This window comes from Atractosteus spatula, chromosome 7 (assembly GCF_055471065.1).
Source record: "Atractosteus spatula isolate fAtrSpa1 chromosome 7, fAtrSpa1.hap1, whole genome shotgun sequence".
NCBI classification, from domain to species: Eukaryota; Metazoa; Chordata; class Actinopteri; order Semionotiformes; family Lepisosteidae; genus Atractosteus; species Atractosteus spatula.
This window is the reverse complement of record NC_142712.1, coordinates 33,247,085-33,376,889: the sequence shown is the minus strand read 5'-3', so window position 1 is coordinate 33,376,889 and position 129,805 is coordinate 33,247,085. Positions and strand designations below refer to the sequence as shown.

General features: G+C 43.9%; 6 protein-coding genes and 1 non-coding gene across 8 annotated transcripts in view; 4 read left to right on the top strand and 3 right to left on the bottom strand.

Annotated features, from left to right (window-relative positions):
- The first annotated feature begins 16,358 nt into the window (after positions 1 to 16,358).
- On the top strand, positions 16,359 to 41,808 carry inavaa (innate immunity activator a). Of its 2 annotated transcripts, XM_088922208.1 has the most exons (10): positions 16,359 to 16,453; positions 20,736 to 20,854; positions 23,285 to 23,418; positions 26,264 to 26,386; positions 27,299 to 27,530; positions 28,096 to 28,149; positions 28,724 to 28,991; positions 32,052 to 32,222; positions 33,379 to 34,162; positions 41,341 to 41,808. In XM_088922208.1, the coding sequence occupies exons 2-10, from the start codon at positions 20,800 to 20,802 to the stop codon at positions 41,431 to 41,433; spliced, it is 1,914 nt and encodes a 637-aa protein (XP_088778334.1). In that variant the 5' UTR covers positions 16,359 to 16,453; positions 20,736 to 20,799; the 3' UTR covers positions 41,434 to 41,808. The 2 variants fall into 2 exon arrangements, with proteins under 2 accessions (XP_088778334.1, XP_088778333.1); XM_088922207.1 differs by lacking the exon at positions 41,341 to 41,808 and having other exon boundaries at positions 33,379 to 34,613.
- A 4,939-nt stretch (positions 41,809 to 46,747) lies between these two features.
- LOC148830820 (galanin receptor 2a-like) lies at positions 46,748 to 47,779 on the bottom strand. Its single transcript, XM_088919983.1, has one exon. The coding sequence runs from the start codon at positions 47,777 to 47,779 to the stop codon at positions 46,748 to 46,750; it is 1,032 nt and encodes a 343-aa protein (XP_088776109.1).
- A 3,679-nt stretch (positions 47,780 to 51,458) lies between these two features.
- tmem167b (transmembrane protein 167B) lies at positions 51,459 to 55,449 on the top strand. Its single transcript, XM_088920982.1, has 3 exons — positions 51,459 to 51,605; positions 52,652 to 52,783; positions 53,160 to 55,449. The coding sequence occupies exons 1-3, from the start codon at positions 51,596 to 51,598 to the stop codon at positions 53,240 to 53,242; spliced, it is 225 nt and encodes a 74-aa protein (XP_088777108.1). The 5' UTR covers positions 51,459 to 51,595; the 3' UTR covers positions 53,243 to 55,449.
- Positions 55,450 to 58,314: 2,865 nt separating this feature from the next.
- Positions 58,315 to 58,698, top strand: LOC148830818 (small Cajal body-specific RNA 2). Its single transcript, XR_016091377.1, has one exon.
- Positions 58,699 to 60,002: 1,304 nt separating this feature from the next.
- Positions 60,003 to 64,407, bottom strand: cfap276 (cilia and flagella associated protein 276). Its single transcript, XM_088921515.1, has 5 exons — positions 64,327 to 64,407; positions 63,911 to 64,027; positions 63,190 to 63,305; positions 61,081 to 61,199; positions 60,003 to 60,091 (listed from the first exon to the last, which is right to left on the bottom strand). Exons 1-5 carry the CDS (start codon positions 64,405 to 64,407, stop codon positions 60,021 to 60,023), a joined length of 504 nt encoding a protein of 167 aa, XP_088777641.1. The 3' UTR covers positions 60,003 to 60,020.
- Positions 64,408 to 67,086: 2,679 nt separating this feature from the next.
- Positions 67,087 to 109,223, top strand: elapor1 (endosome-lysosome associated apoptosis and autophagy regulator 1). Its single transcript, XM_088920981.1, has 22 exons — positions 67,087 to 67,221; positions 85,498 to 85,618; positions 88,056 to 88,242; positions 89,067 to 89,214; positions 90,658 to 90,738; positions 91,666 to 91,771; positions 92,027 to 92,176; positions 93,409 to 93,497; positions 94,259 to 94,436; positions 95,497 to 95,625; positions 96,677 to 96,767; positions 99,311 to 99,416; positions 99,980 to 100,117; positions 101,256 to 101,519; positions 102,979 to 103,152; positions 103,395 to 103,548; positions 104,596 to 104,689; positions 104,803 to 104,904; positions 105,792 to 105,918; positions 107,065 to 107,243; positions 107,864 to 108,029; positions 109,133 to 109,223. The coding sequence occupies exons 1-22, from the start codon at positions 67,087 to 67,089 to the stop codon at positions 109,202 to 109,204; spliced, it is 2,991 nt and encodes a 996-aa protein (XP_088777107.1). The 3' UTR covers positions 109,205 to 109,223.
- Positions 109,224 to 128,176: 18,953 nt separating this feature from the next.
- The window catches only part of LOC148830815 (CMRF35-like molecule 5), a 4,602-nt gene continuing 2,973 nt past the window's right edge, over positions 128,177 to 129,805 (bottom strand). The window contains exons 2-4 of the mRNA XM_088919981.1: positions 129,329 to 129,667; positions 128,354 to 128,452; positions 128,177 to 128,184 (exon numbers count right to left, since the gene is read on the bottom strand). Coding sequence (XP_088776107.1) covers positions 128,177 to 128,184; positions 128,354 to 128,452; positions 129,329 to 129,667 — 446 coding nt within the window. The remainder of the gene's footprint in view (positions 128,185 to 128,353; positions 128,453 to 129,328; positions 129,668 to 129,805) is intronic.

The window sequence follows — 129,805 nt, the reverse complement described above, 5'->3', positions numbered from 1 at the left end:
CCAGGATAGGCGACAGCTCCCCCACGACCCTGTATAGGATTAACCAGTTAGAGAATGGGTGGATGTAAAGCACATATTTGCCTCTTGTAAACTCTTGTGTTTTAATGAGTTCTTGAAGCTTGTGGAGGGTCAATCTTGAAGTTGGTTGAGGGTCACCAGTTCTATTTCCTTTCGGCCCTCCCCAGACACTTGTGTTTGTAGGCCTCTTTGGTTATCTGCTGTCTTCGTGCTGCTTCATTCTGATCAGTACTCATTCTTTTACTTGTAAACGATGTGCTCAGTTTACAACCAGGTTTAGAAATGTCCATCTTCTGTTGTGCAAAACCTTGCATAAACAATTAACAAGTCTAAAGCTTTTTGGTCCGAGTCATGGCTTGTAACTTGCTTTTGCAGCTTCATTTGACACATTTACCTGTAGTGGTGTGTGGTATTTTCTAGGGCCACACTTTAATGTGTCTGCTTGTCACATTGTTCTGTGAAGCACCTGGAATGGCTGATCATGGTAAGAACCCTTGTTCGGTATGCACTGTCTTAGAAAGGGGTTGGGAAGAATAAGGAACTGTGGTACGTGGTAACGTGCAGGTAAACCATCAGTTCAGTTCAGCTTATTGACATATTGTCATATGTCAAGTGCAATGAAATGCTTATTTACATGTATGCTCCAATACAAAGACATTAAGGAAACACCAAAAAACATAAACACAGAACAGCAGCAGCAACAACAAGTTAAATACCATACAATTTAAAAAACAACATCAGTGTGAGTCAGTGGCAGGGGTAGAGTTCAGTAATCTGCTTGTGGGGAGAAACTGTCTCTGAATCTGGAAGTTCGTGCCTTTATGCTCCTGTAATGCTTACCAGAGGGAAGGGGGGAGAAAAGTGAGAAACCAGGATGACTGGTATCCTTAGCGATATTTCCAGCCTTCCTGAGGCAGCGAGTTGTAAAAATGTCTGAAATAGAGGGGAGCTGTACTGCAGTGATGGACTGGGCTGACCTGATCACCCCCTGTAACACCTTCCGGTCAGACAACAAAGCCTTCCGGTCAAAATACTTAGTTCATTGTGCTATGTGTTCATAGAGGAAGGTGTAAATGATTAATTTAATGACCCCAATCCTTTACCTAGTACCGAAGTGTAAGGCAAAAATAGATAGAAGGCTTCCCACCAAAGTTGTGCAGAATCAATGTCTGTCAAAATCGTAGCAAATCCCATTCCCACACCCCTTCAATGGTAAGTATACTGAAAGTTTTGTTTGGGTTTACTATGGTTAAATCTTCTGTTTGTCATGGTTTGCTTTGGTTTTAAGATGCTTTCAGTGGGCCTCCAGAAATATCTCTAGGGCTTTTTTTTTTTACCAGACCATGGGAATCTCATGATGTACCCCCAAAAGATGTCTCCGAGGAATTATTGTAGTACAGGGGTTTCCGAATTCTGCTCCTGGAGGACACTGCCTTCCAGCCCTGTTCTCAATCGAGCCCTGAATTCATTTGATAATCGAATTAGTTTAAACTTGTTGCCATCTCTTACCATCTCGTTAGCTGTAGAATAAGTCAAATCAAATTCCAAACTTTTAAACGGAAGAATAAATCTTCCAAATCTTCCAGTCAATCAACATGTTAATTCAGTTGGTGCTTCAAATAGGTAACTAAACTCAGCTGGAATGAAACCCTGCAGGTGTGTAGGCCTTTATGACCAGGACTGAGAACTCCTGCTGTAGTACACTCTGCTTTGCGTGGGACTCTGTGCTGTAAAGCCAGTGCTTTTGCCTTCATAAGGGTACCAGTGACAGGCCGCCTATTCCTGGGCTGCAGAATAACGGCCAAACCTCCTGCAGACAGAGGCTCTCAAGTTGCCGTTTCGATCGGCGATCTTATCAGCAGGCCTGGCGCGCTCCTGGGCCCTCAGCAGCTGTTCCAGATCGCATCAAAGGGAGGCCCTCGGCGTTCATGCGCTGCTCCTTCCCTGACCTCCCAGCATGCCGAGGGGCAGAGGGGTCTGTTGCCGAGCTGAACGTGCGTGCAAGACCCAGAGCCAAGGAGAGCTCAGCGAACACCAGCGCTGAGGCCTCGCTCTGATGCCTTTAGTTTTAGTCTCCATTGCTGGGGCTCCAGATTTAAACAGTCCCATTCATTTCTCTGTACCATACCGCATCAATGTCTGCTGGATGACGAGAAGAACATAAAAACTCTCCGAAACAAGAGGAAGGCCATTTCAATCCATGCTTTATTGTCCCATTGGGAAAATTTGTTTTACAGCACACTCTAAATATAACAACGCAATGACAGACAAAATTTTACCAACAGAGAAGCCAGCAAAATAGTCTTACAATAAGAAAAGGGAGAAGATAGTTAAAATTTAATTGTTTGAAAGAGATACTGTATTTAGACCGGCAAGCCTGTTTAGCATTTAGTGGCTGATTAATCTGAGAATCTCATCCAGCCATTTCTTCAAAGAACCCAGCAAAAGACTCTTAAATATAAAAAAAAAAGCTTTTAAAGTATCTCACCCCAGTTATCTGCCCCTACTCAGTGGATAAGTTAGTCCTCAGAGGTTTCACAGTGAGGCTGGCGGTTCCAGATCAGTGTTTGTCTTCCATCATTGTCAACAGGTTTAAAGTGTTTCATGGCTGGTGGAGAGTAATGTTTGGTCCTTGCCTTAGGTGGCTCACAAAACACAGCACTGTTTTCTTAAAGAACGAAAAGGGCTCCTCGGCTGATAAACAGTATTCGCGGACAGTTGCAAGCATGTGTCATTGCATTTCATTTCTGCAGTTTCAAAAACAAACTCAACATGTCAGAAAAGAAGTCAATGCTTTGAATTTCTTGTGAGGTACAAACTAGATACAGGCAGGCCACAGCATACGACTTTTTCGTTATGGCGATAGTGTGACTGTCTTTAGAAATGCTGGCCTTGGTAAATTCACCACTGGATTTTCACAGATTAACAATGTCTTTTGATGCATAAATTTGCTGTAGTGTCATGTGCTGCATATACCATGTTAATGGCATGGTTTACAACACTAAATACTACTTAGAAAGATTAATCATGCTATATCATGGTATTCCCATGTTCTGGTGCAGTAAAATAAAGTGAAACCAGAGTAAAATTACAGTAATGTCTACCAGTCTTGTGGTAGGCCAATCAAGCTGAAAGTTCATAAGGGTGGTGTTTTGTTCAGATAGGACACTAAGATGTTTTCTACCAGATGAGCACAAAGGATATGGGTTCTGGTCAGGCTGTAGCTGGCTGACAGCGGTGTCGGTAGCAGACAGACCTGAGACTTTCCCTTAAACCCCATTCCCAGAGGAGGGATTTGTAAGAATCCATGAGGAGGGGGGTCTGTAGGGCATTTGAGCCCTCCATTAAACAACACATCTTGTTTACTCTTCACGCCACTCTTCAAATAAAGGTGTCTGGAAAAAGCCATGGCTCATCCAGGTCCAATCCCACGCCTCTGCCCCATTCAACAGAAGCTCCTTCTGCAGTGTGCTGGATTAGCTCCTGAAATGAGCATCCATTTCACTCTGAACATTCGATACATATTTGCAAATTGAATATTTCCGTATCGACACTCCTGATTATTGTCACCTTAGATGGTTAATAAGGCTTTTCACTCATTAAGTGAATTATGAAATATTTTTATTAGCTACATGTATTAGTCGTTACACCTAGTTAAACCAATAAAACTTTGGAAGAGGAGAAATGTGAAGTATTTCTCCACTTCCAATACTGTATTACTAAAACTGCTTCATAAGCCCAACTAAATGCCTAATACTTGCTTTGTTAGTGATACATAAAGTGTATATTACTAATTCATTACTGACTAAAGATAATACACTCATAGCCAGCCTTTATACAGAACATGTCAATCGTGTGTTAACTGCCAGTATAGTACTCACGCCTGACTAACACATGATTTCCCAGGTTTGTCCTATCCCATACTGTTACACATTAATCTTTTCACACTTAAGTTTTTGTAGCTTAGAGCTTAGAGGAGCAGTTCTTTTCACTTTTGCATGGTTGACGTTATCATTCTGTTTCCTCCCTTGAAAATGTGACCGCCTGACAGCCGTGATCCGTGCAATGTTTCTTTCTGCTGCTTCTCTGTGTATTCAGACTTCAGTCCACGCTGGGCAGATCTTCAAGGTAGGAAGGAGGGGGTCCACACCTCTCATAAAGTATGAGATAGTGGGAAAGGATAGCGACGGAGCTGGGACTGGACTCGGGATCTTTGCGATTGGAGCGTTGTCATGGAGCTCGAGCCACCGAGAAACGAAAACACGGGTCTTTTGTGTGCTGCCGACAGCCCGGCAGAAACTTAGACCCGTGACACGGTAATTGTCCAGGGGCATGTTCCTGCGAGCAGTTCCTTAACAACAAGCTTCTATTGCTTAACCCTGTGAACACATCGCGCAGCGCGTACCATGGCACGGAACAGGCTGAAAGAGAGGGGAATACGGAGAAATCGGCCTCTCGGGCTAGTGGAAGTGTTTCCGTCCTTTCTTTCTCACCAACATTACTGTACACATCCTGGGTGCGTAACTTATAGTTATAGAGGTTGTCTGGGGCTTTTAGTGGGCTTCTAGATTTGTCACTGACGTGTAAATCCTGAAAAGTGAGAGCTGGCCTGAGTCTGATTATGGACAAGAAGTTCACATTTTCTTGTAATTGAAATAGAAAGCCTAGTTAAGACCTTGCTGGCCCAGGGAATACAGTATTGATTGTGCAGCTGTTTGCCGAAGGGAGTATCTTATCACATTTTACCGAGTACTTTATCAGAACACGTACACAAAAGGAATTTCAGGAATGAAGGTTTAGGTTTGGGGTGAAACACATCCTGAAAAAGATTTTTGATTGTCTGCGTCCAGTTTGTTTTTTTTTTCCCCCTCCTGGTCAAAGTCTAGGAGGAAAAAGGGAATGGGCTCTTTTTATCGCATTACTTTGCTTTTATATGGGAAGACAATATTAGGATCGTAGATAACCATGCACTTTTTTACTTCAGGGGATACTGGCGTTTTGTCAACTTTGTGTGAGGGTTGACGAAATCTCCTGGGTTTTGTTGTCACTGTGAATGTTTTTTTTTTTGTGTGTGTGCGTCTGTTTTCCGTGCCCTTTTCACACATCAGACTGCGTATCTTTGCCAAATGTATAAGGTTGTGTAAAAGACAAGGTCCCTGCCCTGTCTAGTGGGGGTGCTGTAATCTGTGAGACAGTGAGTAATAAAACCCATGTAGTCTGAAGTCACAGAGGATGACTTATCAAGAAGAAAACAAGCAGAAGGAAATAAGACAGGACTTTAATTAAAGTGCTCATGTCTGAGAAGCTGATCCCGTTGAATCCCGTTGAATAGCAATGCCATGGATTTTCCCCCTGGGATACCCCTCTCTCCCTGTACTTCTGCAGTTTACCCTGGTCTCCCTCTTTGTTGGTGCTTTTCACCTCCTATACTTGCCCTTTGACAGATGTCAAATCAGATTAGAGGCGCAATTCAATTAACCGGGTTGCTGGGAGGGGGAAGTGTTCTTGAAAATTGTAAACGAGATGAAAATAAGAGTTTTCTGTATCGTCTCGTTCCAATGAACAAGTCTTGGATTCTTTAAAAAAAAAAGAAAGTTCGGTAAAACAACACAACCGTTTTTGTACAATATATGCCAGGGACCTGTGCAATACATTTAGATTTATATTCATATTGTGCAATACGACTTTTTTTGTGTACCGTTCTGTTCCGGTTTGTTCTTTGTGTGTTCTGGACTGTGAGTAACTCTTCTTAGTGCACTTCTCACTGTTCTGACTGTATTGTATTATTCTTATTATTATTGTATCATTCGTTACACTGTGGCTGTGTTGTCTGTGTTAAGCTGCAATTTCCCTCACGAGATCAATAAAGTATCTATCTATCTAAAAAGCACTGTAATTCTGAATTAATGGAGATTTGTTTTATTTTCAGGGAAGTGGATGGGTAATTTTGTCAGTTTATTTTACTTATTTACTTACATGAAGTAAATGCATGAAGTTTATTTTGCTGCCTTGAAGCTAGCTTTATCAGACTTTAAGGCCAATTGAGTATATATTGTGACAAAAAAGCCTGAAAAAAGGTTGGACAGGCAGCTGTCCTGCTTGCCAAATGTTGTATTAAATCAGGCCACCCACATTCTTTTAGTAACAGTTTAAATTCTATTAAGACATTAGGAGACGCCTTAGGAAAGATCTATGAGGTTGTTTTATGAGTTCGTTTTTTTTCAAAGACAGATCTAGGATTGGTTTTCTCAGCCATGACTATGAGTTACTTTCCCAGATTATGGAAAATGAGGAATTGAATTGTCAATTGCATTGCGTCAGTATGCATCCAAACATTTCAAATTCCCGTTAGCAATTACGACGTAGGACAGTGTCTGAAGATATTAAAATCAGTGTCGAAATGTACCAAGTTTGTCAAAGTGAGAGATCTTGTTTGTTTAACACACCAGAACCACACGTCTTGTCTGATTTTGTTAGTGAAATTTGCAGAATTCAGAGCAAAGGAGGTGGAGTTTAGGCTCCTCGGAGTGACCGCATTATGAAAAGAATTTTGCAGAGGCAAAGTCTTCCCACATTAACCCCACGCTGATACATACCGACCTCTACAGATCCATAAAGGACCTGAGAATCTGGAATACAGATGACGGGGTGAGGTTTGATTTGAACTGGAAGCAAATGGCAGTGTCAAGACTTTAGTGATTATTTCAAGCTCAGAGTGGAGCACACAAGACTAATGGACACAAACCTAAATTACTGAAGAATCAGAATTAGGAGAGGTTCTTACATATACAATCGACTAAATATTTCAGAACGAATTAAAAAATGCTGTATAGAAAGAAAAATTAAAGTTCCTTTGGTATCAACTGGATTTCATCTCAATACCTGTGTTTTCCAGCTGCTAACTAACAACAGCTGCCCTGTGTTCTGACTTCACTCTGTGTCCCCCCACCTGGCTTCTGTCACTGATTAATTGTGATAGGAAGACTTATTTAAAAAATACAGTACTCAGCATTAAGTCACTCTGGGTGCATTTTCTCCTGACCTCCTGTTATGAGCCAGACTTCATTGCTGTGCCCTGCCTCCGTGTTTGATACTTCCATTCCGATCCCTGACCAGAGAGGTCAGCTCTTGTTGTGACCGACTCTCTGACTCTCTGATCCGACGCTCAGTCTGTTCCTACAGACAGAAGCGAAAACCCGATTTCCTGCTCCTGCAACACTTCTGCAACGAGACCCCTGGGCCCCTCCCATCACTTTCACATGTCAGAGACAGGCGCCGGCATGCACTTCTACCACATTCATGGCATCGGACCAAAGAGAATGGGGACTGCGTTTCCGTGTGATTAAAGCACACATTGCATTACTGTTCAGTCCCCACTTTTTTTTTTTAGTACAGTCGTGTATGCTTTGAAAAACAGTTTGATGCAGTTTAATTTTTCATTCATTCACCAGATGTAATCCAGAACAAGTTCAAGGGTGAAGTTCAAGCGCGGAGTTACTTTGGCTATCGTAAGGGGTGTTTTAAAATGATTTTGGTTTTATAGACAGCCCTCGGGGTGGCACAGTGTTGCCGTGGGTATATCCTGCCTTGTGCCTGTTGCTTTTCGGGATTAGTTTCGGCTTTAATTGGTTAGAAAATGGACAGATGTCCTTCCTTGTTGGCAACTGCTGCCTAGTATTTTTCACAGAAAATATAGGAGAAAGGCGGTATCCTTTTGCCTGCAATAGGGTTGTGCTTTTCAGGATGTAGCTGTTGCTTTATGGGAATCATGATAGCAGCTATCAGCCCTTTGTGTGTGAGATTTTCAGATATTGCTGTCGTACACTGTCAGAGATCACCGACCACAGGGAGGAGCCAGTTAAAAACCTGCAGGATGAGATTCTGTGCCTTCACCGATCAATCTGCATCTTGCATCTTGCATCTGAACTTATTTTGAATTTCCCTCACATCATATAGAGAGTTAGCCAGTGGCCTGGCAGGACCAGGCCGCCTTTACAAAGCTTCTCCATCCCTTCGCAGTCCGTTTCTGTTTCGTTCTGACAGTTCATTATCTGTCCCCTCGTTCGCTTTCAAGTGAAATTCTGTCAGTAGTTTGACTGTCGCTCCCGGAGGTTGGCGACGTTGAAAGGGTGTAATGTAGATAAGAACATACAAAAGGTTTCCCGAACTGACTGTTGCTCGTTCCGTTCCCTGGGAGCGCATCCTCTTTTCCTCTTTCCTTTTTCCTGCTCCCGTGTGAGGGACAGTTCCTGCGTGTGGAATGGCTGCCGGCTGCCCATCAGTCTGTTACGTGTGCACAGTCAGTCCTGCTGAGAATTAGTTTGGTTTGGCCTAAATATCAGTCCACCCACCACCCCTCTAGTGAGTATGGGAAGCAAATGCTCAGAAGATACCGTTGTCTTTAATTTGGCCCTTGAGGTTTACTTAATCTCTTCCCTGTGCTGCTCAGTGTGCTGCTTAGGGGTGACTCGGGGAGGGTCCTAGTTCTTGCACTTCGGGCTTTGGCATTTGCTTCCGTTCCTTTGACAGCACACTTTTACTTTCTGTGCTGAGGGGTGAAACTGGGGAGGGAGTAGGGGGCCGGGGGGGGGGAATTGGGTTGAGCTGGAGGAGACTGTTAATCCAGCCTGGAGTCTGTCCGTCTGCCTGCAGCAGGTTTTGCCTTTTAACTCCTTGCTCAGGGTTGAGAACTTGAGCAAAGCACATGCTTCACTTCCAAAGAGTAGTGGGGGGCTGGAACAAGCTGCTGAAACCAATACCCTGACTTCATTCGAGAACAGACTGGCAGAGATCCTGGGATCAATTAGCTACCAACTAGCAAACTGCCTAGATCGGCCAGGCTCCTCTCTTTTGTTCACAAGTGCTTGGTCCCCCAATGCCAGGGATGTGACCCCGACACATTGAGGGTGTGGTTTGGCAGTGAGGCGCGTCAGCGCTGGCTGGAATTGAACTGCCTGGATTTGATCGGTTTTCTGTGTGGAGTTTGCGTGTTTCCCCCCATTTTCTCATGGGCTTTCACTGGACACGCCAGTTCCAACCCACAAGCACTTCCAAATTCGGTTCAGATGGCCACTTTGAATTGCTTCCTTTCTGTGTGGAGGGAGGGAGGTGTCCTCAGTCTGACCAGTACCAGTTACCACGACCTGAACAGAACTGAATGCAAGTGAGCAATGATGGGCCGGATGGCCCTCTCCCACCTGTAGCTGCCGCGGCTGACTTTATTTCGCCTTCCCCGGGGGAGAGCAGGCACCCTGCTGAGCGGAGTCTGGCTGTCTGCTGTGGGCTGTTGGCTCATTGTCCTGCAGCAGATCCCCCGGACAGGGAGGCCAGGCCAGGCCAGGGGAGTGACTCCATCACCCCCCCCAGGGGCTGTTGTTTCTGGGGCTGGGAATGCACCGCTGTCCACTCTGGAGGGCACAGGGGCTGATTCGTGCTCCCTCAGGCCCACAGACGCAGCCACACGCACGGGCTGCTCGTTTAAATATAAAGCAAAGGGGTGACCCCCCCCCCCCCCCAGGCAACACCCCAGACTGGCTGTTAAATAACTCCCTATAGAAATTTCTCCCGGATGTTTGCATTTTCCAGCAGATACATCTGCTGTTTCTCCGGAACAGATTTACACTGACAAAACTCTAGCTGATGGGATAAAAAAATATCCGCGTCAGCAGCATATAGACAGAATATTCTGTTCATTAATCCTGTGGACCTCTGTAAAGCAAACATGATCTACACTCTCTCCAGACCTCGGTATTGACACAGAAGTGCATAGTCACTGAGAGGGCCGACTAAAATATCTCAGTGACTGTGTTGGCTTGTTTAATCAAACAGTTTGGTAATTAGCCCTAACTAGTATGCCCTGATATGCCCTAACTAGTATCGTTTTACCTGTGGCTTTCTTTCTTATCTGAGGTTTGACTTTTACCGTGTTCAGACTTGTGCAGAAATTTGGAATATTGTGATGTGTGCAAACCATGATCCCTAAGAATCACACAACTGTGTAGCACTGCCTTTTATTACATTTTTTTTACATAACTGTTGTTCATTTAACGGTTTAAATTGGTGTTTATGGTCCCTTTAAATCACAGTATTGCATTTTTGTCTTTATTAAAGAGTATGTATACTCTAACGTTCCGTTTATTTGACGTCTTCTTGTCGATACTTTCTTTTAATACTCTTTGCCACTATACAAAAGCCTTAATCCAAATCCTATTCTGAAAGTAATGAATGCACAGTGGACAGGATTCCAGTTCATCACAGGCCACTCACAGACACCAGCACACAGAACAAATTTAGAAACGCCTATTAATCCAGCCAGAATGTTATTGGAAGGCTGAAGGAAACTAACGCCTCCAGAAAAAAAAGCCACACAGACTAAGAGAACATGCAAACTCCACACAGAAAACAGTCTCGTTTTCTTTCTAGTTCCAGAACTGAACCCAGAACCTAAGAGCTGTGAGACAGCACCACCAACTGCCACACCACTGTGCTGTATGTCTGATAATCTTATGATTTTCCAGTAATTTTCTAAGCTGAAAGCTTATCTCCAGCTACAGCAAAAAAGTGTCCTGTGGTAACCTAGATAAGAACAAGAAAAATGTGTCAGTACATTGTTTAAAACAGGCCTGCCTGTACTGTGGAGTCCAAAAATGGACTTCAATAGGAAGCACAGAAAGATATTTTTTATCTTTAAAATCTTAGATAAAATTCACTGCTGAGCAGACATAAGGCAGATAGCACTTAATGTAAACAACTGCAGGGTTTTGCATGCAAGTAGTACATACATAAACTGTAAATACAGAATGGAAAATGCTGAACTAGAAGAGGCTACTTATAAAAAAAGAAAAAAAGCTTGTCAGCTGAAAGTATTGTGTCTTACAGAAAGAAAACTGTCTATCCAGATCCTCACCTATCTCTATTAAGAGCAGCCCCGAGCTCCCTCAGGGTGTTTATTCTTTGGTCTAATTGCTTTAATTAGCAGGAAAACAATACGCAGCACTTAAATTCAAACCTGAAATTGTTTTATAGCTGCTGTAACTGTAATTAAGGACATATTTTAATTCACCAGCTTTCACAGAGGTTATAAACCCATTATTCCAACTCTTGCAGTAGTAAAGCAAATCACTGGGCCATATCAATCCTTCATTTTTAACTTATTATAAAAGCCTCCTCTTAATTGTGAGAAATGGCATTCATTCACTTTCCTCTGAATTCGATGAGACAGAATGATTTGTCTGTTAAACCCTCGCAGCAGTGGTATCAACAAGGCACACGACAGAAATCTGAAATGAAACAGGTATACCAAGGTCCTCTGGGATGGTCGGTAGAGATTCTTCAGAATTCTGCGAGATCCTGTCCTCCAAACCAGGTCCGTGGGCCTGTTGCCAAGCTTGAGGCAAATTAAGTTGAATTTCCCCTTTGCGTTTCTTTGAGTGTAAAGGTGTCACACAGACAACTTGTGAGACTGCAGTGTCTGTAGGTTTTCATTTCAGCACAGCTCTTCACTGACGGATGGATTTTAAACGACCTGAACTAGACCAGTTTAATACCTCTCTCTATTTCTTCATGTGCTACAGAGACTTATAAGCCTGCTGGTCTTACAGCACTCTAGCACTGGAGTTATGCAGTATACTGGCATAACACCTGCAAGTCAGTAACACAGTGCAGGACAGCAGTTTGCATGTTCAAAACTGATGTACTCAAGGTGTTTCATGCAGCCAGGGCCTGGCACTCACAGACCACAATCCAACAGGCTTTTGAGAAACCATGAGTATCTGGTAGTGTAAAATAGTCCTTGGGTGATTTAAAGAAACTTACTAAGCACCGGATTGTAGCCTGCAGGGACTGAAGCTGGAGACCCCCTGTTCTAAGATGTTTGTGCTTTATAGCAGCTTGGCCGAGCTCTTTGCTCGCACCTCCTCGTTTCTGACACGTTCCTGCAGGGCCTGAGCGACATGGCCTGCCCGGCCTGCGCTCCTGCTCTGGCTCCGCACCGAAGGCACTTTTTACTTTCCAGCCCGACCGGAGTTTTTGTTTGGGCGCTGCCCACGCGTGGCACGGGGAGGAGGCAAACAGGTGCTGCGGAGACCGGGAGGGGAGGGGAGGGGGCTGGCATTCCTGCCGGAGACACCATCTGTCTCCGGGGTCCTGCTCCGCAAACGCGCGCCGTCACGCCCCCAAAGACAAACGGGGCCGGAGTGGGTTTCCACGGGCGACGGGCCATCAGCTGACCGCTCTGCAGGATCAGCCTATCCCATTGGTCAGACGTGGGCTTCCCTGGTCTTTCAGGGGTCTGAGGCAGTGGTGTGGCTGGTGGGAGGAGGGCTGTGTGCCTCTGGGACAGCTCCCGAAGGTCAAGCTGCTACACTCTGGAGAAACGTTTCAATGCCTGTAGTTACCTCTCAGTTCCTGTGTATGTCATTACGGTACCTCCCTGTCTCTTCCTCAAAATATTGTGCTCCAAGTTGCATTTTTTTTTAACAGTTTCTAAAAATGAAACATGCCCGTGTAAGGAATTACAACTGGGTGTGACCCTACTGAGGAAAGAAAGAGTAAAGTTCCTAGTAGTATTTTTATCAGAGTGCGAGTGTCCATCGAGAACTGGGTGTTAATATTTGTACTTCTTGCGTAGGGGTGGCGCTTGACTTTTAAACCTCTTCATCCACCACACGGTCCAAAGTTTGCTTTCTAGTGCCTGACCGCAGACCAGGCTCTGGGTGTCGCTGACTGTAGAGAGAGTGTGGAGCATGCCGCCGCTACAGCACATGAACATTCTTTGTTTCTTTCCTGAATGGCCCAGCAGGCTGTTGGAACGTGCATAGAATGCAGCCCGGGGGTGGGAGACCGCCTGTTGCGTTTGTGGCTCATCCGTGCTTGTCTTGCTTGCCCGTACAACACCATCTCCAGCAGGTGCAGAAGGGCCGTGCTGTTTAGGAGGATGTTCTGTAGTTACTAGCACAAGTCCCCAAACAAACAAACAGTACAGTATCTCTACTATATCCAGTAGATTCTGGATTTCTACCTGGGTTCAAATCCTAGGTGGGACATTGATGTGTGATCGATGATTGATGCAGTAACATTGCTGTAGAAATGGTTGCTAATATAGAGCGCTTTGGATACAAATATCAGCCAAATGTTTGTGTGAATTATCCGTTTCTCTTCGGCAAAGTATACTGCATACTTGAATACAGTTTTTTCGAGAGCAAACAAATCAGAAACCTCCGACTGTGTGACAGTAATTTCCTAATTTTTCTAATGAGCTTGAATGATCAGCATGATCATCCCACTCATGGGCTTCCCCTGAGGTGATATTCTAAGCAGACAGAACGACAGATGACAGAGCAGAGCAAATGTAATAAAGTATGCAACTAGAGAATTTAATTCAAGTAAATTGTGCTGCTCGTTAAAGCAAAGGGCACAGATGGAAATTTGGTATGACTTTCATTTTGAAAATAGGGGGTCTGTGAATGATATTTTGGATTATCACACATAAAGATCCATTCATTTGCTAATCACTGTGCCAAATCCCCTGTTTCCCAAGCTAATGTTCAATTGGCTAACTGTGGAAATGTATCCTGCAAGTTAATTGTCAAAGGACAAACTTACTTCAGTTCCTGTTTATCCGGTGGGGTATTTACCTTTACAGGTAAATGACCGGTTTTGGCAGATTGTCTCTTTTCCTGGTGAAAGACTCATACAGTATGCTTAGATGCAAAAATGTATTTGGGGTACTTTTCAGAGTATGACTGGGCCAAACGATAAAATCTGAGTTATGTGTTGCTATTACAGTGGGACTGAATATTGCACAGTTATTCAGAGCCTATTGGGGTAAAACAAGCCAGCTAAGAGGAAGTAGCCATAATGACTGCCTTGTTCAATATGGGAGAAGTCTGTCATAAATCATTATGGTGCAAATTAGACTTTGGTCTTTAAACTGTCAGCAGCCATAACACCTGCAGTTAGAGCATTAGTTTAGTCATGTTGTTGTCGTGTAGTATTTCCCTTTCAGTTTTCAAAGAGGCAAGAATTTGTTTGCCAAAATTTTATTCTCACTATACTTCTTGTGATTAAACATGGATTTGCAGACATTGTAGTGATAAAAACGTGGTATTCACAAACCAGGGCCCAGTTTTATCATCTTTCTTTTTATATCTTTCAACAGTTGACTCTGTACCATCTCAAAGATTTTTTATAGTGTATTGCTGTCTGCATGGACCATACTGTTCTCCCTGTGTTCATGTGGGTTTCCTCCAGGTGCTCTGGTTTTCTCCAAAGATGTACTGGTAGATTATTTGGCCTCTGGTAAAATTTGGGCCTGGTGTGTGTGTGTGTGTGTGTGTGTGTGTGTGTGTGTGTGTGTGTGTGTGTGCCCTGTGATCCCATCCAAAGGCGTACCCTACCTTGTGCCCATAGCTTACTGGGATTGGCACCCGCACCCCTGCAGCCCTGAACTGGAAGTACTGGTCTTCTATTGTTTGGTTAGAAGGTGGGTGGACAGATTGCTCCCTAGGAATTGAAGCAGCAATGCTAACCACTGCACCACAACACTCCCCCACTGGTTTTAATTCCTCTTGCCTTAGCAGTGGCAGTACTGTGGTTCCTGAATTATTAAGATCATTGTTATGTCTAGTACTATATTTATGAGAAAACAATCAGAAGGAATTCATTATTTGATTTTGCAAAATGAAATACAACATTTTTTTAATCTTAAAACCCCTATGGATTATTCTACCAAATATCTTGTAGTATTGTGCAAGAGACTTGTATCCCATGCCAAAAAAACTGTAAAAATTCATTAAAAGTGTCAAAAGTCATCTGTTATGGTGCTCAAAAGACTAAAGAGGAGAAATATGTTGTAACGCATACGGCCACCATTGTGGGTTGTGAGAGCCGGCTTACCAGAGCGGTGACGTCACCGCCCTTCCCTGTGAATAGCAGGGACCACAGCCGCCAGGCTGATGGGAGATTTCCCTTTGGCACAAGAGGCTGGGTCCCTGTTGAGTGACGCCGGAGGCCCCGGTTTGAGTCCTTGACGGTGGGGGGCCGACCTGAGGCGGCAGAGGCGAGGGCGCATACCCACATGAACCCCGGAGCGCTACATTGGTGTTAGGAGTGGGATGGGATAGCCCTTTGCTGAGGACGGTGAATTAAGTGGGGGAGAGTGTAATGCATACGGCCACCATTGTGGGTTGTTAGAGCCTTCCCTGTGAATAGCAGGGACCTCAGCCAGCAGGCTGACGGGAGATTTCCCTTGAGCTCAAGAGGCTGGGTCCCTGTTGAGTGATGCCGGAGGCTCGGGTTCAAGTCCCCAGCAGTAGGGGGCCGACGTTCACCCATGTGAACCCGAGAGTGCTACAATATTTAATCTTGGGAAGGACTTTTCTCTACGGGTTTGCCTTAAACACTGTAGTCATTGTAAGAAGTCCAGTCTCTTTTGTCTCAAGGGCTTGACTCGACAGTTCCTGACGTCAACAAGCACTCCTTACTGGCTAAACGTTTTATTTACAATTAATATTGCTTAAGTCGTCGCATTAGGATTGTTGCTTTGATCCTCCTACCAAAATCCTTTCAAGTATCAATATTCAAAAAAGCGGGTGATATCCGAAAACACAAATACCACATCCGAATTTGCAGGAAATACTTCACAAGAATACTAGTGGGTGTCTGCAGGTCTTAAATAATCGATAAAATAAATAAGTTGTGTCGGCTTCCAGCAACATCACATTTCCTATAGCTACCCTTCTTCTCTGATTGTACTCTAGTTGCAAACAGCAGGTTAACTTACTACTAATTATGATAAGCATATGAATTAATAAAGTATTATTTGATGTAGTGTGGGACATGTATAATACAACGGACTGATACATATTATCCTGAGAACAATAATGTATTCTAGTTTGCCTTTCACACGAAACCATGTTTATTGACATTTCGGCCTTGTTAGCTAAGTGTACCTTTCTACAAACGATTTCCGGCTTTCGAGCACACCCAAAACGCGAAAAGGGAAAGCAGGCAAAAGCAAGTCGTCTTTTACCTCCTCCTCCCCCGGCAGCAGTGTCGGCTCTATTTACATAGCAAAGAAACAAGTAAAGGTTTATTCCAAACTGAAAAAGAGAAGAAAGGAAACTTTGTGTTTCCTTTCTTCTCTTTTCAACATGGAATAAACTTTTACTTGTTCCTTTACAGCCTATGCTGACGCGGCTACCTACTTGAGGTATTTACACAGCTCCGACCGGGTTGCGGCTCAGCTACAGACCTGTTGTTTCCTCCTCCCCTCCCCTCCCCGAACAGGGGCTGGACAGGTATGCGGGCTGCCTCGCCACTCCCTGGACAGGAGGCTCCACGCCCCGCTTGCCACCAGCGAGCGCTACCCGCAGACAGCGGGTCAGAGTGCGCCTGAGCTTCAAAGCGCTAACACCGGTGGCGCGTACATTACACTGTAAGTACTTCTGACCGAGCTGTTGCACTGAAAGTCCATGCGTTTGGCTGCCTAAGCGCACGGTCTTTCTTGTTCGGCTTTACTTCTGAAACTTATTCTGCTGTTCCTTTAATTTCGGGTACAACTTTTGCATTGGAGAATGAAGGAGAGACGTTCGTGTGCTTGCAATACTGATATTTCGAGTTGCAGATTTCACTCCTGTAATTTTTTAAAGAAGTATATGTCTTATTCATTCTCTATTTCCGTTTTATTGACAAAGTCTCATTCATGTGAATGGGGATATACGCCTTTTGTTTATAAGGTTATGGGTCGGGCTGTTTCGTACAATGTCGAATAGTAATTTAGATCTAGTCATTAAAGAATGCGAATACCTTGAATATGAATGTTGACCACATTCATTTGGAAAAGTTCTATTTTTTTTGTTAAAAGTAGCTCAAAGATTAGTATTTGTGAAAATCTGCAGTTGAAAATGTGATTTATGAATCACTTGGAAATATAATTTGCAAATGATTTGTATGTCTTCTGCACTTGGGAAGTGGTATGGGTCTTACTTCCTCAAATGCGATTACCTATATCTTTCGCCGTGTATTTGAGGACTCCGTAGGTTACGTGAATGGGTTTACCGTTAATTCTCGGGATTTTACAGATATGTGTTGTTTGGTCAGTTTGAATGTAAGGAACGGGATTTATTGGTGATGTTTCTTAAAGCGGCATTACTTGCTGAGCGTCCGGCCGCAGGGTGTTGACTCTTCTGGGGAAGTTGTTGTCCGGTGTTAGTCTGGTTCCTGAGGGGCGAAGGAATCTCAATCGGTCTCCCCAGGCAGGCGAGTCGCCTGACTGAGGCCGTCTCGCTAATTACAATACCAATACAGGCTGATTGCTTCTCCTAATCGCCGAAGCACGGCAGTGGGTTTGTAAATGTGTTGCCAGCGGGTGGGGTGACGATTTGTTTTAATTTTGATCTGGCTGTAAAATTGATGGAGAGGAAGTAATGCAAATACGACATTGTACCTGCTTAAAGTTTTAACGCTGGGATTATTGTAATACAGTGACATTTAAGGATCTGTTTATTGTATGGATTCTAAGTTATCCCTTTGACATAAAACAGCAAGAAAAGTTTTTTGTGCGTTTTTTTTTTACTTTTGAGTTATATATAGGATAATAAAATCCACCTCCTGTTGATTGTCTAGATGTTTGATCAAAAAGGGGGAAAGTTAATCTACTGTATTCCACAGCTAATGTTTGTGATCTAAATGTTCTAAAACATTTTCAGTGTGTTTATGTTCACACAGATCTCTTAACCTTGCTTTAATATACACTGACATACAAGCAAAATTACAAATTGTTTCTTCTTTTTTTTATTTGCTGCTCTTAATCTGCAGTTGTGGTTCACCATGAATCTTAATTTCTCAAGGGTGTGACTGTTTTAATTTTCAATTGCATTCCTGCTTTGCATTTCAAGTAACGTTGCTGCAGCTGAATCACAGCTGTGGCTGCTGTGTATCTACCCACCCCTGGCCTATCAGTGTGCCAGCCCACTTTATGAGCTTGTGCTCATAGATAAGCTCTCTGTGTTGGCTTTAACTGCAAGCAGTTCTCCCTGCGCTGACATCACGCTATCGCAGGCTCTCCGTGTACCAGTCTGTGTGTGAGTCACAGGAAACTGCAGAAACTCACAGTACATGGGAACAGTACAGTACATGGTGTGTCACAGACCTGTGGACCCAGTCATCACTGCGCTCTGCATGGCCGGAGAGTCGGGCATCGGTGACATCACTCAGCATTACCCTCTGAGCAAACCTGGGGCTTCAGCCAGACGTCATGATGTCTGGTCTGAGGCATTGACATGGTTAGATCATCTTCAGGGATGACCGGGGCTTCTTCAGGTTAGCTTGACAGTTCACAGCTACGTAATAAAGCACATTGTGCTTCGCATCTTGTACCTAACATGGAGTCTTGTCTTGGAAGTGCCATAGTAATACTGTGCCCCACGTGCAAAAGGTTTATTCTCTAACTTTTCTTTCAAGAAAGAGCTGGGTGAGATCATTGGATTACTTAACAACTAGCCACCACACAGGTCAGAGGGCTCAACTAACCTCCTCTCGCGTCTATCTTTTCTTCTGTTCTTCTGACTGAAGAGGCAACTATAAATCAGTTCAGTGGCAACCCCTACCTTTCTTGAAAGGCTTTCCTTCCGAGTAGATGACCACATTATCAAAATAAAAATAAATACCTAATGGATTTCTATAGCAGTGAGCATGTTGGAGCAGTGGTTCGCATTGCTGCCTTGCAGTGCTGTGGCCCTGGGTTCAATTCTGGACCGGAGGTGCTGTCTGTGTGGTTTTGAATGTTCTACCCACATTTGTGTGGGTTTCATCCCACAGTCCAAAAACACAGGGGTAAGTTAATGGCTTCTGGGAAAACTGAGTGGGAAATGGTCCTTGTTAGAGTTTGTTTCATCTATGTCCGTATCTGTGCTATGCGATGGACACTATCCAGGGTGTATCCTGCCTTGTGCCTGTTGCTCGCTGAGATACACTCCTGCTCCTCTGTGACCCTAAATTGGGTGAAGCAGTTAGATAATGAATGGATGGCTTTCTGTAGCTGTTTTCATCTTAAAAGATCCCAAACTACTTCACCAATAGGAGGAGACCCATTTCATCCACCGCAGAAGTGTCACTCCACCTGAGTGACACACAGCAGCCCTGCTACACTGCAAATCAGGTGGAAAAGTGAGAATATACTTCAGTTAAATAGGCAGTGTACATCTGTTTGACATGGATGGGTTAGTTAAAACATTCTTGCATCTGTTGCATTCACTGTCAATTTGGAATTTTATATTCATTCCCAGGACTTTAGTGAAAAAAACAAAACAGTAAAGGTCCAGTTGTAAAGATTTATTCATTCTACTCTGGCACCCATGATGTTGTGTAATTTGTACACTCAGAGTGAGGCACTTGAGTCTAGTTTGTGCCTGTGTGGGACTTTCACGTGTTGGGCAACCTGGCTGAGGAACAGTGTTTTTCCCCCGATCTTCAGCAGCGGTGTTCCGGTATGTAGTGCAGGGAGTTGGGAGTGCCGGATTGGCCCCAGCACGATTTCTTTCAGCGACTTGTATAAACTAATACCCAGTCAGGTTGCAGATCTGTGCAATGGACATCAGTCTTTAAGAAAGCCACAGCTGACTCCCTGAGCCTCATACCTTTGATCACGTCGCAAACCCCCGTGTGTGTGTTTTGTTAGCACATGCATGGTATCAGCATTCAAGAGTGTTTTCTCAGCAGTATTCTCAGCCGTAGGATTGAAATGCTGGGAACCTTTCTGTCTTTTTTTTTCTTGCCTTGGAAAAATTGACTTTCTTTAGAGTGAGGCTCCAGGGTCACTTAGTCTCTCTTCTACATTCCAACACGTGAAGAATGTTTTATGCCTGAAGTACAACCTTTTAACCAATTCTCCAACCCCACCTTCATTTTCGTTTCTCTGTCAAGAAATGGAAGCATTTGTTAGCCAGATTTCCAGTTTTCCTCCGATTACAGTTCTACTGCCTTGTTCAGGACTCTCTAAACCACGTCCGAGAGATCAAAGCAGTCGTTAAGCCTGTGCTGTGGATAACTTCATAGGAGGGAATGATCCCTTCAACTGACTTTTTTTCGAGCTCTGAAAGTGACTTCTGAATGAAAGTGACAAGAAGTCTTTACCCTTCTAAATTCATGAGTAATTTCAAAGCTCTTCTAAAGCAGAGCCGTTAGGCCAGTCGCAGGTTTAATGATGTCACTGCAACTTCGGCTTGAAGGAAGGCCGGAGGACAGTGGCATCACGAGAACCAGATCGTTCACGTGCTGTCTTCAACGCAGGATCTCGCAGCACAGGAAGTTTTCTCTTTCTGCTGCTGCCTGTGTTACCACAGCTCCTACTCTGGCTTCACCTAAGCCCTGGCTGAGGGTCACATTGAAGCCAAGTGGCACTCTACGGATTTGGGATCACAGCTGGGGACATTCTGGCTGAAGGGAACAGGGGTGGCACAGCCTGGATTGGAACCCTGATGCTCCATTTGTTCGGCACACATTGGGAACTCCCAGTTGAGATCTTGCATTATGTGATGCCACCACGTGAATCCCAAATTTTCCTCAATATTGCTGCTGTTCAGTCCACTTGGTTAGGAAGCCCATAGGCTGGTGCTACTGTGACATTTGCGGCCTCTGTGCGTCCAGGATCAGGTTCTACTTGGAAAAAAAGATCTGCTTTTTAAAGCATGCTCTGTGCTTACTTTCCCTTTCTGCAGGCACTGCCGATGACCCGGAAATTCCCTCTTTCCTGTTAAGAGACCAGAAGACACCGAACCCAAAATGGAGAGTAAAGATGAGACGAGTGACACCGACAGTGGGATCATTCTGCAGTCTGGTAAGCAGCACTGTGTCTTCATCTGTCATAGCCGACATCTGTGCCCGTGTCTGGAGGGGTTATCAAATATTCATCTATGCTGCACTTAGGAAACACAGAGTAGTGTAATGAAACATCACTCTATCACAGTAGTAAAATATATGTGATCTTTTTTTTAATTAATAATTCCATATACTTCTGGACACTCCACTCAAAGCACTTTACGGGTAATGGGGACTCCTCTCCACCACCAGTGTGCAGCCCCTCCTGGATGATGCGACGGCAGCCATAGTGCACCAGTACGCTCACTACACACCAGCTATCAGTGGGGAGGAGAACAGAGTGATGAAGCCAGTTCAGAGATGGGGATTATTAGGAGGCCAATGGCAGATTTGACCAGGACGCCCTTACTCTTTTTGAGAAACGCAAGCTTCTAATAATTTTCATGCAAAAAGACATCGCGACTGCATGCAGTCCTGAAACGGAGACAGAGCCAAGGCTGAGAACCATTGCTTTTGAGATACAGTTCCATTTGCACGCTGTGATCAGTTTTGCTCAGTGGCCGTTTTTTTCCGTTTTGACAGAAGTGTCACTCTGTTGTATTCCTTGCTTGCCACCTAATCTGGTTGTGCTCGGAGCTGTTTTGCATGTGCTCAGCGTTGTTGACACGCCACTAAAGTACTGATGGCTCTTTTTTTTTTCTCCCAAGTCGCACCTTTTTCGGCTCAGGGGAAGAGGTCAATGATGCGCGGTCTTTCATTACCTGCTGTGATTCATCATGGAAGCGCCCAGTGGTTTTGCAAAACAAAAGAAGTGGTTTCTGCTCCCTGGCTCTTAGCATGAACCCAGTGCGAATATGGAATGTTAAAAAACGCCGCCCTCGTGGTTCCAGTCTACACTTGCTTTGTTTCTGCCCTGATTTGTTTTTGTTATGCTTAATTGGTATTTGACAGTCATCCGGGCTATGCTCTTTTTAACAGTTTTTGTGTTTTTCAACTGCTTCTTTTGCCAAGTATTTTTAGTGTTCTCTAAAGCAACAAAAATATGCGATTCATAAGTTTCATGTGAAGGCCGTGTTACAGGACACACGGATTGTTGGTACAGTGTGGTATCTGAGAATAATTAATGAAAAGGAAAAATACGGAATTTCCAGACTCTGTCCCAAGTCCCTTCCACATATTCCCTTGCAAAAAGGAGACTAAAACTAAATGAGAGAGACAGAAGACACAAAAAAGAGCATAGCAAAATGCGAATCACTCTAAGCAGGTTCTAGGAGAAAAAGGTGGAAGGCCGATCCTGTCAGGTATCATCTGAGGAGTCGGTTAGTGACAGATTAAGGTCATGTTTTCAGCTTCTAACTACTCTGTCTGGAATGGCCTGGTGTGTCTGTACCGCTTGACTCACAGAGGAGACTCCTGTACCCACATGAGTGAGGAAGGGCAGAAAGTTGAACCATCCATCATTTCACACTCTGCACACACAGCTTCTTGAGAGAGTCCACACTGATTGGAGGAATGGTGCGTCTCTCGATGATGTCGCCACAAGTCTGGAGGCTCTTGGGAAATTTCCAGCAGTTGCCAGTGCTGACTAATCCCAACCATCCCGTGGCGGTGCCCAGCCCAATGTGCGCCACCGCTTAAGCAATCCTGGTGCCCGTCAGCCGGTGGCAAGACCCAGGTTCAGACTCGCTCTCGTATGGGTCATTGACCTCGAAGCAAGCACCTTTGCTGCTTGACCCACTAGATTGTGTTCCTAATTTAACATAGGGTTTTAAGGAAATGCCACATTAAACATATGTGAAATACCTTTTTTTTAGCAGGTTGCAATTGGTTCAGTCCTTTCTCACAACACCATTTAAACTTCTTAGACTTAATAACATGTGCCAGACTCCTGGAATTATAAATTACCCTTCCAAATGTAGGCCCCATTTTGCGCTGACCATGACACAGTTTTACAGAGGTCTTTAGACCAGGAGAAAATTCAAGCTCTTCCTTTTTGATAGAAACACCCTTGTTGGTAAACAACAAGTAAGAAATCCTCAATATACAGTTCCATTCCTAATATCTTTCTCGAAAAAATATTACACACAATACGGCCATTACCAGACCCTAAGCATGCAGTCTAGGCAGCTCTAGTAAAAAGAGCGATACTGAGGCAGAGCAAGGATTGTTCAAATGATGTGAAATTGATCGCAGTTGTTTCTGTGTTTGATGGGCACATTGATTTTCCTCCAACTGCAGATGGGTCCCGTTACACAGGCTGGGGCCCTTGTAAAACTCCTTATGAGTTAGCATGGTAAAAAAAGCATCAATATTGCACAGCACAGTGAAATCCCATTGAAAAAGAGAGAAAGTATAGAGTTTAGGCATTTAGTGCACCAGGAATCCAGCGCAAGGCAATGTTGCCGCATGTTAAAACAGGAAGCTGCAGTGCTGTGGTTGTGTTTTGCAGGTCCAGACAGCCCCTCTACACCCATGAAGGACCTGAGCACCCACACCAGAGCTGTCAAGCTCAGACACAAGTCCCTGGAGGACCGGCTGGAGCTGTGCCTGCTGGAGCTGAAGAAACTGTGTATCCGAGAGGCTGTGAGTGCAGCACGCCTGTCTGATCCCCGTCTGATTCCCTGAGGAGTCCTGCCTTGACTCCTGGGCTGCCCTGCCTCTCTGTATGTCTATGTAGAGTGCTTGATGCAGCCAAGGAAAGCTCTCTGGGGCTTATTGTAATTCTAGAGTTTGCTCAGTCCACAAAATCCATGGTCGTCTCTTTTGGCTGGCTAAGCAAAACTAGCTTGAGATTTGGAAGAGAAGCCATACTTGTAAAATAAAATCTACCAGAGTTCAGAGAAGAGCTGTTCATCAGTGGTGTAACCCAAGAAACCCCAAGTAAAGAACTAAACACGTGTGCCTCTTTTGAATTGGGAATATTCGTGTCTGCTGTAATCTCCAGAGAGCAGGTTAGATCAGTGTAAACTGGCATAAACTCCAGGCCTTGGCTGTCAGCAGCAATCTCTGCAGCATGCAAAGCGACTCATAAATACAGCCAATACAAAAAGCTATTACCGTGTTGTCTTGAGACTTCTTAAAAAATGCACAATCCCTCAGGAATCAAAAAATGACATTTACCTGCCGAAGCATGGCTGCTCAGGTATCTTTATGTCGTTCACATGCATCGCCACCACACCAATGACTAAAATGTTATTTAATGAGAAGTTCCATTATTGGGTGGAAGACTTTAGCTCTCTTCAGAGGCAGTTTCTCATCAGAAATACTAACCCTTTGGGTAGGGTTAAGGTGTTTTCTGTGTTTTTCCATCCTGAATAATGATTCTGCTTGTGGTGTTTGGCTTGTGTTTGCCGTTGCAAACGATACTTGTTAGAAACCTTACATTAAAAATGTAAATTTAGGATCTCAGTTTACTTGTTCTCCTTTTCAGTCTGTTTCTTTTGGGAATTAATGTTTTTCACGTTTAATCTTTTGACTGATCAATATTGCCCATCATGGATTTAGTTTTTGCTTTTGTAAAGAGAATATTAAATCTTAATTGTACGAATCTGTGCTGCCTGTCAGATTAACTGGAGCCTGATATACTCCAAATAGCACTCGGAAAGCCTCATGGAAAAATGTCTAATTCAAGCTTCAGGGATTCTGCAGAGGTAATGTGATTGAGAATGAAGGAAATGGAAAATCCCATTCATAAATGGTTACTTGCTGTTATCTTGAACTGACATACATGGCAGCAAACCTGGATAAGTGGTGTCCCTCTCATGGCATCGAAACTTAGTGTGTGAGCAGTTAATACTGTATATCCGTTGTGAACGGATACTATACAGTGTACCCAGTTAACACTGTATATCGTTGTGAACTCTGTTAACTACTACAGAAGCTGAAGAGCAGTGTGACAGAGAGCAGTGTTGCAAGCTATCTGTGCTCTAAATCTCATCGCCCGCTGCTTGTGACTATCGCTTGACCAGCCTGCTGGGGCATGTTGGTGCCATGATTTCAGTAATTTTAGGAACTCTGCCTTTAGTTCCATGCTGAATGCAAGAGGGATTTGGAATGGGGATTGGAGGCTCAGTTGATCACTGTCTCTTGACACCCATGTTTACTTAGATCTGGTGCCAAGACAGCTGCCTGCAAATGTTGAAACCCCAGACGTGGTAGACCATGGGCTTCTCATAAATAACGCCTTTACTTTTGTTTTATCTCAAAGACCAGGTTTCACTTATTGCTGGAAATGATGTTTTGCATGAAATCAGATTCCATTTATTTTTCTGTTACAACAGATGTGACTTTGTAGACTTAGTCCTCACACTCGGGGGTGGCGATAGTGTGTTGGGCCAAACGTAATCCAAACAAAAGGTTTTTTTTTAGAGCCACATTCCACTTAGTGTCTCATTTTTAAATTTCTTTGTAAAAAAAAAGCTAAAACTCATCTAGAGACTAACAGTTTTTGAAAAGCAGAATTATGCAGCTGTAATCTTGGAGTACTATGAAAGGTGTGCTGAGGTCACAACAGAAATTAACTAGTTATTTTTTCAAAAAACAGCAGGCAGTTCTTTACATAATGAGTGGCAGGGGTCTGGAACAAACTTTTTAGCCCAGATGTAGAATCCTTCACAAAACGCCTGGATGAGATTCTGGAATTGGTTTAGCTATCAGTAAAAAGGCCTCCTCTTATTTCCAACCCCTCATATGTTAATTCGTTTAGATACAGATGTGATCTAGTGTCTGTCTCAGACATGACAGCTCATAATCTCTTTTCGCAACACAGTACAGGCTCTGGCAAAGAGGAGCAAAAGTGGGATTGCATAATACAAGCTTAGCTGTTGGTTCTCATCCTGTCCCAACATGTAACGTATGCGCCCAGCACAGCTCAGGTTTTGCTCAGGAGCTGTAGATCCAGGCCAGAGGAAGCAGCTCTGTTGGGCAGGAGGTGCTCTTCCCAGAAAGGTACAACTCTGGAGATTCACACACCCTCTGCTCTCGTGCATGAGCGCTGCTTGTGTGAACTTGTCGACTTGTGTTAATGAGCGTTTTCGTCCCGTGTCTTGAGACCAAGATGAGTATGATGTCTGCACCTGTTTTGTTTTCCTCATACTGTGGAGTCCTTGTTGTTCCTGATTACGAAGATTGTGGAATGATTGTGTTCATTCTTTTTTGTTGTGGTATGATTACGTTGAGAATGACATTTTGTCGTTTCTCTGGCAACCATATTTCTTTAGAGTGGTGCTGAAACGCTCTTCATTTTAGTATTTTAGCACATCATTCAAGACTCAGACTTTTTGTTGTCTACAAAATCCCCGCCGACTGTGCCCACTGTTCTTTTTGCTTTTCAATTGATTCTTGAGCCTAACAAACTCATTACAGCAGGTCTGCTCTCTACCTGTTGGGAGACACGGCTGAGCTCATACTCTCGCTACTGTTTCCACAGGAGCTGACAGGCCAGCTGTCCAAAGACTACCCCCTGCTGCCCGGAGAGAAGCCCCCGCAAATACGCCGCCGCATCGGGGCGGCCTTCCGACTGAACGCGGAGAGCATCCTGCCGCGGGGAGAGGTACATCCGGTTCCGGGGCCTTGCCGAGAGTCTGTCAGCAGAAGGCCAATCTGCTGGTTTAGTATGCGCAACAAGAACTATTTAAAGCGCTGTTAACATGGGAGTCTGCTGGAGCCCCTGCAGTGGGCCACATCTCCACACAATCCCGTCTGTGGCCTGAACACCATCTGGGCATGACCAGAGCAGAGCACTGACTTAGAGTTAATGCCATGATGGAAGCAAGACTGATTTCATCATATGAACTAGCCAGCTGCCCAGATTGCCTTGTACCCAGCAAAACCCCAAATGACCAATAGCTGCAGCTCCCATTCCCAGGATTCCCAGGAATCCAGGATACCCATAATTCCTGGCATACTTCTAGTACAAAAGTCTGTAGTTGTGGGAGGATGGTTTGGATACAGCTTTTTTTAAAAAAAGACCTAACCTTATAATTAGCCTGCTGGTCCCATGTGGCTTGCCCATGACATCTGGACAAGGATGCCTTGAAAGAACCAATGTCTCTCCCTTGGGCAGGCTGGCATTGAGACACTCCAGTAACGGGGACCCAAGGCCAGTTTGTCCACATGACCCCGAGTCCTGGTTTCGTTGTTCATGGTGGCTTTGATGATTTTGCCAGCTGGATGTCAGGGGCTGGCTTGATAATTAAGCAATTTAAGTTCACCCTCGCGTGTAATTGACATTCCAGTTCCAGGTGCTTCGCCTTCACTGTTTTGATGGTATTCAACTTGAAAGGCACTCGCTGGCCAGCACAAATTCAGAGATCACATTCCGTGTTGTGCCCAAAATACAGTTCTCTGAATATTGTTTCAAAGTACCTCACAGAGCACAAGGAGAAGATGGAGAACTCTGTGATCTGGTCTCCGTATTTGCATCGGGCCTTGACCCGCCCGTGTCTCTGCTCCCCTACAACAGGACCCGGTGCTCAGCTCCTTGGAGGCTGAGCTGGCCCTGCAGCTCCAGATCTACGAGGCGGCCAGGAGGCTGTCCCTGGAGGAGCACCTCAGCAAGCCGGTGAAGAGGAGCCGGCAGCAGCAGTACAAGAGAGAGGAGAGGAAGGTGAAGGAGTTGCAGGAGGCCGTGTACCAGCGCCGGCTGAGACTGGTTCACGGCTCGCCACGCCCGGGCCTGGCCGCCGCACACAAAGGTAGGCTTTCCCGCAGACGCCATGGCTTGGTCAGGGTACGAGGCAAGACTCAGGGTGAAGGCATTGCAGCATGTCCACGGGCAACAGAAGTGTTGTATTGCTCGCCCTCCATAAGCCAAACATTTTAACATTTCACTCTTGCGCATATAGCAGACTGTACACTTCAAATGAAGGAGCTGTGCTTCAAACCCTCTTTTGGGGTATTTAAAGTGCGTTTCCTATAAGACTGTTTCATCAGCACACCTGTGGGCTGAAAGATTCTTCGCACTGTAGATCCTTCCCAGTCTGGTTTTTCTCCAATGGGACCAGATTTCCGACCAGCGGCAAATTAAAATGGAAATGGCGTGCACGCTTGGAGGGTAACACCTTTATCCAAGACGAGTTGAGGGTCGATTCGTAAAACATGCGATTTCAACTTGGGCAGTATATATTCAAATAAAAATTCATCCAGCTACTATGCTACGGGTTGCTGTGCTATGAGGGTGGATGTGATTGTTGAGCACAAGTGACGAGACTGGGCTCCCCCGTCAGGAATCGCTGACTCCCTGCTTGTTTGTGTCTCCAGACGTTGCTGCCTCTGACGACAGCTCCCTGTCGGACTCCGCAGTCCTGGATGATGGTAGGAGTTCAGATACCCCTGCAGAAAAGGGACTGATGTTTTGGTAGAGGTGCAGTTTCTGTAGGAATCTGTCTTGTGGAGGTTGAGGAGCTTGAACAACAGCAACCGAGCGACAGGCTTTGCAAAAGAAAGAAGCCAAATTCCAGGCCCAACAAGAGCAAAGAGGAGAAAGTACAAGCAATCTTTAATTTTTTTGTAGAAAGTCTTTGAAAATTAAACTATGATGAATCAAGGCCAGCTGTTATTGCAAACTGTGGAAACATTCTTGTTCCTAGTTCATACATGGCATAGGAATACAATTTTACTTTTAATTCAAAGAAGCCAACAAGAAATAAAGAATTTGATTAGAAGAAATATGATATCTGGTTCATCTTGACCTTACTTCAAAGCCTAAAAACATAGCTTCAGAACATAGCAGGGCAAGTCAGGACCGGCCTTCAGTCTTTAAGAAGATGTCTTTCTCTGTATAGGTACGAGTCTGTATTCATTGGTGGGACGTTATACTGGCCTGTGTTTGCTGATGATGCACAGTCTCTGGTCACTCAGCTTACTTGCTGTTTCTCTCCTCTACCAGAAGAGGCACCCAGCCAGTCCGCACCGCCGACCTCAGACCCTGTCCACACGCCAGCTTCCCTCCCCCCGCCTCAGGCCTCCCCGTTACCGGCTCACCGAAGCCCCCGGAGGACCCCCCCACAGACCCTGGACGGCCTGCGGCCGGGCTACAGCCCCAGCCTAGAGTACGAACGCTCCCCCATCCAGAACACTCCCTGGAAGGAGTCCAGCCTGGACCAGCCCTACGAGAAGCCCAGGAAGACGCTCTCCGCCTGCAGCAGCCAGTCCAGGTAAGGCAGTTATGCAGAGATGCTGGCATTGGCTCGGTGGAAAAACTGCGAGAGGCGGGCCTTCTGAATTGTGAATTCAAGTTGTGCCGTGTGCTGCCTTTTCTTCCATCCATCCATTTTCTAACCACTTTATACAACACAGTGTCACAGGGGAGTCGGATCCTCTCCCAGCAAGCAACAGGCACAAGACCAGGTACACTCTGGGCAGGACACCAGTCCTTTGCAGGGCCCCCCACAGACAAACACACACACTCACAACCAGGGCCAATTTTTTCAGAAGCAAATTAACCTACCAGCGTGTCTCTGGACCGTGGAAAGAAACTGAAACACCTGGAGGAAACTCCCACGAACACATGAAGAACATACAAGCTCCACACAGATAGCACTCCAGGTCTGGAATTGAACCCAGGGCCCTGGCGCCGTGGTGCAGCAAAGCTAACCACTGCACCACAGTGCTGCCAGCGGCTTTTTTTTGTACTTCAAATTAAAACGTTTGTGATGATTTCTAATTGGCCCTGCAAGGCCCCCACCCTTCCATCCAGTGTGCGGGGAAAAAAAATAAGCTTCTTTACATACAGTCGCTTACACACCTTAAGATGTAGGCCAATATATTTACGACATCTACTCATTATTACAAAGAAATGTATAGAGAAAAACAGAAACCAAATTATGAGACAGCATTTCATCAGCACCACCCTGTACAGCACGCAGACAGGCATGACATCATTTAAAATAAAAACTGCAGGGATTTATCGTCCTTTGTTCACTTTCACCTGCCTCTGCGAGATCTGTTCCAGTTCTTACTGTTCTAGGTGTGTCACAAAACAATCCGAACAACAAAGACGCATCACCTGCTCATGTCTCTGTAAATGCCTTTCAGAATGACTTCAGGTGATTTCTCCTGTCTGAAGTGAACCAGGAGATTTGGAAAGGGCATGACCGATTTCATCAATGAGATCTAACTTTCTAAACCACACCGTGTTGGTACCAGGCTGTATGAAAGCTGTTAGCTTTAAGTGCGTCTGTGCTTTATGATAGACTCACTCTTTTTTGTAGGAGTAAACTACACCACTTTTTTTTCCAGAAAACGTGCAAGAAATCCCGTATTCGTGCACATATGACATCTTCGGTTACTTTCAAGTCTATTTCTGAATTCAGACTTTGGATTCTAAACGGGTGTGCTCAACTTTTCCCCCAAACCATATCGCGTTTGGAATTTCTTGGTGGTTCAAAAGCCAAACTCCTCTTTTAGGATTTGATTACCTCTAAATGAGTATCAGATCCTGAAGATCTGAACCCGGTTTGTGTGACATCAGAGGATTGGTAGCAGTTTTCCAAGGATAACAGTCAAGACGTCTAGGGCAACCACAGGATCAGATTTGCACTGCGGGCTTCATTTTTCCATCTGCAAATAAGGATGTTCAAGTGCTTTCAGCACTAGCACAACTGCTGACTATAATAAAAAATAATTTATAATAATAATAGTTTATTTATCATTTATAATTATAATAATAGTTTTTCAATAACATTTTTGAAGAGTTAGACGTAATTTGAAATATCCAACCATTTTCAAGCTGAAAGAACTTTCATTAGGAAAGTATTTGGTTAATGTTGCCTTGCAGTAACAGAGCTGGAGAGAAGATAGGCGTGTTTTGGATCAAGGTTGGGATGGTTTTCTATGCATTGTCATCCATAAAGTTGTAGCTCAAAGCACAACCAAAGGAAAAGCTGAATGTGTGAAAGGGATGTTTCTTAAAAAACAGCTTCCTGTCAGCGAAAGCTGGCTTTGTTCGGACTGTAAAGAAACTGCGCGGTTTTTCTGCCACGATACCGCGGGAGTTTGCGTCAAGTTGGGTTTCGGTTTCCTGACACTAGAGCTAGGTTACCGGCAGTGGGAGAGTAACCAGAAACCACACGGCTCATCCCGTCTGTATCTGGCTCGTTGGGATTGATTCCTCGGGTGGCTGTGGCTGTGTGTGGCCTGGGGAGACACTGGAATTGGTAGCCCTGCCCTGTTGCCAGCTCAGGGTGAAGCAGGAGCATTTGGACCGCAAAGAGACCGAGTCGGGAATTTCCATCCTTGCGTATGTGCAAACTTGAATTGAGCCAGTATTTGTCCCGAGCAACCCTTTTTAAAATGAGTAGCTCCCTTACAGTATGGAGAAAATCTGTCCACAATACACATTTCTTTCTTTCTCCAAATGTGACAACGTGAGGTGGGTTTCTTTGTCAGTTCAGCTCCTGTTTTTTTTATTTTTTATGGTGTTATTTTGTCTCTGCATTCTTCAGAGATTTATAAGAACAAATGCACCTGTCTGTAGAATTAGAGCACAGTGTTACAAAGTTAAAGTAGGGAACTGCACAAAACAACGTTGAAGTTAAAGTATGTAAAATCACTCATACTCTTTTTACTTTTGATCTGGGAACTTCTGCTTGATCTTTTGAATGTTGCTGCTAAGCTTTACCAGTAGAACTCTTAGTGTTGCATCTGCCTGTTTCATGCTTAGATGACACACCTCATTTTTCACTGGGGAACCTCCAACAAGTGTTAGCCTGTCAGCTTGAGAAGTTTACCACAAGTTCACCAGGTGTGAGAATATCTGTTGGTTCCCCGCCGTGCTGTTTTGGGCTAGCGGCTTGTGGTTTGCAGTAAAGACAGTCCGGACGCGTGCCGTTCTGTCCGTGCGTGAATGCTTTCAAACCACTTTAGAAGGTTAAGGTGCCGGATGTTTTTGAAGTGGTTCAGTTCAAGGAAACCCGAGCCGTGCCGTGCTCTTTGAAAGATATTTTAAGACTGAGGGAGCAAGTGTTTTGCTCCAACTTGCATTAGTGGTAGAAGGATGTAATAATAACCGAATTGAAAATTAGGCTGTTAACATGCACAAATATTTATCCTCCATTGTTTATAGAAGTTTAATACTAAGAGTTCTGTACCGCGCTCCTTTTTATGACTCAGAGCATTCTTCCTGCAGTAAAAATAAAATGTTTGATGTACAAAATTGTGAAGAACAATTGCTTGACTGTTTCACTTCTTTCCCCTCGCTCTCCCTCTGCGTGCAGTAGCCCCGCTGTCACCCCAGTATCGACGCCAGTGGACCCCCGGCTGGGCGAAGCGGCTCTTCCCTTCCACTTCGTGCCCGTCAAGACCCTGGCACTGCGCCACGCCCACTCCAACAGCGCCCCCCCCACTCCTGAGCTGCCGGGGCGGCGCCAGCACTCCCAGTCCTTCAGGTCAGAGCTCTCGGGAGGCCGTGCCTGGACACGTGCTGTATTGTTGGTGATGAGGCCCCAAGCTGGCATTTTCCAAATCAGCAGTTCATATAGCACCTTTAAAGGTGGCCTCTCAAAGCCCTTTACAGAATGACAGCAACAACAATAAAAATAAAATAAATACACAAGATAAACACGATGAGATTACACAAAGGAGACAGTAGATGGTGGTACTAAATACAGTAGGAACAGAGAGGTAAAGAAGGGAACCAGTTAAGTAAAGGCTCTTCTAAAGAAGAAGGTTTTGAGTCTGGATTTGAAGGAGGTTAGAGAAGGTGACTCTCTGATATCCTTGGGGAGAGAGTACCAGAGCTTGGGTGCATAACAGGAGAAGGCCCTGTCACCCATACAATGTAGACAGGCTTGGGGGACAGTTAGGAGGGCAGAATTAGAAGAGCGAAGGTTGCGAGGTGGGGAGTAGGGTGAGGTGCTGAGGTGCCAAGCCATGCAGAGCCTTATAGTTGAGCATGAGGATTTTAAAGTCCACATGGAATATGAAAGGAAGCCCGTGCAAGGACTCCAGGATAGGAGTAATGTGAACACTTGCACTAGACCTGGTCAGGATTCTGGCTGCTGAATTGTGGACATACTAGAGTTTGTTCAATGTGGATTTAGTAACCCCAGTGAGTAGACCGTTACAGTAGTAACGTACAGCAGTACATAGTACACCAGTTCTGAATTTGTACAACCTGTGTCAGCTGTTTCTGGGATCACCGAGAAGGGAACAACAGTTAGATGAGCAGCTGCAAGGTTCAGTGGCTTTACGTCACCCGAGGTTATCTTTTAGTGCTTCCTGGGACTTGCTGAGCAGTCCTAATGCAGGCTAGCTCTCCTTATTTATACTGCGGTGTCAGCAGCGTGTCAAATAGCAAGAGTCTCTGACAAGTGGGATGTTGGAGCACCTTGTATGCAAAAGCCCTCCATGCTTGGTGATGTTATAGTGGGAACCATGTGCATCAACTGCTGTCACTACTGATGAGGAAGAGTGTAAAAGTATGATCATCAGTGGGTATATTTGGAGCCTGGCCATCAGAATTGTCCATCCTGTGGATGACGTATTGTCCCAGTATCCACATGTCTCAAGGAGAAGTTGATGCCAATGTTTTGGGTTTTACAGGGTTCCTACCAATGATGTGCCCCAAGATCCCAACCAAATGAGAGGACGTGCCAGGTTACCTGCCAGGAGGCTTACCAGTTTCACTGTGCCCTCACCAGAGTGTTCGCCTCTGCCGATGACTGCGGGCAAGCCACTGTACCAGTCCAGCTCCGAGGACAGCAGTTCGGAGCAGTCCGTGCCCTCTTATGCCAGTTCTCCTCACCGCGAGGTTGTTTCTGAGCAGGCCAGGCCCTGCCCCCCTCCTTATCCTGGAACCAGCAACTACTATGTCAGCCAACACAATGGGCATCCCAGTGGGCATTACAGTGGGCAGCCCAACGGGAACTATGGCATACACCCTGCTTTTAATGGCCAAAGCTTTTACAGAAACCCACAGCATGTGTCCTCGCCCAATTTCTACCGGGGGTATGTTGAGGATGGGCCATACTTACCTGCTGAGATAGACATGGGCAGACTTTATCTGGGTCCTCCAGTGCCCCACTACTGGGACCCCCGAGAGTACTGGTACGAGGAGGTCACGCCCCAGGCCCAGCGGGTGCTCAGGCCCCTGCCTGCCCACGTCCGGCTGAGCCGCGCCCCCTCTCTTAAGGAGCACCCGCGCCGCGCCAGCCCCAGCTGCGCGCTGCCCCGCGAGGTGGTGTCCGAGGAACTCAAGTCCTGGCACGAGCGCAGCCAGTTCAGGGGCGCGCGGCCCCGCTCCCTGGACCGGCAGGGGGCGGTCCGCATGAGGAGCGTACCGGGGAGGGAGTCCCCGCTGTCCCGGCAAAACACCTTCCGCCAGCAGGTACGGCACCCACCTGGGGTTCTTCTGTGGGGAGGGGACGGCCCGGTTTGGGGGTCTGATCTCGCGTGGACGTCCACTTACTCAAACAGATGGGGCCCGCGGATGTGAAAATAAGGGGGCGCCCTGACTTTTGACTAAAGAAGTTGTTTAGTGTCACGTTGGCCTGGATCGAAAGCTAATCTTCCCCCTACACACCAATCCCACAATCCCTTAGCTAGTTCTTGACACTGGATTGACCCCTGCAGGCCCTGGACAACCGTCCACTCCTGACGGGCTCTTCAGATGAGCTTTGAAGTTTTGATTTAACCCAGGCTACTGTATCCGCACTCTGCAATACATTTTTCAGCGATTCTCCTTTTATTCATAATCAAGCCCCAAATATCACTATGTCATGTGAATAAATATTTCGTGTGTGTGTGTGGAATATTAAATGTTCTCATTTGTTGCAAAAGACGAGCAAACCTGTTGTCTGTTTATCTCTCTTCCAACCTCCAGTACAAAAAAAAATGTCCTTAAAGAAGTTGAGGTAACTGACAGGTGCATAATGAGATCTCTGTTAATTCTTTAGAATTATTTTTCCTTATCAGCAGCCTGGCCACCTAGTCCTCTCACCCAGTGGTGTATAAGAATGTCTTTGCTGAACAAATCCCCTCAGAAGGATGAGAGTGTTCAGGAATGTGGTGGGTTGACTGGAATTTGTCACCCAGTATTCCTTCAGGTTGTTTCCCAGATAGGGGCAGTCTACAGCGGTATCCAGGGTACTTCGTCTAGTGAAGGAGAGGTTTTCCAGTGTGTTTTTTTTTTAAAAAGCAGGAAGAAGAGAACTAATATACAGAGAGGCATTAAAAATATAGGAGATGGAACATATAGCATGTGTTGCACTTTTGATGCCTCTTGGTGTATTTGAAAATAAATAAACTGGCATTTCGTCAACTTGAGTGCATGGAAACGCCACAGAAGCAGAGATTTTTTTTTTTCGTGGAATTTTTTGCAAAACATTTTTCTTCGCTTCACATTTGCTTTGCTTCCTTTGGTGAGCTTGTCAGGTGAAAGGAATTTCTACTTGCAGAACTGGCCCAGTTTTGGCAGGGATTTCGTACCGGGCCTGTCGCATCACGAAGGTGCTTCAGATCCTGCAGGGCTGGGCTGAACCCTTTCTCTGACTTGTGGGTGGACAAGAAAAGAAGAATTTTCTGCTGTTTTTTTCAGTTTCATTTTGGTTTTCCCCATTTATTTACAACAAGTGAAATTAGCTAAGAAAGCTTATTTGTGACAAAGACCAGATTGCCTAACTAGAATGAAAACCCCATCTCCTGTGCAGGCTGGATGCCTTTTAGCAATGCTGCCTATGTATGTGGATCAGGGTAACTTGCCTGTTTTCTCTTCTATATGACTACCTGTTGATTTAACAGTATCATCGCCCTATATACAAAGTAGATTTTAAAGAAAACTGTTTTCCAATTTTTTTCCTAGCACAAGAATAAAAAAGGTATAAAGAAATAAAAGCGGATTTAAAAGAAAATAGAATATTCCAAGAAACCTATTTTTGGAAACCTTTGCTATTACCAATAGCTAAACAAATGTTTGCTGTACAATGCACAGGTTATTCAGTGGTACAGTGGTGTACATTGAAGGTGAATAAGAGACTAGCGCTTTGTGAGCTGTTCATTGTCAGTCCTAACACATTTCTCACCTTATTAAAGTATTGACGCTGTCAGTCATGGCCTGTGTGGTATGTAGCTTTTGTTACCGAGAAAGCAAAAGGGATTTTTTTTTAAATTAAGCTCTCTAGCTTTGAAGGCTGTCCAGCAGTGTTCCACAGGTGTGACAGCTATGGGTGGTCACAGTTTAGACCTGTTAGCTGAAGAGATGTGCTATTCCACTCTGACAGAAATCAACACAGGCGCAGGGATCAAAGTAGTTTGTTGCAGGTGGAGATTAAGGCAATACTGTGAACAAGTCTTATGTAAGGGGTGCTGGCAGGCACAGTGACAGCTTTTAAACTCATCGGTTCATCCACTGAAAGCTGAAAATACTGCACGATAGCCAAGAGCAGAGCAACGAACTTCTCGGATGCGTATGGACCCCTTTCAGATGTCCTGAAGAGAATTAGAAACTGGGCTGCATGGTGGTGCAGTGTTTAGCATTGCAGCTTTGCAGTGCTTGGACCCTGGGATCAATTCCACAGCTGTCTGTGCTGTCTGTGTTGAGTTCGTATGTTCTCCCTGTCTTTGTAAGTCTTTCCTTCAGGTGCTCCAGTTTCCTGCTGCCATCCAAAGACATACTGTTGGGTTAATTGGCTTCTGGAAAACTGGCCCTGGTGTGAGTCTGTGTCTGTGTCCTGCCTTCACACAATTGCTTGCTGAGACAGGCTTTTTCTCCCCCACGGCCCTGAATTGGAAGAAGTGGTTAGAAAATGAATGGATGTCTGGATGGTATTAGAAATCTCCCCCCTCCACCCAGCCCCATTTTTCAGGACATATGAAGGATACCGGGAGGAATTTGGGAAGAATTACTCTCTAGGATTTTGTGTAGAAAGTTTCCAGTGTTTGTATGATGTGCGTTTTGTCAGCTGTTAATGTTGTTCTGGCACTTGCGTGTCGGCTATCTTTGTCTACTTATTCTGAGGGCGGACTTCATCTGATTTAATAAAACCAATAAAAGATGGTTCTTGCAGCACTTGCACAGTGAAGGCACGCAGGGTCATGATTCGAAATGCAAAGATCTCAACCTCCCAAGTAGAGGAAATTCCATCTGATTCCTGTATTCGTCACACGGGGGGATCTGCTCGGCATGCGTCTGCTCAGTGTGCTAGTTCTAACCGGATTTCTGCGGAAAAGGATCCCGTACCAAGACACCTCATTGTGTATTAATGAGTGCCTGAGCTGCTGTGAACAAAGCAACAGGAGCTCTCCAGTTAAAAACCCAGTTCCTGTTAGTTAGAATTCTACAGCGTTGCGGAAAGTGATAGCTTCACTGTAAAGAATACACAGTACCGAATACTTAATCTCTGGTCGTGTCAGGGGCTGCTGAACTATGTCGTATTGTCACTGGGGCCCCACAGCTCTCCTCTGGGAACAATGGAAGTTTTGATTGCAGAGACAGAACTGAGGCAGTGTTTTGGCAGAAGAGGCTTATCTGTTTGTCTGTGCAGGCGAACAGTTCCAGCGCTTGGAAAGGATGTTCATCTGATGGTTATCAGGAGACATAAGTTGACAAAAGCAATCCGAGCATCTGGCAGGCATTTTACCCACGCTTCAGAGATGCAGACGCTGGAACTCTTTCCTGACACACAGTATCTACAGTGGCTGTAATAAGCATTTGTTCTCTGTCACCAAGTGTGCTGGTGATGTCTGGATCCAGCATGTCTCCTATACAAAGCTCATCTGGAAGGCATCAAGTCACTTGAAGTGGTGTATGAGAATGTGATTTACTGTATAAAACCTTCCGTTTCTTTCATTAGCAATTGATGCATTTAAAACCAGGCTCTTTCAGGGGTGGGGGTTAAAATAAAGATGATAAACAAGATGCCATTCAACCCATCTTGATTGTTCGATATTATTGACAGCATATACTTGCTATTCAAAGTCTAGTTGCAAGGAAGCAGAGCCTGATTCAGAATTAATTTGCAAAGAGCCAGGTTTTGGGCGCACTGGTCAAGGTGCTGATTACAGCGAGATCAGCTGTGTTTCTGGCCGGGTACCCAGGAGGGGAGCCACAGGCTGTGCTGATCGCCCAGGCCGGGCCGAGTCGTCCCCAAGCAGAGCGGCGGAGTTTCTGCCAGAGGAAGCACGGGGAGCTGGGCTTGGACAGGTGCCACCCTCCGCCCGCCCACCGCGGGCCATGGCACGACTGTCGCCGCTCTCTCTCTCTCTCTTGGTCTCTCTCTGTCTTTCTGTCTCACTTTTCCCGCCTCGCCTCGCCTCCCACAGCAGCACAGCCTCAAAAAGCTGTTCAAAGTCAAGGGGTGCTTTTAAATCTCACAGTTTGTGCTGTACAATTTTGCATGAAACATTAAACTGAGGTTCTGGCTTCGTGGTCCCTTTGCTACGTGCTGTAAACTTTGACCTTTCTGAAGTCGCCCTGCATTCATTGGGTTGAAGTGCTTCTTGACCTCTCACCTTAAATAGCAGGCCTCATTCCTGAAGGGACACGGTGACTTCCTGGTGAAATACAGGTGATGTGTGACACACATTGGGTTGTAAAGGGCTTTATGAGTGCAGGTACTTCGTTGTTCTAATTAGACACACAATCCTTCCTTGTCCTCTGCTCTTGTTCTTCCTCCTTTGCTGTCCTGGGAGTGCTGGGTGTGAGGGGTTCTTTGTGACCGGTTCTTTCACTCCACCTCTGTTTCTCCCTCTCTGGGCCATCTTGTCTCTGCCTGACGTGACTCAGCAGGCAGAGTTCATCCCCGGAGCCCTGATAGCTGTGTCCTCACCACACCTGTCGAGCGGGGAGAGTACACACCGCAACTGCGAAGCTCGGGACCCGGTGGCGCCCTTCCCTTTCCTGACTGAAGTGCATGCTGTGCCAGATCTGTCGCAGATGAAAATCAGGGCGGGCGTGGGCAGGGAGGCTTGTGTTCGAACTCCCGGGGCCCTCAGCTGCTGCCCGGTTACTTGCATGGCATGTATCTCCCCATCCCAGAAAAACTCCCCCCTTCCACAGTGGCCTTCCTAGCACGATCCTAAAAGTTAAACACGATATGAAAATAGACTGGCACCTGATATCAGCAGTCAGGGCACCGTGCCAGCTCCTGCAGACAGACTGGGATTTACAATAATACACCAGCCCAGTTGTGTTAGGGTGTTCGTGATGGGCGGTTCTAGGAAAAGCCTTTACCCAAAGCGCAGGATTAGTCCTACAGGGCACAACAGCAGTGTTTACCACCTTGTAACCTGATCTTGCCAGATCTCCAGTTATGCAAGGCTGGGCCTGGTCAGCATGGGGATGTGAGATCTTGCATGTTGTAGCTGTAAGCAGTGTTGGTGGATCAGAAGCTGGTGCTTTCCAGCCCAGTTCTCCAGTACGGAGACCAGGGATAATGTAGGAGAAGTTAATCTGTTTTGGGGCCTGCTTATTTAATAAAGTAAATGGCACTGTTCATCAGATTAGGGCTGTTAAGCCCAGTTTCCTGACTGAAGTCCACTCTGTGAAGCAATTTCTCACTCTCTCCCCTAATCTACTGAGGGGCTACGGGCACAGAATAGGCACCTCACCCACAGGGGTGCTGCTGTTTTGTGATGCCAGCCATCCTCTCCTGTATGTGAAGAATCTCGGAATCTTTTGGAAGTGGAGAGCTTCACCGAAATGTAAGGAGCTTTATTTTTAGATCTCCATTTCCAAGTATATTTATGGTAAATTTACCATAGTGGTGTTTTTCACCATTTCTTGTGGTTTTCTTAAGGTCTTGACCTAGTTTCAGCAAAGCATTGACCACCCTGCCCCATCAGAATTAGATGATACAATAAGTTTTTTTTTCTTCCAGTTGATAAAAGTTGAAGTTTGAAAATGCCCTTGTTTTGCGCCACCTGTGCTTCTCCATGTTCCGTCTCTGGACAGACACTCTGCCCCCATGCCCTGTGGCTCACTGAAAGTGCCCTTCCGATGCCCCCACACCCCCAGCTCCTTGTGTTCCTGGTCGAGAATCTCCCAGTCTTGTGACTCCAGCTGCAGCTGGGAGCAAAGCCACGATTTGCCCAAGCGCTGCCAAAAGTTGGGCGGATTAGACTGCTAGGAGCTCTTCCGCACACGTAGGGGAGAGCAATAAACTGAGGCCATAAGGATAGTGGTCTCTCCATTTGGCCTTTTGGTTTTAAAATGAACTCTCGGCGGCTTCTGCTAAAGAAGGTGAGAGATGAAGTGTTTCTGACCTGCTCAGGATTCTTCACTTCCTGTCAGATTTGCTTTCTTCTGTGCGGCTGAGAGTCTGAAGTGTTGGGTGAGCTCTGTCTGATGAGCTGTCTGACTCACACGGTTGACGGGAGGTGAGCTTAGTAACTCATGAAAGCAAAGTTTTTGTTTGTTTTGAAAGGCTGCGGTCTCGGGCAGGCCGGTTTCATCACTGTGTTCGCCTCTTGTTTTGTAACCATGATTCTATTATACTGTTGCTTCAAACGCTCAGTCATCACTTCCTGTGGATTTAACCTGTCTGGTGGCCCATTCTGCGATCTGTGCCCTTTGAACCTCAGAACCAGTGAGTTTTGAAGTTTTCATGTATATGTTAAATGAAACCCAGTGTTGATTCTTCTTGGTTATTAGACACTGGAACACAAGCCTTTGCATTGAAATATGAGGATTTGAAGGGATGGATGAATGCTATGTTGGTGTAGTGGTCAGCATTGCTGACTCGCATCACCAGGGTCCAAGGATCAATTCTGGACCTGGGGTGCTATCTCTGTGGAGTTTGTAGGTCGTCTCCCACAGTCGAAAGACATACTGGTAGTTCAATTGGCTTCTGGGAAAATTGGCCCTTTGGTATGGCACGCTGTGTGTCCTTGGGACCATTGCTTGCTGGCGTAGGCTCTGGCTTCCCAGTGACTTTGTATTGGGAATGGGGCAAAAGTGCTGATTGGGTTTAAAGGAGTCTTTTGAATAACATGTCTTCAGTCAAGCAGAGTGTGTCAGTCTGTGTCTGTGTGGGAAAGATGTTATCTTTGTTTTCTGATAGGATGATAGGATGAGTACCTTTCTTTGTGATGTTGGTGCTGAAATATTGCTTTTTTTAGTTACTGCCCACACAGACAAATGTATTTCCCTTTTTTCCTTCTGTGTAACTCTATGACCCCTAGCTCTGGAGATCAACTGTTTCTCAAATGAGGGATATTTTTCCGTCTTTTACCTCTGCCCGAGATTGTCTTGAGTCTCTGCGTGCCTTACAAAATCGTCTTCCTCTTTTCCCTGTTCTCCGTTTGTTCTTTGAGCGGATTCCAAGTACAGCTGTGTTCACTGCTCACACGACGGCCATATTGGAGAAGAAGCCCTTGTTGGCCATTTGTAGCTGGTGCTAGGTTAAAAAAGGTCCTTTGAGCGGTACAGTATTTTTTTACGCAGGCTGGATGCGCAAAAAGAACACAGGCCTCTGTACCCAAAAAACTGCCACTTTCCATCTCTCTCTTCACATCAGGGTAGTGTTCCATCTGCCCCGTGCTTATTTCCTGTTTTCTTTTTCCACCCAGAATCCTCAGCGACACATCCTGCAGAGAGCTCCGGATGGGACACCAGTGCAGTGGTTCGAGGAAGAGGACTCGGAGATTGTCAGTCAGGTGTAGCTACGGCCTCCACCCCACTCAGCATGGTCTCAGTCTCCACTGGAAAGACCAGAGAATCCCTGTCTTATTTATGTATGGAGCTGGACAATTCCTCTAGGAGCCGGACTCAGAGTTGGAGGAGAACCAGCCCGCAGGACACAGCCTGGCTTGGTGCTACAGAGCACTGCGCCAGTTTTACCCAGCCAAGGGAACTTCGATGGAACTTTGCTTTCAGTGAAAAGCGAGCTACACCACTAAGTAAGGCAGCCTGTCTGTCTGTTTACTTTGAAAATGTAAAACCAGATTTAAAAAAGTACTAAAAGGCTAGGTCTTGGATAGGAACACCTTGATGTTTTTCATCTTGAACAGTTTTCTATAAAAATATTGCAAAAAAAATAGATCTATTTATAGCTATTCCTTTATAAGTATATATTAGTACCTGCTGTGAACTTACTGTAACAAGCGCCTAAAGATTTTTGATAGTGTTGTTTAGTTTATGTGAATCTTCTCCTTTGCTTAAAGGTGGGTTTTTAAAAGCAATATTTTAAATTGTATATGAATTTTGCCCCATTCTGATTCTGAGCTCACTGGAATCTGTACACTGGAGGGGGAGTACTAACTGACCCTGACTGACAACGAGTGCAGGACCAGTGTAGTTGTGTGATAAGTACATGCTGTTATTGTAAAGGACATTCCTTGGCCTGTCGAATGGGTTTACCTCCAACAGTCAGTGACGTAAATCGGGAGTCTGCCATCCCTGTCATCAACGCACTGTTCTTGAGTTGTGGGTTTCTAATGCAACGAACGGTAGAATTAGAGAAAGGTTACAAAGGAGAGGAGGCCATTGTACCCGACTACATCTCTTGGTAGTCCATAGCTACTTGATCCAAAGACCTCATTCAGCTGTGTCTTGAAAGAAGGCAGGGAATCACCTTCAACGCGGCTGGGTAGCGTGTCGCATCGTCCCACCACCCTTTGTGTAAAGAAGGCTCTTGTTCTTAGTTTTAAATGCACTTTCACATCTTTGTGCTCCTGGTCTTGTTTCATTGTTTATTCTGAAGAAGTCCTCTGGGTTGACTTTGGCAGCACCTTTGAGGATTTAGAATACTTGTATCAGACCCCCTGGACACTAGAAGAGGTTGTACTACCCATATTGTGGTAAATAAAGAGGCACAGCTTCATGCTCAGTCTCCAGTAGGAGACAGCCTGGTGGATCTCTGTATGGATTTTAGATGCCCTCAGTGGCTTCTTGGGTGTGATCTGGGCATTGATTTCACCAGATCTAGGGAATCTATCCCCAATGGGTCCCTAATCTAAGGAGTTGGGGTGAAGCGTTTGCAGATGACAGGAAATGGAAGATTTGGGGAGGTCTTGAATCCATTACCCTGAAAAGTATTGACAAACTAAACACTACGCACAGCTTCAAGCTTCAACCAAATTAAGGGTCTCCTAGGATACAAGTAGAAGTGAAATATAGGTCCCGACAAACCAGGGGGAACCCAGATTCAAAGAATAATTAAAAAATAGATAGGTGACATTCCTGGATCAGAAGGCTACAAGCAATGGAATGAGTTTGGCAGGTAACCTTTCTCAAATTCTTGTGTTTATATTTGGGCACCATTGAAATGATTTGACGTTGAAGGATTCCCAGGAGGTGAGTCGATCCAGGCTTCATATGGGTCTTACTGCACCTCAGGCAACGTCTTTGTGAAATTCCTTTGTACACTAATACATTACTCAAAGAAAACAGTCAAACAGCTGTATGTCTATTACATCTGTCTGGATTTGAACATGCAGTCCCAGGCTATAGATTCATTTCTGCAGTCCAGGTGGAGAGATTGCCACTGACTGGCTGAGTGGCTAATCCCACTCTTTATTCAAAACCCTAACTCATGCTGTCTGTTTGATCATCCTTCTGTAATGAGAAAAGGTTCTCTTTCTATTCCGCTCTAAGGATTATTTTCCTGCCCAAGACAAACAGAAGTACTCAGTTGTGATGTTGATGTCATTGGAAACAATATACTGTAGATCAGTGATCGTTATCTCAAGAGCTCGGTGCCTATCGTGTTTTCTAGGTTTCTTTCTATTGTAAACTGCCTTAGATCAGCGAAGAAAGGTTTAGTTCAATTGTTTAAAATGAATAAAATGGTTCTGTAACCTAATTAAATAGCAGAAACAGTGTGCTTCTGGTGGAGGTACTGCTGGTAATCAATAGCATGGGCAGCTGCACTGCCTTGGTTTGTCAAAATACAAACACTGTCCAGCACACACATGTTTTTGATGTGAGCCCACTGCCTTTTCAGACTGCTGGAGACTTTTTCTTCATCCTAGAAGCCTGCCTTCCATTTTATTATCAAACGCCATTATAATCCTGCAGATTGTAGGATTGGCCTTGTAGTTAGACACAGTCCTAATGAATTAGGTTGGGATGTGAAAAATTATTGAAGTATTTCATACCAAAAGGGTACTATTATGTGCCCGAGGCCTGGTGGTTAGATAATGATGCAGTTTGTCTAGTAGAAATATGGGTAATTGGCAAAACGTCTTTATAAATGCAGGCTGATCCAAAGGTGAAAAGTGTTAGAAACAGGCACAAATGCTTTGATGTGTTTCAATCTGAGCTTCATTGTTTCTGAAAAGGTTTTTTTAAGCTGTAGCACTGGAACAGTTGACTCTGGAAACAATGGCTGTTGGACATTTTAGTGCATTCTGAAAGGGGACTATTATTTAATTTTTACAGTGAGACACATTGTCTCATCAACCGTGACATGAAATCTGTTACTTTTCAATAGTAAATTGTTCTGGAGACCTCACTCGACACACATTGACTGTTACAGGGGAACATTTGACAAGCTATATTATTTATGTTATTTCGGTCTGCTTTAGAAACCAAGGGTTTGTTGACTTTGAGAGAATGATTTTGAGACTCCCGAAAGTATTAGTGTGCTTCTGAGATTAATTCTCCACAGTATTGCAGTAATTGTAACAGACAAGCATTTTTGTACTGAAAAGCATTACATGGCATTTCTTCTGTAATTTCATGTGACTTTTGTAATAAAATATTTTTAATATTATAATCCAGGTGTCATGAGTTTTTTGACTGTTGGTTTTTGTGGCGGCCTGGGTGTTTAAGTCCTGGGCATGACAGAGCTGGAAATGGAGACTTGAGAGAATGTCTCAAGTGAAGATGTGGTTCTGTTTCCTGGGAAATGTGAGATGTGTCTACACAGTGATCAGTGGACACCAAAGCCATTCTGTCCTTCGCATACATTTAAGAAATTGTGTGTCAAATGAAAAGCCAGCTTTTAAAAGGAGTTGCAGTATATATTGTGAGTATAAGGAGATTCAAAATTCGCAAAGGGATTGACAAAATAAAGTCAGTGAACCTCTTTGGAATAAAAAGTGAAACACAGAACCAGAGGATACAAATGGAAACTTTGTGGAAATGCACTTGAAACCTCGGACGGGAAGAACATCTTTACCCAAAGGACGGTGGGAGTGTGGAACAAGCTGCCCAGTCATGTTGTTGAAGCTGATACCCAGGCTTCTTTCAAGGAACAACTGAGTGACATTCTTGGATCAATTGACTATCAGCTACCAAATGGTCTCCTCTCATTCATAATCTTAAATTATCTATAAATGTTCTAAACTCACACAAACAAAGCCCATTGGTTAAGGAAATTACCAGATTTCTTCAATATTTTGTTTCCTGGTGGAGATGACAGCAGGTGTCAATGTGAAGCTGCTGAGTGGCCTCTTTCTTTTCTAGGAGACATATTTATTTGAAAAGTAATCCAAATAAACTATTTACAGATGTTTCATAAATAAAGTCATCAGAAATCATTTAATGAACAACAGTTTAGACCAGGAGGCTTTGGGTCTCATCTTAATATACCAGTGTGACTTCTAGTTTTACAGTTCACACTCATGCATCACATCCTTTGGGACCGACAGTAAGCTTGATTCTGAACTGGGAAGTCATCTGTGTGGAGTTTGCATGTTCTCCTCATGTTTGTGTGAGTTTTGCTGGTTGCTCCAGTTTTCGTTCTCCTTCCAAAGGTATGCTGTTCTCTGAATTGTAGCTCTTGTGCTTGTCTATGTGTATGTGCACATGGCATGGATGGACTGGTGTCCTGTGCAGGGGGTTGTCATGTGCCTCATGTTTCTGGGACTGGCACTGGGTTGCCATGACACTTACCAGAGATAAGCAATTCTCCGACAACAGATAATCTTTAATAGGCATCCAGTTCATTAACTCTGGTCTTACCTGTAATTAAAACTAGTTTGCACTATGCTACTCTGGCACTTGAGAGACCCATCCTAACCCATCCAGCCTACAAATGACCAGTTAATACCCTAGCTAAAGTAGTAAAGTGTTTAATACTTAGGAATTATATGCCACCACCCTTAGGACAAAAAAAACTAAAAAATAAGAAATTACACCACTACCTTTTCATTCAGTTTCTTTTTTCACCTTTTTTTTCCATTTAAACATAATATTGATTAAACATGTGCCCTTTTAAACTAATTTGAAAAACAGGGGCAGATACAGTTCTTTAATCTGCCCTTACCAGCTTAGTGTCACCTTACCGTTTAACACCCCAAGAAGATCTCACAATCTCACCAGGAAAAGCCCTGCGTGTGTCTGCTTGATGCTCAGAATATCTGGTCGGCCCTTGATTTGTACAAAACTAGAAGCACAGTAAGGTGAATTGTTTCAAAGACGGGTAACGTGCTGTCACAAAACTAGGCTCCACACAGCTGTTAGATTCCTTTCATTCTTTCTATGATTTGCTTTTTGTGTCTTTGACTGAGTAAGTCCATATCTGAGGCCCGTATCATCCATCCATCCATTTTGTAACCACTTCATCCAACACAGGGTCACGGGGGAGCCAGAGTCTGTCGGCAAGCAACTGGCACAAGGCGGGGTACACTCTGGACGGGATGCCAGTCCATCACAGGGCACACACAGACACAATCACACAAAAAAGCACACACTCACACCAGGGTCAGTTTTCCCAAATGCTAACTAGCCAACCAGTATGCCTTTGGTCTGCGGGAGGAAAACCACCCAAACACAAGGAGAACATAAACGCCACACGGATGTCACCCCAGGACTACAAAGCAGCAACACTGACCACTGTGCCACCGTGCCACCCAGGCCTGTTTCAATAACGGCTAAAAACAGCTGCCGAACTTGAGAATTAAGCTCAAACTGAGAGGTTTTGTGAAAGTGTGTTACGTATTTACTGTAAGTAATTCAGCAGTGAGACAAAGGTGCAAGACACAGAAGTGAGAGCGAGGGGCGCGACACTGGGAGGCACGTGGGGAGCTGTCAGGTGGTAGCCCCGGTGTTGGGGTTTGTCTCCAGCTGCGTGGTGGCGCCCAGCCTGTCTGCGAGCCGCCTGCAGCCGAACATGTGCGCCAGCCTCCTCCTGTAGTGCGGAGACAGGATGAGGTAGATGAGGGGGTTAACGAAGCAGTTGGAGGAAGCCAGCAGCGCGAGCACCCCCAGGGCGAAGATCAGGATGGGGGAGCTCTGCAGCTCTTGGGCCGCCGCCACCACGAAAATGAGCACCCAGAAGGGGATCCACATGACGATGAAGGCCAGCAGCGCGGTGAGGATCATCACCGTGGCCCTCTTGTTCTGCCGCACGTTGCCACCCCCGCCCTTCCGGCTCCAGAGGATGTGGATCATCTTGCTGTACAGGGCCACCATGAGCAGGACAGCGGGGCAGAAAGCCACAGCTCCCAGGAGAATGGTGTAGAGAATGGCCTGAGCTTTGGACATGACCTGCACGCAGCTTATCGTCCCGTTCACATCCGCCACGCGGATATAGAAGCACACAGGCAGGGAGGTCAGGATGCTGGCCAGCCAGACGACCCCTAAACTGAGGCCCATGTGCCACCTGCGGAGCCCCCGGGAGCTCGTGGGGTGCGCCACACCCAAGAAGCGGAACACGCAGTTGGCCACCATGCTGTAGAAGCTGACAAAGATCACCAGGCTGGTGACGGGCTGGCTGGAGATGCAGGCGGCCGTGCTGAACCTCGGGTCCCGCCAGATGTTCTGGGCAAAGCTGAGAGGCACGTTGTAGAGCACAAAGATGGTGTCGGCCAGGACGCTGTTGAGGATGAGCAAGCTGGTCATGCTGTGCAGGGGGCTGGCGCCTCCCTCGCGCAGGCTGTGCAGCAGAGCCAGCAGGAGCAGCAGGTTGCTGGCCACCCCCAGCACGAAAATGACAACATACCAAGTGGCCCTCACCACCTGACTCACGACCACATAGGAGCTGGTCAAGCTGGGGCCCGGCGTGCTGTTCGATACCTGCAGAGTCTGGAGCAGCCCGGGGGTGAATGTGACATTCTCCATCTGGGAAAAAAGGCACACTAGTAAATTGGGGTACCTTAAAGTTATTAAAGGCTATTTAAGCCTGCCTGCCTTTTAGGTTGGAGCTCACCAATAATTTCAGTCCTCGCTAACGGTGGTGTGCTTCCCTCTTGTGGTCTCACTGTTCAACCCTGCAAGACAGAGAACAAGTGAAGGGACAATTCATTCTGTTCTACCTAACACCTGTAAAACACCGCAGTGTCAGCTTTATTGCAGACATTACCTCCTGCACGTTTAAACATATACACAATAGGGAGATAGCGTTGCCACAAATCTAAACAAATTAAACAAAAGTATTTTAAAATGCAGCAAAGCCAATGGACAAGCTCTGTTCTGACAGCAAAGAAAAAGAAGTTACTTATCCTCTTTAATTCTAGAACTATGTCGAAATGTGCGATACCCCATAGGCACTCAAATAAGCTTAAACTGTGTCACTTCTTCCAAAAGCTACTGCTACCAAATGCTACAAATAATGTGCCGTATGCTGTACGTCTTCAAGGCAGCTGAACAATGCTGCATTCCCCACTGTCAATGCAAAAAAAAAAATGCTTTCATCCAACAACAAAAGGAAAGGTGAGACATTCCTGTTTGTCAAAAAACATTTTCATATGCACTAGCTCAAGCTGATTTCACAACCAAGATAAATACCCTGCTCTGCCGTACAACGTTCAAAGTTAAGGCAAAGAAGACTCATTATAATGATGATGGAAGACGTTTTCTAGAACAGTAAAAAACAGGTATTTGAATTAATTGATCTATTTACAGTAGCTATTTGCCTTTTTCCAACTAGTCATTTACCCCTGCAGGTGACACTACAGGAATATATCACGCACCCCTCTCCCATTGCCCAGCACAGACTTACCGCTCACACACTGCTCTGCGCCAGCTGCTCCTCTGTCGGTGTCTGCACTGCCTTATATACGACACCTGGCGGGGATGGACACCCTGTTGCCCCCACCTGAGTCACACCAGGGTCTGTCCAGTACCAAGACTCCGCCACATTGGAACATTTATCCCTTTTTTAGCTTTTCCATTTCGTATATTGCCCAAATAATTTGGCCTCTCCGCCTCTTTCAGCGCAAGCACATATCCAATGGTTTTAGTAAATATCTCGGTTCTGTGGAACAGCTGAAGGTTCATTCCATGCTGAAGGGAAAAGAAAAGAGGCACAATGTTTCGGCTGTGGAGCCTCCTGCAGGTGTGGACAATTCTATGTGTGCTAAAGGCAACGCTGAGAGGTCAGAGAGATGTGCAAAAATACCATTAATTAACTCTTCAACTGAACACTCAATTAATTAATAAACATGACTAATTTCTTAATTTGGCAGTTGCTTGTTTAAACTCAACTTTAATTAATTACTTATAGGTGCTTATAAAATACTTTGGTGCCTGGCTAGAAGTCTTACAAATATGCAGCTAATTAAATAGTCAGACCAACTAAATGATGAGAGCTCTGCGAAATAAGTACCCGAAGGTTCCAGAAATGAAGTTTGAGAGCCCTGGGTTAAAGTCAGTTGCTGGCTAATGGCTTAGATGTGAAGGGTTGATAACCACCTCCTCTGTACAGTATAAGTTAGTCAAAGCCTGACTATTCTTTGGAAATAAAACAGTAACCTCTGAGACTTTTTTTTTACCAAAAGCCAAACAATTAAAGCCAATCTGCAAAGGCACCCTGTGGTCTCTCTGTTGCCTTTTTTGATCATCTTCTATCATTTTTACCCATTACAAACTAACACGTGTCAGGACGTCTGCACAGCTCTGTTTTGGTCATTCTGCTTTGCCTCATATGGGACCTTTTGAAGATGAAATGTAACCTGACACCACTGCTGTTGTTGCTGGTGTTATTGTTGCTCTTACTCCATCTCACTTATCGATTCAGACAAGCCACTGTGGCCTTCAACTGGTTGGTCACTTTAAACAGGCAACTTCTGAATTCCCCTTTCGGCTCATTAGTGACCAAAGGTGTTATAACTATGGCTAATTACTAATTGTCTCAGGCTGCTGACTGGTGAGAAACATGTACAGTCTTGCTGAGCTGAGCACAAAACAACCCTATCAAACTTCCTAATTAGCACCAAAGGACAACAAAATGGCTTACTGTTTATACACTTCCCTAGGCAGGCTTGCATGAAATTCAGCCTCGCCTGGGATATCAGCTTTATTTTGTTAGGAAGCCTATCGAAATTAAGGTTTCTTTCACGAGGAAGGCTTTGGAGAGGAGAGCAGTGGAGTGCAGAATTTAAATAAATGAAAGGCTTGATTTTATTAACTGTTTTTTTTTTGCCCAGTAAAGGGTTTTAACATAGCCCCAACTTGAGACAGTGACCTCTGCGGTTCTGCTCTGCTTGGCTCTGATTTGTTGCACTTCTTTGGCACTGTGGTTAACAACCCTGCGCTTGAAAAAGAGCTATAGTGATCTCTTAGGCCTGCCGCAAGAGGAAGGAGGATGGTTCAGGAGTACATGTGAAAAACGATACTGCCTCCAACAGGGGTTCTCAGTCTGCTGTCCCTCCAGTCCACGCCTTTTCAAAATTTTACGATAACCAATTCTTATTTATTGAACACATAATAGTATAATATTAACACCTGAGGTCTGATTACATTAAAATACTGAAGGGGAGCAGATTGGAAAGGGCCTCATATTGGTTAGCCCCACAATTCAGGTCTAGCGAAAAGATCGCCACCTACAGGTCATCAACCACTTCTACCAGCAGCAACCTTGTTTTCTTCAAGCTGCCTTCCAGCCTTGTACTGTCTAGCATTGTTCTTACAGAGATCCAGGTTTCCAAGAGATGGATTTTATAACTAGGACTCCTGGACAATCCACACATCTCATCCCAGGACTGCTTATTCCCCTGACTTAAAGAGCACAGCCCACAATTCCTAGATCATTCTTTTCTTGTCTGGTGTTAGATCACACTTCAAAACAATGCAAGATTCATGCTTTGCTGATTATTAATTTGGGACTTGAATTGGTTGATATCTGATCTGAGGAAGTGCCTGGGGTATTCAGGTGTTTGATTTTGTGATGTTCATTGTGATCCATTTGTTTCAGCAGTCAAAACAAAGAGTCTAGACTCTTCTCTGTGCAACTTTCTTCTTACCTAAAGTCAAGCTCCTCCCAGCTACCTTTATTTGGGATAGAGAACATGGCATGTTGGTAGGCAGTCCTGACAGGGTTGCGGAACTTCGAGGTTCTGTGTCTGAATGCTGAATTTTAAAACTTGCACAGATCATGCACATGACATCACACTGGCAGTTGCAGATGAAGGTTGTTTCCATCATGTTTTGTCTCACAAATGCATTCAGGGTGCATCTGCTACTTGTCTGGGGAGTTAACTGTGACAGAGTGCTCTGAGGTTGCATACAGTATGAGTGATACTCTTTAAATTAAAATTAAAAGTGTGACTGTGCTTCTGTTCTTATTCTTGCTCTTACAGGGATTCAACAATCAATAAAATACGGCTTTGAATTACAACAAGAATAAACACAATGTATTGATGCAGAACAACGCAAACAATATGTAATAGTAAATATTAACAGCACACACACAGAGGCAAATTAACACCAGTCCTTTACTGCCGTCTTGACGATTACGTCATTCGAACTCAATCAATTTCTCTGTCCTACATTACTCCTCCCTGGCGTGGTGATTTAGTTCGGCTTTCGGCTGCTCGTTCCTGACTCTGTGTGTTTACTGGTCGAGACTGCGGGCGGAAAATGAAGAGATAGGAAAGAGCTGGGAATTGAACAGCTTCGGGAATATTGTATCTGAAGTCTCGGTAATACACGACCACCATGACGAACGGTAGGTTCGGCCCTTTCGCGTTAAAGGCTAGGCAAAGTCACATCATTTTTGTTTATGTGCTGCTTTGCAGTTTTTGTGAAGCAGGAAGTAATTTTGGACATTTTGAGGACGTGGCTCCTGTGACAGCAGCGCCAGGCCTTGTCGATGTGTTCGGAGTTCAGAAATACTTTTTCTTGTCTTTCAGATGCTTCTCAGAACAATATCCATCCAGTCTCCGGGTTTTAAAACGACGCAGAGTCTCGTTTGTTGCTAGCTTGTGTTCATGTTCTGGGTTAGCAATATCCTTTAATTTCCCCGAGCAAGATTCCTTAGTTCTTACGCGATACACGTTGTGTTTAGGTGAGGATCATAAAACATGTATTAATGGTAGCTGCACAAAAAGTATATTGGTGTATATACAAAGTATATCGCTGTGTATACAAAGTACATGTGTATAAAATGTGAATTTAGTTATTGATACTAAATGATGTGGGGTTTAAGTTATGTAGTGTAAATTCTGTGTACACAACCTATTGCCTTTAATAGGTTAAATTGTCCTATTTGTCCTGTCTAGGCCGCTTTCTATATCTTATAAGAATTAGAGCTCACGTCTAAATTGAATGTTCTCATACGAGAAAAGCAGGATCCTCGCCCGGAACTTAAAAACAATCCCAACTCTTAAAACCTTTATAATGTCGACCCGCTGCGGCTGTCTCATCGCCTGAAATTGTAATATTTTCACTAGGAAACTGCTATGAAAAACTCTGGATCGAATGAGTGCCTACGTTTTTCATCACATTTCAACATAAAAAAAACTCTACGTGGAATCTGACCTGTCTGAGTTTTACGCTGTAGGTTTTGTTATGTCAAATATAGAGCTCATTCAGTGAATGAAGTACAACACTGTTGGATCAATGAAAAGACTGTTACAAGCTTGCAAAGGCTGTGTCTCCATGAATTTAAACAGTCAGTGAGATGGTTGTGGTGTATCGTGGTGACAAGCAGACCAGTCTTTCCTGGAATGCGACCCCAGTCTGAGTGTGTTTGTATTGTCTCTGTCTGGGCAGTGTACTCATTCGATGGCATCCTGGTTTTTGGCCTGCTGTTTGTCTGCACGTGTGCGTACTTCAAGAAAGTGCCCAGGCTAAAGAACTGGCTGCTGTCGGAGAAGAGAGGCATCTGGGGCGTCTTCTACAAAGGTGGGTCTCAGCAGAGTTTCAACCGCACTCCAGTGTTGTACTGGGGTGTGCACAGAAAGAAAGGTCACACACCTCCCCCCTGGACACATTTCACAGACAACGCGCTGGACTGATGCATTTTGAGTAGCCGAATCCCTCTAGGTAAATTGTTTTAATGTTGCTTAGAGGCTGGAGGACAGAAATCTGCTTAAAAACTGTGCACAGTTACATGTCCATTTTTTGCATCATGCTGGTGACTTTGCAGTGATCACAAAAGTGAAGTAACCCCAGAAATGCTTATCTTCGTAATTTCGTAGAAATTTCGTAAAATCTTCGTAGTTTGCACCCCCCGCCCGACTGCCAGCTCACAGTGCCTTCTTCTCTTCTCCTCCTCCAGCGGCAGTGATCGGGACGCGTCTGCACATCGCGGTGGCGCTCTCCTGTGTGGCCATGGCCTTCTACGTCTTGTTTATAAAATGACACGGCTTGGCCTGCGCTCCTGGACACGGGACAATCAGGGTGCTCAGACCTCCTGGACCCCCCCCACCCACCCTCCTCCTGCAGGGCGGGTGCGGCATTCGGTTCATCGGGAGTCCCAGATGGGGCTCCGTCATCTGGTGCCGATCCTTTCAGCATCCGCCAGCCACCCCTGGCATTTCCTGAACAGAAGGGCAATTTGGGTGTGCGTTTATTTCTCCTGTTCCTTTCTTCATTGTCTTTTTTTGATTCTTCATCCGGGGGGGGGGCAAAATAGGAGAGCCTGTTTAGCATACATTGGGGCTGCAAGAGAAGAAAACGTTGTTAGAAGAAAGAACTGTCTTTTTTTTTCCGCCCACGGGCCAAATGAAAGCTACGAATCCTCCAGGATTTTTTTTGTAAATTTGCATCTGTGGGTCTGTATTAGACAGGGGGAAGCTCATTTTGCCTGCAGACTAAAGAAGCAAAATTTCATGGTACAGTAGTCGCGTAGAAGCCACTTTCCTCTGTGTCGGCTGGGCTTTCTTGTGCGGAATCTGTGTGTGACACTGATCTCAATGCAGTGGAAATGGAATGTACATTTTTAAAGTGCTGGGGCAGAGAGAGATAAAGAAGTGCAAGATGTATTTGTTTATGAAATCCCCCTCTGATCTTTGCAAGTAGTAATATGATGAATAGAAAACCGTTTTCACTAAAAGATTTTAATATTCAAAACCCAGAGGGAGGGTGATGGTTTGCACAGTGTTTCTTCAGATGTTAAAAGGTTTGTTACTTATTGCCTTTCTTGCTCATTTTAGATTTTATGATTTGTTTGTTACATGGGGCATTCAGATTCCAGGGAGATTTCATGCGTTGATGAAGTACTGTATGTAGCTCTGATCAGGTTGAGTGTCCGGCCCCAGTAACTCTTATTCCAGATCTTTCAAGCTGTAAAAATGTAAACGTCCGGTCGTTTTGCTGGAGCTGCATTTATGGTTTATCTTATCAAATACAGCTGTCTGTTTGATTTGTGGAGAAGAGATTTGTGGAAATGCAGGACCTGATGAACACAAGAATTAACACTTGTGTGGATTTTGAAAATGTGGTTTTTGCTAGTCAACGCTCAAGACACTAGACAGAAGTGATGGTTCACCTGCACCCTTCCCTGTTTCTGTGTATATATATTTAACTGGTATTGTTAAGATTCTTTTCTCGGGGGTGGGAAATGGTGATCCTTTTGCGAGATAATTGCATTCACTTTATAAGTGCACTACACAACCTTACTAAACAAATCAAGGCACAAAAAAAGTGAGTGATGTCATGTAGTCAAAGCTACTACTGCAAAAACCTTCTGTTCCTGTTGGCTTCATGTAGTGATGAGTCTCGAGGACAGACCCAGCAATGATTTAATCATGTTACGTGAGCAAATAGGCCAAAGTTTCATTTGATGTTTGGTTTAGTAAATGACAAATTAGGGCAAGATTTGGGAAGTTAGTCCCTTTAAACTGAATCGTTTGCATTTACAAGTAGTGTGCCAGGTGTTCATGAGTTAGGTCCTGGAAAAACTATCTATAAAAGGCTTTGCATTTTTCTGTGTCCTGTATTCCAGGTTCTTCATTTGTCCTCTCTTCTGACATTTAATTACAGTTTTTTTTAATTAAATCACCTGTGTTTCTTTGTCAAGGCAATTGAAATGAGAGGCAGTATTGTCTTTATTACATTTGCTTTTGAAGCCGCTACGCTCTGCTCTTCGGTCTTGCAGCAGGATGTGTGCAGTCAAATTCCATCACTCATTTTCCTGTGTTAAAGTGGAAGGGGGGTCCAGTGAAAATCACAAGCCTTCGTTGTGCAGGCCAGACTACCTTCTCCCTGTCCAAGTTGGTAAGCAGCAAGAGATTACAATGGAGATCTGCCAGGTTAATTGAAGGTTGTGGTAGCACACAGCTTTACATTTTTGCTTTGCACTGCAAATATTTTCCAAGGAACATCAAACAGAAACCGAAGACCCTGAAGACAATAGCCAGGGTAGGCTGGAGCCAATACTGTGTGTGTAAAAGTACAACAGTAATTCAAATCAAAAGTCTGTATGCTACACCTTCACACTTATTCCCACGGGGCTTAGACATTATCGCTGGACAGCGTAGGACTTCTAGCTTGTAAATGTCTGTGTACTAAAAGGGAGGGGGTAGGTATTTTCCATTTTATTAAACTTGAGAGAAACCATCATTAAAGCTGTGTTCTGGGTTCATTTTTTCCCTCACTTGCAGTATTCCTGAACGGGAGTTGTCTTGATCTTTTTGTTTTCCTCTGGGACAAAATGCAAAAATCTCTAGTGGTTTCATCCTTCAGTTGCGTTGGAGGACTTCAATTGCAAAACTGGAGACCCTTACTGACCTCAGGAGTCTGACACACCCAGCTAGGATGCCAGAGTTGCCACTGTGTTCTTATGCACTTTATAGAAGAACAAGGTCTTTTTCTCTATTTATTTTGCACTCTGGGCAAAGTTGTGTCTTGGTAGGGCTCACTTATTGCATTTGAGTGCATATTTCCTTTATTTTCACTTGCCTGTATTCAACAGTTGACATATTAATACCACACTTCATCAAAAGCCATGTTGGTAGTTTTTACAGTTTAACTGCTAGCGTTAAAATTGTGCCTTTAGTATGAATTATGTGAACATTTATAACTGATTGGTGTCTGAGACCCACCTCTTGTGAGATGTCAGCAGGCCAGTTACACTACAATAAGAGAAGAGTTTGTGAAATGGATCTGCAGATATTAGCATTGACTAGTATTTGAACTTCAAAATGCCGGGCTTTGGGACTGGATTTCAAACCCATCCAAGCAAATAAAACGCTCGCCTTGTGCCTACCATGAGTACCACGAGTAAATCCATGTAAAACAAACTTCATTTGAATGCAAAAAAGAGTATCCAAATTCCTTGAAATTGCCTTCATTTGCTGGGCACACCCGTGTCTCGGTTTTGTAAGCCTGGATTTGTCATTTCTAAGTTTCTAAATAAGTGAATTTCTAATCCTTTAGGAAGTCATAACATCCCCCAATTAACATGACTTGCTTGCAAATATCAACGTGTTTTCTGAGCTGCTGTGTCAATATAACTGTCGCTACAGACAGGATTTGATCATCCAATATCTTCTACAGTAATGCTATAGCCATTGGCATCAAAGAAAAAGAGAAAACTGCTCATTGTGTGCTGTTAACTAATTGATTGTAGCGAGGTTTTCTGAGATGCAAATAATAGACCTGTCTGCTCACCCCCAGGATCCTGATGTTATCACAGTTGCTCAATTATTTTGTGATTAGTTTTCAATCTGCATGAGGGTCTTTCAACAGGAAATCCATTCTGGTCAGATTGACCAGTTTAAATTGGCTGTATTCCATTGTTTGGGTGTAACTGCTACTCTGGAAGCCTCTCTGCTCCCTCTTTGTATCCGATGCAGTGTGGCTACAGTACAGCTGGCACAATGCAGCAGGATCTCTTTCACGCATCACTTGAACAATGAAACCGAGACAAAACATCAAGGAGATGGGTTTGAAAAATCCCTTTAAAAAGCCCCCCAACCCCCCATTGTTCACAGAATAGCAAATCTAATGGAATGTGTGAAATTTGCCAATGATCTAGAACTCAAGATCAATGTTAACAGTTGAGAGCTTTGACATACTATCAAAATTAGCCTGCTTTTTTTCTCTTGTGGCTTATTTATATAATAAATATATTCCAGTTCTATGTCCGCTAGTATGTGTGTAGCCATTTCTCTATGAATTATCCAGCTCGGGTTTAAGAATCCTTTTTAACTCCAGCACAGGATATAATCATTTGTTCCAGTCACCCGCTTCTGTGTGGAAAAAATGACGGTTCCCTGCCATCCATCTTCTTTGTTTCATCCACTTGAAGGGCGTGTGGAGCTGGAGCCTGTGCTGGCAAGTAATGGGTGATACACTGTGGACGGCATGCCAGCCCGTTACAAGGCACACACAGACACATCAGATCACTTTATTGGCCATATACAATTTCTTGTATTAGGAATTTGTCTTCGTATACCCGAACTTGCTCTCCATGAGACACACAGACAGGGAGAGAGAAGCTTGGGGTCAGAGCGCAGGGTCAGCCATTTATATGGCGCCCCTGGAGCAGTTGGGGATAAGAGCCTTGCTCAGGGGCCCAACGGAGTAGGATTCCTCTGCTGGCTGCGGGATATGAACCGGCAGCCTTCCAGCCACAGGCTCAGATCCTTAGCCACAGAGCCACCGCACTGCCTTGAAATGCAAAATCTGTCTGCAAAAATCTATTTTGTACACTCTTAAAACTAGAGCCTGTTTTCTCAGAACCAATTAACCTAATAGTTTGTCTTTGGATTGTGAGAGGCAACGAGTAGTCAGAGGAAACCCTTGTGAAAGCAGGGAGAGCATACAAACTCCACACAGACTGGAACTGAACACAGAGCCCCAGTGCTGCGAGGCAGCAATGCTAACCCGTTTGTTTACTTTTTCACAGGTAATTACATGCTATAAAGAGAGTTGTTGTATCGCATATTTCTTCGTCATTATTTATAATTTATAATGCAACTCACACAGGCAGGTAGCAAAATCGTTGTAAGAAAAACAACAGCTGTTGCTGTGGTTTAAAAGCGAGGAATATCTGGAGACGTAAGAGAAAAAGGAGGATTTCATTCATGTATTCAAAACTGGTATCGCACAAAGTCAGGCCCGTTAAATACTTGAGAGCCATCAATGAAATAAAGACACTACCGGGAGGAATTATTACGGAGTGCGTTAGGAAGTGGGTATCTGGATGCAGCCATAACGCACACTCGCAACAGGGAAGCTCAGGAACTAATTCTGAGGCTTAAATCGATTTTATTGTATTGAAAATCGTTTTGCTTAAAAATAGATGAAGCGCGAAAAAGCTTTGAAGTTAAAGGGTCTTGTTTTTTAAAAAGAAGCATCCGCAAATAATACGCCTTTTCCAGTCACTAGAGGGCGCTCCTCGGTATTGTCTTCAGTAGTTTGAAGCGGATGCAGTACCGTGATGCACCGCAGTACAGTTTAAAACTCGGCGTGTGGGGGGGGGGTGGATTTATCATTGGGCTGGAAGAGAGGGGTGAGTGTGTTGTGGATGCGTGGATGCGCGGGTGAGCGTTTCGTAGTGTGTATGAATGTTTGATGGTTGTGAGTGCGACTGTTTGAATTGAAAAAAAATATATAAAAACTACACCGTGATCTTATTTGATCGAGTCGGGGTTCCGGTCCTGCTCCGACTTGAGATGATAATACCCGACATGCGAGCCGGTTCCTCCGGCGATGTGCATGAGGCATGATCGTTGCTTGCAGGGCCTTTACCACTACTTGTGGTTCAGAGATGATGAATTGATCAGATATACTAGAGCTGGGAATGTCTCGGGGGGTTTACCCCTCGGGCTTTTCCTCGGCCTGTGAGTATAGAGGCGATTCTGATCTGACCATAACCGTTTTGTCCTGCACAACTTGCTCGGAAGCACGTCCTCTTCGTGCGGAGATCATAGGCCTTGTCTAACTGCTCGAGAGGCGGCAATATTAACAATGCGAAACCCGTCTTCGTCTACGTGCATGTTTGTACGGGAAAATGTTCAGCGTGTTATGAAAATGGGTGTTCAAGGTGCAGAACATAAATCCAATTCGTTATATCTGTCGCCGAAAACGTGTTAGCAGGATCTTTTCGTTCTTCTCGACCTAATCACCCGATTCGTGCAGTTTCGGAAAGTATTTTATGCCACTACATTGGTTCTTAAAGACATTTAGAAGTGAGTGTACGCCTCTGACTCTTTAAAACGCTTTACTTTTTGAGGGCACACGTGTTGAGCGGCGTTTGTGTGATTTATTCTTATTCGGGTTGTTATTTTTGCTTTAAAATATCGGAAAGTTTCATCCTTAAAAGATGAAACGACAGTTCAGGTACACCTTTTCTAAAATGTAAAAAGACTTTACAGTGGGCTTCTAAATATTGTGTACAATATCAGTTTGTAAAAGATCTAATGCTTTAAATGTATCCAGAACTTTTTAATAAACAGAGCCGCTTGAGCACCTCTGGGTTGTGGTCTTTTTTTTTTTGGTGGGGGTGATTTTCTTTTTTTTCTAAAGTTGTTTTCGGGATGAGGCTCTGATTGATGGAACACGAAGGGAGAGCAACAGCTGATAAACCTGTTCTGCCGGCCTCAGTGCTTTGTTGATATTAAGTCCAGATAAAATCCAGAAACTTATTAAATTGTAAACCAAGTATATTGGTAACATTAAGGATTTCCTTTGCATGGGTCTGGATTTGTGTAGTGATAAGTCTTACCTCTCTAATGTGACTGGCTCAGAATCTTTCCTGTTAAAAGAGCAGTACATCTGCCCCGATCTGCTTTTAACATATTGATGGAGGTTGCTATGCTGGGGTTTGGGAAATAAACTTAATACTGGAGTATTTGGGATCTTCCTAAAAGTGTTTCCTGCAGTAGGTGTGTTTTCTTACTCTGGCTTAAAAAAATAAGCAGACAGATGAGACGCTAATGATTTTAAACCAGTTTATACACCACTGACCAGCTGCTGCAGCCTATAAGCTTTTCCAAACAAACTGGCTCGAAAGGTTCCTCTGCTGTAACCCCCACCAGGACTATGCGGTCTGCTGGTAGAGAATGCAGCTTGTGAAAGCCCTGTGTCTGCATGGTCTGCCATGTTCAGAGAGCGTTAACAGTGAGAAGTTGCTCATCCACAGAAGCACATGAAGAGGGTTTATTGCAAGGTAAAGAAGTGTTCAGAAGCATTAGGTAGAGTAGAATCCTCCATCCTGTTTCCTGGAGTAGCCTCTGTTTGTGGATGCATTGTGATGGCTCTCTGGGAAGACAAAGGGAGAGTTGGATGAACATCTCAACCCTGGGGTGACACTTATTCGCAGCACCCGCTCATTGTTGTCCTTTGAATACATGTCAAAGAACTTTGAAGGGTGTTAAAGGTGCAACCACACAAGCAGCATGGGTCAAAGTGTAATGTAAATTTAAACCAATGTCCCTGCCTTCAAGGTGTTCTCAAAGTACTGAGAAAGGCCTCTGCTCTCTTAAGAGGTTGGTGTTTCCTGCTGTTGGTATAAATGGAAACATTCCTTGAAAATGCAATAATAGCACAATAGAGGCAGAATAATCTCCTTTCATCCTTGTGGACCACTTCCAAGTTAAGTGGCATGGTAAACATTGTAAATTGTGGGAAATATTTGTGGTTGAGCAGATACAGTATATGTGCATACCTCAGAACAATGCTGGTCTGTTGCATTTGAATTACCTGAATATAGTTTTTCAGCTACTTAATCTATGGGGTACCTTACTTTAAAAAGGCTTTATTTAACTGAGAGTACCTGCATGAAAACAATGGGAAAATCGATAGTTAATAAATGTGACCAGCCCAGCAGTAATCGATCCTAGAGAGATGCACCTGTGTAAACCAATGTCCATCTATGTGAATCAGATATCTCACACTGAGCCCTGAGCAATAATGAGATGGACATCCTTCTGGGCTTAGTAAATTGAAAGCTACAGTGTAGTTGGGGAACCTTATCTGTTTGAATAATAATGACAGTGCAGTCTTGTCTCTTTAAAAAGACTTTATGGCTTCAGCCTCTGAGCCTTGTCCTTTTACAACAAAGCAAGTGAGCTGAACGAGCCTTCTCACTTAATGTGCTGAGCCAATTTTATGACTAGCAAAATGTTGTTAGAGTTGTTTCTCTGGTTCCTGGATGTAATTTGTATCTGTGGATGAATCTGTGTGTAAAATGGAATGTTGTTGGTCTATGACATTATCGCCAGACTGTGGCCTGGGGCCTCACTGCTCACCTATGGTTCCCTCTATGCTGTAGATGGAGGCTTTCTGGGGGCTGACCCAGAATTTAATGGGCAGTTTCTGGAGCTCAGGCTGTGGAGGCTTTTCTTTCACACGGTTCTTGAGAATCCTCCTGAAAAGGTCCAAAAGTTTCCATCAGAACCTCTGATATCAACCTTGATATAATTATGAATTGCTGTGTCACTAAGAAAAAAGAGACTTGATCTATCCTTCCGTTTTCTAACCATTTTGTCCAATTGAGGGGGAGCTGAAGCCTGTCCTGGCAAGTAAGCGGAGCAAGGCAGGATACATCCTGGACAGGACGCCAGTCCATCACAGGGTACACACACAAGAGGCAAACACACTCACACCAGGGCCAGTTTTTCCAGAAGCCCCTTAACTTACCTGTATGTTTTGGGGGGCTGTGGGAGGCAACTACAGCACTTGGAGGAAACCCACATGAACACAGAGAGAACATACAAACTCGACACAGACAACACACCAGGTCAGGAAATGAGCTAGGAATTGAATTGCTAGGCAGCAATGCTAATCACTCTACAATCTTTCTGTCCTGCTTCTGAACTAATTTCTTTTAAATTAGTTAAATTTGTCTTTTTTACCCAGGAGGACAAGGAAACTTGTGCACTATTCTTAAAAAAAATGAGGGGCTTCATACTGAAACAAGGGCGGTCTTCCAAATCCTTAAATAGAGGCTCACACCAGGCGCAGGTTCAGCCTCAGCTAAGAGAGGGAGTGGGGTAGGAGGCACTCCTTCACTGTGAAAGAGCAAAGTGTTCATACAGAATAAGACTGTCTGCCACATCAATCATCAACTCACTTGCATCTCTGAAGAGTAGTTGTACTAAGACTTAAATTTGCAGGTTTAGTGCTCTGAATGTTGCTTTCCTCCCTCAGTTTTGTTCTTCACAGAATGGGTACAGCAGGAATGCTGCCACACCTAAGAAGAAGGATGAGCACCTCCAGTCCTCAAGGGACACGTAGTGCTTTGAGAGGTTTTTGTTCCACCTCTCATCGTATTGAATTGAATTAATTATTTTGATTAAAGTCATGCCTTTCCAAGGCCCTAAATAATAAGTTTCCAATTAATAAGGACCCATAAAACCTGCAGGGATCCTGCCTTTGGGGAACGGAATTGCACATCCCTGGCTCAGTTTAACACCCCTGTTGGGCTTAACATCGCGATGGGCTCTCGGTTTAATCATTTGCTCCGTCAGCCTTCCTTAATCAGTTTCAGCTCTTATAAAACTTGAAAGCAATGATCTCATATTTCTAGTAAGATGGTGAGAGATTGCTTGAAGCCTTCCAACACCTGAAGAGCTGAAAATAAAAAGGTCAGGTTATAGAATGCACTACATTTGATTAAGCGGACAAGAACAAAAACAGATCATTAGAAGCCCTATTGATCTGCCCTGACCTATGAGCCCTGCCTCTCAGAAAGCTATCTTATAGCATTTTTCAGGGCTGCCACTATGGCTTTTGGCACTAGTCTTAGACTATTATACCAACATTATAATAATAATAATAGCTTACATTACTTAGCACTTTTCTGAACACTCCACTCAAAGAGCTTTACAGGTAATGGGGTCTCCCCTACACGACCACCAGTATGCAGCCCCACCTGAATGATATGAGAGCATTTATAGTGTGCCAGTACACTCACCACACACCAGCTATTAGTGGGGAGGAGAACGGAGTGATGAAGCCAATTCATAGATGGGGATTATTAGGAGGCCAATGGAAAATTTGGCCAGGACACCGGGATAACACCCCTACACTTTGTGAGAAATGCCCTGGGATTTTTAATGACCACATAGAGTCAGGACCTCGGTTTTACATCTCATCCAAAGGACAACACCCTTTTTACAGTATCAGGTCTCCATCACTATACTGGGGATATTAGGACTCACACAGACTGGAGGGTGAGCGCCCTCTGCTGGCCCCACTAACACCTCTTCCTGGCTCCTAGCCTTAATTTATGATTAGTCTCTAGAGGAGATGCACACAAGCATGAGAAAAATATATATTTTAGTTATGTGCCACTTTTCTCACTTTAAACCTCGCAGTTGGTGGCTGATTGGATCTCCTGGCCACTGTGATCTCACCCGTGGTCTTCAGTGAATGTCTCTCTCTGGTACAGGGTCTCGTTCTTGTCCTTCAGAAACTCCTCGTGGTGGTCGTACAAGGATTTCAGCTGGAAGTCCAGCCTGTCCTGCGGGACCTAGGGGGCAAAGACAAAAAATGCATTTTCAAAGAAGCTGATCGCTGTGCTTGTGCAGCCCCATGGTTTAGCATTTTAGTAACCATGATAACCATCCATGATCAGAAAGTCTCTTTTTTCACCCTAGACAGGACATCAGTGCATTGCACTGTACACACACAATTTATAGACCAGTTAACTGAAGGGTCCAGCAGATTTTATAGCCTTTAGATCATAAATGGATGAAGACCGGGAGCAATTTATGATCAATTAAAAAAGCAGTGTGTTCAATTAAGTCAGTCAGAGATCATCAGGAACAGAACAATATCTCCCAGCCCTTGAGGACCAGTGTTCACCTCAAGTAAGGTCTCACTTGTTTAGTTCATCAGTAGCTCAAACGAGTGTTCCTGCTCTGTGCGGTGCAGGGTAACCAACTGGGTTTGGAGACCCACGAGTTTGTCTAGCCCATGTGTCTTTAAAAACTGTAGCACCTGGAGGAAACCGCCATAGGCATGAACATGCAGACTCCACCCAGAAGGGTACACTAATCCAAGATGAAATCCTCTGATGCAAAATGCATTCATGTGACTATATTTTCATTCAGACTGCACGTGTGGCATTCTTACCTCTGGATCGAAATACAGGACCTCTCTTCTGGCGCTGGACAGTGTAGCTCTGGCGTTCAGACGATTCCAGGGGTCTTCGTTCTGTGCCAGGTGAGTGGGCTTCGAGAAGGGCACCTTCTGAAAGAACAAGGTAGAGAGACCCTGTCAATACTTTATCTCCCACTGAATAGATTAGTCCTTTGGTAAAACAAGTTCAAATTTCAGATCCTTCTATAATATTTTTTTGGAAATAAGCTTTTCTATTAAATATACTTGTTTTTGTAGACATTTGTTATGAAAATTAAATTTAAAAAGGATCACGTTTAGTTATTTTGTCAACATGTACCGTATCCTAATACAACGCATTTCATTGCTGTGCAGAGAACATATGGTTTTTATCACTAAAAAGCGAAAAACGTTTGCACGTTGTGTTTTACCTGACAGTTCTTCGGTTTACCGGTAAAGGTGTCGTCGTTTTCATATTTTGGGTACGGAAAGGGGTCTCGAGATCGTGGCATTTCTAGATGCGGCAGAACCTTCTGTACTTTTCCTACAGGACACTCAGACTGTTTACACTGCCCACTGGGGTTGCTAGGAGACCCACTGTGACGTGTCCTTTGTCACTTTCCCACGTCACTCGACCAGTCGAACGTCATCTCTTGTCGATGCGGAGGGGAATAATAAGAACTTTTATTTATTAAGCGACTTTCCAAACCCAAGGACGCTGTACATAATGATAGAGATAAAAAGAGAAAACAATACAATAAGAAGTAAATAAAATGAAGCAAGAACATACATTTTTTGGATAAACTGTTTAACCAATCAGATTTAGGTCCTAGTAAAAAGGTGAGTTTTAAGTTTAGATTTGAGAAAGAGTCAATGAATTTGCCTCTCGAAGAGTCGGAGGAAGGGCATTCCATAACAATGGAGCAGCGACAGAAACATGAAGGAATTCAGAGAAGTGTGATGGAGCCAGATTGTTCAGAGCCTTACAAACAGTAACAAGAGCTTACATGGTATACCTGACTATATAGGCCCGGGAAGATAAAAATACACAAACGAGCAATTAAGAAATAAATGCGTTGATAACTAAGTATTGAGATACGCTTATGTCAGTTTAGACATGGATTTTGTAATATACCTTTCGATATGTAATTCTATACACAGCAATGCATTTATTTACACATGAACTAATTTCTACCTCTAAACCAATTTAAACTAACCAACCAGTAACATTTAAACCAGTAGCAGGATTAATGATGCAGTTTCTTGCTTATTAACAGGAGACCATCATTAATAAACGAGTAGGTAGCTGCGTCAGCATATGTAAGACGCAAAGGAACAGGTAAAAGTTTATTCCATGCTTAAAATGCGGAAAAGAGACACAAAGTTTCGGCTGTGAAGCCTTCTCAGCAGAGAAATAAATTCAAACCACTGTTGTTTTTTTCAATATCGGCACCGTTTATAAAGGACGACTTTATATGATCCTGGACCTGGGGGTTGTTTTAAAATCTAGCGAGTGTAACATTCCTATAAAATAGACACACACACACAGGGTCCCATCTGGGAGCTCTTGTGCTAACGAACCCGCTGGTAGAGGACGTTACAAACGCTAATCTTAATCTGTAATCCTGCCGTATTTTTTTAGACCGTGCACTTAAGAAACTAAAACTAACTATAAAATAGGCTGTCTTGGGTGGAGAACCTGCTGTAAACCCCGGGTATTGTAAAACGTATTTGAGATCTACACCTGTCCTTGTTAACACAAACACGAGTTTTGAATTGCAGTGAACACAGAGTCTTCGGTTTATTTTGAATGGAGCTATTGATTCCGACGGGTGTGTGCTGTTAGCTCAGACAGGTCCTCAGTGGAGAATTTGAAGAGTGGGCGCCTGGAAGTCTGAAGCGGTTGTTAGTAGGACTTTGAGAGCGACTGCTTAATTTCTGTGTTTCTGCCCTGGGAGACCCCGAGAGCCCTGGGTCTATACTGTCAGGTGGTCGATGTGGTTTGTGTCCCCAGTACACTGTCAGGATGGGCAGAGTTTCAGGCCAATGTCCAATAGCGCAACACTGACCCATTAATGGCACATCAGAATCTGCTTAGGCGTCGAGGAAATGACCCTTGGGATTCTGACAAGCGAATTCATCCGGTTTTAGCAGCGGAACGGTAGCGCAGTGGTTAGTGTTCCGGCTGCAGCGCTGGGGCCCGGGGTTCAGTTCAGAACATGGGGTGAATTTCTGTGTGTGCCCCGTGATGGGCTGGCGTCCTGTCCAGGATGTGTGAGTGTGAGTTTCTGTGTGTGCCCCGTGATGGGCTGGCGTCCTGTCCAGGGTGTGTGAGTGTGAGTGTCTGTGTGTGCCCCGTGATGGACTGGCGTCCTGTCCAGGGTGTGTGAGTGTGAGTTTCTGTGTGTGCCCCGTGATGGGCTGGCGTCCTGTCCAGGGTGTGTGAGTGTGAGTGTCTGTGTGTGCCCCGTGATGGGCTGGCGTCCTGTCCAGGGTGTGTGAGTGTGAGTGTCTGTGTGTGCCCCGTGATGGACTGGCGTCCTGTCCAGGGTGTGTGAGTGTGAGTGTCTGTGTGTGCCCCGTGATGGACTGGCGTCCTGTCCAGGGTGTGTGAGTGTCTGTGTGTGCCCCATGATGGGCTGGCGTCCTGTCCAGGTTCTACCTGGCTCTGGCTCCCCCGCGACCTTTAATCGGTTAGAAAATGGAGGGATGGAAATGTATTCATGGATCATTTTAGTTACTTCTTGATTCGTGAAAATAAGATTGGCATTTTTAGAAACATAGCAAGCAAATGTATTGAAATGTACAGTGGCAGACTGTAGCAACAGTCGTTTGTTAAAATTAAGTCTTACCAATTAAAATATGAGAGATTGACTACAAGGCGGGTTGCCTATTGTTATGTGGTAAGTCCGGGCACAGTAGGTGGCGCGCCACAAAAGGTGGAAACGCCTCATTCCCACCTGTGCTGCCTGCGGCTTCGGCACTTCCCGTGTCCGCCGAGTGGCGGCGGAGAGCCGCAGTGCCGAGGTGTGTATATAATGAGCCATGATGGCTAGTAAACAGGCGCTCAGTCAGTAGGAAGAGCATCCGGGAGCGCTGGGACATCAGTATCTTCCCATCGCTTTTCATCGGCTGTCACTCTCACTAGAATCCCAGGCACAGCTCCTAGTGCCTCAGTGAAGACAGACAGGATGGGCTTAAACGGGCTATTTTCAAAGACGTGGAGTCTTCCGACCTGCCTCCTGGTCTCCAGCTACCTCTCTGTGTGGCTTGTGTCTGTCCCAGGGGGGACAGCGCAGGAGAGACAGCTGCCCATGTGTAAGGAGGTAAGGACCCATCCGAGACGAACGCTCTGAAGTGGGTTAGATATATAAAAACCGGCTCTGAAAGACGGGGTCTTTGGGGCTCAAACACTACCCCAGCTTTTACAGGGCTGTCGTTTTGTACGTGGAAAAAAAACACCTGTTGAAATAGACATTTCCCATATTCGTTTACTCAAGTGCGTGAGGAAGTTGATGAGATACCTGGACAGGTGTATGCAGAGCCATATACCGTCGCTGTGGTTGCGCGTTTATTTTAATCAAGTATAATCTACAGGTATAATCTTTAGGCAGCATGTATGTGCATCCTAGGTCTGAAAACACTGGCGGTACAGTAGTCTGTTTAAAGAGCCCATGCAGTGTCTCGAAAGTCAGGCAAAGTTTACAGCCTTACCGCTTTCAAACCTCCTGAGAAAAATAGTTCTTGTTTCACAATAGATTTCTCTTTGTGAGAAATGCTTTAAATAATCTCTATTTCTTACTCGAGAAAAGGGGTACCACGATCTCTATTAAACCTTTATTAACTATGTATTAATCATGATTAATTTTAGTAACCCACACAAAATCGAGGATTGCTGTGAAATTGCCTTTAATGAATGTGTTCTCCAAGGAAACAGATGGTGCGAGGCAGGTGTACCGCGCGTTGTCAGATGGCCCTTAAATTGGAGTGCAGTTTGACATTAACCAGAGTTAAAGACGTTAAAGACGTTAAATTTCCCTTCCTTATTCACGCATATATCCTCCCACAGGCTACTGGCACAGACGACCATTCTTTCAAAAAAAATGGAACAAAACACGTTTTCCGCAAATGAAAATTCTAAATTCTAAATTCTAAAACTCGAACAGTCTTTTGTGCAAAGCGGCTTTTCGTTGAGGGCTCCCTCTAAGGGAAACACAATACAGCAAACGATCAGTTTCTATTTCTTTATAAAGTACCTGTGTAGTAGGTTCCATCTCGAATGAGTCTGTAATAAGTAATGTAACAGTGGGGCAATTTAAAATTACAGTGGGACAGACAGATCTATAAATATATACAGTACTGTTAATCGGTTTGCACGCGGGGTATGTGAAAAACCGATTAATTTGCAAGAGGATCTTAACTACCCTTAAGACAATCTGAGTCATTGGATACATGAATTGGAATAGGTATTGTTTAAGTCTTTATAATTTACATATGTTTGATTTAGGAATTACCTTATAACCTTGGTGTGGATGCAGGGTGCCACATCTGTAACTGAAATTCTGAAGAGGTTACAGTGGGGTTCTGAGTTACCCTACAGGCGGCAAAATAACAAGCAGAGGTTAATTCCATACTGAAAAGTAAAAATAAAGAACCCAGATTTTTTTCTTCACTAGAAGGCTGAGGAGCCATAGTTTTTCTTTCTACGTTTAAATCAGTTTGATCTCATCTTGTGTTAATGCTTATGTGATAATGGTACTGCTGGGCTCGTTGGTTAGCATTGCTGCCTTGCACCGTGGGGGCCCTGGGTTCAGTTCCCGAGGTGCTGTCTGTGTGGAGTTTGCATGTTCACCCTGTGTTTTCGTGAGTTTCCTCTCATCTTCCAGAAGAAATGGGATCAAGTCTAATTAGGATCTCTAAATCCTGCCTATGTGGATGCATGAACTGTATTGGACTGGTCCCATCCAAAGTGTATTCCTGCCTTTTATCCTACATTTGCTGGATAAGATCCAGGTGGCTGTGGCCCTTATTAGTAACTTCCATCAGTGCATTTCCTAACCTCTTCTCCCAGTTCATGGTCGAGGTGGAACCGGAGCGTATCCCGGCAGGCTATTAGTAATAGTAGGAGGCACAGTGATGTGCCATGATGTGCTAGGTTCAGTTCTGGACTTGAGGTTCTATCTGTGTGGAGTTTGTATGTTCTCCCCGTGTTTGCATGAGTGTCCTCCGGGTGCTCCGGTCCAAAGGCATACTTGGTAGGTTAATTGGCTTCTTGGAAAACTGGCCCAGGCGTGAGTGTCTGCTTGTCTGTGTGTCTCTCTGCCCTGTGACGGACTAGCGTCCCATTCAGGGTGTATCCTGCCTTGCTCCGGCGACCCCACGGCCCTAAATTGGAAGAAGCACTTTGAAAATGAACGGATGTTTGGATGGTAACCTCCTCTTGAACAGCAGGTGGTTTGTAGTTCTTGATTTTCGTGACACATACTGATAAAGTTGGTCATCCTGTTCCAAACGTGTTGCGGAAACGCCAGATCAGCACAGTCGTCATCGTGCCACTGCCTGCTGCTGCACAGTGTCCATCCGTGAATGGCGTTGTAACTGTGAGCCCAGCCTGCGCAATCGGTTGATCAAATTTGATTTTAGACAGTGCCCACATGTGTGTTCCGGTCCTTGTTTCTTTGTCAAGCCTGTTGGGTTGACTTTGTCAGTACCCTTCAGAGTTTTGAGCACCTGTACAGTGTCTGCCCATTATCCATCTCTGCTCAAGATCAAAGAGATTAATCTCTTTATGACTTGATGGCTGTTAGATTAGGATTGTTTCTAGCTGGTCATTGTTCAGGCATTCCCTGGGCACCAATGTCTTGTCTGTTTTAAAGTGACAAAGACTGTATTCTCTTGTAGTATGTCCCTCAGTTTGAATTCTGCTCTCTTCACTATTCCTCTGTGTTTTGTTGTCTTGTTTTTAATAGACTTGTATAACAGACTCATGCTCTTAAGGGGGGAATTAGTCTTGGTTGGAAAGGGATGGTATAAGCAGGGCTGTGAGATACGGCAAGTGCTTTCTTCTTAGAGAGAGATCACTTTATTAACCATGTAGGAGTTAGGATATTAGCCATTTGTCTTTTCGCATACCCCAGCCTGCTCTCCATGAGACACACAGAGAGGAAGAGAAGCTTGGGGTCAGAGCAGAGGGTCAGCCATTTATACGGTGCCCCTGGAGCAGCTGGTTAAGGGCCTTGCTCAAACAGAGCAGGATATGATCCGGCAACCTTCCAGCCACAGGTGCAGATCCTTAGCCACAGTGCCACCGCTCCACCCCATGTTGGGCTGCTACTGGTCACTCCAGGTCTTCTTATCCATGACGAGATACAGGACTTAAAATTGAGGACTGTCAGAGACTCTTCTCAGGTTTTTATGTAAATATGCAACAGCTATGAAAAGTGCTTTCTCAATGCAAAAGATATGTGTCTTTAATATGCTAACGTTTTAGCCTGGAGCTGCCTTAAATGTCACAACCTGGCCTGCAATGGAAGAACACAAAACTGCAGTGTTCCTAGTGTGCTTCACAACTGATATAACTGGAAACAGCTCTCATTTGCATTTAGACAGGGGTGATTCATACTGCTTAGTACGTTGTCCTGAAGTTTTCTTTGTGTAGGATTTTCATGCTGTTTGTGTGATAAATTGGCGGTGCATGGTGTACTTAGACACATCTAAGTCTCCGCATCTATTAAACAAAACTAGTGTTAAAAATGACACCCAGCTACACTAACCCTTCATCTGTCACTGCTGAAAAGATGAATTTAGACAGAAAAATAACTGCTGACTCCATCAGCTAATACTTCTTGGAGCAAAACGTGTGAAGGTACAGAAATCATATTTTGATATACAAAACGATGCATGTCTCAACTGCTTGACAGAACAGACTGCCAAAAGGGTAGTCAAGGTGGAAGCTTTTGATACGGCAATACTTCTGTAGAAATCTCAAGAATGTTACGCTGATGGGCTCAATTTATTTTGAATAAAGTAGCATTGTTTGTTGAGGATGGTCTCACTTTGCACTAGAGCTTTTTCATCTGTTCGGTTCATTCCAACCCTCTTAAAATGCCCTCTTAAAAAGTAAAAAGGGTGCCGATGTTAATCGCACCTGGTTTTTGAACACTTGTGAGTGTTCAGGTTAGAGTCTAAGTGAGAGGCTCAAAGGGGCTCAGTTCAGGTTTGTGTAGAAGTGTCAGTGTGGTGCTGGAGTTATAGTCTCCTACTGATCTTTGTAAACAGATGAATTAAAACACTTGGGTGAAATCTCAGACTACATGGTCCACAATTATCATGGAACATCAAAACTATAGAGTGGTACATTGGCTCGGTGGTTAGAATTGCTTCCTTGCACTGCTGGGCCCCTGGGTTCAATTCCTAGGGTGCTGTCTGTGTGGACATTACGTGTTTTCCTACTTGAATTTATATGTTCTCCCCATGTTTGAGTGGGATTCCTCTGGGTTCTCTGGTTTCCACCCAATGTCAAAAGACATGCAAGGAAAAGTGTCCCCAGTGTGAGTGTGTACATGTCCATATCTCTGTGTGTCCTGAGATGGACAGGCGTCATGTCTAGGGTGTATCCAGCCCTCCACTCATTGCTTGCTGGGATAGGGTTCGGCTCTCCTTGGACCCTGATTTGGATAAAGTGGTTGTAAAATGGATCGATGGATAAAAAAAATATTATTTAAAATTGAAAAATAATCGATTGAGGCGTCTTTTATTTGTAATATCCTGTTTTTCTGAAGATGTTTCCTTATTTATTCTGAATTGTCCAAATCACATTGTTTCCCCCACTGTTTATAAACTGTTGCAGACTGTTAGGGAATTGTCATTAACCTGTTTGTGTAAGACTCTTAATCTCGTCAGTTTAGAGCAAAGACAACTGAAGAAACAATCCTGATGTGTTAAAGTCTACCCAGGTTCTGACTTTTCAACCATTAGCATGGAGACATCTGAAAGCTAAAAGGGAATACATTCTTAGACAGAGAATAGGAAAAACTTGTTTACCCAAACAGTGGTGGATGTCTGGAACAGGCTCTGTCAAGATGTGGCACGATGAAATTTTAGATCCGTTTAGCTGCTAAGTGAGCAGGATGAAATTGCACCTTTCTTAAATTGCAACTTTTTTTAATGTTGTCAAACACAAAAACTACAAACAGTTTGGGGTGAAGTGGTACCATGTGGCACAAATAGAGTAATGGAGTGTTTATAGGTTTTGGTGACCAAGACATAATGTTACAGAACTTCTCTCTTTCAAAAGCTAAATCAGCCATCTTTCCTGCTAACACAAGAGATCAAGCCTTCAGTAGGAGAATGTGTCTACTGAGCTGCACATGTCTATTAAGAACTTAAATCATAAGAACGGATGTATATGGTTGTAACACTGGAATGTTATTCTAAATATTTTTGTTTACCGTATAAGCTGTTGTTTTAAGTGGTTCAATACCAAAAAGATAGTTTGGGGGTTAAATAACACAAAGAATCAAACTTGAACACAGAATAATTGTAAATAATCCAAGTATTTGGTTCATTTTTGAAAAGCCTTCTTATCATTTGTTCTTTTGTCCTATAGTGAGTTATGGGGTATATTAAGCATAAGACTAGAAGCTGTGAATATTCTGAGTGCCCAGGAAACCGACACAAATAAAACATCTAGCTTATTTATAGATGAACAAATACATCTTCTGCCAGAGAAGGCCCAGAGAAAGCATCAGTGCTATAAAGTGAAAAGCTTTTATGTTCCATAAATACATGAAATAAACATTGATTTGTTGCAGCTGATGCATACCTCATCGTCATTTGTATTGGCAGAATAAGTGCGTCTGTGAGGCACGACTAGACCTGCTTTGCGCCTCTGGGGGCTACTGTATTGATCACTATCAGTTTAGATATCAATACTTCACAGAGGGTGAGAGAGTGTAACATTGTTGCTTCTCATGCTTGACTGGTCCGGCTTATTTCAGAGGCGCTAGCTGTGAGGTCATGGTGAGAGAGAGGTGATGTTGCCCTCCGCGCCCTGCATTAATGTTTCCTCACGCTGCCTGGAAAAGACTAATCAGGCCGCAATCTTCAGCAAGTCTAACTGGCATGGAAATCAGATGCAAAGCAGCCTTGGAAGGAAATCATCTGAAACCGTGGAATGCAAATGCCATTTCGGTGGTGGCAGTGGGTGACGGAGAACACGGTCTGTAAGTTGTCAGGCAGGCTGTAGCTTCTGCCTGTTTGCCCGAGGTGTTTGCTAAAGGCTGGAACTACTGCGGACTGTGGTCCAGCTGCAGAGTTTTAAGTTCTGACTCGGCTTACAGTGACCGGTGGCAACATCATTTAAGGAGACGCTCTTTACAGGGAGAGTTTTGAGGGTCTGGAACAAGTTACCAGCTGTGTTGTCGAAGCCAATAACTGGGTTTTCGATTCAGTTCAATTAAAGCATTAATAATAATAATTGCTTACACTTACATAGTGCTTTTCTGGACACTCCACTCAAAGCGCTTTACAGGTAATGGGGACTCTCCTCCACCACCACCAATTTGGATGATGTGACAGCAGCCATAGTGACCAGTACACTCACCACACATCAGCTATCAGTGGGGAGGAGAACAGAGTAATGAAGCCAGTTCATAGATGGGGATTATTAGGAGGCCATGATTGGTAAGGGCCAATGGGAAATTTGGCCAAGAAACGCCCTTGGATTTTTAATGACCCCAGATAGTCAGGACCTTGGTTTTACATCTCAGCCGAAGGACGGCGCCTGTTTACAGTATAGTGTCCCCGTCACTATAGTGGAGCATAAGGTCCCTCATGGGCAGCAGGGTGAGCGCCCCCTGCTGGCCCCACTAACACCTCTTCCAGCAGCAACCTTAGTTTTTCCCAGGAGATCTCCCATCCAGGTACTGACCAGGCTCACACCTGCTGAGCTTCAGTTAGCTGCCAGTTGTAAGCTGCAGAGTGATATGGCTGCTGGCTTTGTTGCTTTATTGTCCTCTGGGGAAAAAAGGTTTTAGGGCACAGTCCCATACAACATTACAACAAGGAAGAGAAACATTACCAACAGAGAAGACAGTACTGCAGTGTTACAGATATTATTTCAATAAACAACTGAATGTGATCTTCAGACCATTTAGGTGCGAACGGCAAAATGATCTAAATGGGCCAAATAGCCACCTCTCGTTTGCAGACTTTGTTCAGCTCTTGTATAACCCAACAGGCTAGGTACAGTTCAGGAGTGATTTGAATGGGTTCCCGTTATCAGACAACAGAGCCTCCCTGCCAGTTATCACAGAAAAGGTTCATCTAAGCACACAGAAAGCACAGTACCTCCGTGGAGCATTAAGAGGCCAAGCAGAGGTCATCTAGGTAGAACTCCCCCTTCATCTCATCTGTCGCTTGGTAACAAGAGCAGAGTGACCTGCTCAGGTGTGATGATTACTTTAGTGTTATAGGATGCTGTGATTAATATATTTATATTGCTCTGCACATTGACAGATTGGTCTTGTTTCTAGATGCAATTTTGTGCTCTTGTTTGTGTTTGAATCCTCTTGATGTGTAGTGGCATTGCTGTTTTTCTTTGCTTTAACTGTTCATGCAATACAAAATTCAATAATAATGCATCAGTTTAATCCCTTTTTATGTTTCACAAGCTTCTGTTATTTATATACTGTATGTGCAGAATGCTTGATTTGTTTTTTAACTTTACGGCCTTGTTTAGGGTCATTTTATACAGACCGAAGTGTTAAATGTAGATTACATGAAATTATATGAAATCATGTGGGTGCTTTGTTGGTAGAATTAGTTTTATTTGTGCCCTGCAGCTCATGTAATGGATCAGCCTGTTATGCAGAGTTAGTCCTACCTGTCTGCTGCACTTCTGGAGGTTTTTAAGGCTCTTTCCCATGCGAAAACACAGCGTTCAATATGTAGTGTGTGAAGGCGGATTTGACAGGGTTGAATTGCAAGTTATAAAGTAATAAAGTAATAAAGTAATAAAATAATAATACACCAGCTAGATTCAAGCTTCATAGTAGGTGGGTAACCCCTGGGCAGTATAATGGCATGGCACTGCTGCCTTACGGCACTGGTTTCAGTTCCAGCCTGTGGCACCTTCTGTGTGGTGTTTGCAAGTTCTCCCCACACCACATGGTTTTCTCTGGGTGCTCCAGTTTTTTTCCAGCAGAGATACTGTATGTTGACTAAATTAATCTCCACGTTATAGTAAGAGGTCTGGCACAGTGATGCAGTGGTTAGCGTTGCTACCTCTAGGCCCTGGGTTCTGTTCCTGGGGTGCTGTGTGTGTGGAGATTGTGTGTTCCCTGTGTGTTTGTGTGGGGTTCCTCCAAAAGTGCAAAGACATACAGGTAGGGTAATTGTCTCCTGGGAAAATTGGCCTCAGTGTGAGTGAGTGTTTGTGTCTGCCCTGTGATGGACTGGCGTACCATCCAGGATGTAGCCTGCCTTGTACTTGCCAGGATAGGCTCCAGCTCCTCCGTATCCCTGAACTGGATGAAGCAGTTAGAAGATGGCTGGATTCTCCTACAATGGACTGAATTCCTGTCCAGGGTCTAGAACTGCCTTGCAGTTCTCAGTGCTTCTAGGCTCCAGGTTGCTGTCACCCTCCTCAGGAATAAGTGTCTTTCTGCTAATGGATGGAGTGGAACTGTTTTACCCCAGTGGCAATAACAGGAAAAGTAGGTCAGTAACCCTCTGAAAAAGGACATGGCGATGGACGGCTCAATCCCCGCTGTTGCAATTTGCACTTAGGATTATTTTAAACTGGGAACAGCAACAGAGAGATACTGTATATCATGTCTTACTGGAGGGTCAATAACTCTCCCATACATCTAATGAAATAATTACCCCCAGCTTGATCAATAATATGCTTCAATGGAGAAAATGTAGAAAGTACAAATTCAGTGCATTACTTATGTAAATATTAATATAATAATACATAATTCTTTTCACACAATAGATGCTATTATTATACATTATTAAAATCTGTACATTTTCTCTTTGTATTATGTATATATGTATATATACTGATGGAAAAAAGAAACGCAACACCTCCTCCTCCACACCCTGGCCCTCCCGTCTGCGTGGAACAGGCTGAAGAGTGACTCATCCGTGAAGAGGACCTGATGCCACTGCTGATGAGTCCATCGCAGCCTCTGTCTGGCCCAAGCCAGTCGGGTGTGACGTCTAGGAGGTGTGAGCAGGGGGCTTCTGACAGATTGCCTTGCTCTAAGGCCAGCAGCATGCAGCCTCACTGTCCTGTCACTGATGCGGGCATTGTGTCAGCTGGAATCTAAAACGATCTCTCAGATGGACCAGTCTGATGTGTCAGTCCTGCTCTGGTGTGGTCAACCGGATCTTGGACGGTCATCTGTCCTGCCGGTCTGCTGAAACCTTCTCTGCAGTCGGGACACAGTGGAGCGGCTCACTCCATAGTGCCTGGCAACGCTGGCACATGACATGCCTGCCTGCAGCATGCCAATGGCCCTCTCCCTTGCTTCTGCTGACATTCGAGGCATTGCGAAATGCACAGAAAACTGACTAAGTGTGGCCTTTTTCTTGCAGTGACCTAAGCTTTGAATTAAGGCCTTTTTAAAGGTGACCTGATCAGGCATTGTTCCACCTGGGCCTCATTGCGTAAAAATGCACCTAACAAGCTTTCATGTGATTGGTAAGTTGCAATGACTCACTGCACAAGCTGTATTGCTGGTCACAGGGCTTAAAACAAATGGACCACTTTTTGTGAAAGTACATAATCTATAACTATAGTATTCTCATTCCAGAAAATGTTGTGTTTCTTTTTTCCATCAGTATATATAGTACTTGTATACTATATATACTTGTATATTGATTAATGTATTTTAGTGGGTACTGTCATGCCGCATACACCGCCCAATGCTGTTGCGCTAATGTTTTGGGGTCATTGTGTTACAGCACTTACAGTAGGTAAGCAATTTGAAACTTAGAGAGAGATTTTGAAAGTTTATACATGGATAAATCATATATGTGGATCCATTTGACACACATCATAACATATTCACAACTTCCTTTTGAAATTTTGAAAGTCAGTTATCTTAAATAATCAATAATAATATATCCAAAGTATTTAATTATTCAACTGAGATGCCCACCTCTTTGCTAAATATTTTGGAGAATATTGTTTTTTAAAGGTGTCTCCAGTCCTAGTCCTGGAGAGTCCCCGTTAATTAGACTTATATGTCACATGTTGTCATTGGTGGGGACATTTATCTACATTGCTGATACAGATCGGCAAATCCCATGCATTATTGATCAATTCAGCAAGTGATTTGATCAATTGAGAGAACAGTGAATCTTGAGGGCTGGAGAGTACTTAGGTCTTGGGCCTAAATAATATTTTGAATAATTAGATTAACACATGCTTAATTGCATTTCACCCATTGAATTGATCACAGTCTTTAGATAGTGGTGATTTGACGGAGAACTCTTGGACCGGGGTGGAGACCCTGCGCGGTATGAAATAAATTCACCAGCTCCTATTGTTTGAGCTTTCCTTCTGTTCAAGCTTTTGTGTCTAGACTTGTTGATTCATGGAGAGTTAAAAGCTGCTCCCTTATCTGCTCTGTTAAAACACACTGGTCAGCTTCAAACACCATTTCCCTGATAGCTGTGAGAAAACCACATGTGTTTAAACAAGCACAAAGGAGTGTGACCGATTAAGCAGTTACCTAGAGCTGTATTAAGGTGACCTTGTTCAAAGGCAAATCCGATTCTTTTATTTTCTTGTGTATTTGTGCCCGTTTGTTGGTCATTCTGTGGATCTCCATATTTGTATCCATTCCGTCTTGATCTTGAAGAATATGGAAGCTTTTGCCCTTGGCTGTGCAATTCTAGGATTCTAGAATAGAAAGACTGGATCACAAGCGCAGCATGAAAATCTAGTCACGTGCCTTTGTAATCTTAATTACATCATTTTAACACGTAGTTTGTTCTCTTACGCCATTCCATAAACACTGGCAAACCATTTCAAAGAGGTTTTCCACATAATAAGCAGTTATTCAGATCTGGAATCACAGGTAAAGTTTCTGAACCATATTTAAGCATGCCCCTGCCACTGCCAGGACTGTCTTGACCCAGCTCTGCTCTGCTGACTTTTTTTCACCTTGAATTCTTGTAAAAGTTCAGAACGTGCCACTCCAGTGCACAGCAGTCTGTGAATATTTTCTTGTTCTCCTATTTATCTAGAGACCAACATTTATTTCCTTCTGCTCCTTTGAAGCCATTACTTTCCCTGATTAGCTCTACACCCTCCCCTTTCTCTTTCATGAAAGATCTAACTCTTTCATGAATGTCTGTGCTACTGCCTTATCTTACTTGAGCCTTAGTTAGACTTTTGGAATCCAGCTCAGTATTTCATGTGTCCATTGATGATCTTTCCTGCTTTCTCTGTCCAGCCCGTTGCCATTTCAATCCATCAGCTCAAATCATGATGCCACATGCTGGTACAAGCTCCAGTCTGTTCTGGAGCCTTCTGGAGCAAAGCAGGATACGCCCTGGACAGAACGCCAGTTCATCACAGGGCACACACAGAAATACACATACTCACACCAAGTGAAGTCAATTAACCTACCAGTGTCTTTGGACTGTGGGAGGAAGCCAGAGCTTGGATTCAACATTTTTTTTTTAATTTCCAGCACCCTGGAGAGTCCAAAGGCAGCCAATAGCATGGCCTATACAGGAATAGGATGTCTACAATACTGGCTGCGTCTAGCCAGCACTTTCAGCAAGTCTCTGTGTACTACATACAGTACAGTATATGTCTTGAGCTGTGATTTGACAAGTGCCTTCAATATGAGCCACTGTGTTGGGAAACAGAGGCTTGTGATATCCCGATCAGTCCCACAGTACAGCTTTTGTAGTGAAGCTGTGGAGACCAGTACCATGCCCCCTATAGGTATTGGAACAAAACAGTTAAAATTGCTGTTTTTGATGTATTCTCAAGCAATTCAGATTTGAGATGAGGAAATGAATATCAGGCCAAAGTATAGAGTATTTTGTCCCAAATTCTTTGCACGCAATATCTCCATCAAGTCTGCAACACATTGACATCACCAAACTCTTGGTTTGCTCTTTTGAGATGCTTTGCCAAGCCTTTGCTGCAGCCATTTTCAGTTGCTGTCTGAGGGGATTTCTGACTTCAGTCTCCTTTTCAGCAAGTGCAATTGATGCTTAATAGGATGCAGATGCTCAGCTGGATTCAGATCAGGACATTGACTTGGCCAGTCTGAGACTTTCCACTTTCTTCCCTCTGATGAACTCCTTGATTCGTTGGCAGTGTGTTGTGTGTCATTGCCTTGCTGCATAATGAGGCTGGTGGCATTGTCTTTGCATTGGCAGACAAGATGCGTCTTTACACATAGCAGCCATATCACACTGCAACTCACAACTGGCAGCCCAGTGAAGCTCAGCAGGTGTGAGCCTGGTCAATACCTGGATGGGAGACCTTCTTGAAAAAACTAAGGTTGCTGCTGGAAGAGGTGTTAGTGGAGCCAGCAGGGGGCACTCACCCTGCAGTCCATGTGGGTTCTAATGCCCCAGTATAGTGACGGGGACACTATACTGTAAAAAGGCGCCGTCCTTCGGATGAGACGTAAAACCGAGGTCCTGACTCTCTGCGGTCATTAAAAATCCCAGGGTGTTTCTCGAAAAGAGTAGGAGTGTATGCCCGGCATCCTGGCCAAATTTCCCATTGGCCCTTACCAATCATGGCCTCCTAATAATCCCCATCCTTCATTACTCTGCTCTCCTCCCCACTAATAGCTGATGAGTGATGAGCATTCTGGTGCATTATGGCTGCCGTCGCATCATCCAGGTGGGACTGCACATAGTGGTGGTGGAGGAGAGTCCCTATTACCTGTAAAGCGCTTTGAGTGGAGTGTCCAGAAAAGCGCTATATAAGTGTAAGCAATTATTAATTATTATTATTACTTCTAAAGTCATCCTGCTGCCACAATCATTAGTTACATCATGAACAAAGATGAGTGAGCTCCGAAGGTGGCCATGCTGCCCAGACCGAGACTACCTGCATGTTTCACAAATGAAGTGGTGCGTTGGGCTGTCTGCTGTTTGTTCCTTTCTCCACACTTTCACCTACCGTCTCTTTGGTAAACGTTTATCTTTGTCTCATCTGCCTACAACACTTTTTTCCAGACTTCTACTGGCTTATCTCTGTACGTTTTATCAAATTGTAATCTGGTCTTATAATAAAAAAGCATAGGGAGAGTGCTGGTGATTTCCAGGCAGTTGCTTAAATCCAGGCAAATGCTGTTGTGCAGAGAGCAATACAAAGATGGAGATCACACTTCAAAATGCAAGGGGTTTCCAAAAACACAGATTCAGACAGGTTCACAGCTGGGGAATCTGAGTGTAGACAAAGCCAGGGAGAATCTGGAATCACAGTTGGGAGACAAGCAGGAGGCTGGTGTACAGCACTGCACAACACAGCATAACACAGCACCACACAACACAGCAAAATACCACACCACACCACACCGCACCGAACCGCACTGCACTGCACAGCACAGCACAGCACAGCACAACACAGCACAGCTCTGTACCGCACAGCTCAACACCGCACTGCACTGCACCGCACAGCACAGCACAACACTGCACCGCACTGAACCACACTGCACTGCATAGCACAACACAGCACCACACAACACAGCACAACACCGCACCACACCAAACCGCACTGCACTGCACAGCACAGCACAACACAGGAAAGCACCGTACCGCACAGCACAACACCGCACAGCTCAACACCGCACTGCACTGCACAGCACAACACTGCACCGCACAGCACAACACAGCACTACACTGCACTGCACCGCACAGCACAGCACAACATTGCACCACACCAAACCGCACTGCACTGCACAGCACAATGCAGAACTGCACCGCACAGCACTGCTGACAGGACTCTCAGGGGGATAACTCATGATGACAGAGTGCTAGAGCAGGAGGAGGCAGGACTTTAAATACTACAGATATTAGTGCCAACTGCCCATTCCGTGTGCAGACAGTGACTTTATCAGACTGTGTGAAGCTGAGGGGGTGCGAGCCAACATTCACACGGTTTCTCTATTTTTGGTGACGATGAGAGATTTGCATCTTGCAGTGCAGCCTTTATAATTCTGCTGTCAAAGTCTTCAGCGAACAGTAGATTGCGATGCCTTCGCTCCTGCACTGTGGAGGCTGTTGGTGATGTCAGCCACAGTGGTTTTAAGAGTTTTTCTTCACAGCTCTGATCGTTTTTCTATAATGAACTGCAGTTCTGCTCGGCCAGCGTGGTTGTTGCCGATTGCTTAGTATACCAGTGGCTTTGTTCCCATTTTAAGATATTCCACATTGTTGAATTTGCTGGGCCCAGCTTCTGTGCTATGGTACTGATGGAATTCTTCTTTTCATTCTGCATCCAAATTGCATAGATATCCAAACCTCGTTGACAGTTCTCTAGTCCTCATGCTGGTTTAAGCCTACTGACTCCAAAGGCAGACACCAAACAGAAGAGCAAAGCTCTTCACATTCACAGCTTTTTTATGTTGCCCTATCAATGCAACAGGAAACACCAGACTAATACGAAACACCTGGCAGCCAACGGTCCCAAATGTCTATTATTTCAAAACTCCACAGTGTACAGTATAAGCACAGAAATACCCAGAAATAAAAGGAGAGATTCTGTACTTCTGCCTCACCTTCATCTTTTCATCTGAAATGTGACTTGCTTGAGTATACAGCAAAAATAGCCATTTTGACTTCACTGTTACCATTACCTGTGGTGGGAAGTGAATATTTGCATATCTGTGATGACACATTCAAAACTGAGCTGCAGAATGCAAACATTTTCACACAAAGAACAAACAACAATTATACAAACTGGCTGCCTGATAAGTCGTTTTCTATTTTATTTCAAGATGACCACAAGACCTTGAATTAATACCGAATTCTATTTGAAACTAAGGTCTATTACCGGAGTCTTCAAACAGATCATAGGAAAATTCACTGTGTAGATATGTGTTTTTGTAATTGTTCCAGGGGGATCATTAGCTTGGCTCACTGAGGTGGGGAGAAGGCCTGGTTTCTTGGAAATGAAGAAAGAACATTGTGTCTGCCTGACCTGTTGCCACGGTTTCACCTCATAAATACAGGGATCAGAGGACAGATGTGTTACAGAGTGTATTGTTTATGTACTGTATCTTGTAAGCCTAGCAAGGCTGGGATGTTGTTGTCTACAGGTAAGCCCTGTACCAGGTTGAAGGATTATCTGACCTGCATGAAAACAAATTTAGAAGGTTGCGTCATCCAGCTTTTTCAGTAGAACAAAGCATGTTTCATCCCGTGGGATATTGCTTCTGATGGGATTTTCTCCGCAGTGATAAGGACCTTGATTAAATCCAACCTTCGACATTACTGCAAGCTGCAGCCCAGCAGCTGCTGGTGGCTTTTTCGATTTGCTGGAGTCTCTTGCTTCTCCCTAGCAGGAACCTGCATCAGGTCAATACTCTAAACATATTGATTGGCCCAGATCAGCATTTCTTAAACTTCTGAAGGTTTAATGTGATGATATAATAGAAATGGAGAAAATGAACATGTGCGCAGTATAGTCTGGTAAATGTGGGTACGGTACTGTGACACAGACATGGCTGAGGAGACACGTGGTGTACAGACAATAAAGCTGTAAGACACAGTGCAGATCTCTCAGTGGTAAACGTTTATGGGTGTCAATTTGACAACATCCCTGGGACATACAGTTGCACACCAACCAGGAATCTGGGAAAGGTCTTTATGAATGCCCCACATGACTGCAGATCTGGTGTGTCTCCAGCCTAAAGTCCCAAAAGCATAGAGAGCAACCACCTTAACAACTTTGATTCTAAAGTTACCTTAAAGTCACATTTTTGCAATGTGCCTTGCAGAACGCTGTGACTGATTCCCATGAGTGACTGGCGTTGAATAGAATTATGTTTGGCTTCTCGTTGGGATCATTTTATATGCATATTCTATTTCATTTTTAGAATTTTTTTCTCTTTCTAAGTTGCTTATTGGTTTTCATTTCTATTGGGTGCATTGTGATGATTGCTCATGAAGAGAGTCTCAGAATACAGACTGGCTGACAGTTGCATGGAGATCTAACCGTGACTGCGGGTTACTGCTCGCAGCACCTGTCTAGGCTGTACTGTGCATTCACACAGGACATCTTTGGAACTCAAGCCCTGAAACTCTACACAAAGTTCCAGTGATTGTGTGTCAACTCAATAAAAACTAATAGCAAGCCCTTAAAAATAAATGTTTACCAGTTACCTTTCTCAAAAAGGTCCTAGCCTACTGTCTTACATTGTGATATTTCTCAAATATTTGCTCTGCATTTATTTTTAAATCGGTGCCAGTAAGTGTGGGGTTTTCTTTCTTCATCATAGCATCTATATTTCTCTCTGGCTAAAACTAGAAATGCAGAATTTCAGGTGAATGTTTTTCAAAGGATTATATGACCCCATCATTTTGTTTACTACCTCCTGAAGTGACATCATAGTAGGTTAAAGGGATTAGCCACTATGAACTCACAATGATCTCAAAGACTATACTGCAATCAGAACTGTTTTTCTGTGTTTTTGAGCTAGGTCTTCCCCATTATTGAAGGTGCTAGAAATGAATATTGCTGCAGGCATAGTTAAAGGACATCGGTTGTGTAAACAGTTACATTAAAGTTGCTCAACAAACAGATTGTGCCAAATGGCCATCACTTTGCTCTTTTGGTCTACGTTTCTGTGGTAAAGTATTTCTAAGAATTACTTCTTCCAAAATAGCAGCAGTTTACTACAGCTGTTTTAAGTATAGCATTTTTTTTTTAATACTTGCCATCCTTAGGTTAATGGGCTCTGGGAAAACTGACCCTGGTGTGAGTGTGGGTATGAATATGTCTGCGCTTTGGCTTTCTGTCTTGGCTGTGTTGGTGCTGTGATGGACTGGCATCCTGTCTAGGCTGTATCCTGCTGTGTGCCCATTGCTTGCTGGGATAGATTCTGGCCCCCCCAACGACCCTAGATTGCATGAAGTGGTTAGAAAATGGATGAATGGATGGAAAATCTGTGGCACTTAAAACAGTTTCAGAAAGGGACTTTGGCCTTTACCGTCTTTTAGATACTGTACCTGCATTGGAAACAACAGTGGCTAACAAGCTGTTGTTTGTACCACAAACGGAAAACCCAAACCTGTGGAAAAACGTGAAGAAGGGCAGCACTGTAAAGTCTGCAGCAATATAACTCGTTCTTTAGAAATTCTTGTCAGCTCTTGTATAGGTAAGTCAGCCTTCCTGAGCCACTGCCTGTTCCTGAGAGAGCTTGGGTAACATACACAGCCCCTTTGCGGAGATTAGAGAGAAGGGTGAGGCAGGTTCCTGGACAAATATTTATTAAGTGCTTTATTTAAAGAGGGGGTTGGCCATTTTTACTAAGGGCAAACAGACATCTTCCCCGAGCAGGATCAGTGTTTTGAGGCAGATTTTTACTGGTGTAATAGAGTGTACAAGGAAATTGATTACATTCCCTTTAGTTTTCGATGCCGGATTTATACAGTCATACAGTTGTTCCACACTCTTTCCAAAATAAAATAAAAAGATGTCAGAACCTTGCTGCACATTGTTGCCAGAACACCACAAAAGGTATGAGAAGAACAACATGCAAAACAGGCAATCCAGGCAACATTTCCAAACATATGACATTTCCAAGTTAAACTTTTTTTCTAATATGACATAACATACAGTTTTTATTTTTTATTTTTCATTTCTAAGGTTCTTTTATTTTAAGGTTTCTTTTATTTCTAAGGTGAGCAAACATCTGTCAGTTTATGCTCTTTGTAAATATAGTCTAGTAATTCTGGCGAGGTTCAAGGGGATTTCTAGCATAGCTTTCTGTAGAGTTGCATAGAAGGATTACTCAAGTAGAGTAAGAACCGTATTTGATTTGCACTTGATATTGGAGTAATGTGTATGAAACCTTTTGTAAACTTTCATGTTACAGATTGTTGGAGTATATTAGGAAAATTTAAAGATCTTTTTTTATTGACAAACCGATCACTGGGTGAAGGTTAGCTCAGTTCCTTGTCCCTTGTTTTGTCCCCCGGTATTGTACGGCAGTATTATCAAACCTGCGGACGTTAGATTTTAATATTCTCTTCATTACTTTCTTTTTTAGTTAGTGCGCTTGTCTCTAATGGATGGTACAAAATGCAAATAGTTTTTTTTCTGTGCTGATGTCAGAAATGCACCATTTTGTGGAATGTTGCCATTTATGATGAATAAATCGTCCCCACTAACACATGAACCAGGCTCCTGTCTTGTCTGTTTCAAGCAAGGAGGGACTGCATGAGTTCTCACTAGTGTTTAAACCTGTGTTTAAAGTGAGTGACTTGGATTACACATTCATGGGGTTAATCTCTGTCAAATCCATTCTGACTGGGCTATGCTGGGATGGGTCACACAGTTATGTTGTCATGCCATGCTGACAGTGTGTGTGTTGTGTGTCTTGCAGTCGGACTACCGCTTCGAGTACACGGAGTGCGACAGCCTGGGCTCGCGCTGGAGGGTGGCAGTGCCCCACACCCCTGGAATCTGCACCGGTCTTCCAGACCCCGTCAAGGGCACCCAGTGCTGTGAGTGACTGGCACCTGAGCTCTGCCTTTCTCTGTGGCCGACAGGCAGGCTGCTGAGGTCACCCCAGAGCTTAGACGTCGCCAGATCATTTATTTTAAAGGCAATGTTTTATATAAAACATGTACACTCGTTTCTTTCTGTAATAACCAAGAGCATATCTGTATTGTATCCCACAATGAGGGAAATGGAAGATGGAGGTTCCAACAGCAGAACACATGGCATCTCGGTCACTATGAGGATCGTTACTACAGGGCTGTGGTGTGGTAGATCTCCACGAAGAGCCATACCAAATGGCCACTGCTGGGAATTCTGGGGTTTAAATGAAAGCTTATTACCTGTATTACTGCTTTTGGCTAATACAGTAAGGCCATTTCCATGGTGCCACAGCACTGTGGTGACAGTGTTGTGAAAGCATATCACATTGTTTCCTTGAATTGTTTTAAATGCTGTGTCTGGGGGATCATGTCTTTGTTTTGTCATGTTTACCTCTAATTTACGCTATGACATACCATGCTGTTGCACCTACTGTTGGATTTACCTCAGCACTGTATTCACTGTGTTCAGGTAATATGATTACTTGACCCTATCACACCAGTGATGCATCATAGTGACTTCCTGTCATTTTTAGTGCTTTGAAAGTCTGCCCCAGCCCAGGACTCACATTTTGATATATCCTACAGCTTAAAATAACTCAATCTTTTTAGCTTTGAACAAAGATGACTATAGGTACTGGCAATATGCAAAATGTCAAACAGGAGCTAAAGAACACAAGCAGAAACTATGGTGAAGCGTAATTAGACCTGAGAACAGAAGGCGTTTTTTTGTTACACAAAGGCTATGGGTGTCTGGAACAAGCTGCTCTGCAAAATGTTTTAGACCAATAATTTGGCTTCCTTTAAGAATACAGCTGAAATAGATCCTCTATCAATTAGTTACTAGGAACCAAACTAGCTTAATGGTCTGAAGTGCCTCGTTTTGTTTGTAACCATTCTTATGTTCTTATGTACTTAATTAAGATTCTAAAAGGGTGGTGACACTGTTTCTTAATTTCACTCTATACAAGGGTGTTGCCTGCAGTCTGTTCGTGTTTATCTTGCAAACCTTTTCCTTTTTCTGCCAATGAGATTAAACAGGGATTTCCTCAGTTTTGGGTCCACCTAATCCCGCTGAAAAAAAAGCTTTGCTTTAATTCCAAACGTTAAAAAGAAAATGTTAAGCTCATTTTCCACAGCCACACCTTGTCTGGTACGATGAGCAAAGGTCACATGCATATGTGTCTTTCAAATTTTACTCTCTAAACTTTTAGACTTTTTCACAAAATGGTGTATTGTTGCTTCAATGAAAGTAGAAGCCTTCTTGAAACTTCTTGGTGTTGTGTATAATGTTAACCGATTTAACTGTATATTAGCCATGTGAAAAGAAACAGGTAATTAATTCTGTCAAAAAGTACAAAGGAAGAATAAAAAAAACATTTTAGGTATGGAGCCCTCCTTTCTGCTTTTCAGTGTGGAATTAACCTCAACTTGTTCCTTTGCAACCCACAAGCTCAAACGTTTTTCAACAATATGGGCTATCAGGACTCCCCACTCAAACCTCTATTAACAGTATGGGCTATTAGGGCTCCCAACTCAAACCTCTATTAACAATATGGGCTATCAGGGCTCCCCACTCGAACCTCTATTAACAATATGAGCTACTGTATCAGGGCTCCCCACTCGAACCTCTATTAACAATATGGGCTATCAGGGCTCCCCACTCAAACCTCTATTAACAATATGAGCTATCAGGGCTCTCCACTTGAAGCTCTTTCAACAATATGGGCTATCAGTGCTCCCAACTTGAATCTCTATTAACGATATGGGCTATCAGTGCTCCCAACTTGAATCTCTATTAACAATATGGGCTATCAGCGCTCCACACTCAAATCTCTATTAACAATAAGGGCTATCTAAAGAAAGAAGTATCTCGATTAAATAACACATTGATTAAGTACTTTTCATAAAGATGATTTTGTTAAAGCATTTTCAGTATCAAACATTTCCTGTTTAAGAATGAGGACAGAGTCAACTGAGTGCATAACTACTGTCCTGGAGCCCCTGCACTGGCTACCTGTAAAATTCTGCATTGACTATGAAATTCTATTGTTGATGCACATTATTATATACAGTATATATTACCATACCTACAGTATGTCTTGTCTGTCTGCCCAATTTAACCTTCCCAGATACCTGTCTCTTTGGCTTAAAGCTCTTTGTTCAAGAGCCTTTAACTCTTCAGTGCAGTTACTGAAATACAGTTTGTGCAGAGGTGCTTTGTCATGTTAGAGATTTAGTTTGCTTGGTTTATGTGCAGCGCTTTGCAATGTGCAGACATATTGGGTGCTGAATAATTAGATAGACGCTGGATGAATGTGACTGCGTTTTCTGCTTGCCTCAGCGTTCTCCTGCAAGGCGGGGGAGTTCCTGGAGATGAAGACCCAGTCGTGCGTGCCATGTGCCGCTGGAACATACTCCCTGGGGACGGGGGTCCGAGTGGACGAGTGGGATGCTGTGCCCCCGGGCTTCGTCACTCTGGGAAGCGACCTGGATGCAAACCCCTCCTCTTCCTACAGTAACTGCTCCCAGTGCGTGTTCTCCGGACAGGGGTTCAGAATTCCCCACCCTGTGTTTTTTTTTAATAATGAACTATAAATGGTCTTGTGCGTTTAATATTGTTCTGCTCCTGTTTGGAAATAACTTTCCAATACATTGATTAAGGTGTCTGGTGAATTATCAAAGTGATTTGTATTATGTTGTGTTGTGCAAAACAGGACACATATGCAGTTCACTAAAGATCAAGATCGTATTCTCATGGTAGACTAGAGTGAGTGTCATCCTCACTGCCTACAAGCGGTCAGGGAGATGTTAATAGACTGATGCCTGGAACAAGTGCATCTTCCCTGTGCTCCCCTGATCAGGTTGTAAATAAACCGATACTGGAAGTCGGTCTCGTCCTGCAAGGCTGTAACAAACAGATCTGTGGGGCCAGTGTCATCATCCCTGTGTTCCAGTGATCTTGTAGATTGTAATAGACTAATTCCTAGAACCTGTGCATCCTCATTGTGTGCGCAATTCTGGCTTGGGAGACTGTAAATGGACTGATCACTGAAACCCATGTTGCATTTCTGTCCTTGTCAGTGGGCTTATAGAAAAAACACATTTTTTTATGAAAGTAAAAACACTGAATAAGGTTCATTAAAGGTTTCACATCAAAACAACGTCTTAACCGGTATCCACCAGAACCCGATCTTGCCAAAAATGGTGTGCCAATTAGTCAAGGGGCACTGTAATAGATTGATTTGTGGAGCCTGTATTACATTTTAGGCATTGCAGGCTGGTACCCACCATGACATAACCTTGACAAAGGCTGCGACCATTAAATATCTGAAAAGAATGTGTGTGTTTACAGGTCAGCCTGGACTCCCAAGGGTGAATACATCGCATCCAACACGGACGAGTGCACGTCCACGCTGTCATACGCCGTCAACCTCAAACAGGCCGGCTTTGTCTCCTTCGAGTACCTCTACCCCGACAACAGCATCCTGTTCGAGTTCTACGTATGCATTGTTTTTGCATTTGACCAGCAATCCTTAATATTCCAGTAAAATGTTCAGACGCCGTTTGCTGGCTCGACCAGCTTGACTGACCTGTAAAAAATGTGTTGAAAGATCTAAAAGCTCACAGCACAGCTGAAGGCAACGATGAGACATGACAGCTACTGTGTAATTCTTGCATAAAAAATGCATTATTATCAATATAGCTATGCACTGTTTTGTCCAGTACAAATTTGGAGCAATTTGCTTGGTACTGTTATGAGCTCGACTGGCAGATATCAGCAGCCTCAACAGCATGAAACACTAGAACGTCTCTAAAGTATTTTACCTGTGAATGGAAGAAGCGGCTGTACTAATTATTTGTTTCTAAATGTATTTCTTTTGTGTGTTACAATATAAGTTGTTCATCTGCGCTGGTTAGCTGCAGGAGTAAGGTTTTTGGGAGAGGGAACACCATCCTGCTTGAATAATTTAAAAAACAGGGGAGAAACAGAGGCAACTTGATCGCCGTTTTATTCAGTCTTGCATTTGCCCAAATGGTAAAGATGTGAGCCCTTACCTGCCTGCTGTTCTAGGAGCAAATATTGTGGTGATAACAAAAATCAGGGCTAGTTCCTATACGCTAAAACAACTGATCTCTGTTACTGGATTATACAGTGGGACCGGAAACATTAGGGTTAGTTTGACCTTTTCTGATTGTTAAAAGCAGAACAGCCACAGTGCCAGAAGCTGTTTTTTTTATCAAGATTAACATTTCTGTAGCCTGACTATGAACATGAAACAGCACTACTGTTTCCTGAGCCCGGGCAGCTACAGAGTCTTGTGGTTTAAAGGACACAATATTTAAACCCTTCAATCCTGATTGCTTCGTAAGTGTTATAGCACCTATACTGTATATTTTAAATAGGGCCCCTAATTTCTTAACGGCTTCTTTGTTTCTATTAGTGACGTAGTTGGTCTGAATTCCCCTCTGTTTCCAGCGCTTAGGCCATTGGAAATTTTCAAAGAGAAAGTGTATGCGATCTGGAAAAATATTATGTGTTAGCACGTGCTGCAGAAAATGCTTTAGAAACCCGTCTTTTTCTTCCCATTTTACTGTTTTTTAAACATGTACTTTAGGTGCCCTTGCTTTGAATCAGAGATGTGTCCTGCAGGGTTTGTCACTCACTGCTTAAGTCCTTTCGATGTTTCTGGGTCTGATGTTTTTGCATTTGTTGCAGACACGTAATTGAATTTCCACGGTTTAAAAAACTAAACAGCACATATTCCCCTCCAAGTCTCAAAAAGACTAGAGATGAACTCCAAGGCAATTTGCCCTGTTTAAAAAGAATTCATGAATTCTGAGTGGTAGTTATCATGTGAACGTGCATATAGATACTAGTCTCCAGCGATTCTGCAAAAGCAGCAGAACAGAATCGGTAAATCTCTATGGTGTCTTTCTCCCAGGTTCAGAATGACCAATGTCAGGCCACTGAGACCCAGACCAGGTGGATGCAGACCACAGAAGGAGACTGGGATACACACAGTGTAGGTCTTCTCTTTATGTTTCTTTTATACTTCTCTTCAGTGTCTTTAAAGTTCCTCTTTTATATTTAGATTGTAACTGCATTCTTAGGTAATCCCTAAAAAGGCGGGCAGATAAGAGAAAAAAAAAAGGTCTTCCTTATAATCACAGATCTAATACAAGACTCTTAAGAACAAAGAAATGTGAGGACAATCTAGAACAACAAATCAAGGAAGCTTGTTCCAGACTCCCACCGCCCTTTGTGTAGGAGCTGGACCTTGGCCTTTTATGCAGATTGCTTGTTTTGTATAGTGCATTTAATATTTATACATGTACACTAATATATTTATTTGCTGTTGGTCTTGGATTTCACCATACTTCTATTTTTATGCCATTGTGTAGGTGGATAGATTTGCTCAAACACTGTCTGTGCCGTTTGTTTAATTTAAATAAATGTCAGGATTAGAGTTCACTGAGAAGAAGGAGCCATGTTCCACTTCTTTCTTATTTGCTTCCTAGTGGAACATGGCTTCCTTAGTGGAATCTACAAAAACTTGCCCAGCTGTTTTTTTCACAGATCCCAATCAGAAATGTTTTGTTTTTTTGCATACACGCATCCACCCAGGAGCCTGCTATTTCCACCACTGAAATCCATCTTGCTGTCACTGCAGCAATTACTCCTGTATTTTTGTTACACTTTTAAGCTTCAGGAGTTTATAAGATACTGAAAAACCTATCTATGATATCTTAAATCTATTATATCTCCTCTAGATTTCTTCTTACTGTCTGTAGTGCTACTGTTTTTTTTTTAAAACTGCACTTCCTGCAGTATATATCTGTCTGTTCTGTTGGTATGTTCCTGATTTAGAAATCATACCTGTTTTGCAAAGAAGGATGTATTTCTTCTTAAAATGGCAGATACTGACTTCTGGACCTTCCTGTTCCTGCAGGTTCCACTGAGTCGGGGTAATAATGTCCTCTACTGGAGAACTACTGGATTCTTAATATCTAAGACGGTGGCAAAGCCCGTGCTGGTCAGGAACGTCGCCATCACGGGTAATTCTTTCTCACACGCGTTCATAATGTCCTATGCTCAATTTAAACATTAATTCTCCTCCATAACCATTCTCCAGTCCAAAGATCCTATCCAGAGCACCTTGTAATTTAAACACTTGCTTGGACTGTTAAAACACATGTTGGTAGCTATAGATCTGTGGTCAGGAATGAGCTACACATGCACATCTTTGAATTCGCCCTTGGTAGAACGAGGTGTCCTGTACACATGCACTTGACTTGTTTCCCTTTTCCAAGGGGTCGCCTACACCTCGGAGTGTTTTCTCTGCAAGCCTGGCACCTACAGCTCCAAACCAGGCTCTGCCCTCTGCGCTCCCTGCCCCATCAACACCTACTCCAATAAGGGTGCCACAGTGTGCCAGCAGTGCGACAGTGAGAAATATGCAGGTATGCATTGGGTTCTCTCATGCTGATTGTGCTCAGGGGGATGACAAGGACAGCAGCTCTTCATTACCCAGGATCTGAGGAGAAATAAGGCTCAGTGGTGAGCAGCTCTGAGCCTTGAAGGCCACAGTGTCTTCTTGTGCTCATTCTGTCAGAGCTCTTCCACGCTCTCTGACAGACTTACAGAAATAGTAGGACTGTGGCCTCAGGGACAGGAGTTTCACATCACTGTTCAAAGCCTCAGGAGGTTTTTCCTGGAGGAAGAAAAGAATCCTGTTTCATACAAAACCATCCTTCCACCCATTTTCTAAGCGCTTGAGCTGGAGTCTATCTCGGCAAGCAATGGGCTCAAGGTGGGGTACACCCTGGACGGGACAACTGTCCATCACAGGACAGACACACAGACGGAAACACAGATGCCCTCACACCAGGGCCAATTTCCCAGAAGCCACTTAACCCACACAAACGCGGAGAGAAGATACAAACTCCACACAGATAGCACCCCAGCTCCGAAATTGAACCCAGGCCCCCAGAACTGCGAGGCAGCTGTGCTAAACCTCTGTACCACTGTGCTGCACTCATACAAAACCAATCAAAAGAAAGCAACAAATGAATAAATAATAAACAATGAAAAGGCAATTGATCACATGGGGATTTACTGATCACATTGTAATTGAAGAAGTGGTGTCTGATCACACTGTCACAATTGTTGACTCTCCAATTGCAACTTTTTGCACTTCCTTCCTTGGTAATAATTTGGCAGAATGACAGCGACTGAGTGCAATGAGATGGTATCCCAGACTGCCCAACCTTGAAACAATTGTAAGACGCTGTTTCAGCTGAAATTGTGCTAGTGGGTCAAATTCTCTGTGCCTGAAGATCATGGTAACTTGAGAGTATTTCCTGGGAAAGAGCCTTTGGGGACTCAGTCCCTCCTAATGCACATCAGTCACAACTCAAAGCCCATTTATCACATCACCCAGGACACTCCCTGAACACCTTTGGTAGTTACCAGGTCCACCTCAAGTGCTCTGTGTGTGGCTGCTGTGAATGTTTCTAGAGTGAGAGCCACTCTTGTCCCAGGTTCCCCCCCCCCCCCCCCACCCCAAGTCAGGACCCCCAGCTGGCTGGTCCAGCTCTCTCTCCCCTATAGAAGCCAGTGGGAAGTGTGGGATCCGCGCTCTCCTTTCTCACCTGCGTGTTGACGTCTGCTGCACTTTGCCTCCGTGTCTCAGACATCGGGTCAGGGACCTGCAAGCAGCGGCCTGCGTGCACAGCCAGCGACTACTTCTACACGCACACGCCCTGTGACTCCAGCGGGCAGGTGAGCACCCAGGACCCCGAGGCCAGAGGAATTCCGCCGCGTGACGCGTTAGTCTGTTTATTCACCTGAGCAAAGGACACGCCTGCTAAGTCACATTTGTGAAGCAAGTGTGAAGCAGTTCAAATCAAATCAAAGTTTGTTTATCAAATGCACAACAATACGGCTTTTCTGCGAGCTCACAAAAATCCCAAGAATCACAAAAATGACAAAAACACAAAAATCACAAAATTAAGGTTACGAAAGTAAGGTTACATAATAGTAGATGTAATAGAAATCGAATAAAACTCAATATGAATAGAGTTGCGACAGCTGGCAGAGTCTCTCTGGTAGCTTGAGGTGATCGTATGTGTAAGTCATATAGAGGCTACCATCAGCTATAATGCTCTTCATATCTTTAGACTACTGTGTTAAGTGTTGCTTTTTATCCCTTTTTTATCATTAAAATAATATTTATTAACAAGAGGTACAAATGAGAGGAGGCCCTCCTCTCATTTGTAGCTGTTGGCGTGGTCAGAATACACTGAAATAAAACAGGAATTTAACTACACCTAACAGTGCTTGACTCAATTTGTGATGTGACAAGAGGACACATCTGTTGTGCCCCATTTAGCTGCTACTGAAATACATAGGAAAATGCCAATGCAAATCTGTGTTTCTTGAAAGGTAACAGTGTAGTCTGTACTTGGCATGCAATGTACTTTAAGTGTTACGTAACAGGAGAGAGCGTAATCTGTGCTCGGCATGTGATGTCTATATTACAGACCCAGCTGATGTACAAGTGGATTGAGCCAAAGGTCTGCAGTGAGAATGCTGAAGGAGCGGTGAAGCTGCCTGCCTCTGGAGAAAAAATCAACTGCCCTCCCTGTAACCCGGGTTTCTTCAAGAACAACGCCTCTGCCTGCGAGCCCTGTCCTTACGGCTCCTATTCCAATGGCACAGGTACTGTCTCTATAGAGCAGCCATCTCCTTGCCATAGACATACCTGGAATCCATGCAATCAGGCAGGGAACAGCATCAATACAGTAACTGCTTTAGCAATGGAGGACAGTCACCTTGTCCGGTTTAGTTGATAGTTTCTTATCAGTCCCAGTATCACATCACCTGTGCCATAGACAGGAATCTACAACAGCAGATCCCTGTCAGCTTTTTCAAAGAATGTCTTCATGTCCTGTGATGGTCCTAAACGAATGGCTGTTATACAGTTAATAACACCGGTAGAATTTTCCATTAATCTCAAGTGCTATCAGAAAAGATCTCTTTGCCATTCATTTGGATCTCCATGTAATTTCCAAAACCATATCCGAGAAGAAATAGTTGCAATGCAAATGCATCGATGAATTCTTAAAGGTTGCCATAATAGATTATCGTTTATCATTGACAACAATCTGCAGTCCCATTGAGATGCATTATTCCAGTATCACACTTTATATACCCATAATCTGAACACCTAGGATCATGTAATACATGCAGATTGCCAAACAGATTGAAAGAATCTCTGTGCATTGTTAACTAGAAGTGTTTAAAATGAAGCAGAACAATACCCCAGTTGCTGGCACTTTAATGCTGAATAGGTCACTGTTACCCAGCACGGGCTAACACAATTTCCCGAGCACTACATGTGAAAACCCTATTCATTTGCACTGCAATAGAGCTGGCTGTTTGGCAACATCACCTTCACAGCCCTACTTTAAATGAAGGTATACCTGAGGCACAAATCGTGCACATCAGATCACACTGATATAAAGGGATGACTGTGAACTGGTAGTGCACATGTTTCTTGGATGTCTTAATATACTTATATTACCCTGATTCTCATTTGAACAAAAAGCATTGCACTGTTTAAGAGCGCTGGGACTGTGTCACTTTAAAAAGATACCTGAGCTTGGCAATGGGACAGGAGACCTCTGGCTTGCCTGACCCCTCTGTGTTCTGTCCTGTAGAAAGACAGAGTCAAGCATGTGAAGTAAGAGTGACATGTCACGGTCTTGCCTGTCCGCAGAGTGTGTCCCGTGCCCAGCTGGAACAGAGCCGATGGTGGCCTTTGAGTACAAGTGGTGGAACAGCCTGCCCAGCAACATGAAGACGTCGGTGTTCAGCAGAGAGTACAGCGACTCGGGCAGGCACACTGGTGAGAGAGAGGCTCTTCTCTGCAGGCTGGGGGGAACCCTTCATGCGCAAGTTTTTCTGTTGGTGTTTCCTGAGCTCTGCGCATCTGCTAGTACGAATTTGGAACATCTCCAGTGAGCTTTTTTCAAATAAGCCTTAGCTAATAGAAAAATACCTTTTAAAAGGGTCAGGCTTTTTTTTTTTACACATGGATTTCAATTACCCCTCAAATTGAGGTGTATATGTTATGAGCAAAGCAGTCACATCCACTTCAGTGCCCAATATAAACTGTTGTTGCTGCTCTGACTGGTTCAATAATACTGTTGTATTAAATCAGTAGAAACAGTGCCTGTGTGATGTAGAGTAGTGAGATCTGGGGTAGAGTCACACAGGCTGTAGATCTTAATATACTGATACTGCTGTTGGCGGTTCAGTGCTCATCCACATGGTTCCGGAGTGTGTTTTGTTGTAGGGTATGGTAACCCCAGCAGGGGGTGTTGGGGTATGTAAGGTGAAACCCAGGCGGTGACATTATCCTAACCCCAGGGCGACCCTGGTGCATTTAACACTGCTGCCCCATGCCCCTGTGGGTACCTGGTGCATTTACATGTACAGTACATTGCTGTCCAAAATCCTTGGGGCTCTCAGGTGCTTTCACACTGGTACCCCAAACCTCTAGGTGTCCCTGGTGCTTTTAAAGTGTGCTGTGAATCTATCTGGGTCTAGCTCAGGGCTGAAACTGGGGTGCTGTTACCCATAACCCTGCCACATCAAGATCATCCAATAGGTATGAGTTTATTTAAAATAGAAAGGAGGTTGAAGCACAATGAAATCGATATTCCCAGGTTGTTATCCCACATGGAGTGATTGGATATTGGAAATATTAATTTAGATCGTATATTATATTTAGATATTAATATGATTTTAGATTATTTTAGATATCTTTCATAATAGTACTGTGGCTGTTGAGTGTGCGTCTGGCCTGACTGGTCAACACAGAGAGCTCGTGGCCCTTGTCTGGCTCGCCCCTGCCTGCCCCGTGAGCTCAGCAGGCACTGTGACTCTCTCCACAGCGTGGGAGGTCGCTGGGGAGTACATTTACACCACGGCAGGCGACTCGGACACCGACTACATGATGCTCATCCTGACTGTGCCAGGGTACAGGTGAGCCATTCATTTTACCATTATTCAGCATAACAAACACAAGTCATACTCTCTCTCTCCCCCCAGGGACGTGCTCAGTGTGTGCCCTCGGGTAATGCACCGAATGGAATAAAATAATATTGGTGCAGCAGCCTCATCGGCTCTTTTTATAGTCTGCCCTGCTGTTTGGTCCAGTGTTATTGTACTGTTACACCACATCTTGCCATGAAAGGTCATGTACTACACCCAGGAAGGTCTGACACTTGGCCAAGCTAGGGGAATAGTTCAAGATTATTTCCAGACCTGAGAATTAGGTATTGCTCAGTACTCTCTCAGGTGCACAGCGATGTGTCGGAGATCTGTGATCTACGCTCCCCAGCTTACATTTTCTAACAGGCTGGGACAGTGCTAGTGTTCTATCTGGAGCAGGTTTTGAGCCGCCATTTATATTCCTGGTTGTGTCAGATCTTCTTTAACTCACACTAACCTCCCAAGCTACAGGGAATCTTGGAGCGGGAGCCGTGGCTGGCATCCCTGGGGAAGGAAAGGAAATCTCTGTCCCTCACTGATATAGTCTGAAAGGATTCCTTCAGCGAGATGGAAGTCACTCACTCCTGTCAAAGAGACTCCCATCTCCTTTCCCAACAGAGCAAACTGGCTTCTCAAAGGGTGAACTCACCAGTGAAAGATAAACCTAAATTTGTTGGGAAACCAAACCATGTTTCTTCCTTCACTGATCTCCAAGTAACCTGTTCCCTAAGAGCTGGAAAATACCCTATACAGGCACTGTAAACCCTGAGTCAATAGCACGCACTCAACTCTGCTGCTCATTTAAGTGCCAACTCTTTAAAACTATCCTAGCAAACAGACTCACAGTCTTTCACCATGACACTGGTCTGATCTTGCTGAGAGACTAGACATTTTGTCTTGTGTTCTATACCGCTTAACAGAGAAACCTAATGGAAACCAACTCTTCTTAGATTTCTCTCTTGGAACCTGCTGCAAAAGCCCGCACTTCCTCTCTAGAGTCTCCCTAGGTTGCCCTCTGGTGGCCTTAACCAACACGTACAGCTCAGGAAGACGGCCGCTCTGATAAACTGGTGTTTCAGTTGAAAAAGGCAGCACTTTGCTTCTTAACCTTTTATATAGCCTGTCAGGCTATTTTTCAAAATGGAAAAAGGGAAGAATTTCAGTGAGCAATGACATTAGACTGCAGAACTGAGGTGGACGTTGGGCAGAGTTAGTCTCCCAAAGAGAATGAATGGTTATGAGAAAAACCTACATAATACAAGCTCTTAATTACTTTTTTTAGATAAAACCAAAAATTCAGGACTTAAAGTGTTAAAGGCCATAATCTTGAGAAAGTTCCTGACTCAGTTCCACACCTTGTGAAGGTTTGTGCTGGAGCTCAATTTATATCAGTGGATCTGAACCCAGCTGCTGGGGTCTTTGTGTGTTTGTACCAAATCAGCTCTTAATCAATTAATCTGTTATTGATCAAGGCTTTTTTGGCTCCTAAGATGTTGGATAGAAATAATTATTAATATTAATATTAATAACTAATAACTAATAACTATTGCTACCACGACTTATCAATCCTACCTGTTGGTCACCTATTAAGAGCTGTTTAAAGCAGCAACCACTTAATAGGCAAGCTGAGGAGAGAAAGGGCAGGATGTTGCTTCACAACAACACACCTGCAGCAGAGCTTTGACGAATCTAATATCTGAGTAGAGAAACAAGTTACAAAGCATCTATTCATGCAAGAAGTTCAGTTAAGGGGATCAATTCGTTTCAATGTTGAATATCTCAGCTGGAACAAAAACAGAGGTAAGAATACTCCAGGACCTGGACTAAGGACCACTGATTCAGAGGGATTACTGAGTATTAATATATTATTACTGAGGCTGGTGCAGTGGTTAACATTCCTGCCTCACAGCGCTGGGGCCCTGGGTTCTATTCCAGACCTGGAGTGTTGTCTGTGTGGAGTCTGTGTGGAGTCTGTGTGATCTCCCCATGTTCATGTTGGTTTCCTCCCAGAATCAAACATACTGATAGGGTAATTGGCTCTGGTGTGAGTAGGTGTGTCTTGTCTGCCCTGCGATGGACTGGCATCCCATCCAGGGTGTATCCTGCCTTGTGCCTGTTGCTTGGTTGGATTGGCTCTGGCTCCCCTGTGACCCTGAATTGGAAGAAGTGGCCACAAAATGGGTGAATGGATGCTTTTGACTTAGTTTGATCAACTAAAATTAACAATTTATCAACAAACACTTAAAAAAGTGAATAGCCTTGAATCAGATCAAGGCTGGTCATATGTATGTTTGCAACAGGCACTTCTTGGGGTAACATAGCCTAGTTTCTTTATAGGGGTTTCCCAATGGCTCCTAAGCTGAGATCATCCTAGTTTTGAGGCATATTATTAGTCTGGCTGGAAAACCAAACAACAATGAAATCTGTCCAAGTTTGTTACGTGCTGAAGTTATTTCTGACCACTGAAACACATTTGGCATTCCTGCCGATTCCCACGAATTTTCGAGTGTCCTGACCGAGCCCGTTTTCCCCAGAGAGCCGCAGTCGGTCGCCAAGGACTCAGGGAATAAGGAGCTGTCCCGGGTCACGTTCGTCTTCGAGACCAAGTGCACGGCCGACTGCACGCTGTATTTCATGGCGGTGAGATTCTTTCCCATGTTTCTCAAGGGAACAAGGAGGTGTTTTCAGAAAGAGAAAAGCAGTGAATACACCAATTTGTTTGCGATTGGCTTCCAAACTCCTTCACACAGCCTTGTTCTTTCCAAAGCTCTAGTTGTGTGCGAATGCTTGGGCCTTCAGTGGGAGGGCTAGGAATTATGAATGGATTTCGTAAATACTTTTTCTGGGGGTGGGGGGATCTCACCAGTGCCCCTTATCATAAGCAGCTCCCCCAATAAGAAAAAAAGTGCTTTACAAATAAAAACGCATGTCCTTCAACTTGTGAGCTAATGCGCATTGTCCTCCGTCCTCCATAACTTATTAACACTGTACTGTAGTGAGAGTCGGATATTGTTAGGGAGGTGGGCTGAATAACTAAATAGGGCTCATCAGCAGGCAATTGCTAAGTCAAGCCCCAGCTGGCCACTTTCTGGCTGAGCAATTTCTCAAAGCGTTCTGTGCTCTTTCCAATGCACAGCTGAAAGCGTCTGCTCAGTGGCTCGAATAATGAGTGTTGTAAAGGAGCTCATGGACTTTCTCCGCAGGGCTACAACGAAAGGGCAAACACCATGGTGGAGCACTGGAGCGGCTCCAAGGAGAGGCAGTCCTACTCTTACATCGTGAGCAGCAACTACACCATCAGCTTCACCTGGGCCTTCCAGCGCACTGAGAACTACTCCACAGTACGAGCCTGGGCACCGCTCTCGGGGGGGGGGGGGGGGAAAGACTTTCAGCTCCCAGCGGTTACCTGGGTGTTCTGTTACTGTGGAGGCTCCTGTGTGAAAATGCTTTTTCCATCATGAGCCCAGTGTATGCAGCCACTCTGCAGAATTAAAGACAAGCAGAGCACTAGGGGCACTGAGGACTCTATTAGCCTCACACAGGAGCGACACTCACTGTTTTGTAGATTCAGCTTTTCAATAGTTAAATAAGTTTTACAGGAGCAACACAGAATGCACCCACGGGAACTGTCATGTAAGAATTCATGTGCAACAGCTGTCGTTGGGCAGCCACCTGACCTTTAAGTGGAAAATGTAAATTGACACCAGGTGTCACTGCCTTTTGAGGGAGAAATCCAGCAGTGCAGGAAAAACAGACACGCCGATTATATCCCAGAGCTTGAGAGCTCAATTCTATCTAGCCGTAAGTGATTGAAAGAACTTTTTTTCCCAGCTCAAATGTATGTGTGCATGCTGTTAGGTACAGGCTTACGGGAGTTACAATGTAGAAAAATAAGAATGGGTGGTAAAAATAGATCATAAAGCATACAATGTATATAAATATATCAACAATAGTGATCAAAAATAAACCAGAGAAGCCAGTGTGTCGCGCCCTCTGCAGCCAGAGGCGCTCCTTCTCTGTCCTGTCTCTCATTTCCGGTTCTTTGCTGTCCTTCCGGTGTTTCTCTCTCTCTGGGGCTATATATTTTTGGGTCTTTCATTCTGCCGGTGCTAAGCATTGACGTTTCGGATGTCCTGAAACCCGCCTAGCACCAGGTCGCCCCACGTCCGCTACCTGAGGGCATAGGTTTCTATACGGCATTCCTTGAACAGCTGAGCCCGGGCTAACCCCCGTCTCGCCCCTACGCATAGGGTCTTTTATGCTCTCCTGCCATTCTACGGTTCGTCCCTTCCGACATCCGTGACACAGTGTCTATTCAAAGAAATGAAATTCAAAGACCCATTTCTGGCTTCAGTTGTAGCAAACATGGATATTGGGAAGAGCTATGGTTTTTGAAAACGAGTTTAAATGTGTAATCTGAGATTGCTTGCACAGGGTTTTGACACCGAGCTCAGAGCTGTCACCGTCTCCCTCTTGCAGGACAGACAGTACAGCAGCGATTTTGCCAAGATCTACTCCATCCGCATCACCAACGTCATCAGCGGGGTGGCCTCCCACTGTCGGCGCTGCGCCCTGGGCTCCGCGGAGCTCGGCTCCTCCTGCGTGCCCTGCCCCCCCGGGCACTACATCGAGAACGGCAGCAGCACGTGCCAGCCGTGCCCGCCAAACACGTTCCTCAGGCCAGACCAGCCTGTTGGCAAGGGGGCGTGTGTTCCCTGTGGCCCCAACACCTACAGCAATGAGGTTCGACCAACACGAGTCTCTCACATTACATTTCCTTCAGTGGTAGGAGACCCCCAGTTTTAGATCCAAGCCCAATGGAAGGGGAGCACCCAAATTCTGAGGTTTGTTTTAAGTTTCTCCTGAAGTGAGCAGCTATAGAAGGGAGATTAAAACAGGAATAATAATAATTGCTTACACTTAAATAACACTTTTCTGGACACTCCACTCAAAGCGCTTTACAGGTAATGGGGACTCCCCTCCACCACCACCAATGTGCAGCCCCACCTGGATGATGCGACGGCAGCCACAGTGCATCAGTACACTCCCCACACATCAGCTATCAGTGGGGAGGAGAGCAGAGTAATGAAACCAATTCATAGATGGGGATTATTAGGAGGCCACGATTGGTAAAGGCCAATGGGAAATCTGGCCAGGACACTGGAGTAACACCCCTACTCCTTTTGAGAAACGCTCTGGGATTTTTAATGACCACAGAAAGTTTTATGTCTCATCTGAAGGACTATACTGGGGCACTATACTATACTGGGGCATTAGGACCCACAAAGACTATAGGGTGAGAGCCCTTTACTGGCCCCACTAACTGGCCTCAATCCATAGATCTGGCTTCTGTGCATTTAAGCCCTTTTGCCCGTGTCTAGAAAGCAAAGCCATCTGCTCTGAAGTGTTCTGCTTTTTTTCCAGGTATTTTGCAGATAATTGCCTTGTTGAGTCTCAACAAGTAGAGCTCAGGGTGGTTTGAATGATGTTTTGCATATTATTAGCCGAAATATTTCCACGGTTCCACCCCAGAAATCTTCTAAATGTCCGTCATTGCAAGAGGACTGGTTCCTCACATCAGCCTACAGCCAGATGCTTTAAATTGCAAAGCAGGATGTCCAGAGAGCAGCACTGTGTGTAGCACAAAACAATCATAAAACGTAATTTTCAATTTTTGCAAGCACAGTATAACTTTCCTTCCATTTTTAGTGGACTCTATATATTCTCAATAGATGTGGTTTAATAATTATAGGTTCAAGGGGGCATGGTGGCGCAGTGGTTAGCATTGCCGCCTCGCAGCACGGGGGGCCCGGGTTCAATTCCTGAGGCTCTATCTATCTGTGTGGCATTTGTATGTTCTCCTCATGTTCACATGGGTTTCCTCCAGGTGCTCTGGTTTACTCCCACAGTACAAAGGCATACTGGTAGGTTAATGAGCTTCTGGGAGAACTGGCCCTGGTGTGTGTGTCTGTGTGTGCCCTGTGATGGACTGGTGTCCTGTCCAAGGTGTACCCTGCCTTGTGCCCATTGCTTGATGGGATTGGCTCTGGCTCTCCCACAGCCCTGTATTAGGCGAAGCAGATACAAAGTGGATGGATACATTGGAATTATAGGTTCATTTCTATTTGCTTCCTGAACAGTGTTGCTCCGAGACTCTGTTAGTGTGGACATATTTGGATAATACATCTCTGCTTCCTTCCAGCTGCGGTCGACGTGCTTCAGTGACTGCAGGCTGACTCTGGCCCACAAGCAGGTGAAAGTGCAGTACGACTTCGGCCCTCTGTCCAACACCACCAGCTTCCAGAGTGGACCCCGTTTCACCCCTAAAGGGCTCAAGTACTTCCATCATTTCAGCATCAGCCTGTGTGGAAACGAGGTGACTGTCCGAGACGGGGTTGCTTGTATTTCCCCTAAGCGGGTGCAGGAATTCCTTCCATGGCTCTGAAACCTCTTTGTATTGTGATGGAAATGCATGACTGTGAGTGCTACTGGAGTTCCCTATGTCCAGTCTTGCATGTGGCCATAACAATGAATGACCCCTAGTTTCTCAGATCATAAAATAGAAACTATACTGTATTGGACTAAATACATGTTTAAGCTTCGCTTTTTTTTCCTCAGGGGCAGAAGCTGGCATCTTGTGTCGACAATATTACAGACCACAGACAAGAGCTCTCTGCATACGCCTGCCAGTCTACCCTCGTACCCTCAGATGTCAGGGCCCAGAAGACTGTGGTTTCCTCACAGCCATTCAGCATTGCAGACAGATTAATAGGTAGAAACACTCCTGCCTGGGTGCGAGCAGACGAACGCATATTCCTCTCACACTGAATGACAGAGAGCTCCTTGCTTCTTGTAAAACATCCTCATGTTAAACATAAGACTTCCCAGCAGATGTGTTTCAGCTGATTTCTTTCTGCTCCTCAAACAAGACAGTAGTTGAGGACAGAAAGATCAAATGAATTTTATTTTCCATTTTTATCTTTCCAAAAGTCCCTTTTGGGGGGCTGGGGGCAGGAAAGCAGGTGTTTTATTCATTTTCCCCAATTTTCTTCAGTCGTATTAAACTGGAATTTGTTGCAGCCTTGGTTAGTGACCATGAGCCACAGTTGGTGTTTAGCATCACACAGAAAGCATAATCCCTTGGAAGGAGGACAGCCACCTTCTGATCTCCCAACACTACCTTAAGAAGAAAAAACGTTCCTTAGAAGTTCCCTGCACCAGCACTGGCCATGCTTACAAAATCAGAGCTGCTAACTTTAACCTATTCCACATTAGTCCAGTATAAAGAAACACTGAGCAAATACAGAGTGTTCAGAGAAAGCTGTCTTGTCATTTCCAGAATAATACACAGTGTAAACCTCAGCAGTCATGGTTTTGATGTTTCCCGTTGAGCAAGAACCTCCCCCCCCCCTTCCTTGATATCATGGCTGTCCAGTCCTGGTCCTGGATGGTTAGGGTAACCTATAGGTTATTTCAGCAACACATAGGAGAAGCTATTAATTTATTCAATTAAGCTAATAATGAGCTCATGTAAGAGCTGAGCTTGAAAGGTAACTTGCAGGCACGCTAGTACTCCTGGATCACGATTGGACACCCCTGCTTTGTATCACTTTTTAAAGCAAGCATTACTTTGCACAATATTTCTTATGACAGCAAAATTCATCTCAGGTCGAAGTGGTCTGCCTGCCGGGCCAGATGAATACTAAAGAGCTTTGTGCTCGCGCAGATCAGGTTTTTGCAAAGTGGCGCCAGAGCTCGTTAGTGTACAATGACTCAGCTACCATGTGATGGCTGTTGTTCTTGTCTCTCTCGCTCTCAGGGGTTACTACTGACACCGAGCTCGATAACATCACCTCACCCGAGGAGCTGTTCCCTGGCAGAGGCAAATCGCCTGATGTCATCTTCTACTACAGGTGAGGACTGCCCCCTGCTGGACTCCAGTTGTACCGATAATGATGCACAAATCATTCATTCCTTGCCTTCAATGAAAAACTGCATTTGAGTATTTTGGTGATGATTCTTGCAGGTCAGTTGAAGTGACTAAGGCCTGTAAAAATGGAAGAGCCACCACAATCAGACTGAGGTGTGACCCAACCGAATCCCAGACCAATGTGCTCACTCTGCCAAGGTATTGTAACCACACATGCATTCTTCCCTTCATCCACTTTATCCAGTTTAGAGTCACAGGGAAGCTGGAGACCATCCAGCAAGCAACAGGAGCAAAGATTGATACACTTTGGGCGGGATGCCAGTCCATTGCAGGGCACACACAAACGCCAACCGGCACACACTCACAACAAGGCCGATTTTCCCAGAAGCCAATTTACCTACCAGCATGCCTCAGAGCAGCTGCATTCATACCATCACCTAATATCATTCGCAAGACCAAAACCTGGAACTGAAGCACAAGCACGGTAAAGCTGTATCTACAAACGTTTTACAAAAATTGGTACCTGGTAAATTTATGTTGCACATAAATACAGTGCCTTGCGAAAGCATTGCCCCCTTCCAATGATGTCACATTTTGCCAAATTGTAAATGATTTTTTTAAAGAGAAAATATTTTTATCAAAACTTGAACGTTTGTTACACGTGCCAGTTACACAAACTGCCAAAAAAATACAATATGTTGATAGTAAAGGGGGGGGGAGAAATGCAGTGGCAAACCTAAATTAGTTCAGGTGTGCAAAAATTACTTGAATCAGTCACAAAATTAGTTGAATTTGCAATAATAGGGGTCCACATGATTTCGGAACAAACACACCCACATCTCTGGAAGATCCCTCAGTCAGGGGCTGAATTTCAAGATTTAATCATGAAGAGCCAGGTACTTTTGAAAGTAAATTAATGTCAAAGCTAAAGTAAGTTTATAAAAGGGGAGCATGTGTAAGGTCACTATAGAAAAATCTTTTGGTTCCACAGAGTTTCATTCGGTGCTATAAGATAACTAAAAATGCTTACTTATCTTATTTATCTTTATGAAGCTGACATCATCACTTTTCCCTGCTCTCTCCAGTAAATGCCCAGAGGGCACCTGCGATGGCTGCACGTTCCACTTCCTGTGGCGATCGAGGCACGCTTGCCCGCTGTGTTCTGAGAATGACTACAAAGAGATCGTGAGTGCCTGTGTCAAGGGAATCCAGGTACGACCCGGCTGCCTCCTCGCTGTGCCCAAATCCAGTACTCAGATCTCGGATCTTTGAGTTTCCAACCCCCTGCACTTCCAGTGTTGGCCAGCAGGGGGCCAGTGCTCTGCTTGTCCTTGAGATGAAATGCAATCACTCCTCTTGTATCCCTTGTTGATCACATGGCAGCTTTCATTTCATTCCGCTTGGAATCAAACAATTGCCTAGTTGTTCCTTCTCTTCCTTCCGGGTTTAGAGAAACATGTTTCTGGAAATACGGCAGTTTGACAGCAAATTCCCGCTCCCCTGGCTAAAACAATGAAAGAATCACACCAGACTTACTGAAATAGCGTCGGTTATCCATCCATCCTGGATATGGATGCTGAGATTCCAGCAATTTCAAACCAGTGCCTCCAATTCAGGGTCTTGGAGGAGCTGGAACCCATCCAAGCAAGCAAGGAGGATATGGCACAGTGCACCCTGGATGGGATGCCAGTCCATCACAGAGCCAATATAGAGATATGTGGACAAAAAAACAGAAACATTACAGATACTGTAGGAGCACATATAACAAGGAACAAGTAATAGGTTTATTCCATGCTGAAAAAAAGAAGAAAGAGAACACAACGTTTCGGCCGTGGAGCCTTCTTCAGGTGTGCTCCATGCTGAAAAAAAGAAGAAAGAGAACACAACGTTTCGGCCGTGGAGCCTTCTTCAGGTGCAGCTACCCACCTGAACTACTACCGCACATATAACAAGATATTTTAGAAGGATATTTTAGAAGCCAAGCTGCTATGCCCTCTTCCTAATTGGCCATCTTTAAACTTCAATTCAATTCAATTTGTTTTTATATAGCACCTTTCACAACAAGGTTGCCCCAAGGCCCTTAACAAAGCTGTGTGACAATACATGACATTACCATACAGAAAGAGAAAAAGCCAGAAGAGAACGGAGGAGAGGAACCAAAAACTCCTCTGTAAGGAGAAAAAAAAACCTCTAGGGGTCCAAGGTCAACTGGCTGCCCAACCCCTCTGGTCATGCTAACATTATACAATTCTAAACAAAATTACTACAGACCTGGCTTCTTACATGTGAACAAAAGAAAGGTGTTTGTTACACGTGTTGCTGTGAACATCAGGTGACTCAGTGTGACTGTTTCTGTAGAAAACCACCTACGTGTGGCAGGAACCCAGGCTGTGCACTGGAGGGGTGACTGTGCCAGAGCAGAAGGTCAGCGTCTGCGTCACCCTGGACTTCTGGCTGAAGTTCGGAGTGTCCACCGGCACTGTGGCGGCCCTGCTGCTGGTGGCCGTCACCTGCTATTTCTGGAAGAGGACCCGCAGGTCAGTGTCTGGACTGCGCGCTGTCAGGAAAGGCAGGCGGGTTTTTTATTGTCGATGCAAGGGGATTTCCTGGGGGCTGCTGTCTGTTGGATTTCCACAATGTGAAGGAACAGCCCTCATCAGACACACGGCCTTGACAACAAGCCCCTGCTACACACATACAGGCTACACTCTTTAAAGTAAAAGAAAGTGGCACAGATTGTCTTAGTTAAAATTTGTAAGGATTAATTTGTTCTACGTTCTGATCGGAATAATAAAGGTAACATATTATGTTACGAATCAGAATTAGTACCAGAATTAGTATAAGGTCAAAGCTGTGTTGTGAAGGGAGTTTTGAGGAAGGTCATTTGTCTACAAGCTTTACAGCTGTTTCTGCTACATTTCCAAACAGAATTCTCTGTGTGATCTACATGATCCCTGAAGAGAATTCAGACATAACTGTGGGATGTTTGCAAAGCGTGGTGTATGGGAGTTTGCCCACCTTTTTTCCCCAAATTACCCCCAAAATTATTCTCCCAGATGCGAGTTAAAAGAGATGGGTGCGACAGTGCCCCCTTGGGGCAGAAACTGGTAGGCTTGGCCATGGCGCACGTGTGCTGATGAAGGGGTTGGCTGTGCAGGTTGGAGTATAAGTACTCGAAGCTGGTGATGAACTCCAGCGCGAAGGATTGCGAGCTGCCTGCGGCGGACAGCTGCGCCATCATGGAAGGAGAAGATGCAGAGGATGACCTGATCTACCTCACCAAGAGGTCCATCTTTGGCAAGATCAAGTCCTTCACCTCCAAGGTGAGTGCTGCTCTGTGCAGTGGAGCCCTTGTTAAACTTGACGGACCAGGATGGAAATACAGGCAAAGTTGTCAGATCGCAGTCTGAGAGCAAAACATGAACAAAGAAGCAGATTCGTCTTAGCATTGCAGAAGGCACTGCTGGTAAGAGTACCATGAGATCTTTTGCAATGATATCATGACACTGTATTGGCTACTAATACCCTGGTGTCCAGGAAAAATTCCACTCGTGTTAGCGCAGTCTGGCTTCCCTAAAATTCAGCTGGTTAAGCACTTTGTCACTTCTATACCTGATCTGTTTCATAGTGGGACCGCAAGTGTAGAATGTCTGCTGTGTATTAGTCAGGTGGAACTATACTTCATTGGTAGGGGATGTGGGTTCCCTCCTAAAAAAGTTGTTTTACTGATGTGCAGGCAGCAGTTTGTCACTTTTGACTTTTTAATGACCTTTATGCGTCAGCTAAAATGGGCACCAAGGGGTTAAAATGCAGACAGATTCTGGCACTGTATTCAGCTGCATAAGAATACCTTTTCAGTCATCATTTACCAACATAACATGCAAAAAAATCAAGACCCCCTTGAACCTAATTGTATAATAGCAAATACAATACTTCAAAACTTTACCAAAGAGTACAACAATTGCTAGACGAGGATAATATTTGTCTCTGTCTCTAACTGTAGAGCTGGAATCAAGGAGGAATTACTGACAGACATGTACAGAGTTCGTGAGATGCTTTAGGCTTTGCCCATTTCTCTCTTTTAAAAAGTGATGAGAAATTGGTCTCACACAGATGTACTGACAAAAACAGGCAAAGTACAGGCATCAGTCCCTGGGTTCACATTGGGCTATTGAAAGGCAGAGAGATCTAAGTTTTCTTCCTCAAGAATGAAAAAATATTATCTTAAGCTTGGTAATTGTTATTTTTGAAATATAATCAAAATATCAGACATCAAATAACAAAAATGTAAGACATCTGAGCTTGCCTCCTCCATCCAGTGTTGGGGCCTAGCCCACACACTGAGACCCACTGCTCTGCCAGAGGAGCTCTACGGACTTTAAATACCAAGGTGACCAAATATTCATTAACACATCCCTCTCCACAGAGAACATCTGATGGGTTTGATTCGGTTCCACTGAAGTCATCGTCAGGAATCAACGACGTGGAAATAAGCTAGAAACCGGCTCTGGATCCATAGTGGCCTTTCTGCCACACTGTCTGTGACAGTGTCGCAGGTCAATCGTCATGTCTGTGTGAAGACACCACGTTCAGGAAACATTTTAAGGCTATATCAAGCCGACATAGGATGTACATTCCTCCCTCCTTGATAATGTGAGATATGGTAATTCCAATACTTTTAGCAGAAACGCTTTGAATCTTTTTTTGTAAGTTTCTGGACTTTTTAAACAACCCGTTTTTCGTAATGGCTTCACAATTTATCCAGTTTGCTAGCTTCTTTTTTTTAATCTTTACCGGCTAAATTTTATACTGTTGCCAAATGAAAAAATCTTTTTTAAGTTTTATTTTTTATGTTAAAAGTAGCTCTAGCCCGTGTGGTCCTCATGCACTGAAGTCAGGAACGTAGAAAGGAAAGCCTTTTAATGTAGGTCAGAAACAAACGGGAAAGAAACTCCCAAGACTCACTTGCCTGCGTTGCCTGCCTGTACAAACCTTGTTTCCCAGATCCTTGTTTGCTCAGCTCCTTTTCAACCATCTCTGCTCTTACAGCAGCTCCTCGGTTCTTCCTCATGGTGAGAGAGGATCCTGACCGCCTACTCCTCATCGCATTGTGGAGTTGTCCAAAAACATTGTCCGCATTGTCCAAAAACATTGTCCGCATTGTCCAAAAATTGTCCGCATTGTCCAAAAACAATCATTTTTAATTACCTGAAAACATTATCATCAAATATTTCAAACTATAGGAGGATTTAAAGCAGTATGGTGGAGCAGTGGTTAGCATTGCTGCTTTGCTGTGCTGGGGCCCTGGGTTCAGCTCCAGACTTGGGCTGCTATCTGTCTGGTGTTTGTGTGTTTTCCCCTGGATCACATGGTTTCCCCCCACAGTCTAAAGCCATACTGGTAGGTTAACTGTCTTCTGTGAAAATTGCCCACACCCTGAGACCCACTGCTCTGTTGTGAGTGTGTCCGTGTCTGCCCAGCGATGGACAGGCAAGGCCGACACACATACATCCTGTCTAGGGTGTAGCCTGTCTTGTGTCTGTTGCTTATCAGGATAGGCCCTGCTGATTCCCTGCGATCCTCTACTGGAAGAAGTGTTTAGAAAATAGATGGATGGAAGGGAGCATCTGAAGTTCCAAACTTATAGGCAAGGGAAGCAGAACTCTTTATAGCCTGAGCGATAGTGGCTTATTGACCAGTTTCTGTTTACTTTTTACCGAAGCTACAGTAACTGCATTTTGTCATTTTTATATGTTCCATAAGAACAATAAACAGAACATAGAAGTCCCCAAAACACAAGAAAGTGTGAACAGATAGAGATTTTTCACTTTGCTTACATTCTCATACTGGGGTGTGGGAAGACTGCCAAAATACACTGGTATGGAATTATGGGATTGTGCAAAATTGTGAAATTTAACTGGGAACCAAGGTTCTTAATGAAGGAGTGCATTTTTAAAAATCAAAATACACAGTCTTTTCATAGGCAAAATGAATTTCTGAAAATGAAAAAAATTGAATTATGTGTTAAAATATATGTTAAATAATGCCTTTGGGTGCCTTATTGTTTTTAAATGGTCTGGCTGTTGTATTTTTAAAACCTACAGTCAATATAAATATAAGCTCTTTGCAGTGTGTCCTTCATCTGGATGCCCTGCTGCCCATTCTGCAGTGCTCTGGTTTTCCTCCATATGAATTTAATGTATTTTCTGATATATGTTTAAGGATGCCCATGTTTATGTCTGGTATATATTTCAGAACTGACTTCTGCTATCGGTGGAGTGCAGTCGTGGTGTAGAAACATTTGACAAATATGGCTCTTTTGGCTCAAAAAGAGCCAGAACAGGGCTCAACAGAGCTGCCTGGAGAAGGTGCCTTCACAGATCAGTCAGACAAAACAGACCCATTTTGGTACTTTCCAAAGCCGAATTGTCCAGCTCCTGTATTCACAAAAACAGACTTTCTTTCACTGAGGGCGGAATCAACACATGCCTAGAGTCTGAAATAACTTGAAAGTTAGATTTTGAGTCTCACTAAATAGGATTCCCCAATAAACGCAGCACCCCTAGTGGATGGGTTGGGATATGTCAGCCAGGGCTCTCTTGGCTGCAGGTGAAACACCAATGCCTGTGGCTTCCTGTGCACCATCAGACTGGCGGTGATGTCATTGAGGGATGCGTCTCTCCTCCAATCAGCACTGATTCACCTGCATGTGGCTGCAGAGCCTGTGGTGTGTTAAAAGCCAAATGGCTGGATAAATGGGCAAGCAGGAGGAGACTGTGTACCCTTCTTCATTCTCCATGTGTGAGCTCAGAGCTGGCTGCTGTTTGCCACTTCCACATTGGCTGGGTATATAATAATTGGCAATTTTAAATTTTAGAAGAGGTAAAGAAATGTGACCATGAAGTGCTTGAAAGTGTTCTTAAAAACTTTTTGATGCAGATGCATGTCAAAAAATGAGAAACTGTTTGGCCTGCAAAACATGGTCTGGTTGTCACTGTGCTTGGTCCTCTCTCATTGAAAGAGATCACTGGAATTCTGTATGAAATTCCATGCTGCTGGAAATACATAAAGTCTGAGTGCCTTTACAAACGTATTTCTAGAACAAGAAGAACAGCCATGAAGGCAAGACCCTCTAATTAAAGAGGTTTAGTCAACGTTTTAAAACATGATCAGGTTAATTTTATCTTATGACTTTAATTATTAAGTCTAATTAATAAACTGTTACATTTTATGTTCTAGAATGTTCTTTTTACTTCAATTCACTATTCAAAACTATTTTCACACTTTGGCCTCTCCTGTCAGTAATGCAGGACAGATTCTGTAAAACACTACTGACTTTTAAGACTTATTTTTATTTTTGAGTTCTTTTTTTGTATGTTTTACTTATCCTGATAGTGCCAAACGATTTGTGTTATGAAGTCATGGCAAAGCTTATACAGAACCATCAGAAAATAAATAAAGAGTAATGTTTGTGCTTTTATTGAGTTTCTGTGATTTATTTTCCTAACTGTAGCTCAGTTGCTGAGCTCCTGGTGTGACCTCTTAGAGTATGAGCAGAAACAACCAAGAACCATATTGTAGTAACAGCTAAACCGTGTGCTCGCAGCCATATCCCCCTGCAACTCACACCTGGCAGTCCACTGAAACTAATCAGGTGTGACCTGGTTAGTATCTGGATGGGAGACCTCCTGGGAAAAACTGGTTGCTGCTGGAAGTGGTGTTACTGGGACCAGTAGGGGGCGTTCACCCTGCGATCTGTGTGGGTCCTTATCCCCAGTATGGTGACAGGGACACTATACTGTAAAAAGACACCATCCTTCAGATGAGACATAAAACCGAGGCCCTGACTCTCTGTAGTCATTAAAAATTCCAGGGTGCTTCTTGAAAAGAGGTCAGTCATGGCCTCCTAATAATCCCCATCTCTGAACTGGCTTCATTACTCTGTTCTCCTCCCCACTGATACAGTAGCTGGTGTGTGGTGAGTGTACTGGTGCACTGTGGTTGCTGTCACATCATCCAGGTGAATGCTGCACACTGGTGGTGGTAGAGGAGAGTCCCCATTACCTGTAAAGCACTTTGAGTGGAGTGTCCAGAAAAGCACTATATAAGTGTAAAGAATTATTTTGTTTCATTTATTTGAATGGGGAACAATGTACAGCCCCCCAAAGACCCACACAGATCACAGAAAGAGCACCCCCTACTGATCCCACTAACACCTCTTCCAAAGCAGGTCTTCACACCTGTTTAGCTTGAAGGGGTTGCTAGTTGGGAGTTACAGGGTGATATAGCTGCTGAAGAAGTAGTAGCTCGTAGAAAGAAAATAAGTATTTTTAATTGGGATCAGGCAACTGACCAACTAAGAGAAAAGGGTGGGAGAAGCAGCGGTTTTTGTGTATTTGTAGAAAAAGACTGTGATCTGTAAGCCACTTAAACACCTCCTATAAGGAAAAAGATAAGATCCTCAAGTCAGGATATAGCAGTTGAAGGCCAGCTTGTCACAAACATGCACAGCACACCAGCAGGAGTAATAATGTGAATGAATGAGCCTTGACACACGTGACTGATGATTCACTTAGAGACTGCAAAGATATTAATAACATCAGGCTCAAATACATTAACTATAACACTGGTAATTTAAATAGGTCACCTACAGTTAAGAAACACCTGTATTCTTGAAGACAAATTAACATGGACTTAGGGTCATGAGCTGATCTTTATCAAATGTGTTTTGAATAATGGTTAAATTCTTGAGATGTTTTAATGTGATTATTTAACTAATCCAATGCAACATGCTGGCCAGCCTTTTCCATGGAGAGTTGATAGCCCCATGGAGACAGAGAGAGAGAGAGAGAGAGAGAATAGACTGACTGATCGTCTTCCACTGGCTTGGCACCAAAGGAAGTCCTGTCTGTGAGCGAGATGGATGTGGGGTTAACTTAGTTTACTCACCCTGAGTTTAGCTGCTGCTACTGAACAAACAAAAATCCAACTGTTGTGAGAGTACAGAATGAGACATCTTCGCATTTTCTAAACCTTGCACTCAAATGTTGCATTTTAAACAGTGCATAAATTAGTATTATACTATTATTTTAAAAATAAAGGATCCTAACATGTTATGCAGACCCAGCCTGTATCAATCATAATGAGTATTTCTTTCTGTAATCAATTTGTTCACTATAAATGTCATACCTGTTTTTTTTATTAATACAGAAAGCACAGCACTGTGAATGCTATTTAAAAATGAACCAATATAACTAATTTATTTTTTGTATTCTTAATTTTCATTTTTACACCATAGCTTTTTGAGAAACGGTGGTTAGTATTGGCAAAGTGGCACAGTGGTGGGACCCTGGGATCAGTTCCAGACCTGGGGTGCTATCTGTGTGGAGTTTGCATGTTCTCCTTGTGTTTGCTTGGTTCTGGTTTCCTCCCACAGTCCACAGACATGCTGGTAAGTTAATTGGCTTCTGGAAAAATTGGACCTGGTGTGTGTGTGCCTGTATCCAGTGTCCCATGTGTGTCCAGTGTCCAGTGTCTTTACCCAGCATCCCATCCAGTGTGTGTCCCACCTTGCTCCTGTTGCTTGCCGGATAGGCTCTGGCTCCCCCTGGACCCTGAACCAGTTAGAAGATGGATGGATATTTGTAACTAGGTTAAGGGTTAAATGAGTGATGCATGGCTTTTGAGCACAGACTCCAGGTCCTCAGTGCAGCGATGACTCCCAGGTAGATCAGAGAACTGAGCAGATGAACCCAGGTCACAGTGTGACAGGTGTGGTCCTGTACCTTTGCTGTCCTGGCTGATCTGGACCTCCGGTACAAGTGATGTGACATTAGAGCCTGCAATACAGGATGGAGAGTTTTACAATGTCAGAAATTAAACCGATGAACTGTTGTAAGCAGATCTGAAGCTCACATCAGGATGCACATCAGCACACATCTAATTCCTGTGGCTGCATTATTTAGAAATCACTGAGTTCAATTTCTTCACACTCAAGAGGAACTAAGTAATGTTTTAGGTTTCCAGAGTATTAATTTACATCTCGGAACCTGAATTATCATGTTGGATTATGCCTTGAAAATGTGTACACAACTATCATGAAAACCACAGAGCCAATATTGCTCTGAAACAAAAAAAAAGCTTTGAGAAATCACTCTGCTTGCGCACAACAATGGCTCTGAAGGAAGAATAACAAACAACTAATAATTAGGAACAAGTAAAGGTTTATTCCATGCTGAAAAGAGAAGAAAGAAAACACAACGTTTTGGTTGTGGAGCCTTCTTCGGGTGTGAGAAAGACAGGGCAGAAAGCAAAGATTAAATAGCGAAGGAACTGGCAGAGTTTGGAGCTGAGGGATCTGATGAGGTTAGTTATGAAGGGAAGATGATGGGGAGCTGTTAGCCGTAAAAATTCCTTAGCTTCTCTGATGTTGTTGTCGGAAAGGATGATCTGTTGTTTGAGGGAGAAAATGGTAGAAAGCATTAGTTTCCACGAAAATTGTTGTAGAAGTCTCTTGAGTGTTACTCTGGGTGGTGTCAGAGTCAAAGGAAAAAGTGTTGAATTTCAGGCGAAATCCTTTAGGAATTATATTATAGCACTGGCTGGAAGGTTGCTGGTTCAAATCCCGTGGCTGGCAGAGGAATCCTACTCTGTTGGGTCCCTGAGCAAGGCCCTTAACCCCAGCTGCTCCAGGGGTGCTGTATAAATGGCTGACCCTGTGCTCTGACCCCAAGCTTCTCTCCCTGTCTGTGTGTCTCATGGAGAGTAAGCTGGGCTATGTGAAAAGACAAATTCCTAATGCAAGAAATTGTATAGGGCTAATAAAGTGATCTTATCTTATCTTATAAGGACAACATCTGTAAAGGAATAGAAGGTGGTTCGAAAGCCTGGTGTTGGAACAGATCGCTGTGAAGAGATGGAAGGCTGGTTTAGTGAGAGAGAGGGGCAAGTAGCCCAGGAAGGAAGAGAAGAACGAAGAAGAGATCTAGTAAAAGATTTAGAGGAAGGCATAGTGGGTCGCAGCAGGAGTAGGCTGAAGTAGTTCAGGTGGCTAGCTGCATCATGACAGGAAAAGAAAAGGAAGGCTGTTTAATCACCCTGATTCCTGTTTGTGAAGGAGAAATGTTAATAAAGAAGAGTAAAGAACAGAATTTTCCATTTTTACACCAATAGATGCAATATGTTGTTTCCGTCTTCTCATAGAGACGTTAATGTGTGTTGTCCAGAGCTGGAAATGTTACAGTACTAAAACCCTTCAGTTCATTTTCAGGAACAGCTGTATCCTTAGGCAGCCGCAATGAGCTCAAGACTAATCCAGCGGTAACAAGGTACAGCCGCATACTGGAAAGAGAGAAAAGGAGCTTTTGTGGATAACAGAGAACTTCAGAGCTCCTGAGATGAGACCCCCTGCTATAAACCAGCAATGGGTTTTCAGAACCTGCAGCGACGTCGGCATCTGCACGCAGTCTGTCATGTGTTGTGAAAGGTGTAGGAGTAGATGTAGGTGGCAGTGTTACCCAGGAAATCTGCTCATTACGCCCCTGCTTAGCTCCTTCTGGATGGGGTTGGCTACAGCTGAGTCTTCCTTCTCACTGCAGCAGGCCCTAACCAAAGCGTTTTACAGAACTTCAGATACCTCCGCTTCTCCTTGCCATTTTCCTTCAACTGATTCGTGTCAACACGGAGTTTCTTAAAGATGTCCTCATGCACACCTATTCCGTCCCATCGTATACAGAGGACGGGTCCTTTTCCTGTCAACTGGCGCCCTCTAGTGGGTGGAGTCTGGCATGACAGCTATCCTGAAATTTTGGAAGATCCTCTGATCGGTGCAACGTATCGTATCGTGTAAAGACAAATAGAAAAAAGACTGAAGTTTCGAGTCACCTAGAAAACGGGTATAAAGTCTTAGAAATGTAATAACTTCAGCTTTGATATATTGCAGCAGTGTAATTTATTTTCTATCACCCGCTTGTGGTGGCCCAGAAGTGCAAAACACAAACGAGTACGCAAACAAAAATCTGTTCAAAACAGTTCTGTCAACGGAGGTGATACCTGTTGTTAGGTGAGATGGTGGCGCTGAGTGGAATGCACGTGTTAAGTTCTTGATGAGACCTTTTCATTTTTTTAAAATGTTAAAAAAACACCACGACCGTAGGATGTTCTGTCCTATTTGGGGAGCAGTTTGGTGGAAACCATTCATTTTACCCACATTGCGGCACTTCATGGAGCGGTTTCAGATCGTTGAGCAGGTGTGGTACTGTCTGCAGCGTTATCGATCGACACACCGTACACTAAGTAGTGTAGAAGAAGTGTTTCACAACCTTTCTTATTTGTGCAAGGTGAAGGGAAAATCTTTGCACTTTCCCAGTTCATGCATTTCAGAGCACAAAAAGACGGGAAAAATGTCTGACAAAATGTTTTTCTACCATGTTTGCAATGCATACAGTGCATTCTTGTAGTGTGTATTATATAGCGCAGGTATTTAGAACCATGACGTTAATTTTTGTTGCTGAATTTCAATTTCTTGCGTTCCAGTGAGCGACTCGAAATGAAGTAAAAAATTAATGAAGTAATGGCATGTGTGTGTCTATAGTATTGTGAGACCGTTTGCATCATGTGGTATTTTTAATCGGGTGTTTTTATGCTTTTATTTTATGCGTATTTTATATGTAGATTAATGTCGCCATAATGAGAAACAGACGGGGCGTTTTAAACAGGGGAAACCTTCCCCGGTGGTTCTAAAACAATGTGCTGAGAACCTTCCACCGCATCCCCAACGTTACATACCAAACCATCTTTTACATCGCCATGGAATGATTGTTGATAAAATCCCTGGAGCTGATAAAGACTTCACTCTATAAGCATTTAAAGACGCAGCAATAAAACGGTGTGGCCGACTAATGTTCTTTATCTGCTCAGAGGAATATTGCAATTCAGTTTGTAAGTGAAGTATTTTTTGGCCTTTCTTTTTTCAGGAACATATATTGATTTCCATTCTAAGTAGGTCAACAGTTCTTGATAAACCCTTATCTTTTTCTTAGCTTACAGATAAAACAGTAGTATGACAATTTAAATACTGCAAAAGCTTTGGTTAAATTCAAAGAATTCTTAATTTGTACTGTTTGTACAATTAAGGATTAAAATGTGATATTTAATAACAAACACTTTATGCTCTAAAACAAAAAGAGACTTGTAACATTTGTAGCCTTTTTTTTTTTGGTCCACTTTCAAGGCAATGAAGACAGTGACCACAAGGTTGTCCATTCAAGGAGTTATACAGAAGGTCACTTGGAGGACACCTTGATATTTAGTATTGAACTATTCGTATGAACAATTAAAACAACTCTGACCAGTATTATAATTAATTCTAGCTTAATATGCACAAAACATGAAATTAAACCACTAACCAATATATGGCATCTAATTCTTTATGTATTTATTTATGAACATGGTTTTTAAAAAGCATGTCATATTTACAATTGTTCTTTCCTGTAAGCGTATCTGAACGGTTGGTCCCTATGGATGAAATTCTTTCAAACCAGGCTCACAACTACAGGGTTACAACGTGTCAAGGTCCAAAATAAACCCTGGAGACATCTGGGGAATAAACCTGGGACATCTACATGGTTATTTTAGGGATGCTCCAATGACCCAGCTCACACTATGATGGCAACATTTACGGATGAATCTGGGAATACAGAAGATGGAATAGACACCGGAGGGTCAAAGAGGGATTTTTCTGCAGCTCCACTTAAGAAGACAGATTTGTTACCTGAGGTGTGATATTTGAGGTAAGTAAATTAAGTGTGAAAATTGATATTATGAACATTTTCAATTTATCAATAAAAGTTTGACATGATATAAAATGGGATTTCATTTACTTTAGGTACGTTTAAACAGAAATGTATTTTGTGAATATTATGTCTTACAATATTCTAAAACATACAAATATTGTCCTTGTACACTAGGTAATGTAGTGCCAGTTATTGTTGTTGTAATGGCTCAAAATAAAGTGCTTAGGCCCAGTGATTATTCTTGGAAGTGGTTCTCAAATATTACAGGTATGTCAAATTAATATCAGCTATAACATTTTAAGCTACTGCCAAAACTTCACTGGCAGAATGATAGCCGTCTTCCTTGTGCACAGTGGTCCTGGCCTACAGCTCCTAAGAACCTCCTCCACTACATCATGGGACAAGATGTTTAACCAATAATAGAGGGTGTCTCAGACCACAATATTTGGAAGATGCTCAGTGAGGTCTATGTAAAAATCCTGTAAAATCACTTTTTTTCATTGGTGTTATGTATAATTTAACCACATTCATATTTCTAAATGTTTTTTTTTCTTTTTTGCGTTCTGTACAGAATGCAACAGACAGCAGAAATGACAGCAAAACATTTCAGCAGGCACAGATCAACAGAAAAGTATTTAGCATGTCAATGAATGTCCACACAACTTATGCCACTTCCTCATCTCCCTCCTCCTCAAACTCACCCTCTTCTTCCACGGTAGCATCCTGGTACTCAGACACCACGCCGTTCATGTTACTCTCAGCGTCCGTGAACTCCATCTCCTGCCTCACCATGCTGGGGCCCTGGGTTTGGTGTCTGGGAGGAGTTTGCATGTTCTCCCTGTGTTCACATGGGTTTCCTCCAGGTGCTCCAGTTTCTTCCCTCAGTCCAAAGACATACTGGTAGGTTAGATAAGATGACTTATACAACTTCTTGCATTAGGAATTTGTATTTTCACATACCCCAGCTTGCTCTACATGAGACACACAGGCAGGGAGAGAGAAGCTTGGAGTCTGAGCACAGGGTCAGCCATTGTACAGCACCCCTGGAGCAGATGGGGTTAAGGGCCTTGTTCTGGGGTCCAGAGGTGTAGGATTCCTCTGCCGGCCGCAGGATTTGAACTGGCAACCTTCCAGCCACAGGTGCAGATCCTTAGCCACAGAGCCACCAAATTAGCTTATTTAGCACACCAATGTACACATGCTGACACAGCTATCTACTTGAACTACTTAAATACAAAATACTTTAATAAAACATTTTCATAATTAATATAACATTAACTATATTATTATATAATTAATATTTATATTTATTATTATAAATATAATAATTCCTTACATTTGTATAGCACTTTTGTTGATTTTTCAGAATTGAATTCAGTATGAATATGAATACAGTATTAAACTGGAATTTTCAGTATTGACTTCTGCTATCGGTGGATTACTGTCCTGGTGTAGAAACATGTGACAAATATGGTTCTCTTGGCTCAAGACAGCCACTTCTCAAGAGAAGGGCTCCACAGAGCTGCCCGGAGAAGGTGCCTTCACAGATCAGTTAGACAGAACAGACCCATTCCGGTACTTTCTAAAGCTGTATTGTTCAGCTCTTTGTATTTACAACAATGGGCATTCGTTTACTGAGGGCTGAATCAGCGCACTATGCAGGCTTCGAGTTTGAAAGAGTTTGAAAGTTAGAGTTTGATTCTCTTTAACCGGGATTCCTATTACTATTAAATAAAAAAAACACTTCCCCAATCGACATAAGCTCTTCACTAAGAACCACTGAAATTCACTTTTAAACTTCACAGAACTCTTAAGTTGCAACAGAGGTGCAAATATTGTTAAAACATAATATAATGTGAGAAAATGTTACTTTCTCCCTACTTCAAAGTGACATTGTTTGTTTCAAGTAACCAACACATAAAACAATGAAGACAATTGATCCCAGGTGAAACTCTGACCAAAGGAAAACAATCAAGTTGCCTTTTCCTTAAACAATGCTGGGAATATTTGTTTGTCCATTGTCTCCACTGAGTAGGCTCTGTTCTAAAACACCGATTAACTTCAACATTACTGCTCTGTGTAAACACAGTATATAATTCTAAAACAAAGACATTATAAACATAACATGTTTTAAAACTAAAATAAACTAGTAAGAAAAGCAAACAACCCTTTGCCATGTCCTTAACTAAAGATTAACAATAACAATGGGCAACATAAACTATAGCAAAGGACATGAAGCAAGAAAACAGACAGCAAAAGGACATAAAAAGAAGAAGAAATAAAACAGTCCCAATATGTGTAAAATGAAACAAAACAATAACAAAACTGTAGTGCATCACACTACATCTCACACCTCACGCCCTCACACCTGAAGAAGGCTCCACGGCCGAAACGTTGTGTTTTCTTTCTTCTTTTTTTCAGCATGGGATAAACCTTTCCTTGTTCCTTTACACTACAACAAATACGGCGAAATAACATAATAAAATAAGTGTTAAAACACCACCAAACTTGACTCACATTAGGAAATCAACAGAATCACCATTAAGCACAAATCAGAACCCATTTTCGGTGCAGTTTCTTTTCCTGAGGGTTCATGCCAGTCAGTGGTTTTATGCTTAACCAGGCCCCATGAACAATACCCTTGAGAAAGGCCAAATCACTGCTTTGGTCTGCCCAGCACAAGAGCAGGCCCATTTTCTTTCAGCAATGCTTACCAGGAATAATAATAATAATAATAATAATAATAATAATAATAATAATAATAATAATAAACTTTATTTTATATAGCGCCTTTAAAGGGTGGCTTCTCAAAGTGCTTTACAGAATGACAACAACAATAAATGAGAAGAATACACAAGATAAAACACAATAACAATACACAGAGGAGACTGTGGATGGTGGTACTAAGTATCGTAGGAGCAGTGGGGTGAAGAATGGCACCAGTTAAGTTAAGGCTTTTCTGAAGATGAGGGTTTTGAGTCTGGATTTGAAGGAGGTTAGAGAAGGTGACTCTCTGATATCCTTGGGGAGAGAGTTCCAGAGCTTGGGGGCATAACAGGAGAAGGCCCTGTCACCCATAGAATGTAGACAGGCTTGGGGGACAGTTAGAAGACCAGAATTAGAAGAGCGAAGGTTGCGAGGTGGGGTGTAGGGCCATTATAGTTCAGACAGGTACTGAGGTGCCAAGCCATGCAGAGCCTTATACAGTAGGTGAGTAACGCTGCCCCTGACCAAATCAGTGCCCACTGTGTTGGTACTGCAGTGTCAACTCCCAGACGAGTTCAAAATGGCGCCATCCAATCTTGTAGCCGGGAATGGGAGAAATGGCTGTCCGGCTGATATCGTCTGGATTCGATGTCGCCTGTGTTCCTGCTGCTGTGAGGGGGACGGTTCAGTGCTGACATCCTGGATCTCCGATACCTATCCTTGTCCAGAGAAGCTGAATGACCCTCCATGCTACCCGTGGCGCTGATGCACACCGATGTATGGGGTGGAAAGACAGGTCGTCAGTGCTGCAGGCAGATGAGAGTACTTGGGGAGACACAGGCCAGCAGCCGTATCACCTTGCCACTCACAACTGGCAGCCCACTGAAGCTCAGCAGATGTGAGCCTGGCCAGTACCTGGATGGGAGACCTCCTGGCCAAAATTCCAATCGGCCTTTACCGATCATGGCTTCCTTATAATCCCCATCTATGAACTGGTTTCATCACTCTGTTCTGTGTATAGAGAATACTGTGAGCACTATGGCTACCATTACATCATCCAGGTGGGGCTGCATATTGGTGGTTGTGGAGGGGAGTCCCCATTACCTGTAAAGCACTTTGAGTGGAGTATGTCGGAGTCAAGACTTGCTGCTTATTAGAGAGGCCCATCACAGACACAGTTCTACAGGCTTGCATCCGCAGAGAGAGGCTGTGGCCAGGTTGACTGTCCATTCAAGGCAATAGTAAAAGCTTTTCACTAAACACTAAACTCTAAGAGGAATAAAAAGCTTTGCTGCTACAGCTTATTTAGAGTTCAACAGCTGCTGTGTGGAAGGACCCCAGTACACTGGTCAGTTTACATTGGTGTAAACTGCAAACAAAGAGCTGTGTGGATCCATGCTGGCAACTGCACTCCGAGCTCTGGGATCACCGACCTTATAAAAGAGAAAACCAGGGCTGAACCAAGCTGCAGAGCATCACCCCCCACACACACACACAACCTCTCACATTGCTGGGATTGCATGGGAGCACTGAAACCATGTCTAAACATGCAGTGAAAAAAATCGCATTTCTTCTGCTAAAAATTCACAACATATGATGAGTACATCTAAGATTCAAATTGAAGTCCATTATTGCAAACTTCATTGGCTTGCTTGTTATCAAAATGGGCCTCTCCTCACTGAAATTCGCCTGGGGCTCTAGGATCGCTAAAAACACCCCTGTGTCAGGCTGACAGCAGCCTCAGACATGCTCATTGCGTCCTCCACTGAGTGTAACGTAACAGCTTGAGTTATAGTGCTGTGGTTTCTACAAACTTGTCAGGCACATGGAAAATGAGATGCCTTCAATGCAAGATGTGGAAGTGGATAATGTTTCTGTAAGCCCTGCTACTGGCTTCAGCAGGGATAGCAAAAGTGAAATTGCTGCTTTTCCAATTTGAACTTCAAATGTTGACCTTTAACCTGGACCAGAACCACTGTCAAATGTCGTCTAAAACACAGATTTGTTTCTTGGTCAGTAAAATATCTCAGCCCCACCATTGTTGCTACAGCCCCACTGAGTTACATGCCTTACAGTAAGAGTCTGGGTTAGCTGTTGCTTAGTTTACCAGTTTTCTGCTTCTGTTCTCAGCCAGAGGAGCCAACGTCTTTCCTAGAAAGCAAAGTGAGAGCCGGTATAATTTAATAAGATATATATCGGTCAAAGGGTGTACAGTGTTTGACTGAACACGCAACATTCAAGACCATTCAAAATATTATCAAGGCTGTGTGTCTTCTATAGTGATCGAGGCCAGAAATTCCTCATTCCAGTTCTCAGGTTTGAGAATTCAGCTGGTTTTAAGTCCTCAGCAGTTGAAGGCTGTAGAAAATCGTTTCAATTTAACCCTTCTCACAGGAGAAGAACTGTTTCTAACTAAGGAGACGCAGAAAGCCTGACATCAGAATCCTGAGTACCGGTGCTGGGAACCTCAACAAACACTAGACACCTTCTGTCTGAATAGAAATGCATCTCTCATATACAGAGTTGAAAGACTTAGGCTTTAATGACCACAGAGAGTCAGGACCTCGGTTTTACGTCTCATCCGAAGGATGGTGCCTGTATACAGTATAGTGTCCCCGTCACTATACTGGGACATTAGGTCCCACATGGACCACAGGGTGAGTGCCCCCTGTTGGCCCCACTAACACCTCTTCCAGCAGCAGTTTTTCAAACTCTGTCCTAATGTTTAAGAGGGAGACTCTTAGGGCACGACAGTAGGAAGTCGGGCTGAAGGCAGGTTTGCATTCAATGAGATGGAGGTCAGCGTCCCTGAAGGATCTGGTTCATCTCCTGCTCTTTAGGTTTGTTAAGTCTCTTACCTGGCCTTCTGATGCAGAGAACAACAGCTGCCAGCACAAAGATGCACACAACCACCGCAAGGCTTACTCCCAACACAATAAACTGTCCTGTAATAGAACAAGAAAGGGATTTTGTTTATTTATTTGGTATTTTTAAATTGTTTGCTGCTGTTTGGAGAATCCTGGCACTGGTATAGCTTAAGCCACACCTGGACAACAGAACTGAAAGCACTCACTGCGAGCGCTGCTACTGGCTGAGACACTGAATCAGCAGCATTCTGTAAGGTTCGAATATATTTCACTCCTCGTACTGATGGGCAGCATTTCAACAACCCAGATTAGAGGAACTGAATCTCTTTAGTCATGGACAGAAGAGATCACAAGACAAAATATTTAAAAGTCCTAAAATGTACTCGCAGGAGCATCTCAACGGATCCAATAGTTGAGAACACAGACCTAATGATATATTGAGAGCAGGAGGAGTTGTCTTTACACAAAGCATTGTGGGAGTATGGAACAAGACATTTATTTGCATTGAGTCATTTTCTAAACCTTGCATTCAAATACTGCATTTTAAAGAGTGCATGAATAAGAATTATGCTGTTGCCATTATATTTCTCTGTCTCCAGGTGTCAGATTTACCACAGAAGTGTCACTCTTGGATGAGAGGATCTGAGAACGTCCACTGTGGGCATATTTAACCTGAATGGATTTTTTTTATTGTCTTTAGTCACACTGTTTCCATTGTGAGCCAATCCTAGCCTTAGGGTGATCACACAATGAGTAATAATAATATATAAAGTAATATAAATTATATATTAATTTATTATATAATATAACAATATAATTATTATTATTACACACATATATATATATAAGCACTTATACTGCTTACACTTATATAGCGCTTTTCTGGGCAATTCACTCAAAGTGCTTTATAGGTAATGGGGACTCCCCTCCACCACCACCAGTGTGCAGCCCCACCTGGATGATGCAACGGCAGCCATGGTGCACCAGTACACTCACCACACATTAGCTATCAGTGGGGAGGAAAACAGAGTGATGAAGCCAGTTCAGAGATGGGGATTATTAGGAGGCCATGACTGGTAAACGCCAGGGGGAAATTTGGCCAGGATGCTGAGATTACACCCCTGCTCTTTTCAAGAAACACCCTGGGATTTTTAATGACCACAGAGAGTCAGGAGCTCGGTTTTACGTCTCATCCGAAGGACAACGCCTCTCTACAGTACAGTGTCCCCGTCACTATACTGGGGCATTAGGACCCACATAGACCGCAGGGTGAGTGCCCCCTGCTGCCCCCACTAATGCCTCTTCCAGCGGCAACCTTAGTTTTTCCCAGGAGGTCTCCTATCCAGGTACTGGCCAGGCTTACACCTGCTGAGCTTCAGTGGGCTGCCAGTTGTGAGTTGCAGAGTGATATGGCTGCTGGCTTGATGATACATGGAGAGATTGTTGGTGTTTCTGGCTGATACAGGCGGTACTGGCAGGAAGAAAAATTATCCATACCATCACTCTCAAGACACTGGAGATGCAGAACTAATGACACTGATTACTGTTAAATATAGTGCCAGTCAGGTAACCTCAGCGATGTGGAATGATGCCTTGGGACCTGATGTAATTTACAGTTCCTCCTAACACTTCCTTTTTTCTGCTGTGTTTTTAATCTTTGCTCTGAAGGCTGCACTTGCCATGCTTCATTAGTTTCAGTGTGAGTTGCATTGCAGGGTGATACGGCTGCTGAGTAGGTGGATGTATGAACTTTACTAACAGATACACCCATGAGTGTTATACGCAAGCTTTATTTCCACTGTCAGAGGGACCCTTGAAAACAACTGAATACTCTGTTTCCAGGATGTGGTAATTGAGTGTTTGTTGTAAGTGGCAGCATTTACCTTCAGCTGCTATTGTCCAAAAGATCTTTAACCTGATTAAACTACATGAGTAAGTATACTAGCTCTAAGTAAAAGTGAAGGATCCTTAGAAATTATGGTGACCCAGCCTGCCATTGATGAGTATGAGTAGTTCTTTCTTTAACCAATTGATATCTTCATTACAGATGTGATAATTGATCTGTAAATGCTATTAACGAAATGAGCCAAAGTCTATCTTCATTTGTTTTTCTGTACTTAATTTTCATTTTTACACAATAAAAGCTTTTTGATATATAGAGCTTAGTGGCCACTCAATAGCACATTGGTGGGACCCTGGGTTCAATTCCTGCTATCTGTGTGGAGTTTGTATGTTCTCCCCATGTCTGCATAGGATTCCTCTGGATGCTCTAGTTTCCTACCGCAATCCAAAGACATAATGGAAGGTTAACTGGCTTCTGGGAAAACTGGCCCTGGTGTGAGTTTGTCTGTGTGAGTCCTGTCCTAGGTGTACCCTGTCTTGTACCCATTGCTTGCCAGGATAGGCTCTTGCTCCCCTACAACACTGAATTGGATAGAAAATGGATGGATATTTGTAACTAGGTAAAGGGTTAAATGAGCGATGATTTATTGAGCACTGACTCCATGTCTCAGTGCAGCAATGACTCCCAGATGAACCCAGGTCACAGTGTGACAGGTGTGGTCCTGTACCTTTGCTATCCTGGTTGATCTGGTCCCCCGGTACAAGTGATGTGGCATTAGAGCCTGCAATACAGGATGAAGAGTTGGACAATGTCAGAAATAAGACCCAGGAACTGTTGTAAGCAGAACTAAAACTCACATCCGGCTGCACATCAGCACACGTGTATTTCCTTTGGATGCATTATTCTGAAAAAGTGTTTCCACAGGTTACAGGAATTCCCTGTTCTTAGATTTCAGAAATAACCAAAATACACATGACTTCAAATATTGATCTACTTCATGGTGTACAATTGTGTTTTTCCACAAAGGGGCAAAAACATGGTATTACTCCTTCTGTTGGTATCACTCCTCTGTAGAACTGTTCTAGCAGGCTCATGATTGCAGATGTCAGATCAAATGACACATCACTAGCAAGATGTTAAGATGCCATAAGGCATCTGTGCTAACCAAGTCATTGCACTCATTTAAATTAGATTAAGCCAATTGTTGAAGGCTCTCATGCTATGAAAGTTCACATTGTGATGTGAGAACCCTCATGTCAGTCTCAGCACTTGACAGGACAGATGTGACTATTCCAGGTTACTTTTGGGGTGATAACATGTTCCTCAGGGTGAGCTGTAGGAGTCGAGCTGAGGTGTACAATCACACACTCCCTGTGTCCATTTCAGGCAGAAAACCCAGTGCTGTCACTCAAGATGGCAGAGAAGAAAAAAGAAAATCAGTATTTCTGTCCAGCTGGGATGAAACAGTTTTTGTCTACTTTTCCAGAGCAATCCTGCATTTTGTTGTAACAATATAGACAGAGTCTAGACATTAGGTGGAGCTGTGGTAGCTCAGACAGTAAGAGCGTCTAGCTCTTGGGTAAAAGGTCCCGCGTTCAATCCCAGGTAGGGGCAGGTGATGTAGCTTGCTCTAATTCCTTCCAGACGGCTCCCAGATCCACTCAACCTGCTTTCCAAATGAGTACCAGGGATTAATCCTTTTGGGGGTAATAGGCCAGCCGGAGCGTGATGCTAACCACATCACCTCCACCTCTTGTGTCAGATGGCCCATTCCCCCATGAGCCTTAATGGCCTGAAAAGGGACTTTACTAGACATTAGGTAAGGGAGTGTAGTGAAGAAGTCTGGAGAGTTTAAGGTTCCCTGAAGGGGGTGAATTTGCTGTTTGCCAGTTACAAATCAGTGTTAAAGGAACAGCTGTCAATTTTTGTCTGTTTGCTTCTACATAAGAATGTGCAACAAAATAAAAAATGCATATAAATATTCATAGGAAGCAGAATACACATTGATGTACACTTTGTAGAGCTGTCAGAAATGTGGTTAGCAGTGTCTGCCTGCTTCCTTGTGCCTGGCAGAAAAGTTTTAAACATGACAGAGATTCTCTCTCTCTTCCTTGTTTCCCCTTTGTGCTTCAGCTGATACTTCCCTGCAGCTGAAGTATTGTGCTTCTCAGACTGTTTGTTTTTCTGCCCTCTGTCAGTAAAGTCTTAAATCTGGATTCTCTCTCTTTCATTTCTGAGGCTGAATCTAGACTTTATCTTCTCTACTGGACTGGATCCAGACAGTAAGATCAACAGGAGTTTTATGAGAGTAAAGCCCCACAGCGTGTCTTGGGCTGGTGTACAATACACGCACAACACAGAGAAGGAACTCTGGCCCCGTACCTCTGACAAACTCCCCTCTCATCTGCAGATCCTCACAGACACCTCTTTCTACTCACCTCCGGCCAACTGGGTGAAACTTTCCATGGCTACTGTCTCAGTAACGTCCATAAGTACAGTCACAGGCATGGAGGTGGACAAGGTGGATATGGTCATTGCTGGACAGACAAAGACACATCAGTATTGAGGTCTGAGCCGGGATGCAAGTCACAGAACAATTCAGTGACATTTTGAATCAAGTTTATGATGAAAGGCCTTCCTGAGAGACATCAACATTGTCTCCTTCCCTGAGCTCTAAAACACAGGAAAGTCTCGAGTGCTGTTACACTCAGCAGTGTCATGTTAGGAAGAAGCACACACTGGAGTGAATGCATTTAAACCACAACACAGAATGGAAATCCCACACAATGACTGTCCCTGGTCAGCCTACATAAAGACTCTTCACTACCACAGAGCCACACAGTGGGCAGACTGTCTGCTTTCTGAAACATGAAAGGAAACAAATTTATGCTGATCTACATCTCAACAAGAGCATCTGTTTCACTGCTGAAGTGTGTAACAAATACAGTAGCTTCTCTAAACTGTTGAAATCATTCTTATTGTTTCTTCCCGAATCAAAGTCCTACTTTAGAATGGATCCAAACATCTAATTAGGTGTCTTTGAAAAGAAAGGACTGCCTGCAGAAACCATGAGGCAGTGATGTCATCTGACTTGTTCCGCAAGACATTTTGACTGTGATATACTGTACTGTGATGCTGAAAGACAATTATATTTATATTAAAACTATGCACAACTAAGTTTCAAAAGCTAATACTATATACAATAAAGTTCTCAATATACTGCAGTAACTGATATGACATTTTGAATTTCTTGGTCCCCTTAAATCCTGAGCCTGAGGAGCCATATTTGCTGGGAATCAGACAGCAGTGGGTCTGTGTATTCATATTCCTCATTTGGTTTTACATTCAATCCACACATCAAATCACAAACTGGTCATTTAAAAGACAGGGCAAAATCTTACATTGATTTATACCTTGTGTATGTTTCCTGACCCTCAGATGTATTTCTGAGAGTCTGTCAGTCCCCCATTGCTCCAGTCCACAGTAATATACCCCAGTGTCCTGCAGGGTCAGTCTGTTCATGGTCACAGTGAAGGTCCTGAATGAGACGTTGTCATAGAGAGAGAATCGCCCCACAGAGACCACAGTGTCCGTCTTGCCAGTTTTAATGAGAACATCCTTATTCCCACAGAGATGCTGACACCAGTACTTCTCCTTGTACTGATACCCATCTGGATAGCGGCACTCAATCTCTACACTTCCTCCTTCAGATCCACTCACTTTCCTCTCTGCTGACATCACGCAGCCTAGAACTTCAGAGAAAGAAAGTGTCAGGAAAAGACAGCAGCAGACCAGAGCCACAGTCTCCCAGGAGAGAGTCAGATTGTCCGAGTTCAACTCAGATTCAAAAGGACCAGGAGGACAGCAAGTAGCCGATATATAAAATATCC

What these genes read in the sequence shown, in the direction of transcription:
- inavaa (XM_088922207.1), top strand. Translation starts at nt 20,800, where the DNA reads ATGGAGAGTAAAGATGAGACGAGTGACACCGACAGTGGGATCATTCTG. An exon ending in TGGGATCATTCTGCAGTCTG is followed by an intron (nt 20,855 to 23,284) that starts GTAAGCAGCACT and finishes TGTGTTTTGCAG; the next exon opens with GTCCAGACAGCCCCTCTACA. An exon ending in GCATCCTGCCGCGGGGAGAG is followed by an intron (nt 26,387 to 27,298) that starts GTACATCCGGTT and finishes CCCCTACAACAG; the next exon opens with GACCCGGTGCTCAGCTCCTT.
- LOC148830820 (XM_088919983.1), bottom strand. Translation starts at nt 47,779, where the DNA reads ATGGAGAATGTCACATTCACCCCCGGGCTGCTCCAGACTCTGCAGGTA.
- tmem167b (XM_088920982.1), top strand. An exon ending in CTGGGGCGTCTTCTACAAAG is followed by an intron (nt 52,784 to 53,159) that starts GTGGGTCTCAGC and finishes CTCCTCCTCCAG; the next exon opens with CGGCAGTGATCGGGACGCGT.
- cfap276 (XM_088921515.1), bottom strand. Translation starts at nt 64,407, where the DNA reads ATGCCACGATCTCGAGACCCCTTTCCGTACCCAAAATATGAAAACGAC. An exon ending in GTAAACCGAAGAACTGTCAG is followed by an intron (nt 64,028 to 64,326) that starts GTAAAACACAAC and finishes TTGTTCTTTCAG; the next exon opens with AAGGTGCCCTTCTCGAAGCC. An exon ending in TCCTGTATTTCGATCCAGAG is followed by an intron (nt 63,306 to 63,910) that starts GTAAGAATGCCA and finishes TTTGCCCCCTAG; the next exon opens with GTCCCGCAGGACAGGCTGGA.
- elapor1 (XM_088920981.1), top strand. Translation starts at nt 67,087, where the DNA reads ATGGGCTTAAACGGGCTATTTTCAAAGACGTGGAGTCTTCCGACCTGC. An exon ending in GCACTGAGAACTACTCCACA is followed by an intron (nt 100,118 to 101,255) that starts GTACGAGCCTGG and finishes TCCCTCTTGCAG; the next exon opens with GACAGACAGTACAGCAGCGA. An exon ending in CATTGCAGACAGATTAATAG is followed by an intron (nt 103,549 to 104,595) that starts GTAGAAACACTC and finishes TCTCGCTCTCAG; the next exon opens with GGGTTACTACTGACACCGAG.